Source organism: Oreochromis niloticus, linkage group LG15 (genome assembly GCF_001858045.2).
Source record: "Oreochromis niloticus isolate F11D_XX linkage group LG15, O_niloticus_UMD_NMBU, whole genome shotgun sequence".
NCBI classification, from domain to species: domain Eukaryota; kingdom Metazoa; phylum Chordata; class Actinopteri; order Cichliformes; family Cichlidae; genus Oreochromis; species Oreochromis niloticus.
The window spans coordinates 28,688,713-28,832,891 of NC_031980.2; the positions used below are offsets into that span (position 1 = coordinate 28,688,713).

Consider the following 144,179-nt stretch of genomic DNA (forward strand, 5'->3'; position numbering starts at 1 on the left):
ACACTACATCCCAGAAGCACACGTAAACTAACACTGTGTTGATGCATGCTCAATCATCCAAGTAAGAAAATCCCAAAAAAGTTGATTCTTTTCATTCTGGACGTAGCCTTTTAAGTGGGAGAAATGTGCAGCGTAAATTAATACTCCACATTCACTTTCATCAGCACATGTATGCTAAAACCAAAATGATTCAAAGAAAGAAAGATTGAGTTGGCGCAAATACCGCATGCATTAACTAATGGGTGCAGTGCATCAGCAGTAGATTATCTAGGACAGTGGCTAGGGCTTGCTGACAGGATGAAGACATGATTGAGAAAATGAGACCTCAAGGAAGGACCAAGTCATCAGCACCACCAACTCTTTTCTCAGAACACCTTCTTTCGATGTATTTATGTCTTATCATTTGCCCTGAAACCCACAGTAAACTCACCATGCGGGGTTTTCAGTTCTCTTTGGACTAATTCTCTTTGCTTTTTTCTTCATTTAATTAAATTACGCATGTCTTTGTATTTATGATAAACTGTTTAGGACAACCGTCTGGATTATTTAAAATAAGGCAGGTGCCATCATTCCACTGGTATGTGGTGGTGGATACAAGGTCCAGTTTTTTGACCATTTCATTCACTTTTTCACTTTTATGTGTACAGGTGCAAGCTAGGCTAATTTAAAGACAATGTCCAAACTACCGAGTGTGACTAATGGATGGATTCTCCTGCTCAGTACTCTGGCAAAGAGTTTCCCTTAAGTAGTGTGATCCATTGTAATTAGAGCACACTCTCTGGTCCCCTTTCTTAAAAATAGGAGCTACCATCCCAGCCTGAGACGCACCGCCCCAAATTTCCACCCAATGCTGAAGAGACATGTCAACCAAGACAGGCCAACACAATCGAGATGCTTAAAGTACTCAGGGCAAATCTCATTCATCCAAGGGGACCTGCTACTAAGGAGCTTTTAAACTGCCTAAGTGACCTCAGTCCTTGTGACGGTCAAGTTGTTCCCTTGTCCACAGACCTTGCTTCCTTAGTGTCATAGGTATTGAAGTATTCTTTTCACTGCATAACTATATCCTCAGTCAACGGCACCCCATCCTCGCTAGACATTTTGCTATTAGATCACTTATGGTTTGTCAGAATCGCTTCATGGTCAACTGAAAGGCTTAGTCCAAGGCTCCACTTGGCCTGCCCGTACCTATTTGTTGCACGGACAAGCTCAGGCTCCTTCTCCACGAGAAAGGTGACGTTCCATGTCCCAGAAGCTATTTTCAATGCTAGAAATGGAATTCTAGGGATTCTACATTTGGGTGCTGGCCACATTGCACCCGATCTCTATGACACCTTCTGCAGGTGATGAGCCCACAGGGTGGGCCAATGTTACATCTGGCTGCATCTGACTGGGCCCTTTGGCTCAGGCACAATCCCTCGAGCCCCCTCAACATGCCTGACTCCAGGAGGTTTCTATATTTTGATGATTTCTCAGAAATCCAGTATTTCAAATTATTAAAGTAATCCCTAAGATGACTCAAAAAATGATTTACAGTATTTACAGCACAGAAATGTCCAGCTTTTGAAAATTATGTTAATTTGTAAACCCAAAACTCAATAACTCTTTAATGTATAAAATATAGTGTGGTGTGGAGGCATCACATCATGGCATTGCTGAGGCAATACTGTAGCTCAGGTTACTTTGCTGACTTTTTGTGACTTAGTTGACTTGTGGAAGTAGACAATTGTCAGCAGCAGTCTTTCCATGATTCTGGTTGTGTGTATTGAAATAGACATGCTATTTATACTTTTTGAATAGTAATGTAACAAAACTTGAAATACTGTTAAGGAATTTTCAGCAGTAGGCCAAGATTATCAGAATGAAATTAGAAAAATCCTTAATGAAATGAAACATTGTAGCTTCCATGTACTAGAATATTGATTGATTTCTTTTTTTTTTAATTTCTGAAATAGCTGCTGGATGATGGACTGTTTTACAATATTCTGTTTGTTTGTTTTTTGCATGTGACTCAGTTGTGGGCAGTAAATAATTGTGGTATTTCAGTCAGAAAATATGTATTATGTCATGAATGACACCATTTCTTTTAAAAGGGAAATTAAAGGTAAAGAGTGTTTAGCAATCTCCTGCTGACAATATGTGCGCTCATGAACTTTCCCCGGAGTTACCGTTTGATGTTCTGCTCAGTCATTTGGTAGAGCACATTTTGAGTCCCTATATTTTTCTGAAACATGCACTGAAATGAACTTAACCTGTTTCAGTGATTTCTACCACTTGGTTTTGATCTGTTATTGTCAAACAATACACTGGATGTCAATCTGCCTTTAAGTGGTAGACCTCATCAATTAGCTTCCTTACAGGAAGTTGAGCAACAACAAAGGAACGCTCGAAGTGTGTGGACTCTGTTTGGTCTTGTTTTGTTTTTTAGAAAGAAATAAAAACTCTTCTGATCATTTATTGGTATTTATATTATACATTTATTTCTACTACATGAAATTAATACTAGAATGATTTCATAAGTATGCTTAAAAGCTTTATATTTTTGCCATCTAAAAAAAATGTTCAACCAAATAATTAAATTGTCATTTAGGTGCACAGGTTGCAATGCTGAGATGATCAACTTATAATGCTGATGAAATTTCTAAAATCTTATGAAAATTTACTGTTCATCACATTTAATCCTATATTTTTCCTACATTGAGGAAAAATATATGTTAAATGTCTAGAGGAATTACCCATTGTGGGTAATTCTAGTGCCTGGCATATATTAGTGCACTGACATGTTACAAATTTCTTAACACTACATGGCATATCATTTTTGGTTTTTATTTTATCTTAACGATAGGATAGGATAAGGCCATGCAGTCTGATGTCTGTGGGATCATGCCTCTTTTGACTGTTAAACTGTAGAGCAAAGAGAAAGATATCCATACTTTGCTGATGGCTCATTTGTGCCTAAAGTCGACATATAGCAGGTACTGATCTTTCTGACATGCCGATACACATGTACAAGACACCAGCAAGATCAAGATATATCTATACATCCTTCCACTTATCAATGTTTGGATACGTCTTTGACCTATGCATCAAATACAGCTAAGTTGTCTGTAAGGGAGACTATCTCCTATTGAGCAAGAAACCAATATCTCTTAAAAGGATTTAATTGCAGTCGCCCACAATTTGAAGCAGGTCAACATGACAGCATCTAGAGCTGACCAACCATCATCCTCCTCTAGACACATTGCCAGACCCTCACAACCACTATCAAATGTGTGTTAGCACAAGTGCAGACATCTGCCATGTCAATGTGACAAGCTGGAATGGTGCTAATTATGTCATAAGTGTTTGTAGAGGTGTTAATCCCAGAAATACAATATGTTTCTTGACTTGAATGTACACCAACAGTGCTTTGAGAAATACCTCCCACAAATATAAGGATTCTAAAGCCCCAACACTTAGTGTTTCAGGTGGTTCTCTTGAGCAAGGATTATAGCTTTTGCTGTGAAGTTTTAAGAGAGTCCAGGAATTTTATTTGATTTTCTCTTATTTGGTTATGTATTCGGAGTTTTAGCATTAACAGAATTTCACCAATTTAGTTGAGGCCTCTATTTTAAAATTGTAGGGTTGTTTAAATAAAAAATAAAATAAAGACTCTTGTTACTGTTGCCTCAACTGAGTAAGAAAAATACAAAGACATTTTTTTTCATTGTTTTGTTTCGCCCTGACAGCTGTTCTTGTAATTTGGCGCAATATAAATAAAATTGAATTTATTAGCCATTTTATAGAAATGAAAACATAATTGCGCTCAAAGCACCTAAAAGCCACATTTATATAGTGCTTCAATATGCACGGTAAGCAATTTATCTAACTCATAGCCACTGCGATTTCCGTAGGTTTGCCGTTATTTCAACCTATAATATTAAAGGTCTGTTCTTCGACGGCTTCTGCGCTTTGCTTTTATGAGGAAAAAGCAAAGCTCGTGCATCATGTGATACAGCTTTCTGCTCGAGCTCTGACCCATATTTCAAATAGATTTGCCTTCGTTTCCGACAGCCTTCAAAACGCATTAATGTTCAGCATAGTCGGTGGAGATGCACGAATTAGGGCCGTTACAACGGAGCTCCTCGGCCTGGAAACGAACACGCACAATCGCTTCCTGCGACATTCTTTAAACTTTTTTTCTTTCACTGTAGTCGGCTACAATTTGCCACTGTGAGGCCTTTAAATGTAGTTTTCCACCTTTCGTTTCTGGTAGTATTAAAATATTAACTAAACACGCGGAAAATAGACCGTGAAATACAATAAGATGATGAAATAAGCGATACGTGTCAATTGTTAAACAACAGTAAATACTAAAAATAAACCATTTTTCATTTTCTTGCTTTGGTGTTCTGTATATAAATGTGAACAGTGGAATATGATTAGATCGAAACAGAGGCCTGGCACTTCACATGTAACTCTGTTACCGGCGGGGCGACTGATAATTAAAGCCACAGTTAAAAGACAATATGTTTCCTTCTTTATTTGGTGGTTAGCATAGTCGCATCACGACAAGAAGGTCCTGGGTTTGAATCCAGTCTGCGGCCTTTCTGTGTGGGGTTTGTTGTCCCCGTTTTGCGTGGGTCTCTCCGGGTTCTCCCTCCCACGGTTCAAACACATGTATGGGGGTATTTTAAATTGAAATTGGCCGTAGGTCTTTTACTAGTGCTACAACAACAAATAGCTTATAATAATAATAATAATAATAATAATAATAATAGCGGCCTAATAATAATAATGGATCGATTGAATATTTTTCAGCATTTATTAAGCATTTATTAAGAGTTTGCTTCTCTTCAGTACAAAGCGCAGATAATCGGTGCAGGCTGCCAGTGATAAACGAGCTGTTCGCTGCATTAATGCATTTATTTATTATCCCATATGTGCTTAATTTAATGATGTTGTCCTGCTAATAATGAGTGTTATCACACACACACATACACCCAGAGCAGCAGCCACAGTAGTTACATTGAAGTGAAAGCTGGAGCTTCCGCCTTGTTTCAGATTTTCTTGAATTTTGCAGCCGCCCATCCATCATCTCTGCCGCCATCAATCGAATAATACGAGACAACTGCAATTTTGTCTCATATCGAACCACAGCTACGTGACCTGCTCCACCAACCGCTGCTGCGGCCTCAGCTGCTTTCTCCTTAGGCCCTCTGTTCAAGTAAAACACAAAGCTCTGCTCCGTGCTCGTTTTTGCTTTCCTCCGTAAAGTCTTTATTTTGTTTTAGTGCAGATTTGTTGTCCGTGATTTGGTGCTACAAAATGATTTTAAACATTGTCAGGAATTCAACTCACAACCATCAACTCATATTCCCTCATCCAGATCCTTCCATCCAGGAGTCTAAAAACTGTGAGATGTCAAACAGAAGAAAGAAATGCAGAAACAAACAATCACACAGTTTTCTTACAAAATCTTGCTTTTAGCTTGGCTACAAAACGTGTCAGTGAGAAGAGCTGCAGTCTAACATCTAACAGATCACAAGCGCGAATATGGACTGAAAGAGCCAAACAAAGAGCACAAATCTCTACAGCACAATCGAGTTCCCATCATTTTAGAAACATATGGGTTTTTTCTCATCAAGGTGTGTGTGTGTGTGTGTGTGTGTGTGTGTGTGTGTGTGTGTGTGTGTGTGTGTGTGTGTGTGTGTGTGTGGTTTTCGTTGTACAGTTTTTCTTTTTTTTGTTTTTTTTTTAAAGAGGTGGTCAAAAGGTAGGGGTGTGTGTGTTAGGGAGGGGAGGGTGGGCAGGAAAAACAAAGAGGTCTGTCTTTGTAGAAAAATAAATAAATAATTTAAAATGAAACTGAGGAGATGTTTGGTTCTTCCTCTCTATAGTCATTGCTCTTCTAATTTCCTGTGCAGACGCAAAGCTCCTCAGCTCACATCGAAAATCTGTGGGCTGAGTTGATGACACGTTTCCGTGGTGATCCTCCACAGGCGCACGCAGGACGTGGGAGTGGTACTGTCAGGTAGATGTACGGTCAGAAGTGTGACTTGTCGACTGATCTTTGCAGCCAGAAGGAGATCCCTGAGCCAACCATGAAGGCCTGGACACAAAGAAAGGAGATGAGTCCACAGCTGCTCTGACCCACTGACTCACAACATGTCCTGTCTCTGAAAAACCACTTTAATCTAGCTCTTGCCCTAAAATATGGCATAGAAACTGAACATTTAACAGCATTTCCTGAAAGCCCTCTCTTGTCTGATCATATCCTAATAACATTTACAATGATAGATTACACAGCAGTAGCGAGTAGACTTCATCACAGTAGATGTCTTCCTGAATGTGCTATAACTAAGTTTAAGGATATAATTCAATCTCTGTTATCAACTTCAATGCCCTGTACCAACACAGAGCAGAGCAGCTACCTGAACACTACTCCAAAAGAGGACGATTCTCTTGTTGATAATTTTACCTCATCACTACGTATGACTCTGGATACTGTAGCTTCTGTGAAACAGAGCCTCAAATCAAAAATTACTTCACTCCCTGGTATAATTTTCAAACACACATCATAAAGCAGATAACTCGTAAGCTCTAGAGGAAATGGCATATCACAAATTTAGAAGACCATCATTTAGCCTAGAGAAATAGTTTGTTGCTTTATAAGAAAGCCCTCTGTAAAGCTAGAACATCTTACTACTCATCACTGATTGAAGAAAATAAGAACAGCCCTAGGTTTCTCTTTGGCACTGTAGCCAGGCTGACAAAAAGTAAGAGCACTGTTGAGCCAACTATTCCTTTAACGTTAACTAGTAATGACTTCATGAACTTCTTCACAAATAAAATTTTAACCATTAGAGGAAAAGTTACTCATAATCATCTCACAGATGTAACATTGGTACTGAAAGTAGCTGTACATAATTAGAAATTAGAAATATCCTGTCTCAGAGTGACACTGAAAAACTAGTTCATGCATTTATTACTTCTAGGCTGGACTACTGTAATTCATTATTATCAGGATGTCCTAAAAACTCCCTGAAAAGCCTTCAGTTAATCCAAAATGCTGCAGCAAGAGTACTGACAGGGACTAGAAAGAGAGAGCATATTTCTCCAATATTGGCTTCCCTTCATTGGCTCCCTGTTAAATCCAGAATTGAATTCAAAATCCTGCTCCTCACATACAATAATCAGGTCCCATCTTATTCTATTGACGTTACTGTACCATATCACCCCATTAGAGCACTCCGACTGCAGGCTTATTTGTGATTCCTAGAGTATTTAAAAGTAGAATGGGAGGCAGAGCTTTCAGTTTTCAGGCCCCTCTTCTATAGAACCAGCTTCCAGTTTGGATTCTGGTTTTTGAATATTCTTGGATTTTGTGTTTTTCATGGTTTAGTCATTTGTATTTCTTTCTTCTTTAGTTATTCTCTTCTTATATTTTGTGGTTTCTAGGTCTTAGGTTTTGCTACTCCTCTGTGGTCCATGTATCATGTCAAGTTAATTATGTTCTCTTCCCCAGTTCCAGTGTTCCAGTTCCAGTGTCTCAGCATGTTTCCTGTTTATTATGATAGTCCCTCTTCTTGTGTTTAGCGTGTTCAGTTTTGCTTCCTCCCTGTCCCGTTGCTTCTGATAAGCCACAGCTGTGTTTCCCTCCTGTTTCCCATCCCCTCATTATCAGTGTGTATTTAGTCCTCTGTTCTCCCCTGTCTGTTGTTGGTCCATCTGCTTGTCCATCCTCATGTTTCCCTAAGACCCAGGTTTCATCTTTTAGGTTCTTGTATTGTTTTTCTATGCATCTCGTGCTTTTGTGTTTAGCTTCTCCCAGTTTAGGTTTTTGTCAGTTCTATCTCATTCTTCCATCACTTTTGTTTGTTTTCGTAGGCCTCAGCAGATGTGACACAGATACCACAACTTTTAAGATTAGGCTTAAAACACTCCTTTTTGCTAAAGAATATAGTTAGGGATGGATTAGGTGACCCTGAATCCTCCCTTAGTTATGCTACAATTCACTGCTAGGCCCACATCCTCATTTTTGACAGCGTGTTTTTTTAGTAGATAAAGGTCGATGGCTTAAACATGAATTGAGCTGCCGTTTGGGGAAGGCCTTGGAGGGGACTGGTGGTGGCTCCTGGACCTGGCAAATCCCCAATGAAGGCATCTTGTAGAAGCAGTAATAACTGTGCATTATGAAGGTCAAAGACCTTTGCAGTAACATCACTGGTAGGCATAGCACAGATAAGCAGCCCATGGCCTCAATAAGGTTGTTGAGGATTCCATAGAGTGGAGCGGATGAGCTCAAAAAATCTGGAAGGAATGGCGGGAGAAGAGATCAAAGCAAATTTCGGACAACAAAAGACCTTGATAGATGAATGAGGGGAACTCTCGATCGGGTAGCGTTGTGGCTAGACTCTGTACTGAAGCTCTGACAGTGACGCAGGCCGGGATTTTGAGACTTGTGGTAATGGCTTGACGGCTCGTGAGCTTGTCTTAGAGTAGAAGATGGAGAGGGGATGCCTGGTTGGTTAATATAATTTGGATAAGGTAGCAATAACTACTGTGCCAATTTCTGAAACAAAGGTGACAGTAAGCAGTTTTGGAAGGGTTTGTTGAATTGAAAGACTGAGAAAGAACTAGTCTGAATCCTTAAAGGAAGGATATTCGGGAGACCTTACAGAAGCGTGGGAACGGCATGGCTTCTAGGTCCGGTGCTGGCGTCTGTTGGCTTTTCGGCTAACTCACCACTTGCTGGTGGGTGACCTTGCTGAATTTCACGGAGGTGGCGAGCGGCCGCAGTTACTTCATAACTGGATCTAGTGGAGAGAAAATGACTGGATGGATCGACGTAGCAGACCGGATTGTTGGCTGGCAAGAAAACTGCTATAAAGTTTCCTGGGACGGCGGGTGTCAGCGGCTTTCAGTTACTCTGAAGCACCGCCATGACGTTCAGAGTGTTTTGGGTTTCTTGGACTGCCTGGAGGGAAACCGATGAAGCAGAGCTGTGTAGTTCTTCATCTGATGTGGTGACGGACAAGAGGGCGATTGTAAGCAAATGGAAGGGTGAGTAAAATTATGTTACTCTTGTGAGATAAGCTGTGTTAAAGACCTTCTCGAAAGACCGAGAACAAACCGTGTTCTTACGAAAAGGGGAACAGCTTGTAGAACTTGTGGGTCATATATAAGATAAGAACTGGAAGGGCCGGGTTTGGAGGCGTGGTCCCGCTCCGGAAATTCAGATCATTTTTCTCCAATAGCTGTAGGCTGCAGGTGGATTTCCATGATGCATTGAGTATTTCCTCTTCAGTCACATTTCTCACTCAGAGAGGTGCATAAACACATACTGTCTTGAATCATTACTTATTTCTGGCTCTCTTCCACAGCGTGCCTTTTGTTCGGTCCTGTCTTTTAGCATTCAAGAGAATTTTATTTTGAAAGGCCAAACCACTGATAGGCATCCTATTCACACAGTAGTAGTCACAATAGTAGTAGTGAGCCACACGATAGATAGATATATAAATAATATTCCCTATCTAGCTATCTATCTCAAAGAAAACTGTCATATTTTACAAGTGCCAGAAAAAAAAAAAAAAAAAAAAAAAAAAAAAAACACAACAACAACAACAACAACAACAACTGCTACTGATGCTTTTCAGCTTTTATTATGAAAGTGATTTACAGCCTCTGTGCGGTCGAAGGGTTTGGTGGTAAAGGCAGTGCCTTATGTTTTCTGGCGCGTGCTTTGTAACACAGCAGCTTCCATTTCCACAACACTTAATGACCTGACAAACTTAGTTTATCTTGCTCTCAATTGTCCTGAGGGATAGTGGCTACTTTTCTTTTCCAAGTCTTGTCAGGTTTTACAAGTCTACTTGTGTTTTGTTTTAGTTTTTTGCTTTTTAGTAAGATTGAAGTAAGGCCTTCAATTGAGGATGGGCTTTGTCAGCTAGAGGAGTGAATTCATAAAATAAAGTAATGTGAAAAAAATGTTGTTCTTTTGCATATTTGTCATACATGTTTCAGATCATCAAACAAAGTTTAATGTTACACATAGATACTCAAGTAAATGAAAAATACAGTTTTAAGGAATTATTTCATTTATTAATGAAATAATTGTCACAAAGATTAACCAGCAATTTCTGGAAAGCTGAAGTTTCACTAGCTGCACCAGGGTTGAGTACTGACAGACCTGCTGGATCAATAAATCATTTAAATAGAACCTGTCTGACAAAGTGAAGCAGGCTAGAAGATCTGACACTGACATCTATCAGTCTAAAAAGAGTTACAAAACAATTTCTACAGCTCTGGGACTCTAGCAAACCATGGTGAGAGCTATTATCCATAAATAGAAAATCTTGGAACAGTGGTGAACCTTTCCAGGGGTGGTCAGCTTACCAAAATTACTCCAAGATGGACTGACAAGTCTCGAAGAACTCACAAAAGCACCTATAACAACATCCAAAGACCTGTAGGCCCCACTTTCCTCAGTTAAGGTCAGAGTTCATGATTGAACAATAAGAAAGTGACTGGGCTAAAATGGCATCTGTTGGGAGAGTTCCAAGGTAAAAACCACTGTTGGCCAAACAAAAGACAAAGGCTTGTCTCACATTTTCCAAAAGACATTTTAACGATCCCCCAAACTTTTGGGACAATATTCAGTGACGTTATGAGACAAAAGCTGAACTTTTTGGAAGATTTGCATCCGATTACATCTGACATAAAACTAGCATACACCTCTCATTAAAAGAACATAATAGCAACAGTCAAATATGGTAGTGTAATGGTCTGGGATTAGTTTGCTGCTTCAGGACTTGATTGACTTGACCAATGATTTTCTGGTAGAGAGCAGAATTCATCAAAGATCAGTTTGTGCCCTGAAGCTCAAGCACACTTGGGTTATGCAACAGAACAATGATCTGAAACATTCAGGTGCGGCTACTATGCAAAAAAATTAAAAATCTGGAAGAAATCAAATTGTGTTTCACAGACATACAAGACAAAATATGAACTATATAGGTCCTAGAAGACCCAGAGGAAATACTGTGAGAAAGAAGGCCCACCTGTCTTTGGTATTTTTCTCTCAGACAAGATGATAATCTAAGGTACGGAAGAGGACTAGGGCCACTGGGAGAGAGGAAAAAAAAAAAAAAAAAAAAAAGTGGGCACGTCTTTTTTTTTTTTTTTTCCCCTCTCTCTTCTTCTTTTCCAGAATTCTGAGAAAAAAAATCAGAATTCCGACTTTAATCTCAGAATTCTGACTTTTTTCTTTTTTTCTTCTTCTTCTTTTCCAGAATTCTGAGAAAAAAAAAAAAAATCAGAATTCCGACTTTAATCTCAGAATTCTGACTTTTTTCTCAGAATTCTGGAAAAGAAGAAAAAAAAAAAAAAAAGGATGTGCCCACTTTTTTTTCTTCCAGTGGCCCTAATCCTCTTTCGTACTAAGGAGTAAATGTGCAGGGAAATGTCACACGTTACTGCGGACTAATGTGTTTCATGTAACACTGTTGAACTGCTAACTGTGAGAATGAATCCATATTTCTAAAGGAACTCTATTTTGTTGTTGTCGTTTGAATTCAAAATGATTTCAATCTGAATATATGCACTGCTTGGATTCCCCTGGTGGCTATGATGAAGTTTGTGATTAAATGGACTTGGATAGCACTCTACACAACTGACTAGACATGCAGCCGAACACTTTATCGAGCATTTGTTTCAGCTCTGCTGTTACAAGCACAAATCATCGTCACCACTTCATAAACAGCTGTGGCTCAGGAGGTTGAGGGGAACATGTGGAACAGCAATCCACATGTCAAAGTGTCATTTAGCAAGATACTGAAGTTATACCTGATACAGTCATGAGAATGTGTGCGCGCGTGTTTGTTGGTACAGTTGGAGTCTATCCCATTTAAGCCTACCACAATACTTGTGTTTATTTTTGATTATATTTTGTAATATAATTATTTAGCTGATTGAATTCTTGCATTATTTCACTTTGTTGCCTCACGGTCCTTGAGGCAACTGTTGTCGTGATTTGCGCTATATACATAAAACTGAATTGATTTTTTTCTATTTTCTACTATAATTAGCCCCTTATTTTTTCATTTTTGCATTGTTGAGCTGTTTTGCTTAATATTTTAATAAACTGAAGCTATTTTGTTTTGGGTTTTAATATTTTGTCTGCTGTGAGACAATACATCTAAATGACTAAACTGTTACCTGAGTAGCAAACTCTCACTTTAAAGTAAACAGATTCTGTAAATTCAAATATTACCTCAAAGAATGTTTCTGTTTTAATCCAACCAAAAATTGCTATTAGTTTAAAACTGACATGTGCAGTACATAACATAGCATATGGCGGACCAATCAAAAAAGAGTGCACAACAGAGGAGTATAAAATTGTGTAGATTCAGTCATCTGTTCTGTAATGGCTAAATGTTATGGTTCAGGCTTTATTGTGCGTGGAAAAACCCTCATATTACTCCAAACATAGCTCTCTTTCTTGATGCAGTCTGGAAGAGATTTACTGCCACTATCAGCATATGCACTCACCAGAGATCAGGGTAAGCTAGGCAGTCAGTGATCATTCACGGAGAAATAGTTAAATTAAATATCTTACAGAAATATACAGATAGCACTGATTCAGAGCGCTCAATGTTTCTATGTAGATGTATGTTTTAAAAGAAGCCTTGTGAACTTCATTAACAGAGCCCTGGAATTATCAGACAGGGAAGAGGGCTGCACTGGCAAAAAATCACCCTGCTAAAAAAAAAATGAGCAAATGCAGCTCCTATTTACATATAAAAAGCTCTATTAATCAAGGTAAGTGTCATTACAGCATGGCTCATTGAGCAGAGGAGAGTGGGTGTTAAATAAAATTCTCTGTGGTTGGGTGCCTCCGGCAGGCGATATGTCTTGATTTGAGAACTGTCAGCAGAGGTGAGAAGCTGATAGAGGGTGGAGGGGGAGACAGAGGGGGGAGCATTTCCCGATTCTTAATCAGATTGCAGCGGGAGAAGAGAATGAGGACAAAACTGGTGGGTTGGGGGTGGAGAGGGAAAGAGAAAGTGGTTGAAGTTAGATTTAAAATGGAGTGAATTTGTTTCCCCCACAATGACTGTTTACTGAGAAAAAAAAAAAAAAACTGTTCTTATTCTGAAAGATGGTCTGACTGACCCCATGAATGTTTTAAATCTGGACTGAAATAATCTACAAATATAGTTTATATCTAAATAATAGTTTTAATAAAAGAAAGGAGTCTGACACGGCACCAATCCTAAAGCCTCGTGCAATGCATGAACTTGACCCAAAAGGATGTCATTTGTGAAACTATCAAGAAGATACTGACATTTTTTCTTATTTCAATTTCATATCTATTTGTAAAAGGATAACTGAAAATCCCTAATTCCATAATTTCATGCTGACATATCTACCTCTGGCAATACCATGACAATTAAAAGACCTTCCTGTGTCTATGTTAGACTGTAAACAAATTGAAAGAGCAGAGTGGAAGACCAAGTAATAAGAGATAAGGAGAAGTGAGTTCAAGAGTTCAAAATTGCTTTTCTGGGATGAAATAAAATGAAAAGTGACAAAGACTTTACTTCTTACTTCACCCTGTTGTTCAGGCTTGCCTCAGTGGAGTGAATTTACATGTAGTGCCACTGCCCATCCATCCCCATATTCATACCCATGCTACCCATCGGTCCTGCAAGTAAAGCAAATACACTGTTACAAACCACCAACACAAGACAGAACAGTCCTGCACAGTATCACAGAAACCAATTGAATTTTTCAAAATATTCATAAAGGACTTTTAGGTCATTCCAAGTTCAGCATCAACCTTTCTTGAGTAAAAATATACAACATAATTACTTTTATATTTACTTGTTTAATGGTAGGTTTCACTCATAAAGTGGGGTACTCTGTATCAAATGTTGCATTTATTGAATATGCCTCTTTTTTGACTTTTGGTTCTTTTTTGCATTTTCAATGAAGACTATAGACATAGATAATATAGACATGTTCCTCTATGTTCGTTGCCACTTACTAACATAAAACCTGGTTTGTGTAACTTTATATCTTTATCCTGTCTTCCTTTTTGTATTACGTTCAGTATTACTTATATGTCTCTCTGGAAATGTATAAAAATACACTTGACCCACATACTCTTATTTTCTGTCCACTGGCGCTGCATTTAGCCATTTTAATCATGCCCTCATTTTCATTAAGGTAAGGACAAATAACAAGGTTTACTTTACTTGACCATAGAAACTCACAAGGACAAGATGAAACCTGTTATGCTGATTTTGTCCGTCATGATTTTTTTTTTTTTAAATAAATGTTTGAGCGATTACTCACCACCAGGTCGAAGATTCATGTGCTGCTGCCCATCAAGAACAAAGCCTCCCATTGGCTGGCCATCTGGACTGTAAGCTGTACCCTGACTTACTGTGAGAGAAGATGAGAAATAAGACTATTGGTTAACTTGAGGTTAAATTTCGACCCCAATACATACTGAAGGGAGGGAACTGTTAGCAGTATAGTGAACACTGAATTTCTTCACCTGCTCTGTTTGACTGGTCAATCATAGGCTGGACTATTCTCCTCCTTGCATTGATAAACCTGGAAAACAAAGATCAGTAACTATGAAAATGCTTAAATATTTTTGTTAAGTTCAATATTCTTGAGCCTAGAAAACAGATACGTGATCCAAAAAAAGAAAAAGAAAAAGAAAACCCTGAAGTGAAAGAGTACTTCTTTCTACTTTATTTTAGAATATAAATTACCGTTAGTTTTTTTTCCCTAGTGGTTTTAGTACACAAAGATTTCTGATAACTTTACTCAGAAATTAAGTGCATTCTCTGTAAAAAACACAAAATGCCATCCCTCTTGTAATTATCAAAAATGAAGAAGAAGTGTTTTGTCACCTAAAGTAGTCAGTATTTATGAACACTTTCATTGTAATTTGGAACCTTTCCGTGTATCCCCAGGGACCTGATTAATACTGTTTTTTCCTTATTAAAATAATTTGGGTCACTGTGAGAAAGTAACGCAGCCTAAACATGTATTGATTTGGGTTCAGACCTGTAGCATGACAGCGCTAACCACTGCACCATCCCGTGTCACCCTTTCATTCAGTAATGATAATACTTATTTTAAGTATTAAAATGACCTGTATTTAACTCATAAGCATTACTTGTGTGTTAAATATAGGTAAGCTGGGCATTTTCAGGAGCAAAAGTCAGGTGTTATGTATATCCTGCACTGCATAAAGCAAAGACTAATCAAGTCACTAGATATGTAAATCAAATGTCAATCAAATGAAGATGCTTACTTATCTGGTTTTACACCGACTTACCAGTTGTTCACTTGAAGAATGGTGAGACCTGTGTCCTGTGCTAGCTGCTTTTTCTGTTCCTCTGATGGGTATGGGTGCTATTAGCAAAAAGGAAGATAGACTAATAGATAAGTGACGCACAAATCAACTCTGCAAACACACAACCTGGACCTGTTTTAGCACCCCAAACATTTTACACTAAAGCATGTGGCTTTGTGCCACAGTATTTAGCATTAACCGGGTGGTATATAAAATTATTGGATGGTATACAATGGTAGCCATCCAATGGGACCCAATGGGACCCAGTAAGGCTAGGCCACTCCCCAACCCTCCCTGCCTTGATTCAACCTCTTTTCCTCTGGCCCCAGTCCCTTTGCAGACTGTGTTTGAATGTGTGTGAGACTCTGGGAGAAGGGTGGCAGATGGCAGCCCACGACCCTGCCTCCATTCTGCTGTTGTCAGGCCATCTCCCACAGTCATCATTGAAGGATGAGCTTTAAATTACTTTTCAGGGAAAGTCAGTGCAAACACACACACACACATGCTGATTTCCTATTTTTTGTTTGTACGTTTGTCACACTTAAATACTTTTAGGTCATCAAACACAAACATACACAAAATATTAACAGGAAATCATGAAACATGAAATTTCCCCTTGTGGGATTAATAAAGGTATATCTATCAAATCAGAAAGGGGGCAAACACTTTTTCACACCACTGTATATTATTACATTTACATTCTCAGACGTACACAAAGACACACTCATATACTTACAAGCTTAAACACAACCATATACATACAAATACACACATGCAAGCATTTGTACAGTAGGCCTCCAAATATCACGAGAGATGCACAGAGAGGAAGAAAGACACCAATTTAAATAACCAGAGGGGAAAATGCAGTAAGCTTTGTGAAATCAAGTGTGTGATGGTGGATAGTCACACACTTGTAATAAAACACACACACAGTCTATGTACTGAGGATGCTTTTTGCCCCCTCCTAGCTCTCAGCTGACAGAAGAGTAGCATTTAAAATACTCTGAAAGAAGTAACATAATGTACTTTAGATAATATTGTTTTGGATTCATTGTTAGATAACTTAACTCATTTTCTCAGCTTTTTTTCAGTACAAATGGCCACACTGCCAGTGACGTTTGTCTTTGAAGTTCACTCCAAGAAAGATGCTGTAAATGATTAGTAAACAGTAAACAGAATGTTTTTTTTATACAGCACCTTTCTACTCAGTACTGAAAGTCATTCACACATTTACACTCTGATGGAGCAACTTGGGTTTAGAAACTTTGGCATGCAAACTGGAGCAGACGGGGATCGAACCACCAGCCTTCCTGCTCTACCTCCATGTAACCCCATTAATGGGTGTTACATGCAAACAAGTGCTTAAATGCAAGGTGAGAGAACAACTGATTTCAGCTGACACTTATGAACACTTATGAAAGTTTGCTCTTCAAACTCTGACACCAATCTTTGAATGTAGAGAGATAAAGGTTTGCATGGAAACCAATAGATATCGTTCTGCTAATAAGCAGGTAACGGATAATCTAATGAATTAAATCCTTGCACTGCTGCTTTTTATACAGCACTCTCACAAAACCTTTAAGAGCTTTAAGAAGAGATGACAAAAGCAGGAGGGGACAGCTACTGATGGATAGAAACATCCCCACTGCCCCCACAGACATCTAACCACAGGCCTCACACGGTAATGTCTGACAAAACATAATCCCGCTCCTTTCACACCCTCAACAACTGATGAATGCTTGAGCAGTTGGGTGTTGCAAAAGGCCTTTGAGGGGCCAAAGTCCCCTTGCACACTTTTCATAGACACATCCTGCCATGGCAAATACTTGTGCTTAACAAATTAGGCCTGAAAGGAGATGGGAACACAGAGGGGATAATTCAACTATCCTTCTTTTTATCTACAGAATCTAAAGGTGGGCTTTGCAAAGGAAGGGATTACTCCAAGTCCAGGACCTGTGTGGGCCTTTTACAAACTAAACAAGTGAGGGGTTACAGCACATCTAAGAGTATAAGAGGTAGAAAAGGTGAGGAGGCTGTGATCATTGGATAAAAGGTGATGCTGTCCTTGTTGGATGTGCTCAACATCTCTACAGAGCTCAGCTTCTTTTGAGTGGAAGGCTTCTGATGTTGATTTCTGAAGAAAATGCCTGGACTGCTATTTCAAAAAAGGGACCTTTAGTCACAAGTTCCTCTTTGCTCCGTTCTCTTGCAATGGAACAAAGATGAACATGGTTTCAAGATGCATTTGGAAAACACAGAAAAACAGAGAGGACTCATTTCAAACAACTTTTGCCTGATGATGCGGCCTTAGCTGGACGACATTACATTCTGTCCTCGTGCACATTGTAGGGTTTCTATTACAGAGAAGATGAGAAAATGTTGCAGTTGTATAAAAGCCACAGCTAGACATGGATTGTCTGAATGAGGCTCTGTTCCCTTACTGTAAGGTGCTGGAATAGCCACGCTCTCATTATGTTTGTCGCCACTTTGGGGAAGATGCCTCGTTTCTTCTGTCTCTTCTTGTCTTGGTCATCCTCATCTCCTGTGCCTGGTGATGCCAAGCTGTTGTCAAGGCCGTCACCTGCAATCAGAAACAAAAGGAGTCATATTATAAGGAAGCTTTAACGTGACCCGATCTCTCTATACAGCCACGTTCTCCTTTATGGCACGGCAGTACAAATTTCTTTGTCTCACCTCTGCTTTACTTCCCGGCCACTGGATAATGAAGAGGAGTTTGTAGCGTAGGAGCTTAGTAAAACCAAGAGTTATTAATTCAATGTGAGCCACGGCTTTGACATGAGGTAATGACTGCAGGAGCTGTGCGGCTGACATGAGATAATGAATGTTCAAAATGCAGTCAGACTGTGTTCTACATACTCTTATGTGTATGTGACCTCTGAAGCAGGACTGAAGTAAAAGTGGGGACAAACAAAAACAGAAAGCCTAGTTTGTAAATGAAGTATGAACCCATGTTTAAAGTCACAGCGATGTGTCCATATGGGCGACTAAGGCAGAACGAGGGGGTGTGGGTGGATGGGTTGTTAGAGCGTGAATCTTTCACCTTGCATTTCAGTATGACCATCCAACACACACCCTCCCCCACCCTCTTCCTTCAGCAACAATACAAGTGTCAGGCTGTCTGCATCACAGCATCATCCCTGCTCTGGATCCTGCTATTAGCAGCACCTCTGTTTGATTTCAGCAGGAAGCTGGCGCGGGTCAAAGCAGGAGGCTTCCTTTAAGCTGAGATTTCCGCTCCCACAAGCTAACTCACTCCAACTTGCAACACAAGGGGCACTCTGGTCTCTCTCCTTCTCTGACATTAATTGTGCATCATGCGAGATGATTTACTTTTAACAGTGGTGGTTATTTTTCTTGCCCTCGGGGCAGAGAAGCCTTGAAAGCCTGCCTGGAGGGTATGTGAATAATGCATCTGAGAGACTCCTCCCCTGAGGCGAGACAGGAACCCTACTTTTCTTAAGAAATGCCCTAGTATGTCTTTTTGTTTTTAGAGATGCATCAATCAAATGTACCTATATGAGCCATATTCATGCATAAATATTTCAGCTAATGAATATTGACACTAAAAAGCCCTGTTCCAGGGTCAGGCTCCAGGGGCTGTGGGAGTTTTACGGATGGTGTCCACCAGCTGTAAGTCACAGACTGGATAGCGTTCCTGCTGCTTCCATCCCCTGCTGCTGTCTTCCTGTTTGTTTGTCCAGCTGCTGTCACTGCTAACTTCAACATGACGACAATTAACCAGCATAAAATTGTATTCTTACTTCAACTTTTGAAGAATGTAACACGAACACATTAGATTCAGACTGACCTAATCATTCTAATTACGTACATACACACCTACACTGGCATATAGTGGCTGGAGAAACTGAACCCAAAGAATATTCAAATCTCCACTAAAATAATAGCTGTGTACGAAAGACAGAAAGAAAAGGTCTTGCTCAGCTTAATTGTATCAAAGGGAAGCACACTGTTCCCTCTCCACCCCTCATCCTCATCACTGGTCTGGTCCTCTCCTCTCCTCTCCTTTCTTCTGCTCCAGAGAGGGAAAAGCCGCAGGGCATATCCTCTGCTACACTAATCGCTTCTGACTGTTCTCCGGCAACTCAGCCAATCTAACCAGTGTGTGACAGTGCAGTCTCAAAGTCATATGCCCGTGCAAGTCTCCCATGCCCCTCTGCTCCCACCCTTTTTCATCTCTACTCCCCCTCCCTAGTTAAGTCTGCCTTCCAGTGTCTGCACGCGTGACACACGAGGGGGTACAAGGAGGGGGGAAGATGGCAATACCGCAGGGATGACTGGAGTATTGCCCCAGGGTGAAGAAAAACACACACAAAAATAGCATCCTGAGATATCAACACAAGTCTTCCTTTTTTTTTTTTTTTTCTACCCCCTCAGCTTACTCGATGGATAGATCTGGTTCTACTGACGACTCTGAAAACCAAACAGTCAGTCAGCCTTTTGGCTGCTCATCTGGTCTGGTACATAAATGGCGTGACCCACAGTAAATGTGATATCTATTATATGTTTAAAGGAAAATAATAATTAAAAAAAAAAAGCAGTGAAATGTTTTTAGAAAAAAACCAAACCAAAAAATAAAATCTAGATATTTAAATGGTTTTATATTAATCTCCCTGCTGGACATGTTGGTAAGTGAGAAACAGCTAGCAGAACTGATTGTCGCACCCCCCAGCAGCATCACTGATGCAAAGCCAGCATGGGCTACCTAATGAGCTCAGCAGGGCCCTGATTCATCATTACTGACACCCCAAGACTCCTCCCATTATTACACATGAGACAGAGCATAGAATAGAGCAGCCGGGAAGACTTCCAACATAAAAAGTGAACACATGATAGTTAGAAACTCTAGTAGGGAGGAGCATCTGTTTGACGGCAGCTTTCATGGTAGCAGCACCATGTGGCAGTGAGAGCTATTTATTCTTTCTTTCCATATCTATATATCTATCGAGAGAGAGAGAGAGAGAGAGAGAGAGAGAGAGAGAGAGAGAGAGAGAGAGAGAGAGAGAGAGAGAGAGAGAGAGAGAGAGAGAGAGAGAGAGAGAGAGAGAGAGAGAGATCTCTCTCTATATCTATCTCTGTATCTATATATATGAATCCACTTTTCGAGTGATTCATGATATCATAGGTGAAAAATCATGTTTTCATGATTGAGGTACAGAGACGCTTTAAGATAAGCAGGATTTACAGAGGATGAGTGTGTTTGCAGTAACTATAGTATAACTATAAATTCTGCTCTCATCATCCGCTGTTTTGTTTTAACGGGTTAGCAAAAATAAAAATCGCTTCTCCACAGGATTGAAAACTGCAAAATCCAGTGACAGACATACACTTTATTTCAGCCATTATAGTCTCAAAATCCGTTTTGCAAAAATGCACACACTGTTTGTGTCTATGTGAACATGTGGCTCCTGACCAGTTAGAGCATAATTTCACATGTGACCACAAGCTAATTACAACAAAAATTTTGAATAACATTTTTGTAAGTGGTCTGTGCAAACTGAAGTAAAACATGCACACTTACAGACAATAAAATACAAAAATGTGATCTTTTTGAAAAGAAATAACTTCTAGGAAAGACAGATGCTGAAGGGAGGTGTCACTAACATATCAGCACCTCAAAAAGTACAACACATCCTGTTCCTCACATTCCACTTCTCAGCAAGAGTGAGGAGATTTTCTAGCTTCTCCTACTGCCTTTTGTTTTATTTGAATGGACACCTTCTCCCCCTCCACACTCCTAGGAGAGCACAGTCCTTTTAGCTGTGGTCAACCCAAGCGGTTGAGCTATCAAACACAGCCTTCTCTCCATATCACACAGCTTACAAGGCAATGACCACAGAGTGGGAGGTTACAGAGGAGCAGGCAGTCATGTGCGAGGCTACCAGTACCACCAAACCACGTCAGTATTCCCCAGTCACAGTGGATTTCTTTTTTCTGTGGGTTTCATCAGACCACAGAAGCTTGGCTAATGATGACGCTACCATAATCACTTCCTGTTAGGAATGTTTTTAAATAATTTTTAGAGTCTCTTTCACCATGTGTGCTTCTGAACAAATGTCACTGTTGTTGAAACTATGTTTGATCTCATTTCTTCTGTAGTCAAACTCTGACTGATTTATATACTGATGTATATATGAACCAATAATCAATAATGAACAGCGGTGACCGATTGATTGACATCTTGGACAAAAATGTCAGCAAAGCCATCGTTAAAAACTCCTGTGCAGAACAAGCTTATGATGACATAATATGAAATTTGCTGTCTAACAACATTCAGAAACTGTTACAGAAAATTAAATTATATATAAATTTTGATCATGACATTTCTCCCCCGTGCTCGTTTACAGAAAAATTATGTAAATAGTGGCAGCATGGCAGCATTCTCAAAAGTTACAAAAATGAATAAATAAGATTAAGTGGTGCTGATATTTCCCCAGTTGCTTCTTTCCACACTGTTCTGTATGTTTACTTTGCTTCAAAGCCCTTGATGAAGCATGTGGAATACCTGTGATCTTAGTTAAATGCTAAGAAATATCGATCCATCCATTCACACTCTCCTTTTTCCCCTCTACTACAGCTACAACTTCTGCACTGATGCCAAGTGCTGCTACTGAGCTTAAATAGTGCATCTGGTGATTTGGTTAGGATCACCGACTTGCAAAAAGAAAACAGAACCACTAATTTTCGATGTATATTACAAACCACACCCTTCTGCGTTTCAAATGTAAAACTACTGCAAAGAAAAAGTTAACAATGAGGAGATTTGGAGGTGATATAGGCAAAGACAGAAACCGGGGGATTAAAAGTATACGCAACACTAAGTTCTACAGTGAGAAAATAGAAGCTCTTGCAAGGTTTGTGTTGCCAAACACCAAATACTCAATTCACAACATTAATCATTCTTTACTGGACTGGACTGATTCCCATATAACCACAATATTATAACTCAATGAAGATCATCCGCCTGCTCTGAGTGAGTTTAGTATGATTTTGTTCCATCCTTTAAGCAGGATCTTTTCTTTTCTTCCTTATACAGAAAACAGTCTGTCCTTTCATCTCTATGAAGGGGCATTCTGCACCCCCATCCACTATCCATTCTCTACCAGGTCAAAGGGCGTGGACCTTGGGTTTCCCCTGCTGTTGTTTAAACAACAGCCAAAAGGAAAGAAACTATTCATAAGGCTATTTAGACTATGGCCTTCCTCAGCTCACCTCCGCACCCAATGTCTGGATCATTAAAGTGTCAATTAAGATTTACCAAAACATACATGCCGTTCTCTTACTGCATCTAAGTTGAATTGTAGAAGTGTAGATCATAAACTGCTGTGTGTATAATCAAAGCAAGAGTCCTCTTCACTTTCCAATGTTCTTATAATCAAATCTAAGTTTCCCAAGTCATAAATCAGTTACAGCCTCCAAACAGAAACCACAGGCAGGACACAGAGTGACACAAGATAGAGCGGGGCTGGACACAAGCACGGGGAGACAGAAGCAGACAATAATAGCAGTGAACTCAGGTTTCTTAATCAACTGCAACTGACGCAAGTGACAACCAGCATATCATAATGAAAAATAATGAAAAAGTGTAACAGAATACAGAGGTATCGATGTGCAAACAAGCAATATTATTTCTTGAAAATGTATCCTTTAAAAAGTGTAAAGGACGCATAAAATATATTCTGTGTATGTTTGTTAAACAGAGAAAGCAGACCAAACCAGAACAAAACCATTATTGCCATTCTCACAAATGCTTAATAGTTATATTCTAAACAGGAACAATTTATGGGTCTAAATAATGTTTGAAAACTTACTGTGACAGAAACCAGTTCTGGAAGAATTATCAAGTCATCATTTTGTTGATATAAACATGGTCAGACTTTGATTTCTTGATTAAACTGGACATTAAAAAGACCCACAAATTGCTAAGTGATATGCCCGCATACCTAAATATTGGTACCCATAAGGTCCACAGCCAGAGCATGTGAGGATGCTTGTGGCCGTGTGACTTTTACTCAAATCCTTAACAGTTATATCCTTTTATATAGAATATGACTCCCGGTTTTCTGTGTTTCTTTCTTGAAATGCTCCCCCTAATTCACCAATCAGCTGGGCCCATGGATAAGAGTGAGGTCACAACAAAGTCAAACCTTTGATATGAAGGCCTGAAGGCGCTCTTACCAAGTTCGCTGGTGTTGTCTCCACTCTGGGAAACGTGTCCCCCACTGGATGGTCCTGGAGTACCCACTGAAGGAGTGGAATGAGAATCATCCATGTCTCTCCAGGACGCTGGGTTCTGAGAGGTCATGGAGAGGTACAAGGAAATGAAGCAGGGAAGAAAGAGGAGGGTAAAGAGAAAAGCAATTAAGGTCCAGTATGAGTTCCATTATGCAGTTAAGCAAAGGCACAAAGACAAGCAATGTGACAATACCAGTTTGTCCATGAGGAAGGTTTGACTATATGAGCAGAAAGAACAACAGCAACAGTTTAGTAACCCTGCAGCATGTGGATCCTGCCGTGTCCCGACTGTTTCTGTGACCAGAGTTGGAGAGAAACCTGCATTTATTGGGCTCACTGGCCTGCCACTCACACTTTAGCCTAAACCCTCTTCACTCTCTGCGTCAGCTGTTTGGCAAATGGTGATCAGATGAAGAGCTCAGCAGATGACAAGAAGAAGCACTGGGATAATAGCACAGTGTGAATAAGGCTCTCAATGCTGGAGCCTCTTTTCATACCCAGCCATCCAATAATTACAACTCCTTGGTACACACAGCTACTCAAAAGAGGTGACATGTGTTTTCATGTTCATCAAGCTAATGAAGAACATCTGGTAGCAGGAACGGAGCCTAGTATATAGTGTTGTGTTCATTCACACAGGAAAAAACAGTCTTGTACAGTCTCTCTGTGTCTCACACTGTCCTGTCCTGCTACATCCATCATTTATACTACTGACCAACTGCAGAGCACATGAGGCACTTATGAAAAAGTATACAGGCTTTGTCTTCTCCAACCCAGCACGCGCTGTAAATAAGTATTGGGATATTACAACACCATATTCACTTGTCAGTTGTGCAGTGGCAGCTAATAAACACATGTCCTTCAGGTTCTTGGAACATAAAACTGAGTTGAGGTCCATATATCGTTCGGTAAAAACAAAATGCTTCCTCACACTTGAATATTGGAAACGGTTGCATTAAATATAAGACGGTGCATTTTAGAGACGCAACTTTTGGACTGGGGTTCATTTTAGGATGACACAGCTGCATGCATTCATGTGCAAACTACTGAATGAGTAGAAATTTCCTGTTTTCATTCAGATCATCTCATTTCATTTCATTTGACTCTAAATGTTCAGTTTAGCAGCGTCGTTGCTCATGCTGAAGGTTTGACATCACTGAAGCAGCGTCAACAGAACCATACACGACAACAAATATCTATTTCCCGGATGTCCTAATGCAATTATTTTATGAACAAATAAATCATTTACCAAACAATAACTAAATAGACAAAATAATGCATATAGCATATAGACTGCTGACAAATGAGAGTCCACATCAGTTTCAGTGCTCCTCTGCACTGATTCTCACTCAGAACTCTGGAGAGTGTGTCTCTTCCCTCACTCAGTGCTTAAATATGAGCACAGTTTAACAGTTTTCCTTAAAAATCTTGAACATTTGAAAAGGTTAAGATTGAATTAAATTAGAATGAGATTCTGACACAAATGTAGCCAGTAAAGCCAAAGAGAAAAGACACACTAAAGCTGATGTTGGACGACATGCTGTACCACAATTTAACCATTATCCTCCTTGACTGTGATGAGCGTCATTTCTCAAGAGCATCTGTATATTTACTGAAATTATTCATTTGAAAGATTTATACTTTTATTTATCTATTTAAATAAATATTCATCAATTTCAGATTTATTTTTTTATCTGATCTGCAGCAACTATGAACGCCACAATGGAACATTAGTAAACCCAGGAATTCTACATTCTAATTCTACACTGTACCAGTGCAATTGCTTTGTGTCAAAACTTCAATCATCATCATTTTAAGATCCTCGTGCTATATGTAACTCTACATTAGTTCAAAAATTTCTCAGTGAATGAACAAAAATAGTAAGTCCTGTGTGAGGCACACAGCAGGGCTGCAGCCTGACACAGGCCCTGCGCTCTAACGTTTCTGTTCAAAGCCGCCTGCAGCCTAGCACCGTCACTGATCTGCAGCCTCTCCTCCTTTCTTTCAAGCATTTCCATAGAACCGCAATGTGTCAGGCTGCCTTAACAGCACCTGTTACAGGCTTCGTTTATTTCCAGTTTTTCATAATTTTTATGATCTATATATGTATTTAAAGAGATCATAACAATAACGAACAATGAAAATATATATATATACATATATATCTATCTATAACAAAATATAGAATAATTAAATAACGACCAAAAAAAGGTTTCCACACAGTGACTCACATGATCTGCGAGATTAGTGGAGGATCCTGAAAGGTCGTCAAAGTCCGACTTGCAGACGTCTCTCTCCTCGATGACCAGATCGATGGGCATCTTTCCTTTCAGGCAGCTGATGTAGCGGTGGCAGAAGTTATCACAGAGCTCATGGACCTGCCGAGGCCAAGCTCTCATTTAGCGAACACCACGAGACTGAAATACTGGATTAAAAACCTGTTTTCACTGAGCCACGTGAGAATGAATCTTTACCTTTTCTAATTCCAGCAGATGAAACCGGAGGACTTGAATGGCTTGAATCATCTAAAAATCACAAACAGTTTTTTTGTTGATGCTGTCGTTGTGGTTGTTTTTTATAACCTCAAAATATTAGCACCCACCCAATAATAATAACAATAATAATAATAATAATAATAATAATAATAATAATAATAATAATTCATAACGTGATAGCCGACCATCAGCTATGACGCGGGCGGACACGTCTGTAACGCCCTACTGCGCGTGGACAGCAGAGAATGAAAGGTGAGCTCACCAGGTTATCCAGCTCTGGGTTAGACGAGAACAAAGGTTTCTCTGCGCGGATCTGCAGAGCAAAAGGAAACCGAGTGCGTGAGTAAATGCTGTGGACCTGATTCCATTTCCACTTTTCAGGAGTTCCCTCCATCACGGTGACATGCAGAGTGCTGTGTGCTGAGCGCCGTGGTGACACTTGGTTTCTCGCTTGTGTGTTCTACCTGCTTTGCGAACACGGCGATGTCTTCGTTGAAGGAATCTGAGGAGCAGACGTCTCCTCCCGCCACACCGGGCTCTCGGGGCGTGCAGGTCGCCAGCTCGCACTTTTCGAACACCAGAGCCAGCAGAGGGAATAAAGGGTGGCTGCAACACACAGGAGCACAGGCCGCAGAGGCCTACACATGAAGCATCAAACCAGCGCTCGGCCCTGCCACGCATAGGCTATTTATGTCTCCCTCCTTAATGCCACTGAAATATCAAATATATTAATACACAGAGAGGATTTCATCCGTCCGCCGCCAACTACCTGTTAACAAGTCGTAGATACCCAAAAACGAGCTCAACACGAGCTGCAACACGTACATTGACTGAATATATTTAATTTCCGAAATTTAGATGAAACTGTTCAGAGGCTGATCGCACACAAACAATAATAACTTCCACTTATTTCTATAACATAAATCTGCACATTAATAAAACGTAATAATAATAATAATACTAATAAGCGGAAGACAGTGGATGGATTGATAATAATAATAATAATAATAATAATAATAATAATAATAATAATAATAATGATGATGATGTTTGTCGCTGTGTCCGCACCCGTAGATTTGGTCCTTGTCTCTCTTGAGTGCGTCGCTGACGGAGCTGCCCATGATGTTGTGCGGAGCGTGGGCTCCGTAGTGCTGCGTCGGGTGTGGGGGAGCCCCGTGACTCAGATGGTGGAGCTGCGGTAGGGGCCGGGGTGCGTGCGGGTCTCCGTACATGGAGCTGGGGACTCCGTCCATCGCGCCTCCGTAATGAGTCAGCTCATCATACTGGAGTGAAAGTTAGAGTTCGTCAGAGCACGAACATGAGAGGAAAATTTCAAAGTCGACATTGATGATTTCATGATGAAAAAGCCATGTTTGATATTTTTTGATAAGTATAGCAACTTCATCACGTTTTACAAAGGTTCCTCAGGTTTCTTTCAAGGATGTAATGTGATTAGTGATTAAGTGGACTGTCATTGTGCAAACAATTGAAATAATGGTCGTTAGACGTACCCTTTGCGCCATGTCCGTGCGCAGTCACCACGCGTGTACACAGGAGCCTGGAGCGGATAACTAGTTAAGTTGTAAACTTTTGAATCCACCAGGGAACTGCAACCGTGTCCTTTTTTGTAGCATGGAGTCCGAAGTTAATGAGAGTAAGACGGCACACGTCCTCGCGCGCACTGACACGTTCCCGTGGTGCCGCTTTGTCAGATCTGCGACTGTGATGCTGTGCCCAGCTTTGCTGTGCCTGTCGCGGGAATGCGCCGATCTCTGGTCTCACTGCGTCCCTGTGCCCACGCCTCTGCGCGCCAACACGCTCACTGTCCGCAGGTTCACTCCGCTTTAGAACACGGCGCTGACGGACCCGCCCCCAGCCTTCTGCCAAATCTGCGAGGTTTTAAACGTTTTTATAGGGTCACTGATTTCGAAATAAAACGCCACGAAATACATTCATACATTCATTCATTCATCGCCTTAGGAGCGGGAGAAAGGACTCTGGACAAAACTGCTCAACTCTAAGAGAGATCATCTTATTCTTCTTATTCATCTTCTACATCAGTTAAGTCTTCAAATTAAACAAGAAATGAAAAGAATATTACTTACTGCCACTGGACAGTATTTCATACCCCAAACCTCCAGCTACTGCATTTTTAACAATATCCCTAAGATGGAACTTCCTTTTACACGGAACTGTATTTTCTTTTTGGTTTTTTTTGTTTTTGTTTTTGTTTTTGTTTTTTATTACAAGTGTCAGAGTCAAATAAATTCAGTGCTGCTCACGATTTCAAACAAGGAAAGTACTTCTAAGTGTATAGCTGATTCTAAGTAAACTACGACGGTTCTATGGGAAATAATTTGAGGGCCACACACATGGACCGCACTGGTTAATTTTCAGTTTCGAAATCAGTTGCAGCATATATCGCCACAAAGTTTAGTCTCCATGCTTTTATTTTGAAGACCAAGCACCTAAACCGTTAAACGAGAGGAAGCTGAGCCGGTGACACGCCACCAGCTTCAAGGTTTTTTTTGCATCGGATGAAACGATCAGTGACGCAGAAGAGCCGTCAAAATAGAAGAGAGAGATGAGAGAGAGATAGTCCCAGAGATGGGAAATTCACATCGTTGTAGCAGCAAAGTAGACAAGGCAGAATTAAATAAATAAATAAATATATTCAGTATACTTAAGAACCATACTATGCAAAGATAGATACACTATACAAGGTAGAAGAAATATAATTTTGAGTATATTTACATATATATATATATATATGTAAGTTTCAATACTACAGTCTATTTGTAGCATCAGAACAGAAGTTGGAATAAATAATCCCAAAAACAGATCAGTGTGCAGGTCAGAAGTCAAAGGTCAATCTGTTGAGTTGGCAGAATAAGTGTCTTACTGAACAACACTGCAACAGTTGCCCACTGGAAAGAAGTTCAAGTGCTGAATACATTACTGCCTTGCGTTAAAATATTATTTGCCTTTATTATATTAGTGATTTTACTATACAAGCAACTTTCCAGAGATTAGTCCACATTGGTTTCCCATCACATTTCTTTATACCACATAGTCCCTTAAACTGGCAGTTGCCTACAGACATCTGTGTAAGACCAAATATGTTTGAAGGTTGCCTGTGTGGTACCTGCGCAAGACAGTAAATACACTGTTTCTTTTATAGTCTGACCACTCAAAGCACTTTATATAACATGCCTTATTCACACAACCACTTTTTAGCTAATGCATAAGTATTTTCTATCTAACTTTCACACTCTGATTGATGCATCAGAGGTGTTTTCACGTTTTAGTATAGTTGGGGTTAACATCTTTCTAGCTATATTTGGCATGCAGACTAGAGCAGACAGGGATCAAACCATCAACCTTCTTAATAGTAGATGACATGCTTTACCTGCACCCTTAAGTGATGCTGTTAGATGCTTTGACGGAGTTCTGAAATGTTCCTCGGTCAGACAGAGAAATGTTCGAAATGATAGAGCCAGCAGACACAGTAAGGCACAAATAAAAAGCAGAATAAAGAACAGGTTGTTGCTGTGCTGAGTGTTGTCTTTCAGGATCAATGGACCTCTGTGCAGACACTTCACCATAAGTGATACGTGCCATTGCCACTGTCAACAGACATGGTTTCCTTCCTTTACATGGAACTACTGTCTGTATGCTCCATTCTAAAACCTCCCAAAAGTTCAGTTCAGTGCTAACTCTTTCTGTCACCAGTACTGTGATCAGAAATCAAGCACGAGCTTACAGCCTTGACATCATATATTCACCTTGTAGAAAAGTGCTATATAAGAACCAGTCCATTTGCCTGGAAAGAACCCCCAAAATGAGTCCACACTTTATTAAAATGATGCCAGATTTGATTCAGGATCCTCGCTGTGCCCCTACCAACTTTAAAGTGGATTGAAAGGATGGTTGTTGATTGTAGAGAAAGAGCACACAAGCAAACAGAGATAAGATATACATTTGCTCTCACATTTGATAAAATGTATAGAAATATGTATAATAAACTCAAAATCAGTCAAATTAAATCTAAATATTAAGCCATGAAACATATCCACATTTTTCAGTTAGCAATCACCTTTAATCACATTCATTAAGCGTTTACTTAAGAAGTGAAATATTTCCAGCACATTGCTCAGAAATATCTCACACATTTTCTTTTGATATGTCCTGTCTGTAAATTATTAAAGGCATATATTTGAATTATAAATACACTAACTATAAGAAAACAGGCAAAACATGCACCATGCCTGAGGCTACATCTCTTCATTGCATATAATTTCCATGTAGTCACTCTCTGTTTTCTCCGCTCCGTGCTTTCTCCTCCTTTGTGTTTACCTCCCCCTTCCTCCCTTCAGCTGCACACACCCTCCCACCACCCTGGCCAGCCAATATGGTCTGAATAGAGGCTGATTCAGGGTGTCAGGCACTGTCTTAAATGTAATAAATTAGCACTGAGCTGGGGAAAGGTGCATCCTTCCCAACACATCACCAGAGAAGGAGCCTGTGCACCACCATCCTTGACCTCGTCTTCTAACCCCCACTTTTTATACACACACACCCACGGACACATACACACACACACACACACTACAACCTCCAATTCCCCCTCCATCATCAGCTAGTCCTGGTCTGGTTGGCTCTGTCAGCCATCATCCAGTGCTCCAGTGAGAATCATTAGCATTGTCATAACTGGCTGGGAAAGGAGGCCAGCAGAGACCTGGTTGAAGGGGTAGTGGGGGATATCTGTGTTTGTGAGAGTGAGAGAATGGGTGGTAGTATGCAAGTATTCATAGCTATGTGTTTGCATACAGATACTGTAGCTTTATGAACAAATGTTCATCTTTTTCGTATGTGGGTATTTCATGAGTGTGAATGTCTGTGAGGGCTGGTGCGTCTGTTTGCCTGTTCGTGTGTGTGTGTGTGTGTGTGAGAGAGAGAGAGAGAGAGAGAGAGAGAGAGAGAGAAAGAACTGGTAATGCATGCAGACATAGAGTGGTAATAAATAGAATGTATGTGGCAGCTCCAGCATTTGAGCAAAGTGGATACATGACTTAACATGAGGTGTCCTGATGAAATGTGCAAAAACGGTTAATGAGTAAAATCAATTCAATTCAGTTTTATTTATACAGCACCAAGTCACAACAACAGTTGCCTCAAGGTGCTTTATATTGTAAGGTAGAGCCTACAATAATACATATAGAGAAAAACCCAACAATCATATGACCCCCTATAAGCAAGCACTTGGTGACAGTGGGAAGGAAAAACTCCCTTTTAACAGGAAGAAACCTCCAGCAGAACCAGGCTCAGGGAGGGGCGGCCATCTGTTGCAACCGGTTGGGGTGAGAGAAGGAAAACAGGATGAAAGACATGCTGTGGAAGAGAGCCAGAGATTAATAACAAGTATGATTCAATGCAGAGACGTCAATTAACACATAGTGAGTGAAGAAGAAATACTCAGTGCATCATGGGAATCCCCCAGCAGCCTGCACCTATTGCACCATAACTAAGGGAGGATTCAGGGTCACCTGATCCAGTCCCAATTATATGCTTTAGCAAAAAGGAAAGTTTGAAGCCTAATCTTAAAAGTAGAGATAGTGTCTGTCTCCTGAATCCAAACTGGAAGCTGGTTCCATAGAAGAGGGGCACGAAAACTGAAGGCTCTCCCTCCCATTCTACTTTTAAATACTCTAGGAACAACAAGTAAGCCTGCAGTGGGAGAGCGAAGTGCTCTAATAGGGTGATATGGTACTATAAGGTCATTAAGATAAGATGGGGCCTGATTATTCAAGACCTTGTATGTGAGGATTTTGAATTCAATTCTGGATTTAACAGGGAGCCAATGAAGGTGCTGAAAGTAGCTGTAGATAATGTGAGATGATTATGATTAATTTTTTCTCTAATAGTTAAAATTTTATTTGTGAAGAAGTTCATGAAGTCAATAGCGCTTTGCTAATTATTTGAGCTGTATAATGTAAACAGAATTGATCCAAACACTGAACCCTGTGGAACTCCGTAATTAACCTTAGTGTGTGAAGAGGACTCTCCATTTACATTAACAAACTGGAGTCTATTAGATAGATATGATACAACCCACAGCAGTGCAGTACCTGTAATACCTACAGCATGCTGTAATCGCTCTAATAGGATATTATGGTCGACAGAATCAAACGCTGCACTGAGGTCTAGCAGGACAAGCACAGAGATGAGTCCACTGTCAGAGGCCATAAGAAGATCATTTGTAACCTTCACTAAAGCTGTTTCTGTGCTGTGATGGGCTCTGAAACCTGACTGAAACTCTTCAAATAATCCATTCCTCTGCAGATGATCAGCTAGCTGTTTGACAACTACTTTTTCAAGAATTTTTGATATGAGAGGAAGGTTAGAGATTGGCCTATAATTAGCTAAGACTGCTGGGTCAAGAGATGGCTTTTTAAGTAACGGTTTAACTACTGCCAGCTTGAAGGCCTGTGGTACATAGCCGATAAATAGAGAGATGCTGATCATATTTTAGATTAAAACATTATTATTAATGTAATAAATGTAAATATTAATCAGTTACACCTGATATGTGTAATGTACATTCCAAGCCCATGTAAAAGCCCAATTTTATTTGTTGTTATTTATTTATTCTTTCATGGTTGCAGCCAATAGTTTTTATATTTCTTCAGCAACGTGTACTGTCACCATTAAGTGAAAAATAAAATAAATGAAACGTTTACATTTTCAAATAAGGCTCTTTTTTAAATATCCACACATTTATATAAATATCCAATAGACAAAAAAACCCTCCATGTGCATGGAGTATTTACAAGAAGACATGTTCAGCAAACAGAATAACCTAAAAAATTCACAATTGAAGAATGTTTAAAAAAGGGTTTTGCCCTGTTTTAACCTACAAAGGTCTCACGTGTCCCTGAGAGTTCTCAATGGTCCATCTGCGCACTCTGTCCTGCTGACACAGTTTGATAACCACTGGTTAAATGTACCATCACCTGCAGTACATGTGTATTTCTCTCACACAGTCACAGGCAGTGATCACTGATTCGTTGATACCTTTGAAGAAAGGTAGTCCTCGTCATTTCCATAAACCATAAATCAAAGTGTACTTCTTATAAATCTGTCACTGCAGCCTAGGTATGCCATTAATCTTTCTGATAATCAATCCTCTGCATGCTATTAGTTATTAGACTATATTCTGTCCATGAGTTAGAAAAAAAACCTGAATAACATATATGAATAGTTAGCATGTCTTTTTCTCCTTTGTTTTTTTAAGTGATTAGTAATTTGATATTAGTACAGGTTGCACAGCCATTTTCTCTGCACTTTTGTATTTAGCCAGTAAAAAGACAAATCATATTTCTATTAATATAGTTCAATAAAATATATGCTCTAAGCGTGGGTTTCAACCCTAAATGAGCTGTGGGTGTGCTGGCACTTTCATCTCATTGGAGGGCCACTTTGGTTTTCAAATAGTACAAAACAAACAAACAAGAAAACACCCATAAATATTTCCTAAAATGTGGTAAATGTAGTGTTTGGGTTTTTTTTTTGTTTAATTTCAAATATTCTATAACAAAACAAAACTGCAAATGTAAACTCAAATTCTTTTTTTCTCCCTCGTAACTAACTGAAGCCTTTCATTGAAATAATAAATAAACACATTGGTCCTCTCTTTCTGGCCAGACACGTGGCAGCACTTCTGCTATGATTTTGTTTGTATTTAACAGAATCAAAATGCAGACATAAGTGTACACATTAGTTTTTGACTCTCTCACTGAACTAATACAGCCAATCCCTCAGGATGTTTGTACTCTCTGCTCATATTGCCTTCATATTAAATCAGTTTGGGCTTTTTAAAGAATTTATTTAAACACTGCACTCGACAACAAACAGATCCTCCCTAACAAAAAAAGGAACATCAAGGGCCAAATTGCATTAGATTTCTTTCTGTAGGGGTGACGTGGGCTGGAAGTGGCCCCAGGGCCGTGAGTTTGAGACCCCTGCTCTAAGCATTGTAGGTTATATTGATTACGTTTTTGTATTCACTATCATTTTAGAATTTACATGACCTTACAGTTTGTCTCATTCAGTTTAATTCACTGCCAGTGGTTGGGGTAAGAAGAATGCAAAAGGAGAAAATAAAAGCATTAAGAGACATTAACAATAACAACAAGCAAATAAGTAGATACTATTTTATTTTTAGTGTTGAACGCAATTAAAAATAAAAATTTTAATAACTTTGTTATCTCTTTAAGGTTTTGTTATAACTGTGTGATTGTGTTCCATAAGTGAAGCATGTATGTCACTTAACTAACATTTGTGTGTGTGTGTATATACATACATATACATGATACACACACACACATATGTGTATATATATAAATATATGTATATATATAGATATATTCATAGACATGGCGAGGTAGAGTGAGTATTTCTGTGAACCAACTGAGAAGACAAGAGAACAAGGTAATATACAAGCACTATGATGAACACAGGATACGAGAAGCCACGAACTAACATAGGATTAGTTGTGAGCGCTGATCTTAAGTACTGCCGGTCTAATCAGCTCCAGGTGGGAGCCCTGGGAGGAGTGATTATGACTCCACCCAGAGGAGGAGCACCAGGCACTATGGAAAAACACTGACTCACCCAGACCATGACAATCTGTCTCTATCAATGTGGTATGTGTGTGTGGCGAGTGTAGGGTGAGAAGGAAGATGTCATAGAAGAGGGATAGTAGTCTAGCAAAGACAGTATGTTAACAATACAAATAAAGCATGCAAGAAAATAAATCAAGCCAATTTTACCACAGTTCAATCACTTCAGAGTGTTTGTAGTCATTTTTAAATAATTCCATATGATTTTATTTTGTCAAATGACACCTGAAATATGAGTGACTGGCTTGCTTGGCAGCTCCAGTGTGGAGTGACTGACATACTGTTTAGTTGAGACAGATTGTGAGGGTCATTCCCCATTGAACACAGGTGCTCCAGGCACTACATTCACACCACAGAGCTTTGTTGTTTCTTTGTTTAACTATATTTCTAGAATCTAAATGAATTCTGATATCCAATTTTATTTTTGTGTGCATCAAGTTTTGAATGCACAATATTAATGCCTTAGTTCCACATTGAGCATCCAAACTGTATGTTTTATTTTGAATATTTATTGGCTCTTTACTAGCCTAGATTATGAGCACTAATTCCCTCAGTCGAATTTTTGATAAAGCCTGTTAAGGAAGTTAAACAACATGCTGAGGTTATTATTGAGAGCTCCAGTCAGAGCCTGTGATTAGACCCACAACAAACCTGCATCTGTGTTCTCCAATAATTGCTGGCCTGTCATTGTTGAGTGGTACACCAAGGTCGCAGACCAGACCAGAGCCCCGTCCTTTTTCTGTGCATTTCTATACGTGCATGCATTCATCCATGTGTGTGGCAGCATGAGAATAAGATAGCTAGACTGGTGTGCATGTATGTGTACTCTACCCCAGTATAGGCGGCAGTATTAATGAGCCCAGATTTCATTTCCGATGAGCGATTATTTGACTGTTCATTTGGCTAAGATTTATGATGAGGCCCTATATCTGTAGCCTGCAGCACTGCACAAGTCTTTAATAATGGGGAATGAACACATTAATCACCCTGTAGCAGTCAGCTACAGAAAGCAAGGGAGCACCATCCAATCTGCATCACTGGATGAGACAGACTATCACCTCATATTCATTTAAAAACCTTATCTAGTACATGGAGGTAAGGAAAAATGACCTGTCTAACTGAATATGATTTAACATCATAAAACTGAGACTCATACACACACTATTTATCCTGTTGTGATGAAAGACACAGGCCAACATTGGGCTGTCTGCCCAATGTTGAGGAGGCACAAACAGAATCACCATAACAAACCCACAGGGTTTATCCAGGGTGGAGTATTACTGCTCATCGCAAAACCTCATGAGTCTCAGGGCTACCTAAAGCTACCTGAAGCAGAAGCTGGATAAACGCTAAAAGCCAGTACTTCCTATATAGACTGTACATATATATATTTGTGCTTTAGCGTTAATCTTGTTAAAATGACGTTAATGGCATAACAGCATTAAGGTGACAAATCTCCATTAGCGACTTTGCGCGGATCGCCCCGTGCGTGCGGCTAGACAGCGCTAACGCGTTAACAAGCAAACCACGCCAATGCGTTGACGCCGTGCAGCCCCACTGCCTTCACCCATTGGTGGTTCTCGGTGCTTGGGTGTGTACTGGCTCACTCCCGGCGGTTGCTTGGTAAATGGACTGATTCTTGTATAGCGCTTTTCTACTCTCCCGGAGTACTCAAAGCGCTGTATACAACATGCCACATTCACCCAATCACACCCATTCTCTCAAGCTCTGACTCTAAACCAAGTGCTTTTTCTGACAACATTCACACTCATTCACACTCCGATGGATGCATCGGAGAGCAACTTGGGGTTACGATACTTGGCATGCAGACTGGAGGAGCCAGGGATCGAACCACCAACCTTCCGATCAGTAGGTGACCTGCTCTACCTGAGCTACAGCCACCCTGTGTCCTGGTGCCCTTCTGTAGGGTAGGGGGCCCTTCTGTAGGGTAGGGGGCTCTATCCAGCTTTTGCCCTTGCACCTCACGCCTCAGTCCGCCCTGGCTTAGCCAGCTGCCGGCAGAACTTGCGGGCACATCATCACAGCCCCCTGTGGCTTCTGCACTGTGGTTGCTGGGTGATACCCCCCCGTCAAGGGCTCTCCTCAGGTCTCCTCTAGGAGGGTGCCGCGGTTGCCTCTCCGGTGGTCCTCTGCCTGGATCTTCTCCATGCCTGCTTCATGTCCTGTCCTCCCCTCACCTACTATCAGATAGTTACTTATGCTTATCTAGGTTATTGCTGTGGTTTCCCTACTGTGTTGTTCTCTTTTTGCTTGTTTTCTTTTTTTTCAGCAGGTGAGCTTGCGGATTTTTTGTCTTTTCTTACCGTCCCTCTTCCCCTCTTTTTCAAGGAGACGAAGCCTTTGAAGACATTTTTTGTTTTTGAAGCCTTTCAGTCTCAGATGTTGTCTGATGGTTATGTGGCTGCAGTTGGTACCAGTAACGGCGTTAATTTGGGTTGAGGATCGCCCAGTGTCATGACAGACAGCCAATTGGATCCTCCGGCTCAGTGATGGTAAAAAACAAATTTCCGTCTTCCACTTGACTTTTTTGTTCCATATCCCTCAGGATCATTTAAGAAATTCCAAATGACCGTCTTACTATCAAGTGAAGGCTGTGTACAGTTAGGAATGGTGGACTGAAAGTGCAGACTTCAGTAGGCAAAGAAGCACTCAAAAAACAGCTTTATTGTTGGACATGAAAAATAACTAAAGTGAAATGACAAAATAAACTAAACAGGCTTGGCAGACAGAACACAACATACAGAATGAGGGAAATCGCAACACAGACCAAGCAACACACAGGGCTTAAATACACAGAGGGAGCAATCAGGGAATGGAAGACAGGAGGGAAACACAGCTGGGAGAAATCAGACTTAACGAGATAAGGAAAGCAAAACTAGAAACACTGATATGAGACGCGGCCTTTCAAAGTAAAACAGGAAACATAACACAGAGACGCAGACTTAAGAAGGGGATACAGCTGATAGGGAGACAGAGCAACCAGGGAACACAGAGGCAGAAACCAGAAGACTGAGAACTCAAACATAGAAACCAAAAGACTAGAGATGACAAATAATGACAAAATCAAAGTTAAATAATAAGGCAAAACTCAAAACACTGGGTCAAGGACCCAGGTACCCTAACACTGACCGCATCCCACCTCAGCAGCGATGGCGCGCTGAGAGAGACCCTGTTTGTGAAGTTCAACAACCCGACCACGTTCAAAAAGGGAACAGTTTTTTTTGCTTTTGCCATCAGAACGTCATGTCAGTGTGACTACCTGACAGAAAATGACACGAGAAGCTGGAGAAATACCAAGGGCTCAGAGAAGAGCTCGAGAGGATGTGGAGGGTGAAGGTAACGGTGGTCCCCGTGGTAATCGGAGCACTAGGTGCGGTGACTCCCAAGCTAGGCGAGTGGCTCCAGCAGATCCCGGGAACAACATCGGAGATCTCTGTCCAGAAGAGCGCAGTCTTGGGAACAGCTAAGATACTGCGCAGGACCCTCAAGCTCCCAGGCCTCTGGTAGAGGACCCGAGCTTGAAGGATAAACCGCCCGCAGGGGCGTGCTGGGTGTTTTTGTTTTTTTTTTATGCATGGTGCAGTGCGGTGTGCTGAATGGATAATTGGAGGGTGAGTTTCCCTACCTCCAGGACATCTACAGCGGTGCCTGAAGAAAGTGGAGAGGATCATCAAAGACTCTAGTCACCCTAGCCATAAACTGTTAAGACTACTTCCATCAGCAGAAGGTACTGCAGTATCCGGTCCCGAACCAGCAGACTGAGATACATCTTTTTCCATCAGGCCATCAGACTGCTGAACACTTCATAGACACCTCACCGTCACTTACCGGAACTTCAATGTTATGCACTCCATACTGTACATAAATGCCACTTGTTTTGCACAATATCCAACTGCTGACCTCTGTATATTTTATTTTTAATTAATTTTATATATATGTATACACACACACACGTATATATACATATTTAGTATACATATTTAGTAATGCACATACACTCTTATATTTGTACATATATTTATTCTTATAATTCTCAGATTTACCCATTCTTATATTTGCTTGTTCTTATGTTATTGTATTTTGCACACCTCTGTTGCTTGTGAAGCTTGCACACAAGAATTTCACTCCCATGTGCTGTACCAGTGTACCTGCACATGTGATGTGACAATAAAAGTGATTTGATTATATATATATACATATATATGTGTGTGTGTGTGTGTGTGTGCGTGCGTGCGTGCGTGCGTGCGTGCGTGCGTGCGTGCGTGCGTGCGTGTGTGTGTGTGTGTGTGTGTGTGTATAAAATCAACTTTCGGTAGACACTTTTGTCATTTGCTTCCAGTGATGTGCAGTCAGGATTTTAGAGAACTGCACAGGAGCGCATCTGGGGTGGGTGCTTCCCTCGTCTGATTGGAAACGTATATACAAAGTGACAAATTTACATTTTTCATTTTACCATAAATCCCACTTTAAACTGAACAACAATAAAACTGAACTCTTGGTTGTGGCTCCGAAGTCATTGCTGTGAAAAGTGACTGCTCTGCAACTTAACATGTATGGATACTCTATCTCACCATCTCCAGAGGTCCACAGTCAGTATGTTGCAGACAACAGGACTCCACCCTCTCATTCTCATCTCATATTAAATTAGTCTCTAAAATTTCCTTCTGTCACCTAAAGGACATCTTCAGACTCAAGCCAATGCTCCCAAACACGTCTTGGACATTTTGCAGTATGCAGAACTCAGCTGCTAGAATTCTTACCTACACTAAGTCCTGGTAAGTCACCTACTCCCTTATGCACTTCCAGTGATTCCTAATCAATTCCCAGATATCCTGTAAAATCTGTCTCTTCGCTTACAAATCCCTAGATGTTCTTACTCCCCAGTATTTATCTGATCTTCTCCTACACCCTCCCAGATTCTGCCTTTCACAGATAAAGGCTTAGTCTCCATTTCTCACACCAGGCTGTGGTCTTACAAAGACAGAGCCTTCAGTGGTGCTGCGCCTACTCTTTGGAATCAGCTCCACTATGGGAATTGCAGTGACTGGTCTCTGAACATTTTCACCTATTCACTGAGGCCCATTTATTTGACTTTTGTGTGTAAAACAACTGTGAGTTTCTTGAAAGACCTTATATAAATGAAAAAATATATAGTAGTAGAGTTTAAAAAAAAAATACTGTTTTTAAAAAGAAAACACAAAAACCAAAGACTCAAAACCAAATTTAAGGAGCGTAAATATAAATTGAATGTTATGGTGATATGATGTAGTAATGATTTTTTGTCTAAATGTTTAAAAGTAACAAAGCAAAATCACAATCAGAATACTTTATTAATCCCAGAGGAGATTATGTGGTTAAAGTTTCCCCAAGACAGTAAGAACAGAATAACTCTAATAGATAAAAATAGCAATAAAATGTTTAAACAATTTTAAAATATGTGGATGTTTCGAGTGTCCTAAGCAAAAGGAAATTTGATAGAAAAATATATATTTTGACTGGTCAGTCATACAAAAACAAGGGCAATAAATCTCACTGTTTCAAAGAAACATACTTCAAAACTCATAATTGTTCTTTAGCCTTTGAAACAGAGCTGAGCATAAATTCAGAGCTGTCACATCTTGAAATCTGCCTTAGATTTAGATGCAAATTTAGATAAAATCTGTATCTAAATTGATGTACTATCTGAAGCTACCACATTCATAGAATACACCCCCTCGTGGCTCAGCGTGTAATTAACATTTCAGTTCACATAGAGCAATATCCCCATCTACTGGATGTATGGCAATAACACTACTACACTACTAAGAAACAAATGTGTGACCAGGACTGACTATGCTGGTCACATAGATCTCCACTGCTTGGTTTTATGATGCAGAGATGGATCAAGTGACAATGAAAAATTAAAAGTTCTTATTATTATTCATAACAATTTGAAAATGAATCACAACACAGCCTTAGCTTCATTCATCTGACATTTCTGCACAAGTCTGCAGACATTAAAAGCATACTGTTTAAAGTAAACATTGTGGCCAAAACCCTTTTACATGCAAAACCCATTTTTACAGCAAATTAATAAAGTGACGGAAAGTTTCTGAGATGCCCTTGGCCATAAATTAAGTCAATTTCTCCCCCATCATTGGCTTGACACTGTTGTTGCTATTGCTACTAATTCAACACAGAATTTGGGTTGAATTCACAGTAACTTACAAACTCATGAATTCAAAAAGTTCATAATGGTGCCAACGGTCTTGTAGTTTCTGTTTGTCTAAAAATAAATCTGCAGTGGCAGCGAGGAAGGAAAAAAACAGCAAATAACTCTTTGCACCAATTATTATCTGAGGACAAACAGAACTACTTATATTCGGTTGTGTAAGAATTTTCATTTTGCAGAACTTTAAATTTGGAAACAAAATTATCAGAAAATGGCAGCTCTATAATTAAGTTCAAATCTTCAAACTGCAGCAATAGCTGAAAAAGTGTAACATGACTTTGACTAACTAACGAAATGGAAAGTCTTGAGACAACCATCTACAGACAGTATAGAACAGACCTAGGGATTGTATGGCTCTAAGGCTACATTTGGTCCTTTGGTTATCCCTGAACACTCACATGAGGTCAATATGAAATTTGGATTCAAACATATAGAAGAATACAAGCATACATCAAGCGATCTGTCATATTTAAGCCATTAGACACTGTTTCATAAACTCCACATCAGATAACAGCTCACTAGTTTTGTCATTTGTTTTAATATTTATAGACATATTTACGTGTCCTAGCAAATGTAGCTTTACTGCAAATCCATTGAAACCTGAGTTTTCTCCCTAAGTTTGTTTTTTAGTTCCCTTGATCGTATACTCATAGGGGTCTTCTGAATCGGTCCTTGTCTGGTCTCTCAATTTGCCATGGGAGACCCTATCAGGGGGCAAAAATCCCCGGACAACAGAGCCTCTGGGATCCCTGGGACACGCAAACCCCTCCACCAGGATAAGGCAGCGATTTGTGGAGAGGCTTTTTATTCTATTTATTTCTATTTCTATTTCAACACAGAAAACCCTCATTTTCTCCTCAGTGGCTTAGTCTATGCAGGCCCTATATTAGCCCTGGAGAACCCATGGGGTCGGATCTGACCCCATGGGTTCTCCAGGGTTAGCTTTACACCAAGGGGCCCATGTCATGGTTTTCTGTTGGCAACACACAGTTGACTTGTCCATAGAACACCCATATATGGACCCAAAAAAAATCCTGTTGGCTTGTGTTGGCAAATCCATTTGGGGTCCACGTGGGATAAATGTAAGATTACCCTCCCCACAGCCCCAAAATTCACCCACATCACCTAGTGTTCTCCTGCACTGACAAACTGGCTGGCCAGTTATTTATAATGAGAAAACACCAGAGAGGGAAATGTGACTTTACTGGAGAAGATTTAACCACATCAAATAGAACAATATTTCACTGTCAAAACCTTTGTAAAACTGAAGATGGAACTGAATCTTATTGGAATTCTACAAAAGCAAGAAGTGAAGAAGTAAGAGCAACTACCTTGTTTGAGAAATTTAATTTTGTTTTGTTTTGTTTTTTCGAGAGACAAGGCTTAGTGTTCTTTTTCATTTGCAGTTGTTTAAACCTTGGAACTCTCCCATGAATGCAATTTTTTGCCCAGTCTCTTTCTTATTGTTGAATCATGAACTTTTGTGATTTCTTGGATGAGTTGTCAATGTGCTCTTGAAGTACTTTTGGTGAGCCGGCCACTCCTGGGAAGGAAAGGTTCACCACTGTTCCGAGTTTTAATCCATGTGTGGATAACAGCTCTTTCTACGTCCCAAAGCCTTAGAAATGGCTTTGTAATGCTTTCCGGACTGACAGATGTCAGTGACTTTATTTCTCATCTATTTCATGTGGAATGATGTCACATTTGTAATCGTTTAGCCTGATTCACTTTGTCAGATTCTATTTAAGTGATTTCGTGATTTAACAAGTCTGACAGTAATCAGGCCTAGGTGCAGCTAATGAAACTGAATTCAGCTTTCTTTTCAAAGAGGGTCTGCACAGTGTACCTACACAGGCCCAAAGAGTACATGTTTTCTGAGATTTCTCATGTATGTGAAATGCGCATGCATGTATGTGCATTCTCATGTCCCAGAACAAGTGACATTGCTCATTCATGTTGCTTGCCCCTGTCATGAACCCAGAGGGTTCATACGAGAGGCGGACCCAAAAGCAGACTCAAGAGCTGATTCACTTCTTGACCAGACTTTATTTACACACCAACTGACTAAAATGGCAGAAAAATGCTTTATATGTGAGTGTGGGCTGAGGAATGTTTGCTTACTTGCAGGCTACGGCTGAGACACTTTGAGGAGGGTAACTGAGGGAGTGTCTGGGCTGTGAGCAAGCACTGGAGAAGGTGGGGGATCTCTTTCTGGGTTCTGGAGGAGTTCTGGTGGTGAACAGTGGGCAGGAGGGCAGGCAGGTAGGTGAGGTGAGTAACTGATCCTTTGCAAGAGTATGCATCAGAGAGCAACTTGGCTCAAGGATATTTGGCATGCAGACTGGGGGAGCCAGGGATTGAACCACCAACCGGTAGTAGATGACCTGCTCTACTACACTACAACCACTGCAGGAAAGTGGGATGGATGCACCAGGATCATGGAACCTTTAGTCTAACTGCAGACAGACTGATGATGGTCTCGATCTTGTATAGTCCTATGAAAAGGGGAGCAAAGTTTGCGAGAGAGGGTCCTCAGAGGAATCTGTCTACCAAACAGCCATGCCATACCCGTTGGCGTTCAATGGACTGGAGGAGGGCCTCCTGAACCTGGGTCCAGACACGTTGACATCGCCACGTGGTGTTGAACTGAAGGAACCGCCAGCTCCATTTCGACTTCAGGGAAAAGAGGAGGCTGGTAACCAAGGGAGACCTTGAAAGGAGAAAGACCGGTAGCAGAGGAGGTGAGTGAGTTATGAGCATATTCTATCCAAGAGAGCTGAGATGACCAGGTGGAAGCATTGTAGGAAGTTATACAGTGGAAAGCAGACTCCAACTCCTGATTTAGTCTCTCTGTCTGGCCTTTAGACTGTAGGAGGAACCCAGAGCTGAGGTTTACTTTTGCCCCTCATTGATATGAGACACTGCCTTTCAAATGACAGTTCTTCATGCTTGGTGAACTGGGAACCACAGCCCAGAACAATTTTGATGGGTATAACATGGAGCCTGAAAATATGTTCAGTGACAATCGGAGCTGTTTCAGTGGCGGTGGGTAATTTTTCTTGGTCAATAAAATTGGCTGACTTAGAGAACCTTTCAATTACAGTGAGGATCACTGTCTTCCCATGAATAGACTGGGAGACAGGTAATGAAATCTAATGCTATGTGAGACCAAGGCTGGTGTGGAATTGATAGTGGGTGGAGCAAACCAGAGGGGTGTTGGGAGGAAGCCTTACCACGTGCACAGGTTGGGCAGGTGGCTATATGAATCTTTATAGCGTCAGTCATCCATCTGCCTCCATAGCCCAGGAACACAACAGACAAGGAGTGGAACTCGCATTTCTCTGTTTTTACATACAGGAGGCATTGTAGGACATTTTTGACATGCACATGGTGTTCCTCTAGAGACTTAGGAAAAAATCTAAATATCATCCAAGCACACAAATAAAAGATGGTCAAATACTCCCTGAGCACATCATTCACTAACGCTTGGAACACTGCAGGGTCGCCGGTCAAAAGGGCATCACTAGGTACTCAAAATGCTCTAGAGGGGTGTTGCTTTGCCGCTGTTCCTGGTGGCTCAGCACAGAGTGGAGGGCTATGGCAATGGCATCTTCTGTGGATCTGTACGCACGATATGCAAGCTGGTAGGGGTTGAGGTCTGGGAGGAGCTAGTCCTTGATGTGCTGAAGGTCTAGTCTCTCGAAGCATTTCGTGATTACCGGCTTGAGGGCCACAGAGCGGTAATCGTTCAGGCTAGTGTTGGAAGACTTATTTGGCACTGGGATGATTGTGGCTGATAGTAGACAGGGTGGGATGGCTGCCTGTTTCTACTGAGAGGCTGAAGATTCTGGTGAAGATGAGGGTGAGCTAGTAGGCACACACTCTTAGCACCTTGCCAGGTACTCTGTCTGGACTGGCAGCCTTCCTGGGGTTCATTGCTAGGAACATGCATCTGACATTGTGCTCCGTTACAGTGAGTGGAGCGGTATATAGGAACCAGGTGTGAATGAAGATGGGAACAAGGCTGGAGCAGATGAGTGCTACTGTTGTGGTGTTTCAAAGCGGGCAAAGAAGCAATTTATTTCTTCTGCCAGCTGCACACTCAGGTTTTCTTTTTTTACAGCGCAGCCTCTGTGGTTTATGATGTCTTGTATGCCCTGCCACACCTCCCGTGTGTTGTTGCTGAACAGGTCGGACTCTATGCTTCTTTTATGGTCTGTCTTGGCTTTTTTGATTCCCCTTTTCAGATCAGCTCAAGCAGCCCTGTACAGAGCTCTGTCATCTGACCTGAAGGCTGCGTTGCGTGCTTTGAGGAGTGAGCAGACCCGGCTGGTCATCCAGGATTTTTTGGTTTGGGAAAACGCAAATGTTTTTGTCCACAGTCACATTTCCAATACAGAACTTGTCCTGGTGGGTGTAGCGAATATTGAAAGCAGAATCAAAAGTGCACAAAGAAACAAGAAAGACGTACAAACGAAACAAACTAACAAAAAGAAAGGGGTGCTGAGATGGAGAGCCGTAGGCCACTGCAACAGTGTGCACCACCAAGCAGTATGAACTTCTTCGAGTGTTAGAGTCTCCCCCAGCTGACTGGAAAATCCTCAGAAACTCTCGGGAGACCACTGCAGAAGTCATTAAACGTCTCTTCATCCTCCAAATACTCAGAGCTGTAAAGAACTGAGTAAAAATCTGCTGCATTCCGCCTAATGTCCACTCCCAAAAGATCCCCAAGGGATGATTTCAAACCATGTATGAACTTGGCTCTGCTCTTGGCTTAGCTCTGTCCTTTCTTTTTTTCCAGCGAAAAGAAGGCCCTGCCATCTCCTCCTCCCCAGAGTCAGCATTGGACAACCTTGCGTCACCGCTTAGCGCAGCACAGACACTACAAACCGCTTAAGTTTGAACGTATCCGAACACACTGATCCAACAGGTTATTAAATCCCGGCCAATTCGTTTACAGAATTAAGGGATGGGTCTGGCATGGGCAAACCACCGCCTTTACTCTATGCGTTTTGCCCTTTTATTTAATTTGCATGGGCACTATGAGATATTTGTGAATGTCCCCATGCACACGCCTAACCTCCACCCACTCTGCCTCCAACAATGCCGCAGGTCAAACCAGGGTTTGGTGAACCAGGATCTGCATACAGCCCATATCCACTTAGACCTTGCTTATATACCCCCTTACGTCCCTCTCGGCCGGAGGGCGGGGATTGGAGGGTAGGTGACACAGAACACCTGTCCCACCTCCATCTGCGGTCACTCCCCGGTGGATATTTCCCGCGCTTGTTCAGCTCCTGGTGAGTGAGGTGTGGTGTTTGCAGCTGCTGGGACCTGTGGCGAGAGAGTAGAGGGAATTAAGTCAATGTCTGCTCACAGCTGCTGCTCCGTGGCAGTGAGCGGCGGTGTTGAAGTGCCTGAGAACCTCCCACTAGGAGCTGGAACGAGCCAGCTCCCGGGAACGATCCATGGCTGCCCTGCCGCCTACCTCGGCCACGCAGAGAGGAATTCCTCAGCCAGGGTCACAGCAGCATCCAAGCCAGCTGGGCGGTAGCAGCAGATCCACCCTGCGGTCTCTGCTGAAAGGCCTGCAATGAATTGTTCAACCACAATGCAGGCCTCCCCTTCAGCGGCCCTGGGTTTCATCCACCATGCCACCGCCTCACTGAGCCGCCCAGCATAGGCAAAAGGCCGGTCCTCCAGCCCCATCTGCCCCTAACAGAAGCACTGACGATAGCCCTCTGCACGAGATCTAAATCATCCAGGATCGCTTGCGGACATCAGCAAAGCTGCCCCTTGCTGCCAGGGGCAGGCTGAGAGCTGCTGCCTGGACTCCACCAGACAGCAGTGGAAGCAGCCTCAGCACTCTTCCTCTGGCCAACGGCATGCCTCCAGCATGGCCCGGAAGACCTCCAGAATGGCATGGGGGGTTTTTCCCTCCCCTTTGCGGTAGAGGGACACCGTTGGGAGCAGAGATGGTGTTGGCAGGGAGCAAGCCTGAGCAACCAGGATTTCTAACAACTGTGTTCGGCGCTCAGACTGGTCCCAAAGCTGTTCCAGCTGGCGGTGAAACACCGCTGCCTGCTCCCTCTGCATGGACGGTTGTGGTTCCAACATGCTACGGCTAGGGTCTCAGCACTACTATGACAATTGGGACCCACACACGGCTTACAGGTTGATATTGTTTTATTCCATATATGTTAGCACACTTTCCGTATGGGCAGCTTTTCAGCTGATCCAACCATGCAAAATATGAGTTTTTTGCCATTTTTCAAGTGGTCTTAAACTTTTGATTTACTTTCTTTCTTTTGTTTGAAAACTAATCTGTGTGCAAACTTCTGAATAAACAGGAAGTATACACAGATTTTTTTCAATAAATAAAGAGCACATCAAATATGGCATTTGGGCATAATAGTCCCATAAATAAAAACAACCCATAATGGTGTTTGAGGATAGCGGTGTAAATGTATGTATTTGTTTGTCATTGTTTTAGTCTATGTTGTGTAGTTGTTTTCTTTATTAGGTGTAAAACCGGAATTAATGGAGCACTGAAGAGAAAGTAGTAGGCACTAGTCTATTCATTAGAGTGCGATATTGTGTGTCCAAAGAGGCTATTAGAGCTAAAAATAAAAAATTAAAAAAGTGGTTGGACTGAGTTTAAGTGCTATCTGGCTCCATCCGGTGGAAGGACGGTGGTACTGCAGGTAACTCCCCAGGCCCTGGTAGACATAGCTGGAACTGATAATAGTTAATAAAAGGAATAAATAAACTAAAACAACAATAATAAATAAATTCACTAAATAAAATTTTAAGAATATATTTTGAGGATAGCATTAAAAAGTTTTAATTGATTGATTAACAAAGACCAGAAGAATGACAAAGCATAAACAAAGACTGACAATTAAAAAAAATAAGTAATGAAAGAAAGAAATTGAAAATAATAATAATAAGAATAAAATAACAAATGAAGGTGAAATAAGTAATAACAAATTAAAAGCAGGAAATGAACAGACCAGCAACAAAATAAATAAGATTTAAATAAGATTTTTTATTTATATAGGAAGAACATAACATCAAGACAAAATGAATTAGAGAATTTGAACCACAAGAAACATAAAAGAGAAATTACAATGGCAACTAGCATCCCTGCAACATTCAAAGAAGAAGAACCAGCACCACCCAGCAATATGAGACAGCTCAAAGACTTTCTAAAGAACCAAATGCTGGAAGGGGAACTCAAGAAGAAGAAAATGGGCAAAATTTGAAAAGAATACCTCTATGAAATATGGACAATGTGGGAAAAAGGAGGATTTTTTGTGTGCAACAAACTGAACATAAATAGTTTGTGTGTTTGAGCTGATAGAAACACTGTACTTTAAATTACCTTTGCACAACATGTTATTTCTTTATGTTCGCTCTTCTACTGTAGGGCTAGCTAGATGTTGAAGTACCGCAACTGTTACTTATGGTCACCTGCGGTCATTCCCGTACTGTGCAAAAAAAAAAAACACACACACACAAAAAAAAGACCCACATTAACCCCTGACTACGGCACATATCATTTCTTTTTATGCAACATGATTAATACATATGGACAGTCTTTCATGCTTTACTGTTTAGGCTCATAATTGGTTTGATGTTTGAAGGCTCGCAGTGATGTGAAATAATAACTCCCCTCAAATCCATTAAACCAAAAGTAACAAGCCCATTTTGAAAATGTAAGGAGTAGAAAGTAGAGATATTTGTTTAAAAGTGTAGGGAGTAAAAGTAAAACACTGTGAAAAAAAAACTAGTAAAATACTGAAAATTCTACTTAAGTACACTAATAAAGTATTTTTACTTCATTACTTCCCACCTCTGCCTACAGTCAGCTAAGAGATCAAAGGCTCGTCAAGCCAGGTGGGCTCTTTTCTTTACTTGCTTCAACTTTCCCATCTCTTACAGACCCAGACTGCATAATATAAATATAAATATAAATATAAATATAAATATAAATATAAATATAAATATAAATATAAATATAAATATAAATCTTGCCTTGTCCAAACTGCTCTCATCCTCAGACTGCCCTCCCAAGGAAGAAACTACCTTGCCTACATCATGCGTAATTGGTTTGTTAACCTGGGAAATAGATTCCTTGGTTCGAAACGCCCAAAGAAAAGAGTAGAACCCAGGTAACACACCTCAACTCCTCATGCCTGTAAAGTCCGGTCAAAACTAACCTAGTGGACACATGTATGTGTCATCCTGGTATCAACCACACAATATACTTCCTGGATCTGTTATGGTGGCCATCTTTTGTAAAAGACTGGAGGTCAACTTGAACTGCACTCCTGAGAATGAAAGAACAAAACAAATGTCTGGCTGATCAGTACCAGATCCCTGCACCTTCTTATCAATCAGGTCAGAAAGTTAGGTTATCTGAAAAAAATATCCCTCTTCAAATGAAACCTAAGAAATTCACAACCAAATACACTGGACCATTTGAAATTGATGCAGTGATTAATCCTCTCTGTCTCCCCATTTGAAGTTGCTCGATTATGGACACCAGATGTCGTGGAAGGGGTTTCCAGTACCTGGTTGATTGTGAGGGATATGGCCCAGAGGAATGATCCTAGGTCGTGCATCCCGCCATCCAAGACAAGAAGATAGTCAGAGAATTCCACCTCAGACTCCGTTTATGGGGTGGGGGAAGGTACTGTCATGGTCCATCTGTCCTCTCCGGTCATCTTGCCTCTTTCTATTCTATTGACATTGTCTTTTTAATGCAACACATCTAGCTCAGTCACATCCAGTCATTCAGTTTAGTGCAACCTTTCATGTTGTGTTCATTTTGTCTTTATAATAAACACCGTCCACATCCTCATTCAGCCTGCGAGTCCTGCATTTGGGTCCTCTCTGACCTCTCTCCACACACCGACATGACACTTACCTGTCTTTCCTTGTTTTCAGGTCTACCTGGAGAGACCTGTGATAGAGTGGTGAGGTGTCTTTGCAGAGAGGGAGTCTGGGAAATGGTTTGGAAACTTTGGAAAGCATCAGAGGAGTTTGGGATTGTCACTATTGACTATCCATATTCACTGTAAATAATGGTAAATAATTGACTTATAATTATAACTTGTATATTTATATTTTTCATACTTACTTATAATTACTTATAATTATAAATAACTGACTAAGGACTCCTGCCAGAGTCTAGATCATGACAATTTCTTACTGTTAAAAGGGAATTTTTTCTTTCCACTTTTACCAAGTACTTTCTCATAGTAAGTGATCTGATTGTTGAGGTTTTGTATTGTTGAAGAATCTTTACCTTACAACATAAAGCAACTTTAAGCAACATGTGATTTGGGGCTGTATACACAAAACTAAATGAAACTGAATTGCATCAGACTAAACAAAAGTATCTAAAAGGTTGAGGTAAAAACCAGGTGTTTGTTGTGGCTGCTGTGAGGACCAGATATTTCTAAAATGAACAGCTGTTAACTCAGAAACATCTTGATTTTAAACGTATATTAAATATTGTTATAAAAATTAAAAAGCACAGGTACATGCACTGTGACATGGTTAACTGACAATCTAAAGAGAGATAAATCATACATGAGAAATGAAGGCGTTGTATGAACTCTGATTTCTCTTAACTCTGCTATCCCACCTGTTTACTTGCTAATTCTACCTCGGTTACTGTACAGTGTGTAAATTGTGACTGATCAGGGCTGTGGAAGCATAGCCAGTGGCAGCTTGTCTAGCATACTGGTCTCCCATTAGTTTCTCGTTAAAGACCACAGATTTATCCACAATGTGAATGCCCAAACAATCAAAGAAACTGCTGACCTCTCAGCTTGACAAGCTCCGCCTTCGTTAACAGGACATGGACAGGCTCTTAAGAAAGAAACAGCAACAAATTTGGCTATGAAATTGTAGTCAAGCAGAATCAAGCCTGCTTCCAGAGGCAATAGCTAACTGCGTCAGAAGATGGCAGTAATCTTGTGCCATCAAATAGGCCAGAGGCTTTATGACTGAATGCTGCTGGAGATGAAATGAGGGGGTTAGAGTTTCAACACCCCGACAATCCTAACCCTAATTCGTGTAACAATGGAGGGAACATATTTTAACTTAGAACAGACTTCTTATGTAATGCTTATATTTTCTCAACAGCTACCAGGTGTTAGTGTTAAATAAACACTGAAGCGCGTCTTGCTGTGGTTCAGCATCTCTCCTCTCTTTGCTTGCTCCTCTCATTTGGACAAACGTTATCTAGTGGTACAGACACGACGCTGCGCTACGGTGTGGAGATTAAGCCAAACTGCACCAGCAGCAGCATCTGGGAGTGGTGGGGCTTGACAACTAGCAGCGCAGAGCTGTTCAGATGCACCGTGATGTAAATGTATAACAGAAATCCGTCGCAATGTGATGGTTAGATTCTTCAGTGGAGCATCGCTTCTCGTTACCCGCGCCCATGGTGTTTACTGCTACACAATGCAGACGGTGATGCGGCGAGCGGTGGGTGTGCGCTTCTGAAGACCGCCACCGTTGGTGAGAAGAGAAGCTTCATACAAGCAGCAAGTCTCTCAGCCACTGAAGCGGAACCACGCGCTGCGGATAATGTCTTTTTACTCCCTGCCATTCTCCATCCTTTCCCGGTTAAAAGCGACGGAATCAACAGAAAGACCGTGAAAGTTGGATATATATTTCCTCTAATAGTGGCAGTGCCTGAAGAGCCAAGATGAAATTTCCCACTGAGAATCCAAGAAAACCGGGGAACATGAACCCTCCACCAGGTTAGCCCGTCAGTCAGTATGCTGTTATTTTTTGTGAAGGTGTTTTATTCATGCTGCACTTTCGCGGTAGATGTCGTTCTGGATTCGGTGAAAGTTGGCGTTCAAATCCTCCCATTACTGCATGTTTTGAAATGATTTGCTGAAGTCAAACTGCTCTTTGTAACCTTTATTTGCTCTGTAAATACTAATTGGTTCGTCCACTATCTCCCACTGGCTTGGCCACTTAACATGCTGACCAGACATTGAATTTCCACAGGAAGCTGCATGCTGAAGTTTACTGTGGGCAAACATTGCAGCCGCATCCACCCCGCGGCGTCTTCAGTACTCTGTGGTGTTTATACCTGAGAAATTATTTAATGGCAGAAAGAGTAATTATGCCCACAGCGGGGCAACGCAGGGACATCTACCATGAGGCTGTTAGTCAACAAATGCTCCAGTGTGATGCAGCGGGGAGGTCTGTCGTAACATTACCTCATCCACCCCCGTAGAAATAGCCCCCCAAATCCCGCATGACCGTCACGTTCTCCCACACCGTAAACATGCGCATGTTTATCGAGTCTTTGCAAGCTCTTGATGAGGTCAATATCCTTTATATGGCACCCCTTTATTATTTTCAAGTGCTGCTGGCACATCATTAATTGTGGGATTTCTGAAGTGTGCACCTGCATGTAAGCTTAACTATACACACTGCAGCTGACTGATTACATAAATCAAAGCAGTCGTCTCTGCTGGTTTCTACAAGTGTGCTAATGTCAGTGAAATGTGTTGCAGCTGTCATGATTCCCTGTGCTGCTTTTACATAACACTGTGTAGTGAATAGAAGAAATGCAAAATCCACCTGTTTGGCTTTGCTGGGCTGTTACTCTGGGAGCTCATCACGATCTGTTTTTGTCAATAGCGGCACCAAAGAAGAAGGTGTGACACTCACTAATATGTTGTTGTTTTTTTACAGTAACACTTTCAGTGTCATAGCAAATAATAATCAGCAGTTACCTATATTTAGAGAATGCTTGCTTAAATTAGATTTCAATAGAATTTACTCTAAACACTATCGACCAAATCAGAAACCCTCTAGATGTGAGATGCTGTTGAACAACTGTCAAAACTTGAATTATGATTTTCTGTCCAAGGTCAAGAAGGAACATTCTAGTGCTGCACCCTTTTTTTGCTGTGGTTTAATAGCTGTCATCCTCTAAATAATTATTTAGTTTGTTCATTCAAAACCTGTAGAGTTCATTGTTGCTTCAAGTTCTGTGACTTTGAATAGGCATGAGTTGAATCTACTTATTCACTTGTCCATTAATCCACTCAGTGTTTTGTTTCTATAACCGAGACAGTGGTGAGAAATTTTATTACTGTCAGTCAAAAGTCAAAGTAACCTGAGCACCTTAGTGCTTGTTTTATTTAGTCTTCCAAACATCATTTTGCTCCCACAGTCCAAAAACATGCAGTTAGTGGGGTTACCTGGTAATTCTAAATTACCCATCGATGTGAATGCGAACAGACTGGTGACCTGTCCCGGGTATACCCTGCCGCTCACCCTATGGTAGCTGGGATAGGCTCCAGCCCACCAAGACACTGACAAAGATACGCAGAAGAGAATGGATGAATGAAATTCATGATGATCAAATATTTTTTTCTTTGGTGTCAAGTAACCTATAAAAAAGTATTTTTATAAGCACTTCATAAGCACATAGACTAACAAATTGTACTTCAATGAATTACCATTGCATCACTGTTAACTACCACCACTGAGTACCCTGAGGACTTTCTTTGGTCTTTCTGCAAAATTAGTAGCATATTTTTTTAAATTAAAACAAACAAACTGTCCTTTCTTCTGCTTATTCCTGCTGATCACCTGTTTTCTATCAGAGCACTTGTCAGTAGAAAACATCACTTCAATCATGCAAATATCACATCATCCTATTTTTCATTTCCCCTTTGTTTCAGTGGCAGTCCAGACCAACCTGGTTCCACCAAAGAAGGTGCAGCCAGGCATGCTTCAGTGCAGCCTAGTACATGCCAGTGTGGCCACTATGCAGAACCCAATGGGCTGCGTTCTGCCAAGGCTCTCTGTCTCCTCCCGCCCCCCGAGCATGGTGGCCAGCATGGAGGCGGTGGCCGATGGCTCAGCTCCCTTCACCATGATGAAGCTGAAAACTGTGCTAGCTGTGTTTGTAGTGGTGGTGACCTACCTGGTGGCAGGGGGTTTGGTGTTCCAAGCGCTTGAACAACCCTTTGAAAATAACCAGAAGATCACCATCACAGCAGAGAAGGCAGCTTTCCTGCTAAAACACCCCTGTGTGTCCTCGGAAGACTTGGAGGCTATCATCAAGGTAAGAGCAGCTGCTCATTGATAGATTTGCCTTTCCTCAGTCTTTGACAGGGTTTCCCAGTGGGGACTCAGGTCAACTGAAACCTAAGCGTCACATTGATCTGACGCCATTCGAGCACATACTCTGTCAGGCACCCTGGAGTGGATACAGACCACACTGAATAGTCTGGTACAAATGCGGAGATTGCTCAATGCTTCCAGATATCCATGAAGAATTTCCTTAACGATGTACTTTATTGAAAGAATATGACTGGGCATGTATGTGTTTGGAAGGAAAGCCTGCTGACTATAGTTAATTCAATAAATTTGTTGAAATTTGAGTGTGCTGGCTTTTGGTTGTTATTCAGAAAAGAATGGCAAATAATAGTACATAAGATCATTACAAAAAAATTAAAAAGTGGTAAAGTTGCAGTATTTCTTAGTAAATCTGAAAAACATAGACCTCTGTTTATATGTTACCAACTAGTCATCTTTGTGTAAAGCATAATCTTTTAAGTTTAATATCATATTTGGGAGTGGTTATAAAATGATAAAAATAATCACTGCAAAAAAAAATTTTCTCAGTAGAAATATGCGAGAGGTCAATGCAAAATTGATAAGCTCATTTCATCCATGTTTTGACTGACAACATGAAAGGCCATTAACAAAAGTAAAAGCAACAAAGTAGTAAGGCTGGAAAAGCAATGAAAGAAAGGCTTTTTTATTGCTCTAAGGTACGGTCATTCATGACTCAGTAGCAGCTTTTCCTTCTTTTTTTCTTCGTTTTTTTTAAAATTTAATAACACCGCACATTCATGGATAGATCCTTGTCAGGAGTCTGCCCTTGGTTTATTTAACCAGTCACAAATACATAACAGTGGTTTTGTAGATTACAGGTTTTACAGTTTTACTAGTGTTTACATGCGCTGCTGCAAAATCTGTGTTGGAAGTCAGACTGTTCGGGCACTCGAATTGAAATTTCTAGCTGGGAACTTCTGACGCGCAACTTCAAATGAAATGCACCAAGACCAAGTCAGGTTAGGCTGACACCATACATACCAGTAGGTTGTGAGTTGGGAGCAAGATGAAAGACAAAATGACAACAGAAAATGGTAACAAAAACTCAAGCAACAGCATTGTCAAATATAACAGAGTGGTTCTTATATAGCATCTTTCTACCGAGCACTGAAAATGCTTTCTTATTCATTCTTTTACACGCAAATTTAGACAAGTGCTTTTTTCTATGCCTAAGCACTTGCAACCTAACATTCACACATTCGCACAAATTCATGGATGCCTCGAGGGCAACTCAGGGTTCAATATCTTGGCCAAGGATAGTTGAACAATTAGTAAAATGATCCCTCCCACCTCCTGAGCCACAGCTGCATTTAAACACCCCACCCCATGATAGTCCGAGGCTCAAAAGTGTGGCTAAAGCCTTAGCTCTGGGACTAAGAGCCTCTCAGTCTGCTAATGCGTTGCAATTTTCAGTCTCTGGCTTCCCAAATTATAAGACATAACATTAAGCATCCCATTCACACCAAGACAAACAGTAAGAGCAGTGGTGTGGAAACAGTGAGACAGGAGAAACTCAGTTTGTGTGTTGTCTTCCTGTTTGCGGGTTACAGCTGCCTTCACCCTGTGCAAGTATGGCAGCTCGAATGTGTCAAAAAAGTGTGGGATGCGACATCTCTATGCCTCTGGAAGATGATGAAAAGCAGGTGGTCGCCAAAGGCAGGTCCTTGGCCTCTTTCTGGGTACTGCAGTGCCATCTTTGGTTATATCAGTCCCAGCTGGTGAGGCTGATGAGGCTGCCTGTCGACCCACAGTCATGTTCGGCCCAGGCGCACCCCAATTTTTGCAGCATGCTCGAAACAGCCGCCGTGTTCCTCAGGAAATGTCAAGGGCCTCATGCCTTTCGCAGACATATGCCCACATGCAGGGAAGACGGAAAGAATGTGCAGCCAAGGCTCTACATGTTGATCCTGACCTTCACCTCAGTGAGCGACCCCGAGCAGGAAAGGTGTGATATGGGAGGTAGATGCAGGGGACCACCAAGCTGGGTTCTTCTGCTATTTCTTGGTTCCCAAGCGGGCCGGGGGAACTGTCCGATTTTGGATCTCAGGGGCTAAAGACAGAGGTTGTGAACCCTGAGATCCAAGATGCAAAATTCTGACGGTCCCCGGGGTGAGGCAGGCCATCAATGCCAGCGAGTGGTTTGCCACCATTGACCTGAAGGATGCCTACTTCCAGATTCCTATCTGGCAGGGCCAGTGGCAGTTCCTGAGGTTTGGGTTTGAGGGGACAGGTGGGTGATCAGAGCAGGTGTGCTCATTCCAAGACGGGGACCCTTGTGGAGTCCTGCCCATGAACACAGACACAAATAAATTGACACAGAGAGATAAGAGCGATGGGAGAGATTCTCAATCACCCTAGGGTCCAATTCCATTTGACCTCGGGACTTCCAGGCAATACTCAGCACAGATGTTACTGTATACTATGATGTTTCTGTTTACTTACCCCCTTTCCACTATTTAGTAATTATTAGTCTGCACTTTGTCTTCCTGTTTATGCCCTGTCCATTAGAAATTACCATTAAATTACATGTCACATGTATTTTTTTTAAAAATATATATATACATGTATAACCCCAGTAACACGTCAAAAGAGATACAATTTACAGACATATATACTTATATAAACATACTTGTGCACCCACACACACGTATACACGACACTGTTGTGAAAATAGTGGTTGAGAACCCCCCCCCCTTTAGAGCCCCACCTCCTCCCTGTACTTTGCAAAAACCATATTTTTGAACCGCTTTTAAACTGAGTCATGCTGCGACGTTGCTTCCTTTCTTCACTTAGTCTGTTCCACAGCTTCACTCCACACACAGAGATGAAAAAACATTTTAGTGTTTTAGCGAACATACAGGGCTGTTTTAAATTTAATTCCCCCTTCTAATTGTATTCCCGTTCCCGTTTAGAAAACAATTTTAGAATATTGTCAGGAAGTAGGTTGTTTTATTGCTTTATACATAATTTGTGCATTGAGGAAATGAACCAGATCTGGGAATTTTAGTGTTTTTGATTTAAAGAATATTGGATTTGTATGATCTCTGTAACCAGTTTTATGGATTATCCTCAAATCTCTGCATAGTAATGCAAATACGGTGAAATCAGTGAACAGTAGAGAATGTGGAGTGATCTGTGGTCCAGAATGAGTTTTACTTTACTCAAAAATGCAATATCTTTTGAAACTTTATGCATATGATTTATATGAGACTTCCATCTTATTTTATCATCTATTATCACACCAAGAAACTTGTGTTCAAGAACTCTTTCAATTTCCACACCATCTATATGAATCTGCACTTTTCTTTGGGAATTCCCAAATAAGACAATTTTAGTTTTACTTAGATTTAGTGATAGTTTGTTGTTGTACCCAACAGTTCCTTTAGAACAAAAAATATTTGCGTCTGCAAATAACACCTTTTTTAATATATCAGATACCTTAAAAATATCATTTATATAAATAATAAATAATTTTGGACCTAGTACAGTCCAGGCATGATGTGGAATATTCTTCACAAATTGTTTCCTGTCACTTTAATAATTTTTCACCCAGTGCAGTATAACCCCCCTGATCCCATACTTTTTCAGTTTATTAATTAATAGTAATGATTGATTTTATCAAATGCTTTCTTGAGATTGAGAAATAATCCGGCTGCATACTGTTTCTGATCAACAGCATTTGTAACCTCCTTGATTGACTGAATTAATGCCGGTGATGTTGATCCTTTTGATCGGAATCCATATTGACTGTCAGACAGTAATTTATATTTATCTAAGAATTTGTCTAATTGTTTATTAAACAGGTTTTCTAGGATTTTGGAGAGTTAAGTAAAGAAAAAAGCCTGCTGGGCTTCCGAGCCCTTTTTTTCTATTTTTCTTCTTTTTTGGTATTTTAGGTGAGAAACTTTTACAATCCACAGTTCAAAATGCAAAGATGATCTCCCTGAAACTCATGTAGGGCAGACCTTGACAGATAATTTAAGGGAACGTGAAACAAGGCTTGAAAGCCAGATCTCATGAGCAGATCTTAATTTGAGTTGTGACCCAACACTTTCAACTTTGCTAACACCAGGGCTTTTCACAGCCAAAAGCTCACAGCTAATAAAGCATTATAGTAACAGCCAGTTGTTGGGTCTGGACACTTATTGACCTCAGCAAAAGTGAAACCCTGTATGATAATGGACAGGATATTGCAGAGCACAGCTGCTGCAGCTAAATCTGGAAAGCTGTTGTGGATTGTTGCCAGCTTGGTTTCACAGCCTAACACATTCGCACACAAGGGAAACACAAAACTAAAGCTGCATAGTAAAACCACCACTCCTTGAGAAAAAAAAACTGTGATTGGATAAAAGTAAAACCTAAAGTGGTTATTTATGTTGTTAAGGGAAAGTAAGAGGTAGGCAAAAAGATCAGATCTCGTCACTTTGTAGAAGAGAATTCCTTCCTTCTTATCTCATACATAAAAAGTACACTTTTAGATGGCTTGGGCCTGGTCACACCACAACTTCAAAATGGAGACTTTAGGAGCCGGGGATTCAACCACTGACCTTCCTGTGGTTGGAAGACAACTCTCTGACAACTCTAACTCTAACTTCAGAGGTGTTGTTTTTTTTTTGTTTTTTTTTGTTAAGCCACTTATAACTGACCGATTCAAGCAGAAAAACAACTTTTACCTCCTGATCCAGGCTTAATGGGGAATTGTGTCTCTAGCTGGGATTGAAGCAGTGACATTAAGATAATGTGTTATCCACTAAACCATTGGAGGCGTCCCAACAGATCTTATGGCATAATGAATCTATGAACTTTTTTTTAATCAAATATTTGTCAGTATGTACTGAGGAGGTCAGTCAGTATCTACAGCCATCTGTAAAACATGGTTTAGGCTCTAAATTGAACAGTGAACCTAGAAAAGAAGATTTTTGTTATCTGGTAAACATATTCCTCATTAAGAAGCAGTGGTTGACCAAAGAAGTCAAAGCTTAACATTTTTTAAAAAGGCATCAGCACAGCAAAGCCTAACCATAAACTCAGAATTAAAGATAGAAAGATTGGCTGTTCAGTAAAAATAATCCCCTCTGTATGTGGAAAAATATATAAACTATCACTGACTATTAAAGGATAGCCAATGACCCTGTAAACTGTATTCCCTCCACAGCAAGTACCATCCCTGCCTGGATCCATATTAGAGCAAACAGATTTACAGAGAATTAAATTAACAGGTGCCACTCCTCCTGCTCCAGCTTGTGTCTGCACCGTCCTCTGAATGTTGTTTTTATTCTGAAAAGATAGGAGACTGCACGTTGGCATCGGGGGGATGTAGCTAGGCAGCATTAGATAGTAGTCTGTTGGATGTGAGTGAGTGAAGACAGAGGCGTGGATTAAGTGGAGGAAGTTAAAGAAGAAACAGTGTTGCTTAGATTTCAGGGGGGAGTTAAGACAGACTCTAGGTGTTAAGGAAAGTACATCTGAAGTGCTGAGGAAACTAGAGTTTGGTGTATCCTTTGGACAGGAAAAACGACAAAGAGACTTGGAGGTGCTACGAGGAATTACTGGAAAGTATTCAAAGGAAGAGGTTAGCAAAATAAAGTGAGAGAGGTGGCAGAAAGAAAAAGAAGGAAAAAAATAATCAATTACCAAAGACCTTTTATAGAAAATCATTTGTTTGCTGATACTTGTTTTTTTAGATAGTCTAGGACTTCTAAAAGAGGTTTTTAATTTTCCTGGTTACATGGTTACTTAAAAAAACTGAGCCTCATTTGTGTTTCTTAGTGAGGCCTACAAATGTTTCACAGAAAAATCCATGATTTATCAATATTGTGAAAAAAATATAGCCTGGCTGCCTTATAGGCTGCTGCCAGGTGACTGCATAACAGAGAAGCCAAGGCCTCCCTCTCCCCAGCCACCTCTTCCAGGTTAGGAGCACTAAACATTTCACTTTTACATTCAGCTTTCTCTTCACTATAATGGACCAGTACCGATCATGGTCTTCACCTCAATTCGTCTGTTGAAAAATATTTCATTATCCATTGTCTCATCTTATGTATGTTCTTATCTTTCATTAAAACTTATGTCTGTCATAGATATTATCACCTATACTTTAATTTCTTGGCACTATCCTATGAATTCAGGAGAATCTGGATTTTGTTTGTCTTTTCTTTTTTACCCCCTCAGCCATAAAATACTGATAGGGTATTGCTGTCACTCCACCGGGTGTCTCTGTTGCCTGTATTTTTTTTTGTTGCAGTGAGTTTTTTCATGTGGTGGTGACAGATTAGGCTTGGTCCTTGTCCTCCAGATGTATTCTTTTTATACATATATATATATATTTTTTTTTGTTGTTGTTGTTGTTTAAAATCCCCTCTTGCCCCTGCAGGCCGTCCATCCTTCAAGCTCAGGTCCTGTGCGTAGCTTGAGGGTCCTACACAGTAGTAGCTGTTCCTACGACTGCTCTCTTCTACTGCTCTCTTCTGGACAGAGATCGCAGATGTGAGCCACTCGCCTAACTTTTGGAGTCACTGTACATTACCACTGGGACCACTGTTACCTTCACCCTCCACTTCTTCTCCAGTTCTTCTCTGAGCCTTTGGTACTTCTCCGGCTTCTCGCGTTCCTTCTTCCTGATGTTGCTGTCGTTCGGTATCACTACGTCTACGGCCGTCTTCCTCTCCTTGTCCACCATTACTATGTCCAGTTAGTTAGCCATCACCAGTTTGTCCGGCTGTGATGGGAAGCCCCACATGATCTTAGCTCGGTCATTCTCCACCACCCTAGAGGGCGTCTCCCATTTTGACCTCGGGACTTCTGGGCCATACTCAGCACAGATGTTTCTGTATACTATGCCGGCCAATTGGTTATGGCGTTCCATGTATGCCCTGCCTGCTAGCATCTTGCACCCTGCTGTTATGTGCTGGATTGTCTCCGGGGCATCTTTACACAGCCTGCACCTGGGGTCTTGCATGGTGTGATGGACCCCAGCCTCTATGGATCTTGTGTTTAGAGCTTGTTCCAGTGCTGCCATGATTCGTGCTTCTGTGCTGTCTTTCAGTTCAGCTTTGTCCAGCCATTGGTAGGATTTCTGGATGTCAGCCACTTCCTCTGTCTGCCGGTGGTACATACCATGCAGGGGCCTGTCCTTCCATGATGGTTCCTCCATTTGCTCCTCTTTGTTGGGTTTCTGCTGACTGAAGTATTCAGTGAGCACATGGTCAGTTGAGGCTATCTTCCTGAAATGTGTTTCAATTCTGGCCCCCAGAACAATATTTAGCAGCCCCCTACCTGAAATCAAAGTTTGATATTAGTGTGGCCCACATGGGGGGGTTTCTCACAGGCACCTGCATGAGTCGTTGCACTGGGTGTTTTATATTTTTTAACACTTGTGTGCTACCGTAGGTCAGGCTCATGACAACAACACAAATGAGCAATGTTGGTCACTTGTAATGTGTTTGAGGACTGTCACCGAGTAGAGAGAAAATATATCCTGTCACACAGTGCAAGTACATTTTTTTGTCACCCAGCCACAGTCATGTCTTTTTCAAACCCTGCCGTGAAGTGAAAGGTTGGTGATGAGTACAGACAATTATAGGAGAAGGAGGAGGAGGATGTGGAAGAAGCCATTGCTCTGCACTGCATTATCCATCAGCAGGCCTTTTGCAGCAAGTTTGACAGTGTGATGTCTGATGTGGTGAAATGCATCAACCATATCAGATCTAGGGGCTTAAAGCACCGGTAGTTTCGTGCCTTTTTGGAGGAATTAGAGTCAGCATATGGGGATGTGCTCTACTTCACCAAGGTACGTTGGCTTAGCAGCAGGAAGGTCTTAAAGAGGTTTTTTGAGTTGAGAGCAGAAGTGAAAGCCTTTATGGAGAAGAATGGGATGGCTATTCCTGTACTAAGTGATCCCGAATGGCTAATGGACGTAGCTTTTCTTGTTGACATCACACGGACAATCTTGGACAATTTGAGAGAAATGCCCCCCACCTTTCCTGAGCTTAAAGCCATACTAAGCATCTCAGTTGCTTCGTCCCTCAAGCCAAATGTGGCTCAGCTCTGTAAGAGGAAGCGCTGCCAAGTCCAAAAACCACAATCTGCAGCAGTTTGATGTAGCCAACTACCAGAAGAGAGATCCTCATAACTTAGTGGTACACATATTTATAAAAGAGAATTTGCGTCTATCAGATTCGTGAAAAACCATTGAGAAGGAGACGTGGGGTAGACTTTAGCCCCCCTTATTGGCGAACAGGTTGCACTCTTCTCCTCCCTCAGTTGCAGCTTCATCTAGGGATGAACACACACACACTTTTTCCTGACCTGTTACCCAGTTTCTTGCACCTAAAGTAGCATCTGTCTGTGAAAGCCGTATTTATTGTCTCCCGACCTCGCTCTGGTTACTCCCACAGTCCTTTCACTAAGTCTACACAAACAATTCTCAGTCATGGGAATCTGTAGCTTTTCTACTTATTTTATTCTGAGTGTTCAGTAATGCAATGAACTATTATAGTAATCTGAAATTAATTACAGTCCCTATACCATTTGCCAGCACAGGTTTTGTAAACCAAACTTTTCTAGTCCTGACAGTAAGAATTTCAGTGTGTCCTTGTGTATTTGCCCTTCAGCCAGCCAAACAGCTATCTGTCACACCCTGAGTGTGACTCATTACACTGAGACTCCATCTGCCAGGACAGACACTTGCAGGGTAGAGCAGCGCTGACTGTGACGCTTGACATGAGCTCCCTTTCCTTGTTCTCTCCCAGCACCTCTGCAAACAAACTTGGAGATGCACACAGAGAGAAGAAAGTACAGTGTTATGTAAGAGAAAAAACAGGGCAATTGATTCTTTTTTCAGTTTCCTAAAAGGCGTTGCTTTACCCCAGCTAAAGAGACTGTACTGATCTAGTCATGTACTGAATGTAGCATTTAATTTGAAACACACAAATGTGTTTGCTTGGGTTTCTTTGAAGTACAGTGGTCCCTCGTTTATCGCGGGAGTTACGTTCTAAAAATAACCTGTGATAGGTGAAATCCATCCAGTCATGGACTTTTTCACACTTTTCTCTTTTGTTTAAACACTCTCAAAGTTTAAACCTTCGTAGTAAAATAAGTCCAGTATTATAGAATGAAACCAAAGATCAAACCCTGTTTTCAGGCCCAGAACATGGGAATAGAGCAGCTGCAAGAGAATTCAACATTAATGAATCAATGGTACGGAAGTAGAGGAAGCAAGACGAATGAGTTGAGTAAAGTTTGACTTATCAGACTGTTTTGTTTCGCTTAATGCGCCTTATAATCCGAAAAATACGGTAACTTCTACCTTCCTTTAGCATGTCCAGAAGTCCAACTTTTTGTACCTTTTGTGCCTGGTCTGCCTTTTGTGTGCTACCGCAGATGCCTTTGACGGTGCAAAACGTTTCATCAACGTTGTGTTTGTTGGGGAGAAAACTTACAAACATACAGTACAGCACTTCAGAGTCACACTGCTAGCGATTGAAGATTTAAGTTAATTTGACAAGCTGAATGCATTCTGTACTGGACAGCCAATCAGGACGCAGAACACAATGTGCTGTTTTAAAAAAAAAAAAAAAAGCAAAATTGCACAAAAAAAATCTGCGAAACAGCGAGGCCACGAAAGGTGAACCACGTTATAGCGAGGGACCACTGTAACAGTGTGGTAGAACAAAACAGTGTAAATATGACTGAAATCCAGTCCAAAATTGTTTCAAGCATCATTGGAGAGAAGTCCAACACTGGAACATTGTATCAGTTGCGCTGATCATATAAATGCATACCTTCACATAAATCTTACTAGGCACACTGATGACTCCTTTCCCAAAAAGTTGATTCTGTACATCTGGATGTCGCGTTTTCATGGGAGAAACATTTCGTCCAGATCCAAGTAATTTCTTCAGTCTCAGCTGACTGTAGGTTTCCCTAACCTTCTAAACAGTTAATTTGCATAATGACTGACACCCGCACCACTGACTAACTATGGGCCATGAGGCCAGTTTCATGGTCATATATGTTACTTGCATCTCCCCTTTGTTTACTATTAGTGGAACTGTTGCAAAGACATAGTTTACACCTCAAAATGACTTGCTAAGTCGTGTGCTGTTTCATGCCAAGTTTCTGAAATATTCAACTTTTTCTGTTGATAGAGTGACATTGAATGGAGTGCCAGTACTCTCTCTCACCTCTGCTTCAGTGGTGTAGTTGTAAAGTTACTGCTCATTTCAACTGAAGGTTGTGAGTTCAAGTAGAGCATGGGACACTTTTTGTGATCAAGCAGCATAGAGATATATCAATCAATCAATCAATCTTTATTTATAAAGCACTTTTCATACAAACTGTAGCACAAAGTGCTTTACATGGTTAAAAGCAGCCCCCCCCCCCCCAACACACACACACACACACATACACACACACACACACCTAAAGAGTAAAATTGGGCTGGGTACGTATTAGCCAAGTGAGGATGAAAGGACACCGTCACACTTTGTTAGGTACACTTTCTTTAACTCTGCAGCAGCAAGGTACTTTATACTATATGGTGCTGTGCTTCTTTCACAGACATGACAGAGAGAAAAGGGGCTCTTTTTTCATGTCATGCCTCCCTCATTTGAATATCATTTGAGGATTGATTTGGCTTTTGGCCTCTGGTGCACACATACCACTGGCTTATGTGGGACATGAGCCAGTGGCTGAAGGTTGTCAGTTCAACTACAGCTTTGCACAGTTATTTTCAGTCTTGTGGGCTCACACACCTAACCCGTCCTCGCTATGGCCTCCCCAGCCCAGCTAGTTGACAGTTCTCTGGCCATCGTGAGCAATCCGGTCTGTTCCCGTGGTCTTGCAAGTTCACACACTCTGCACCTACTCCTATCTCGCTATTTCAGGGTGTGTTCTCTCTGGCGTATTGCCAGTGGTTTCGCCGGTTTACTTAGCCATAGCCGGGTCCTGTTGGCCAAGGCATTAGCTCAGCAAGCAAGAGCTTCTCTGGCCTGCTAAGGGAGCCCAACTTGTTCTCGCTTCGCGAATTTCAGTCTTTGACTTTACAGTTTGTAACTCCTATTCACACCAAGAAGAACAATAAGAGCAGTGGTGTGGAAATGCTAGGTGGCTTACCTTTTGAGACTGGGGACCACCAAGCTGGGTTCTTCTCTCGCCATTTGTTGATTCCCAAGCGAGACGGGGAACTCTGTCTGATTTTGGATCTCAGGGGCCTCAACCTCTCTCTTCACCCCCTCCAAGATGCGATGGGACTTGGAACAGATACCACTGTTTTCCATTATTATTGTTATGTACATATCTATAGCTACATGATTGTAGGGAAATTGTTAAAATTCTACCTATTTCTTTTTCAGACAAAACATTTGTTTATACCTTCTTGAGCTTGTATGTACTTGATATATTTTGTTTTGTGTTGTATTTATTTGATCTATCTATCAATCTATCATTCACAAGGAGAACATGAAGCTGTAGGAAGAAGTTTACATACAGTCATCCTGGGCACGAATGTGCCAAAGAAGGTGTCACGAGCTGTCCTTGTGCGTTCAAACAGAGCCACAAAATTTGGTAAGCTATGGCAAACAGCTGTAAAAAGCCAAGAATGGAGGTCAAATCGGAGAAGGACTATGTGAATGTTACTTAAGTAAATGAACTGCTGCAAAAGCAAAAAGAAATGTTTTTCAAAACTTCCTGAACCACAAGAAGCACTCAAAACTCTAGAATTGAGGTGTGAGACATTAAAACAAACCCCTAGTTCACACAAAAGGACGTCCATAAAAGTTGAAATGGCTAAACACACTGAACGCAACAACTCATTACAAACAATTTAAAAGCATGTGACATTCTGCTGGGTGCACTGACAAAACTGAATATTTGGAAGGACAATCTAGACTTAACAACCTGGTATTTGAGGGAGAGACCTGGGCGGAAACAGAAGAAAGTGATGAAAATCCTCTTGAAAAAGGTATATAACTTCAGCGGGAGATCAAGATGGAAGAACTGTGGTACAATAACAGAACGGCCATTCTCCAATTGGCAAAGTTTCTCAAAGGATCTAAAATATTCATAAATGAAGCTTTTATGGATGTACTTAGGAAAAAAAGGAAGGAGTATATGGTAGACCTGAAAGCAGCTAGCGTGAGTATGATCATATGAGCGGTATGACAAATTGATTATTCATCCCCGCCATCCCTACAGTAGTACGTCTAAATGAACACAGGAACTTATAATCATCAAGCATGTTTGACAACTTCTTTGTGGCAACTGACACATCTGACACACATCTGACTCTTCATAATGTTCTTCAAAGGCAAGATGATCTGGAATTGTTTACTTTTCCATACACTGAACAACATCAGCAGGAAAAACAAAATGACATGGACTCTGATAACAACATTTTCTTCAGCAGTAGCTGCTATTATATGGATGACCAGTTGATAAGTACCGTTAGGACAGAAGATACATTTTCAATAATTCACTTTAACAGCAGAAGCTTGTATACCAACTTTCACAAGATCAAACATTGCCTCAGTCAGGTCTTACACCCTTTCAATAAAGCAAAGTGAGACAGGTATGGACTTGGGTTAGCAACTTATGAAATTATTTCCAAGAGCAGAGAAAACACAACTGAATGTGATGTTGCTGTCTTTATTAATAGTAATTTTATTTATAAGGTGGTGGAAGAAATGTAAGTAGTGGTGTATAAAAAAACCCTAAAAATAATGTTTATCTGTGGTGATTATCTGTAGTGTGAGAGAGGAGGACAAAAATGCAGAACACAAGAGAAGACTGAACTAAATTTAAACAAAAAGCGAGCCATTTATTTGGACTGAAAACATGAATATAAAAAAGGAAAATGAACAATGACGAAAACTAAAACCGGGAAAAACTAGACTGTGACGACTGCGAAAAAGAACATTTGACATGACATCAAGGGAGGTAGACAAACAACCTGGCAAAGACTGAATGAAAACACACAGACTAAATACACACAGGAGGTGATCAGGGGAAGTGGAAACACATGGAGAAACAGCTGACACAAATGAAGGAACAGAGGAAGCATAAAACTAAACACACCGAACAAAGAAACACAAAACTTTCAAAATAAAACAGGAAACATGGAGTGACGTAGAGATGATGACACAGGCTTGACAACATGAAACACACACAAGAAATACATCGCAACTAACACAGAAGGCCTGGGTGAAACATAACCTAGACTAAAACTTGAGGCAAACTAATAATAATCCTAGATCTTATCATCTTCAAAATACCACAAAATAGATCAAAACAAACTGAAAACGCTGGGTCACAGACCCAGCCCCTGACTTGAAATAAGCACAAACTGAAAGGTGAATTAATCAACACCACATACAGCCTCAGTATATATCCCAAAATCATCAAACCCAGTTATTATACTTCTCATTACTCAACACTGATTGATTATATATTTACCAGTAATCAAGAGAACATCACTGACCACCTTCCAGTATTTATAGTTTATTATGGGAGTTATGGCAAAGACAGATTTTCAACATAAGGGTCAAACTTGTAAATGGGTTAGAACTGAACAGGTAATGGAATGAAATACATTTTTTAAAAGTATTTAAATTATTGCATGATTAGAAATTGCCCAATAAAATAATTTAGTAGAAATCACAAATATCACATAATAATCTCATGGATTATATAGAGAATTTATAAATTGCTGAACAAAAGAACTTGAAAATATAAGTTAACTAATATATGGAGACCCTGTAAAAAGCAGTATTACAGTGAATTATTAGAAGATTGTGATGATAATATTAAAGGTAGATATGCTGTATACCTCCTCCAAACCATCAACATGTCTTTTAGAAGAACTACCATTAATTAATGCTTCAATCTTAAATATGATCAACCTATCTCTATTTATCGGCTATGTACCACAGGCCTTCAAGGTGGTAGAAAAAGTACATTTCAATTCAATTCACAACAACAGTTGCCTCAAGACCCTACAATAATACAAATACTGATCATTAAAAAGCCATCACTGCACCCAGCTGTCTTAGCTAATTGTTGGCCAATCTCCAACCTTCCTTTCATCTCAAAAATTCTTGAAAGAGTAGTTGCAAAACAGCTAACAGATCATCTGCAGAGGAATGGGTTATTTGAAGAGTTACAGTCAGGTTTCAGAGCCCATCACAGCACAGAAACAGCTTTAGTGAAGGTTACAAATGAGGAATATATTAAAGACATAAAGACCTGGATTACCTCTAGATTTCTCCTTTTAAACTCAGCTAAAACTGAGGTTATTGGGTTGGCTACCATTGGGGTGACTGTAGCTCAGGAGACAGAGCAGGTCATCTGCTGATCGGAAAGTTGGTGGTTTGATCCATGGCTCCCCCAGTGTGCATGCCAAATATCCTTGGGCAAGATACTAACCCCAAATTGCTCTCTGATACATCCATCGGGATATGAATGTGTGTGAATGTTAGGTAGAAATCACTTACAAAGCATAGAAGAAAGTACTTGTGTGAATGGGTGAATGTGGCATGTAGTGCTTTGAGCGCTCCAGGAGAGTAGAAAAGTGCTATAAAAGAATCAGTCCATTTAACCAGATTCTTACTCTGGATGGCATTACCTTAACCGCCAGTAACATTGTGAGGAATATTGGAGTTGTTTTTGACCAGGATATGTCCTTCAGTGCACATATTAAACAAATATGTAGGACTGCTTTCTTCCATTTGCACAGTATCTCTAAAATTAGAAATATCCTGTCTCCGAATGACGCTGAAAAAGGACTAGAAAGAGAGAGCATATTTCTCCTATCCTGGCTTCTCTTCCTTTGATCCCTGTTAAATCCACAATCTAATTTAAAATCCTTCACATCACATACAAGGATTTGAATAATCAGGTCCATATTAACTTAAAGACCTCATACTACTGTATCACCCCGTTAGAGCACGTCCCTTTAAGACTACAGGGTTACTTGTGGTTTCTAGGGTATTTAAAAGTAGTATGGGAGGCACTGTCTTTAGTTTCAAGGCCCCTCTTCTATGGAACCAGTTCCCCCTTTGGAATTCAGGAGATAGACAGCCTCTCTACTTTTAAGAATAGCCTTGAAACTTTCCTTTTTCACAAAGCAGTTTGGGCTGGATCAGGTAACCCTGAATCCTCCCTTACTTACACTGCAATAGGTCTTGGCTGCTGGGGGATTCCCATGATGTACAGACTGTTTCTTCGTCACTCACCTTTTTTTTTTTCACTCACATACATCACTCTACATTTAAACAGGTATAATTAATCTCTGGTTCTCTTCCTCAGCATGTCTATGTCCTGTCTTCCTCCCTTTACCCCCAAATGGTTGCAGCAGATGGCTGCCACTCCCTGAGCCTGGCTCTGCTGGAGGTTATTTTCTGTTAAAAAGCAGTTTTTTTCCTTCCCACTGTGGCCAAAGTGCTTGCTCATAAGGGGTAATCTGATTATTGGGATTTTCTCTGTTTTCTATTATTGCGTTGTATTGTATACTATTGTAGTAGCCTTACTTACAGTCCCTTGAGGCAACTGTTTAGATTTAGTGCTATATAAATAGAAATGAATTGAATTGAATTGAATTGGGGGTACAACAGGGGTGCAAGGCTGCAGGTAGCACTTTGACTCCCTAACCTTAGGCCTGTTGGTGTAGGCTTGGGGTGACATTCAACACTCACTCCAAACGCAACATCACTTTGATGTTTCGTCCCAAGGGTGAGTGACTGGTGAAGTGCCACAATCTACAAAACCATTCCCTTTTTAGGTCTTGCCCTGTCGTTCTTGTTGTCACTTGTGTGTAACCTGTCTCCTCAAAGTCAACTAAAATATGAAGACTTAGCTGAAACAACACCACAGCACAGTCAGCATTTTTCATGATCCTCTCTCTCTCCTTATCTTATCTTCTCAGCACTCTGTGGAGGCTGTGAATGCTGGAGTGAATCCTGTTGGTGATACCTCCTACAACTCAAGCCACTGGGATCTGGGTAGTGCCTTCTTTTTTGCTGGAACTGTCATCACCACTATAGGTACTAAGAATATGGAAAGACTTAATGTCTCATACTGAACATTTTAATATGGTCCAATGTAGGGAATGCATAGTGCATTGTATTACCTTTAACCTCTGAATATATACCAGAGTTTATCCTTCAATAGATTCTTCAGTACTGTGCCTGTATAACTGCATGTAAGCATATGGAAGCCATGGGCAATATAGAGGTTTTTGGCTGTTTACATAAAAAAGTTAACAGAAATAACTCTCCACTTAAGGAAGTTGGATGCAGTGTGGGTGTAACCCACCACATATCAGGATAAATTCCATACAAAATCAGCATTTTCATTCCTGGATACAAATGCCAGTCAGTCAATAAAGGCATGAAAACTATGAATGAACACATATGGAATTATGTAGTAAACAAAATAGTGTGAAATAACTCAAAACATGTTTTATATTTTAGATTCTTCAAAATAGCCACCCTTTGATTACTGCTTTGCACACTCTTGGCATTGTCTCGATGAGCTTCATGAGGTTGTCACCTGAAATGGTTGTCCAACAGTCTTGAAGGAGTTCCCAGAGATGCTGAGCACATGTTGGTCCTTTTGCCTTCACTCTGCAGTACATCTCATCCCAAACCATTTCGATGAGTTTAGGTCAGGTGACTGTAGAGGCCAGGCCATCTGGTGCATTTATCATTTTTTTCTTTGCTACATAATTCCATATATCTTGCTATATATGTTTGATGTCTTCAGTATCTACAATGTAGAAAGTAGTAAAAAAAAAAAGAAGAAAAAAAAAGAAAACCATTAAATGAGAAAGTGTGTCCAAACTTTTGAGTGGTAGTGTATATTCACTATCCCTGCCCTCACACGTCCAAACCATCTCAGGCTTCCTTTCTAACATTATCTCCCAAACACTCATCCTGAGCTGTCCCTCTGATGTACTCATTTCTAATCTTCTTCGTCCATTCTGGTGACTCCCGATGAAAACCTCACCATCTTCAGCTCCATTTCCTGCTTGGTCTCCTGTCTTTTTGTCAGTGCTACAGTCTCCAAACCGCACCATAGCAGGTCTCACTACCATCTTGTTCACCTTTTCACCAGTTTCCCTCTCATTCACACATCTATTCTGTCTTGCTTCTACTAAATTTCATTCCCCTTCTGTCCAGAGAATACCTCCATCTATTCATGCTCTCTTCCACCTGCTCCCTACTCTCATTAGAGATCACAATGCTATCTGTAAACAATATAGTCCATCAAGACTGCTGCCTGACCTTATCTGTCAGTCTGTTAGTCACTAATGCAAACAAGAAAAAACCCAGAGCTGATCTCTGATGTAATCTCACTCCCACCTTGACCCTATCTGTAGTAAACAACTCACCACTGTCTCTCTGTCCTCATACATGTCTTGCACCATTCTCAAATACTTCTTTACCACTCCTGACTTCCTAATGCAGTTTCTCTCTTGGCAACCTATCATATGCTTTCTTTAGATCCACAAATACACAGTTAGGCTCCTTCTGACCTTCTCTATACTTCTTCATCAACAATCTCAACGCAAACATCGCATATTTAGTTGTTATGGTCCTTTGTCTTCCTCACAGCGCTTTGAGTTTATTCTTGACTTTTGATTCACTTCTTTGAATTTAAGTTCAATCTTTGTATTAGTAGGTCTTGAGTTTATTATTTCTAGTTCCTGGCTCTTGTTTTATTACAGCTCACTTTCGTATCCAGTCAGTCAGAGTCAGAGAGACTTATTTATGTCCAAGGGGCAATTAAGTCTGTTTCTATCCTCCTCTCTGTGTCTTTTCATGTTGTAGTCTGTCTAGTCTCTGTGTTTTGTCTCTCCAGTCAGTCATATTTGCATGTTTGTTTTTCTCCAGTATCTGTGTCAAGTTCACATGTTTCAGTCTTGGACTCAGTGTGTGGGTGTCTGTTCCTTCCTCTTTTATTTTGATAGTATCCTGTCTCATTTGTGTCAATTTTGCTTACCCTGTCTTGTTAGTCGGATACCATTCAGCTATATTTCCTGGTGTTTCCAATCACCCTAATTACCTGGTGTGTATGGTGTCTGAATCTCCCTTTGTTGCCCTGTGGAGTTGAAGGTTGGATTTCCTTGTTTTGTACTTTGTTTTAGTTTAATAAAACCACCTGTTGTTTAACCCTGGTGTTTTCAAGTCCTGTATTTGGGTCCTACTCTTGCCTGCTACACAGCCTCCTTGGTAGTAGTGCTCTTTCTCAGCATGAAGTCATACTACTGCTCACTGATCGTCACCTGTCTTCTTAACCTAGCTCCAGCTCTTTCTCATATCACCTTAATATGACTGACCAACTTTCTCTCTGTAGTTACTACAGCTCTGACATCACCCTTGTTCTTGACAGTCGATACAATCACATGCTGCTCCATTCCTCAGGTATCCTCTCAGTCTGTCATCTGGTCGAACTCACTCTTCATTCTCTTCATAGGTGCCCTCAAAGTTAACTCCATACCAAACTTACCCCTTCACTTTCTGATTCAATAACTTTCCTCCGTTTGTCTTCTGTGCTCTCATTTTTTTTCATTCATCAGTTCTTCAAAGTAGTCCTTCACACTTAGTGTCCACCTTAACATACAGCTCACTATAATGCATTTCCTTTGCCACTGCCACCTCTTTTCCTGTACACCTTGCCTCCCAGTGCTTTTGTGTACTTCATCTGACTGTCTCACATTTTCTTTGAATACATTCCTGAACTTCTTCATTGCACTACCAGGTCTCCTTGTCCACGTTCCTCTGTCCAGTGGATACATCAAACACCATCCTAGTAGTTTCCTTAAGCCCTACAGCTGTACTTTCCCAGTCTTCTGGCAACTCTTCCCTGACACCACGTTGCAGTCTCTTATCACTTCCAGATTGCACCTTCTGCATTAGATGTAGTCTGCGTGTTTACAGCTACCTCCATCTTGTATGTCACTGCTTGTCCCTCCCTCTTTTTAAAGTATGTGTTGACCACAGTCATTTCCATCATTTTCACAAAATCCGCTGCCATCTGCATTTCTCTCCTTAACACCATATCTACACAACACTTTCTCATCACCTCTGTTCCCTTCATCTACATGTCCTTTGTCATCTGCTCTAATCACTACTCTCTCCCCCGGGAAGACTCTCCCACTTCATCCAACTTACCGAGTGTTACACTATAAGCTGGATTCATCTATTCACACATACAGTAGACTGGAAGATCTAGGGATTTAAACAGTCTTTAGTAAGCCACCCCAATACGTGCTATGAACACTACATACAAAGTAGAATGTCTCACTAATTGCTTTTCTAACTGCTTAACTGCTTTTTTCCTGCATATTGTAGTCCTATATAGCCAACTATATCTCCATTTTTCCCTCTAGGATATGGTAACATTGCTCCAAGCACAGAGGGAGGGAAGATTTTCTGCATTCTGTATGCAATATTTGGGATCCCGCTGTTTGGATTCCTCCTGGCAGGTGTTGGGGACCAGCTAGGTACCATATTTGTCAAAAGCATTGCCAAAGTGGAGAAAATGTTTCGGGTGAGTCACAGTGGTCCTGTTGTGTTATGTACAATATTGCCTTTTAAAATTAAATGGCCGTCAGTAAGATATTTTTCATGTGGGGGGCCTTGGTTTAACATAAAAGAAAATGAAATATATATATGAAAATGAAACACACTGGGTAGAATTTGTTCAGATGTATAAATGCTAAATATTTGTGTTCGGTTTAAATACACAGCGGCTGTGTATTTTTATTTAAGGGCTGTAATTCTACAGAGATGCACGTACCCAAAAGCAGACGTGTGGAGTAAGTCACAGGTGAACTTAAAGAGAGTCGTTTATTAACAGATTAGTAGTTGAATCCAAAAAGGTAAACTTAAGTCAAACACTGAAAACCAAGAACTAATAATAATCTACACTGGAGAATACAGGTTAAGAAGGGATGAGAACAGGTACAAAGCCGGGAGCAGGAACACAGTGAAAATAAGGATAAACAACAGCTGATCAGACAAAGATAAAAGGGAAGACTGCAACTATAAGGTTGGTTAAGGCAGAGTGGTGACACCTGGGAAGACAGCTTAAACTCCTGAGGGGAAAACAATACTAGTGAAATTAAAACTGAACACAAAACACATGGAACAAGGATTACCAAAATAAAACAGGAAATAACCAAACAACGGGAACATCATGATGGAGACTTGACATAAAAGGGCGGAACACTAAGAGAAAATATAATATACAAAACTAGGGAACAAGAACAGAACTGATACAGTAAGAGAAAAAGATACATTGATATAATCCAAAGAAAACCAAGAATCGCAGGTTTATTTAAAGAAAACTAGACCAGAAAGCCCAAAAAACTCAATTAAAATAACTGGGTAACAGACCAAGACCCTAACATATAAATTGTCTAAACTAAAAAAGTTGAAACCTTGTTGTTTTATGCAATAATGTGTTGGTTTGGCGGTTTACAAAATCATTCCAACTTATTGTTATTAAGATAGTTTAATTTATTCCATGTAGAAGAAAAAAACGGGCAGACTCAAATGCAGGATGCATCTGTCCATAAAACAATTTAAAGGTTTTTGACAAAGTTCAAAGATGGACAGAAAAATGTTGAGAGGTAAGCTAGGAAGTTTCCTGAGACGCAATCATTGGAGGACTTGAATGGGAGATGGCTGGCTGGCAGAAGTGAAGAATATAAGCCACACAAATGCACCAAGACTATGCATGGGAAACCAAAAGGAGAACGAGGAATCTCGATGAGCAGGGGTGATGCTACCTTTGTGGTAGCATCACCCCTGCTCATCGAGATTGCCTTTTCCCATGCTAAGGTGATCGTCCGAGAAGCATCTTACATCTTAGTAGCATCCTAGTGAAGACGTCTGTCAGATCACAATCACACTTAGAGCCCTGCTGAAAATGAGACTGGTTTAAAAACTTATACTCCTGATAGAATGTGTATGTCTCTCTTTCTCCCTCTCCTCTCCTGCTTTTACCTCTCAGAATAAACAAAACCAAATCAGTCAGACTAAAATCCGTGTGGCATCCACGCTGCTCTTTATCCTGGCTGGCTGCATCTTGTTTGTCACCATCCCAGCTGTGATCTTCAAGCACATTGAGGGCTGGACAGCTCTGGAGTCAACCTATTTTGTTGTCATTACTCTGACAACAGTTGGAATAGGTGACTATGTGGCAGGTAAGTCCTTGTCATTCACACTCTGTTATTCACACAGAACATCACACCCAACAATTAGGTTGTTTTGGATAAATCTAAAGCAGTTAATCCACTAGCACTATCCCATAATCAAGCACAGACAAGAGCTTACAACTTGTGAATGAGAAACAAGATTTGTTTCTATATGAAAATCCAATTTTCATCTTTAATTTTCTTATAGGGTGTTCCTCGTGGATTTTAAAAGTGAGTCTATCATCCAACAAGGGTCATGAGAATTTTTAACACTCATCAGTTTAACATAAGTTTATCTGTCATCAGAGAATTTGGAAATATTTCAAAAGCACTCTAGGCCAGATCAACTTTAGAACCAGTGGAATAAAAAAAGAATAAACAGATATATAGTGTCATCTGCAAATGTACATTGTGGTTTTGGGTAGCATAGTATTTTTTATATGCAGAGTATAAAAATGCACTTGAGCTGAAACCTGAACCCAAATGGAGGAAACGATAACATTTAAAACAGCAATTCTATTAGTGCTTCTTACACATGACTGATGTAAGAGACAAAGATGATAGAAGCAAAAAACATTAGATAATTGATTGCACTGTGCTCAGGGGTTAAAGTGCACTGGATCGATCTGGAGCAGCGTGGTGATGTTCACAGTGATGCACTATTTTAACTGGTGCAGAGTGGCTGTAGTGTTCATTGTGTAACAGGGTAGTTGCCATCAAATGAAATTTAAATTGATCATGTTGCTTAGATATACTCACTGAATTCCGCCTTTATAACTCAGGTAACATCGGCTTATATCATGTTGAATTCAGCTGGTTTTATCCACAAAGAGCAACGGCACAGCTCAGTTGAATCAGTGCTTCAGCTTTGACCAAAGTATTTTTAACACAACTATATCTGCACTTCTACAAGCCCAATTCCAAAAAAGTGGTAACACTATGTTAAATATAAATAAAAACAGGATGTTTTGAGTTGAGTTATTTGTATACCTAAATTCTACGCACAATAGAACAGAAAAAATTTCAAATTCTTAAAGAAGGCATTTTACTAGTTCATTAAAAATCCTGCAACATTTTTGAATTAAATGGCAGTAACATATCTCCAAAAAGTTGGGGCAGAGGCAACAAAAGGCTGGAAAAGTAAGGATAATTCAGTTTTTCACACTATTTTCCATTCTGTGACCTGTCAGGCATAAGATCCCAAACATATTTTTGGATTATACCTTCATGCAGCTGTGTTTCTTAGATTTATAGTGCACATATTATTTATCAGTTCAATTTGCACTTTTCTCTCTAACACAATGTCTTATTTTTACTATTTTTAACTTTAGAGAAGTGCTCGTTGTATCATAGGAATCATAGGAAGTCTTCTAGCAGCCTGAGCCTTTAGGATCATCTGATCCAGCCCTAACCATAAGCTTTATCAAAAAGAAATAAAGGAAAGGGATTAAAAGAGCCTATTCTTAAAAGCAGAAGGTGTCCGTCTCCTGAAATCCAAATTGGAAGAGTTCCTCAGGAAGATGACCTTGAAGGTGATAATTTGATTCAGATCAAGTGTTTGATTTTTTTTTTATAAAGCTTTTTGCTCACACGCTTTTCAAAAACATTCCAGAATATTTACTCAGAACAGATATATGATATGATAGCTGCACCCCCATGGTTATTAGTTTTTTTTTTTTTCCTAAGGTGGGGGTTCATTTGATTTTTGAGGTTTTTGTTTGAATGATAAGGTCTATACCTTGTATACCCGTGCTTCTCTGATGCCGGGTTGCAGGGGCAGCAGCCTAAGCAGAGGAGCCTAGATCTCTGCCCTCTCCAACCACCTACTTCAGCTTATCACAATAAGGTATTCCCAGAACAGCTGAGAGATGTAATCTCTCTAACGTTTCCTTGGTCATCCCCATTTTGTTTTCCTCTCGAATCAGAACTGTACATACCATTTTAAAATGTCAGTCAAAATTCACCAATAATGGGAATCTATAGATAGATAGATAACTAGCAGAATTATTAGTGAGGCAATCTTGAAACAAAAGTCCAGTCACACAGAAACATTTCAGTGGATCAAGCCATTCATCCATTTTCTACCACTTACCTGGGGCCAGATCACAGGGGCCACAGGCCTAAGCTCTCCTTCAGCCATCTCTTTCAATTCATCCAGGGGAAACACTATTCCTGTGCCAGCTGAGAGACTTAATCTCTTGAGGTATGCCCTGGGGTTACCTCAGGGACTCCAATCGTTAGGAACATCTCACCTGGCTCCTTTCACTGTTAAAGAGTAGCTCTACTCTGAGTACCTACTGAATGGCTGAACTTCTGACAATATCTTTAAGGCTGAGCCCAGCCACACTTAGGCTACGTCCACACTAATGTGTTTTCGTTTGAAAACGCATCGTTTTCTCTCCATTTTGGCCTCCCATCCAAACTGAGACGGCATTTTCGCTCATGGAAAACGCAGCGTTTTGAAAACGCTCTCGAAGACGCATACATTTGGAAACGGTACTTTCGCGTCACAGTGTGGACAGCAAAAACGCAGAGTTTCTAAAACGATGACGCATGTTAGTCATCTGATGCAGTCATGTGTCCAATTAAACTAAGATAGCGGAGGGCATTATACAGCAGTTGCTTTGTTTGCTCTGAATTTTGACAGCCCTATTAAAGATTAATATCAGTCTGTTTCTTCAAATTCTTTAATTCTCACTCGCTTTTGCAACTTTGTACTTTTGTGTTACTCGCAGCAACAACTCCACCTCATTGTTAGTCCATTTAAAAAACTCGGTGCTTTTCCTCAACATTCTGCCACGACGTTTCAAAGAGCCGGAAAGTAAATAAGCGGCACACAGAAATGAGGCAGCTTGAATCTTCTTGCGTTTCACCCATGCGCAGTACTGGAATGTAAGCGTTTTCGGCCGTTTCAATGTGGACGCACAACTCTGTGAAAACGACTGAAATCGCTAGTGTGGACACAGAGCGTTTTCAGACGAAAACGCCATTTTCAAATCTATCCGGGCTAGTGTGGACGTAGCCTTAGCCACAGATCGACACCCCTCCCCCACCTAGGACAATCTGACCACCTCTCTCTACTCCTCATCCTGAGGGGTGCCTTCACTCAGTTTGTCCTTTTCTACATTAAGTACTGTGTACAGAATGTGACAAGAATCAAAACCATCTGGGTTTTTCCTAACTGAAAACCCAGGCTCTGATCAGAACTCGTAACTCAGCCTTCAGGCTGAGGGACAGTTCTCTGTATAGCACTGCCAGAGCCAACCTGATGTGGGGCATCAAATGGCCAAAGAGGCCTAAAAGAAGAGGATAGAGGGCTTCCTTACTTATCCCAATGGAGAGATATGGAGAAGCATCCGAGCCGCAACAACTACAGAGGCCAGAGCCCCCCAACCCCCAACAGCATCCTCAAACTCGCAGAGGAGCTCAAAACCTTTGCTCGGTTTGAGACAACACCTCCCCTCCACATCTTGACCCTCACCTCCCACTCACCCATGATCCTCTCCCTCCAAGAACATGAGGTCAGGAGGAGACTGAAAGCGGTGAACCCCAGGAGAGCTGCCGACCCCTGTGGCATCCCAGGGGCTATGGGTAAAGTCTGCACAGACCAACTGGTGGGGATCCTCACCAGGCTCTTCAACCTCTCTCTGACTCATGCTACTCTTCTTACCTTTCTGAAGGCCTTCACTATCATTCCCATCCCCAAAAAGACTGGTATAGACAGCCTCAAGGACTACAGACCTATAGCCCACACGTCTGTAGTCATGAAGTGTTTAGAGTGGATAGTATGTCAGCACATCAGAGACTATCTACCCCCTTCCCTTGACCCCCCACCAATTTGATTAAAGAGTAAATCGGTCCATGGAGAATGGTATCACCCTCACCCATTCAGGACTCACGGTTTAGCTTGACAGCTTCCTTCAACTCCACTGTCCACCATCTGGTTCCTCCCTCCAGGAATGCTGTTGAAGCACTCCTGGAGACTGGAATCGAAGATCTCATGGACCAAAGCCTCTGCCAGATACTCTCAGTACACCTTCACTTGGTGTACTTAGTGGTGATCAAGCGATAGCTCAGCTCCTCTCTTCACCTAGTTTTCCAAATACTTTGGGAAGCCTGAAGTACTGTAATGAGTAACTGAGTCACTGCTTTGGTGTTTTTATATGTAGATTGCTTTATAACCACAATTTTTAGTAACAGTATGTAAATTGTCTTCTGCACACTGGTAATTCAACATATTTTATGTTATAGCTATCAGATAGCATTGTCTTTATTTTGTGCAAAGATTAAAATCAGCCCTGGACTGAAATCTCAATCTCCATTAAGGACAGGTTTACCTGTAATGGATGAAGGCCTCGGCCCTGTTGTGACATTTCCTAATAAAGAAAAAAACAGTACCTGCTCCTATAACAAATACTTATACCAATTATGTTTTTGTCTGTGCTTATGTTGGTTGTGTTCACCATTAAAAATTGTTGATGTAATTTGTGACTACAGAACAAAACAGATAAAACAAAATACATGAATTCCCCCCTCCCTGTCTGTGCCTCAATCCCTGAAGGGTTCGGGAGAGGACACCTGCAGGCAGTTACAAAGTCGAGGTTTTTTTTTTTTTCTGATCAGGTGGAGACCGGAGAATTGAGTACCGGGAGTGGTACAGACCGCTAGTGTGGTTCTGGATCTTGGGTGGCCTGGCTTATTTTGCTGCAGTGTTGAACATGATCAGTGACTGGCTGAGGGTGCTGTCCAAAAAGACAAAAGAAGAGGTACGTTTTCACATCAAACCTCTAATCTGAGTACCACCAAGTTGCCATAATTTTACTATACGGCTGTTTATTCTGTTATATAAATGAATTTGTATTTAGTCAAATTTTGCCTGCCAAAGTTATTCATCCTTACAGTTCAACCTATTTCTGACTGGTGACATATTCTAGTGAGAATACCCTCTGTTTTGAATTAACATCTAATCTAATTTGTCTCATGTTCCAAATACTCAGAGAAGTATGTTTCTGATTACCATGTGATAAGAAAACAGACATTCTGTTTTCAGGAGCTGTGCAGGTGGGGTACACACAATAAGGTGAAGGCAACCTAGTGCAGTATATTTACTAAACCTTATATCTGACAATATTCTTTTCCTGAGGTTGGAGAAATCAAAGCTCATGCAGCTGAGTGGAAAGCAAATGTTCGAGCAGAGTTCAGAGAGACACGTCGGCGTATGAGCATAGAAGTCCACGACAAGTTACAGCGAGCTGCAACCATCCGAAGCATGGAGAGACGGCAGCTAGGCCTGGACCAGCGTGCTGTGTCCCTGGACATGCTTTCCCCAGAACGGCGTGCCATCTTCAACAGTCTGGATGCCAACAACTATAAGACTTCTTCCCAGGAAAGTATCGACACCAAGCTAAACAACCTTCGACTGCGAGGGGCCGAGCAATGTGACCGACGCTCCAGCTCCCAAACCATGTCTGAGGACAACATTTTTAATCGCCTTGGCTCCGTCACCAAGCTAGCCAAGCGTAACAGGAATAGAGACTTAAAGAAAAACATCCCAGATGAAACTCGCCGGCCTCATAGTGAAGCGTACGGTTACAGCACACCTGCTTTTGACTGCAGCATACCTACGACAGATGAAGGAAAAAGAAAAGACGAAGGAGAGGATGAAAACGAAGATAAGGAATGCAACACCAGTTTGTCGGATTTTCCACTGTTTGTGGAAGCTTGCAAGCCGCAAAATGGGCTTATACTGGAGCACACCAAAGAGAACGAGGATGACAAAACCCATGATACAGATCTCCATATTAAGATAGACTCTGCATGATCCTACAGATGGGTTTTTAATTACCACCATTAGTGCCTCTCCCTTATTCCTGTGTGTGCTTGAGCAAGGACAGAACCTTTCCTTTTTGATATTCAATGGGCTCTATGGATCTGAGGCATAGACGTTACTTTCTATAAATCAAGACCTGGAAGGGTTTCTGTCATTGTTCTTTGACAAATGATTGTTAAGTTATAGTAAAAGTTGTCAGCTATGTCCATTGTTTTTCTCAATTGTACTGTACTCAGCTATAATCTATAAAGATACACACATATCCCGTGGAGAGATTTCAATTGTCCAAGTGGGAAGGGGAGTGTTCACTAAGTATTTTCTGTTTTGTCTTAGTATACAATACATGTCATATACAACTACAAGTTGTTGGTCAGCACTGTTTCTTCTGTACACTGCACTTTCACTTGAATTTGAAATGAAATATAAACGAACATATAAAGTTTTGCCATGGGCGGAGCTACAAGAAACTTCTGACCATCTACATGGGGCCCAGCTTTTAGAAATAATCCACAAACATTTAGACATGGCAGCAATTACCAACGTGTCCAACCATGCAGATGATGTGATTTGTAAAGAACCAGCAAAATTGTAAAAAATAAGCTGATGCAGATCACTCTCCAGATTCAAAAGTGTTAGCATTAAAAAATTAGACTTAAAAACAGAACTGGCACTGTTAGATGTGTGATAAAAGTATCAGGTTTAATGGATGTCAGTGACAGAATTGGAGGAGTCTTAAATGAGGTCTTATGTGTACACACAGACATACAACTTGGTGCTGTGACGTCATCTGTGTCTCAAGCATAATAAATATGAAAACGGAAAAAAAAAATGCTGTGTGGAACATTAAAACATAAAGGCCTGACTTTCTTATGATGTGTTGTTAGTTGTCATGTTGCCTACTAAAAATTGATTCTTAAAATGTGCATTTAAATGTGACTATAACATGCCACATGTTGTCTGTGCATGCTCCCCAACCTTAGCCATTGTCTCTGTACAATGTCTGACCTCTTTTAACACTATCTCAGGGCCTGATATTGTTTCCTAAGTATTGAATGAGGGGTCAGTAACTATACCTGTTCTCAATGAAAGATGATGAAAATAGAATGGAAGTAGAGCCATAATGAAAGAGGAATGTCTATTGCATATTCTCCATGAAACATGGTTTGAGACGATGGGTTTGAGAGTATAAAAGGGACTGCTGTTACTGTCAGTGTGCACTGTGCCCTTGTTATTGTACCTTAAACGAACATATTTAGGAGGCGTAGATTGTCTGTGGCAGTGATATTATAGATCTTGATTTGACTGGGGTCAAATCAAATCATTTCCAGATCGCCTGCGATCTGGAAAATTCAAATGGATGGACGTCAGTGGAACACGGAACCACCAAGACTGACACACCTGATAGGCTGTGACACCTGTCACCAACATGGTCCAAAACATACAATTCTAGCCTTAATACCTCTTTGATGGATTTTAACAGGAGGAAGGATTTTAGCTCTGGAGAATCAATCTTGATGTGAAAAACATGGGATTGGACAGTTTGGGACATTATCAATGAAATTCTATGCAGTTGGAGATTTTTGTGCAGCCAGCATCTGATGGCCATTGCCAGTATTCCATCTTAATGAACTTGTGCATCGGCTGCAGCTTCAGCCATAGTATTGGCTGTTTGAGCAGATAATATTCCCCCAAAATAAAATAGTCTCGTACTCACTGTGTACCTTTTAAGGGGAAAGAGAAAACGTGCTTAAAACATACTGTGATATTATGATGCTCATACTGTTTTAAACACCGCTCCTAGCCTCATGTTAATGTAGTCACTATCTGTGTATGCACTCTGTCTTATCTTACTGTTCACATTATTAAGTGAAGCTCTAGGCTAGTGTCAATGCAAGAAGAACATATGTTTTAAAATGCTTCCAAGTGATACAAAAATGCAAAGCTTACAAAGAAAACTAAGACATGGAACAAGAAGGCATGCTGTATTACAAATTATTATAATGTATATGATGTTGACTGTATACGACCACTTGCTTCAAAGGATGGCGTCTTTAACTGCCTGTGTTAATAAGATGCACAAGCAGCACAAGCTATGTACTTAGACATTGCTCACAGTATCTCCCGTGCAACCATTACATTAAAGGTAGTGATTGCCTTTTGGAATTAAAGATCACTAAATGAGTGCTATTTATGAGCTTGCAAATGTCAAGATTCAATTTGTCCTGGTTTTAATTATTCTTTCCTGTGTCTGATTCTGAAAAAATCCACCACAGACCTGCATCACTTTCAGATACACTTCCTGACTCTTTGGTTAAAAAGGGTAGCTACTTGCATTCAGAGAAATTGAAGCATGTTGGATCAGTTTCTGCTGTTCTTAACAAAGATATAATGTATGTTTAAGAGGACATGCAATATACCAGGTGGATCAAAAAAGTCAGCTGTGACCAGAGCGTAAACCTGAAACTAATCACACAGACTTTATTAATAAATTTATTGCTGTGTGTGTGTGTGTGTGTGTGTGTGTGTGTGTGTGAGTTGTTACAAAATACTGCCAAAAGTATTCACTCACCGATCCAAATCATTGAATTCAGGTCTTCCAACGGCTACTTTCATGGCCACAGGTGTATAAAATCAAGTACCTAGGCTTGTTAGGCATGTAAAACCACAGAGCGGGATTAGTGGATGCTGAGCTGCATAGTGCACAGAATCAGACCTTCAAACTAGAGCTAGGCATCTAGTCTAGTACGGTGGCCCTGAGAGGTCAAACGGACTGCAACTTAAGAAAACACCAGCAATAAGAAAAACGCTTCAAAAGCACACAAAACACAACAGAAATAGGAAAAAAGAAAACAGAAATGGGAAAAACAAAAACAGAAATAGGAAAAAACACAAGGGAAGTGTTTCTGGGGAGACAATAGCCTGACGGACCAGTTTCAGGAACTGCTAGGCGTGTTTTCTCACGATTCATATAATACTGATGGATTTTTAGGCTTATAGTTAGGCTAACACACATACCTCTCATCTTTCTTTCCTCACAAAACCGATAGATCCTCCAGTTCTTTTAAGTGTCTCCCAGCGCAATTCTTAACATATTTTGGTTCCTGCAACTGGTTTGTTGGGTTATTGTCTCCACAGAAACACTTCCCTTGTGCTTTTGGAAATCTGTTTTTTCCTATTTCTGTTTTCTTTTTTCCTATTTCCGTTGTCGTGTTTCCTATTTCCGTTGTGTTTTGAGTGCTTTTGCAGCGTTTTTCTTATTGCTAGTGTTATATTAAGTTGCAGTCCGTTTGGCCTCTCGGGGCCACCATAGTCAGGGGTGCACATAAGTGGTCCGCAGGTGCGCATTCGCTGTCAAAATAAAAGATGCGCACCAGATAAGAAGTTGCAACGCGCGTTTGCGTACATAAGATTTTCTGGAGGAGGACATACATTTGTTTAGAACTCTTAAAGATGTTGAAGAAGCAAGCTCCTTTAAGCAATTACTTTGGTGTTCCTCCACCTCCAAAGAAATGTCAGAAGGAGTCCGAACCGCAAAAGAAGCGCGTATTCTCGGAAAAGTGGTTGCAGGAGGTGAGCTGGCTTCAAGCAAATGATTAACGCACAGAGATGTGATGCAGAATATGCCGTGAATATCCCACTCTAGCAGACAAAAACAGTGCCTTTTATATGTATGCAAACGCGCGTTGCAACTTCTTATCTGGTGCGCATCTTTTATTTTGACAGCGCATGCGCACCTGCGGACCGCTTATGTGCACTCCTGACCATAGTCTAGTCTAGTCTAGTCCAGGAATCATGTTTCAGGGTTCAAAATTTTGGGGTCAAGTGCTGTAAACAATAGCTCTACATGTGGTAGAGCCGCTCCCAGCTCCTTACCTCGCCGGACGCTGCCTGACGGTCAGCCAACACATCCAAACATCCACCCTCCTTGGACTAGCTTCAGCAAACAACAGCAAACAACAGACGGTATAGGCTACATAAAAGAAAAAGGATGAAAACAAAGATTCTTACATCAACTTTTATTTTGTTAACTATTTCTCTTTAATCATCCACAGATCTGGTCAGGTTTGCTTTGACAACATGTGCACCCCTTTGTCCTCTCAGACCTGCTACAAAGGTTTGAGGTTTAGGCACTTGGCTTGCACCATCTCTCTTGCTTTGACAGGCAGCATTCTTAGGAAGCCAGGTCTGAGTGACATTTTCCCGCCTCATGTGACTCAGGTCAGTCTGTACTGAAACGGTAACTCTGGTCTGAAGATTGGCCTAGGGATATGAAGCATGGAAACGAAAGGTCAGTAAATAAAGTCTTGCACTGAGACAAACAAAACAAAACCCAACTCTTGAAACCACTGTAATACAGTACGGTTCAGTTAACTTTATTAGTTATATCTTGCTAGTACCAGGTTAGAGTTTGTCTTTCGTAACTCCTTCAGTCCTTGTAGCATATACTCAACAAGGTGATGGAAACAATCCTTTCAGGATTTGGGCCCAATAGCATCACATAGCTGCTGCACATTCATTGGCTTCCACATGCATGATGAAAATCCCGTTCGAAATCCTGTTCTTAAAAGTACTCTGTTGGACTGCGATGGTGACTGTGAAGCCCATTTCAGTACTAAAATGACAACTCATTGTCATGTTCATAAAATCATTTATGAACATGACTTAATATCATGATTTAAGCTTTGTAACACGATGTGTTAAGCCATCTGAAGGTGGGTACACTGTGGCTATAAAGGGATGGGAAAGGTCAACAATAATACCCAGGCGTTTAAAAAATGCTACTAAGGGACTTCAAAATATGCATAGATAATATCCCTTATGGCATTATACCACTACCACGAGCAACCTTGGCCGCTGATCCAAGATGGGTTTCCAGAACCAGAACCAGAATCTTTACTGTCATTGTGCTTTCGAACAACAAAAATTGTATGCAAACCTGTTCAGTACAAGTGGAAAAAAAGGGGCACTTTTAGGAGAAAGAAGCATATGTGTACAATAAATTTTAAACAAAGAAAAAAAATAGTATGTACAAGACTGTATATCAGAATGAACAAGTGAGAATACGGTTGCCGCACAGTGATTCAGTCCTTAGAATATTGCACAGTTCCTTGGAAATATTGCACAGTTAAGAAGAAAAAATAAAAGAAAATATTGCACCGTTGAAGGTTGTGTTTTTGCAGTGATTTATCTCCCGAGTGTATTTATTAATGCAACAGCCCTGGCGTATGTGCTGTTTCTCAGTCTGTTTGTTATGGCCTTAATTGTCCTGTACTTTAATTGTCCTGTTCATGATGTTTAGGCACAGTAATCACTGCAGGAATTAACATATTCATATTCATTCTTAATAAAAGTAGCAAAGTTACACATCGACACACAAACATACATACAAAGACTTTAAACACTTAAAATACTTACTATAAACTTACTAGAATCAATACCTTTTGAGTAGTTACTGCAAAGACATGATGGAAGCAATCAATGGGCAAATGTAATATCTGCTAAAACCTAATTTTCATGCTGTTGGGGTGCTATGAAGTCTATGAAGTTCTATCATAAAAGTACACAAGAAAATTATATAAGAAAAAAACAATTCACACTATAGCACATAATTGAAAAACTAATCCAAGTACAATAAAAAAAAAAATACGCTTATGAAAGAAAATGTAACTTCTGAGAAAACCAAATGAAATTGTAAAACTGTAAAACATGGAGACAGAAAGAGAGAGCATCAGGACACATCAAACAAAAAGCTATAACTGTGAGCGTCAGATGGCCACCCTGCATATGTGTGTTGGTTTTCGTTCATGATTCTTACCTCCATGCCCTGCTTAGAGCTGTCCAGTTGAATTGCACAGATTTGCCACTTCCAGAAAGGTTCAGCCCATTTACTCCCTTTTTATGGGCCAGAAAGAAGGTAGTCAGAATTGACCATGACTGACAGAGAATTTCAGGCTGTTGGCGACGAAAGAGACTCTCTAGTGTGCCAAGATCCAAGCCTCCTGAGGGTCTTCGTCACCATTGGGTGGGCTCCTGATGGTCTCCATCTCCATTGTCTGCCTCCAATGCCTTTCACAAACGTGAGACTAATCTAACCTCTGGACTCACTGAGTGGGATAAATAATGCCGAGTTTAGGCCGTGATCCGCTGCTTTCTTTATGGCTTTTTCCACCCTGAGTTGTGGCTTTCTTATGGAAAGTGAGTAAACGGGCTGAACCTGTCTGGAAGTGACAAATCTGTGCAATCCACTGGACAGCTCCAGGCAGGGCTGCCTCTCAACTGTTCCAATACTACTATTGGAAACAGTGCTCATATGTTCTGTGCCTTTTGATACTCTGCTACTGCTGACAAGTCTTTTCACATTCATGAATCATTAAAAAACAGTTTACATTGTACATTTTAAATGAATGACAAACATGTCTCTCTGAAAAAGGTTACAAGCAACCCAAGTTTAATATATTACCTAACGCTGTTTGTAGAAAATGTCATACTTTTAAGTAATAATACTGTTAAGTATGACTACAGGTTTCAACACTTAGCATACATCAGACTACAAAGTGAGAAAAATAAATGAACGTGGCTCACCAATTTGAGAGCTTTTCGTCTAAGCTCCCACTCATTCCACTCATATGACTTGACAATGTTTTTCTCCACAGGGTGAATTTCAGTCTGAGTGCCACACTCACATTTTATATCTGGCTTCACCAGTAAACCCTTTCTTGGCTGGATCTGCCAAACCAAAAGTCAAAATCAGTTACTACCAACAGATTGTCCAAACATAAGAAAGTTTTAAAAGCTCCTGTGAATTTCATTAAATGTTTTTGAAGTGTGTGTTGTGGCTATTAGAAAGTTACCCATGAGAGTCTGCTCACCTCAGAGTATGGACTAATACAGGAAAACTGTTGGTGGAGTTTGAGGAGCTGAATGAGTTCAGGGGAGTATTTGGCTTTTTCTGCAACCTCTGCAACAAAGCTGTCTGGACTAAGGGCAAACTTCATGGCAGCTTCTTTGGAGGTAAAAACATAGAGCTTCTCCTTGTGTTTCAGGACTCCGATGTATGGATTACCTGCAAGAGATAAATATTAATTTAATGTTGGTCTACAGACTCACTTTGATCTACTCTATGTTCATTTAATTTGAAGTTAATGACACAAACTTGCCCCTGATGCACCCATCAGAGAAGGAGAGTGAATCTTAGACAAGGTGCTTAGGTATAGAAAAAAGTGCTTGTATGAAGTCTTATGTGATGAAGTGCTTTGAGTGCCCAGTTAACTAACCAATCAATGTGTCTAATTACATAGGTGAGAAGTTTCACTAAGATAAACACTCATATTAGCCTTATCATCAAAGTCTTGTATTGGCTAATAGTCCTAATACTTGGATCAAGGTGGAGCCACGCTCCTTCAACATAAGAGGGAATGATGCTGCATCAAAATAAGCGAATTCAGGTTTTCCAATCACTTTCATGGCAACATGTGCATAAAATCAAGTACCTAAGCATGTAGACTACTTCTACAAACATTGAAAGAATGGGTTGCTCTCAGGAGCTCAGTGAAATCAAGTGATAGGTAGTACTGTGATAGAATAAAACATTTGGGGTTAATAATAAGGTCAGTGAAATAGTTCTGTAGGAGAGACCTGAAGCTTTGGCACTGTACTTAAAACTATTGGTAATCCCCACCATTTATGCTTTCCAATATTGGCATATTGGCAACAATCACAGCCATGCCTGCTTACGTGATGGACAGCTTTACTCAAGTGTCTGCTGCTAATCTTAGTATATCATCTTTATGATTCATTTTAATACTCTGGTTCAAATAATTCAGGGCTGTGAAAGGGACAGTCCAACTGCAAAACAGGTACATGTCCTGTAAATCAATGTCAACCTAATACTGCAGTATTTATTTAGTTAGTTAGTAATAGGTGCAAAAACTTGATGTGCTGACAGGTAGGAGAGCATAAACATGTCGTTAGCATTCAGCCTGGTCTTAATGAGCAACCATGCAAACAGCGCTCCCACAGACTACTAAGAATTATCAACAACTGATATCATGTGTATACTGTTTCTGTGCAATCAAAGCAGTATCATCATATGACCCCTCAACCGAAATGTAGGGAATAAATCACGCAAAATTTATGGGAAACTGCAGGAACTGATGAATAAATAAATAAATACTTGAATAACACGATCTGTAAAATATATTATGTAGATTGTAGGGATTGCATTCTTTTAAAATACAGCAAATTCAAAAAATCTGTTGAAAATAGCTGCAGTACATTTAAGGCCTGTCTGCAAGTTTTACAGACAGGTAAGAGAGTCCAGACTTTCATTAGTATCACACACGTTAGGTGACCATGCAAACAGCTCTCCAACCACCCACAGAAGGCCAATGACTACATTTTAGTGCTTCTTTTTCAGCTGCCACTCATCATTTGCATTACAATAAAACTATCGTCACCTCTTAATAATGAAATAAGAAATCTTGTAGCCTATTTTGACAGGCTTGTGACATATGGTTGGTAGAAACTGGCCAATATGAAGATGCACCTGTTAATTATTTTTGATGTGTGAGTTGCTTTGACAGCTCAAACTGACCAAAGTTGTAGAAGCAACTGCTCTTAAAGTCATAAAATTGTCAAGTAGGATTAATTGTTTCTTACAGTAAGGCTGGCATAACAGCCATTTTTCCTGATCCTAGAAGCTCACCTCGGCCATTAACCTGTCAAAATGAGCTATAAAGATGATGGACGGTAAGGTCTGGGAAAAATGGCCCTTGGATATGCATAGTTCTCAGTAGGTGAATGTTGCTCCATATAATTAGTTTGCAAGTGAATGAATATATGTGTGTCATGAAACGGTGCACGAGACAGGCAGAGTATGATATGTGGCTCCATCCATCCATCTCTAACTGCATGTCTGTGGACTGTTGGAGGAAGCTGGAGTTCCCAGAGAGAACCTATGCAAACACAGGCAGAACATGTCTTGATGCATGCGCAATCATATAGGTAAGGAAATCCCAAAAAGTTGATTCTGTTCATCCGGATGTAGCGTTTTCAGTGGGAGAAATGTTTCGTCACTCATCCAAGTGACTTCTTGGAAACTTGGATACTTCTTGGATTCTTTCCCATATTAACATAATCCTGACTTCACAATCAACAATAAAGTGTTATACTTCATGTCTTGGAAAATGACATGAAGTATCCATGGATGGATGGATGGATTAATGGATTAATGGATGGATGGATTAATGGATGGATGGATGGATGGATGGATGGATGGATGGATGGGATCAGGAAGACAGTATAATTATAGCTATGAAGAGGCTTTGGTCACCACCTTTGTGGCCATTCAGAGAACAACTTCATAATTCCCTGCAACTTCATGTTTTTTTTTAAAGACGCCTTTACCCACACACCTAAATTTGTTGTACCTAAGCTAAAAACCATAACACTGAAATTATACCTGGAAGTAGAAGGCCATCTCTGTTTACAAGTGTGTAGCCACAGAATCCATTATACTGTAGGGGCATTTCCTCAAAATTGACTGTTGTTTCAGGAAAAAGCCATTCCTGTGTCTTCAGGGGAGCTGGATCAATGCAGTTATCTGGAAGACAAAATAAACCACACCCACATTTAAGACTGGCAAAAGCATGGATCTTCATTTCTCTTTTTTGTAACGCTTGTGGAAAATGCAGTTTTGTTTCTGTGGGTAACCAAAGCCATACCTGAAGACTCAAGCATTCTCTGTTCGTCTGTCTTCACCTCTGAGTCCTCCAACAGACTTTCTAGATAAGCTTCAGAGAAAATCTTGGTCTGGGAGGCAGAGAAGGGCTGGAGTCTGAGCATGATTTTATTGAGCATGTTCAGGAACTCACCCTCATCCCGAAGTTCAAACCATAACTTTGACAGCATCTTGAATAATGGCTGAAAAAGAATGAGGAATGACAAAATAAAGGTTCTAGGTACAGACAAATATAAGAATGAAGGAGAAAAAAATCTTTGTACACACTTCCATCTATTCCCTCAGATGAAATATAACAAGACATTAACTGTAACAACTTAAGAACACTTCAAAACAGTCAAAGCAACTTACAAAAACTGTTGCAGCTGGTACTGCTGTTTTTGACTGCACAGTTTCTTTTAGCAGCTTCATCTGTGATGAGACGTCACTCAGCAGGATTTCAACATGCTTAGTACATGAATTTGCATCAGCCTGGAGGTACAGGAAAATATTTCACTAAATGTTTTAATAGAAAAATAAAATTCACCTTAAATAAGATGAAAATAGCCTAAAATACCCAGTGGATGTCTGTGGTCCAGCTTTGAAGTGGTTTTCCTTTTGTCTTTCAGGCTTTCAGGTTTTATAAGTGTACTTAAAATGTACAGGCTTCTTTTTCTATTATGCAGGCATCTTGCTTTAATCGATACACACTTCACATTAGTGCGTGTGTCATCAATGATAGTGGAAAAATTTATTTACACTCTTAAATGCTGCTGACTGCAAGCATAGTGAACAATGTTGCAAATATTGTTATCTTATATGTCTTATATGACAGACTCTTCAAGCTGTACTCCCCACCCCTACTGTACTGTACAATTTTGTATTGCAAGTTGTTGATCATAGATGTTTTTCTAATATTTTGACGTGCTGAATTTCTGATATTCATGGGCAACAGTACTCTGCAAAAGTCTTGTGTAACTCCTTATTTGTTTCAATGTTGCTTCCAGGCAGGCAGTCTTTCTTCGAACTTTTAAAGTCATATTGAGTAATAGTCCTCCAGGCTTTCTGAAAGTCAAAGTTTTTCTTTGGATATTGGCTGCTTTTGCACTCTCTTGTCTAGTTCTTGTACCTGCCCGTTTTCAGACTAATGTTTTAATTGTTTGTTAAGCTACTTAACAATGACCTACAAATCATTAAAGCATGAAAAAGGGTATTTTGGAACGTTCACCGTGTCCTGAAGAAAATTAAGAAAAACGGCAAGTGGAGGACAGACTAGGTAGTGGCAGGCCAGTCTACAGAAAATAAACATGATCTAAATGTTAGGTCCTTAAGAAATCAAGGGAAAAAATTCCAGTAAAAACACTGACACAAGCTCTTCATTTGATTGATCTACTGTTCACTATCAGAAATGCTAGCTGTAAAAAAGCTAATTTTAAGGAAGGGAAACAGGGAGAAAAGGCTGAGGTGTGCCAAATTACACAAGAACTGAGCTGAAAATCAGTGGCCACAAGTCTTATGGAGTGATGAATCTGAATTTTAACTTTTTGGTTTAAGTCATTGTCTATTTATATGGAGAGAGAGGTACAACAGTGAGTGTCTACAGCCACTTGTAAAACACATTGAGACTGTGTCATGGTTTGGGGCTGCATTTCAGCCAGCGGTGTTGAACAGCTTGCCAAAAGTGATGGACTGTATGCAGGAACATGCCATCAAAATTTGATCTACCACAAAAGTACCTAATATGCTGAAGAAAGCTGTTGCCAATGCAGTGAGAGCATAACTGAATAGAAAAATGCACAATGGGACATGATCAATCTGGCAGTTTGGATCACTTTTGAAGCCATTTGTGATCATTGTGACAAAGAAAAGAACAAGGCAGTCAACATTCAAAAAAGATTTTTTGACTGTCCTTCGAGAAGCCCGGAGAAATATCCCCGAAGACTAAAGAAATTACAAGACAGCTTGTCTGACAGAGTTTCAGCTGTGTTGAAGAACAAAGATGGCCATGCCAAATAATAACTTTAAATTTGGAACGTACGCACTGGATGCTTTTTGTAGCGATTTCACTATGAGAGATCATACGAATGACATTCGGTGACTTCAAGCGACTATGGGTGAACCTCTGCAGTCTCAATTTTCAGGCTAGTCACCCAGTGGTCAGCTTCATGATGATCATGTGGTGAGCAAATAGCTTTCAGTATGTACACAGCTTAATACACTGTCTTAATATACTGTAGTACACATGTTTCAGTCAATTACTGCAACCATTTCTTTTTCCTAGCTCAAGACTTTTGCAAAGCACTAAAAGTTGGTACTACTGTTATTATTAAATGACTGATATCACTGTTATAACAGGTGTAGTCTCCATGAAAATACCGCATTTTTACCAATTTTTTTTTTAAAGTTACAAAATTACTGCCACCTTACCAGTAACAGTTTTAGGAAAACTTCATGCTGTCTGCCATTATACAAAGCCTGTTTGAGGAGAATAATGGGAACATCAGAATGTCCCAACTGAACATCAGAGCTTGTTAGCTTCTCCAGCACAGCAGTGTACTTGAACACCAAAGTCTGTGTCACACACAGCTCATTTGCTATGCTTTTACTGGTGACTGGAAGAGCCTCTTGAAGAACTGCAGGCACTGCAGAGAGAACACAAAATGTATAAATATCACTGTTATATGCTGAATTTATCACAAGACAGAATTTTGTCACAAGGCAGTGGTTTAGTGTGATTTGCAGACTTTCTGTTATGTGTTAAATATTTTTGTGAAATTTGTGTTTTATTTAATTTTTGTTTAATTTTTTGTGATTTAGATCTGTGTGTTTTGTTAATCTATATACATTCTGCTGGACTTTATCATGCCCCGAATTAAGATCGAGTAGCACCCCTTTTCAAAAGAGTGTTGTGTAGACACAGTTTCAGGTCATCTCCAGAGTCGGCATATCGAAAGAGATACTGACTGACCAGGGCACTTCATTCATGTCTCGGACACTTAAGTTACCAACCTGATTAAAGAAAACTGCAAGAAAGATCCAAGCCCAACCAAGAAAAAAAAAGCGTACGTTCTAAACCTCAGGGTAAAGCTACACTCACTGGGGAGATTGTCACAGGTTTAGAGAGTGGATGTTGCTGCGTTTTGCAGATGTGTTCTCCCCTCTGCCCAGTCATACAACACTCACAGACCACCATTATGGAGCAAGATCTATAGTGTTACGGGCTTGAAATGAAAACAGCTGGACTTTTTGGTTCATGAAGACATTTCATTTTTGGTGAAATGTCGGCCAATTTTGTTGGTCAGCCAACAAAATTTTTTAAAAGTATTTTAACTGCATGCAACTGCTTATAATTTCAAATACCAAAGAGACAGTCACTGAGCTAAATCTATAGTAGAGGTCTTCTAACAATCAATCTCGAGCTGGCAAAGTAAAAAATAAGCATAAAAACTGTACTTAGTTCATGAATGTCAACCTCCTCTTCACCCCTCTTGTTGGCTTTGTTGAAGAGTCGGATCCCAGTAACAATCATGGTGAGTTCATTGAGCTGCTGCTCCTGGTCTCTCTTTAAGGCCACTCGAAAGTTTCCCAGTTCAGCCTGAGGGAAGACGCTCTGCAGGACAGCTATGGCAAGGGCAGAAGAGAAGTCAAACGTTAGACATACTGCATGTATAATCATTATTACCACCACCAGCATCATTCACTGCATGGCTAATTGTTACACTATATTATGTAAAATTGTTCATTCATTTTGTGAATAGAAGAGATTCCACTCAGAAAACTGCTGACAATTTGCTCCCTTTCAGAACCTGATCTTTCTAACTGGAAGTCTGATGTTACATAATATGAACCGACTTGTGGTTCATCAGAAATGTTTTGAATTTCATAGTCAGCTCACAAGACATATGTTGGAGAATCACTGAGAATAGTAGAAAATTGCTGTCTGGATGATGTGGGGTTAGAATTAGTAGTGCAGCCTTTGGTGTAACGTGGCATTACATTTTCAATATGCAGACATGACATCATGACATTAGTTGGAACAATGAAAAGTAGTATGAGACCTGTAGCCTCTTCCATAGTGTTGGTATCTGTAGGCGAACCCATAGCAGAGCGCAGCAGGATATAAGTGGTGATTTTATGGTAAAGGCCATCTAATTCCTCCCTTGATTTCACCCTGCTGTCAGTGATCTCTCTGCACAGTGGACTCAGCTTGGACTCTTCTGACTGGTGGATATCCTCAAGAAACTCACCTACACAGACACACAAGGTCATCACCAAAAGTCATTGTGGCAAGGTTTTGCAGTCTGAAGTCTGTATGTGACTCAAATAGAGCACTGCAATAGCACAAACATGACTAAATAAACCCACATCTGACAGCTTCAGATAGTCAGCTGACCAACACATGTTTTAACTAGTCTGGAAATTTATCATTTAAGATTGGGGTTTATGACCTCTAGTGCCTCTGTGAACAAGTTCAACATGGCTACGCTGAACTGCAGTTTAACATACCCAGGCTTTCTATGCATTAGACAGCTCATCTAAACATAAAACCCAAGTTGGAGATAATGAGAAATACAACAGTGGTTATCAATTTATTGGACTCGTTGGTTGACACAAAAATTAACCAACTTAGCATAGCCTACTTTAAACTGTAAAGAACAAAAAATATATAATGGCAAAAAGCAACATTTTTGCTACAAATAGGACAAGACTGCAACAATGCGATGATTTTATTGATTGTAGCACTAGGTATGCCATTTATCTGTTACAAAGCAGCTGCACATGAAGACATGGAAAGCATTACATCCTCCCCCTGCATACCTACTGAAAACCTACTGCTGAAAAAGGCATCGTTCTCTACCCTGAAAAATAGAGTTGAAAAGCAGATAAAAGTAGCCCCCAGATAAAAGGAGTGAAGGATCTCAGGGTGAGGGGGAAGTGGGAGATTGATAGATGGATTGGGGCTGCGGCTGCAGCAATGTGGATGCTTTATTGGTCTGTAAACGCAAAGCTGTTGATTTACCCGTCAATCTACATTCTCATCCTCAACTACAGTTACGAGCTCTGGGTAGGGACTAAAAGAATGAGATTGCAGATACAAGCGACAAGAATAAGCTTTCTTCAAAGGGTGGCTGGCCTCTCCCTTAGAAACAGGAGTTAAGTCATTTGAGAGGGCCTCAGAGTAGAGTTACTAATCCTCCACAACAAAACTAGCCAGCTGAGGTGGGTCAGGTATCTGGCTAGGATGCCTCCTCGGTGAGGTGTTCCAGGCATGTCCCACCAGGAGGAGACCATGGGTAGACCAATGATACGCTGAAAAGATTATGTCACCTGGATAAGCTTGAACAAGTAGCTGGTGAGAGTTAGGGCTGAGCTTCTCTGCTTAGACTGCTGCCTCTGCAAACCGAACTCAGATAAGATGAAACTAGATGGATGCTAATAATTGGTCATTGGCATTTGTAGATGTCACTCTAGAAACTAGACAGATGTTGTATAGCAAAATAAACCTAAAAAAAAATGAACAACCTCTAGCAAGCTTAACATGCATTACATACATGTATTGGTGCCACATAAAATCAGAATGAGCTTATACTTACATTTCGTGGTATAATTCATGTCAAAGTACACCTGCATTTTGATAGTGTCAAGGGATGGGCTGCACTTTTCTGTGAGTTTATCCAGACACAGCTGGAAGACATGTTGCAGAGGGAGACATTTTCACTGCTAAGCAGATGACACACAACTTTATCTATCCATGAAGCCAGATAACACACACCAATTAGTTAAACTGCAGGAATGTCTTAAAGACATAAAGACCCGGATGACCTCTAACTTTCTGCTTCTTAATTCAGATCAAATTGAGGTTATTGTACTCGGCACTGAAAATCTTAGAAATATGGTATCTAACCAGATTCTTACTCTGGATGGCATTACCTTGGCCTCCAGTAACACTGTGAGGAACCTTGGAGTCATTTTTGACCAGGATTTGTCCTTTAATGCACATATTAAACAAATATGTAGGACAGCTTTCTTCCATTTGCGCAATATCTCTAAAATTAGAAATATCCTGTCTCAGAGTGACGTTGAAAAACTAGTTGATGGATTTATTACTTCTAGGCTGGGCTACTGTAAGTCATTATTATCTAAAAACTTGCTGAAAAGCCTTCAGTTAATCCAAAATGCTGCAGCAAGAGTACTGACAGGGACTAGGAAGAGAGAGCATATTTATCCTATATTGGCTTCACTTCATTGGCTCCCTGTTAAATCCAAAATTGAATTCGAAATCCTGCTCCTCACATACAAGGTCATAAATAATTAGGCCCCATCTTATCTTAAGGACCTGATAGTACCATATCACCCCATTAGAGCACTTCGCTCTCACTGCAGGCTTACTTGTTGTTCCTAGAGTATTTAAAAGTAGAATGGGAGGGAGAGCCTTCAGTTTTCAAGGACCTCTTCTATGGAACCAGCTTCAAGTTTGGATACGGGAAGAATATAGTTAGGGCTGGATCAAGTGACCCTGAATCCTCCCTTAGTTATGCTGCAATAGGTGTAGGCTCGTGATGCATTGAGTATTTCTTCTTCAGTCACCTTTCTCACTCTCTATGTGTTAATAGACCTCTCTGCATTGAATCATACTTGTCTTAATCTCTAGCTCTCTTCCACAGCACGTCTTCAATCCTGTCTTCCTTCTCTCACCCCAACCGGTCACAACAGATGGCCGCCCCCTCCCTGAGCCTGGTTCTGCTGGAGGTTTCTTCCTGTTAAAGGGAATTTTTCCTTCCTGCTGTCGCCAAAGTGCTTGCTCATAGGGGGTCTTATGATTGTTGGGTTTTTTCTCTGTATGTGTTATTGTAGGGGCTACCTTACAATATAAAGCATCTTGAGGCGACTGTTGTTGTGATTTGGTGCAGTATGAATAAAAATAAATTGAACTGAATAGATTACCATCATTGCTTGTGTTAGTCTTACACCAAAAGCTTTCGAAGAAGGGGTGAAGTCAGATTCAGCAGTAACAAGTCTAATATATCTTAATAAAAATTTGCTTTACTGTCATTATTGAGTAAGAATAATAGTCATAAAGAGAAATCAAAAACAAGGAAAAAACAGAAACTACAGAAGTAAATGAAATAGCCACAAAAAAACAGGATCTAAAACATCAGGACTCAGAAGAGGAGAGCGCAGCTGCCACTCCCTGTTTGAAGTTGCCTCCTGTTAAAAGGAAACGTCTAACTCTTGGCCTTTCTCCCATAACCCTCACTAAATGGGGAAGAAATGCCTAATTTTGAAACAGAACAGAACTTCGACTCAAACATACACAATGATTTTCAGAACCACTAAAACCAATTAGAAAAAGAAATAAAGCAGCTCACCTCTTCGAGTTTTTGAACATCATCTTTAGTAAGGGTCCTGTCAACATTAAAGCCATTTCTTGGGTCCAGCACCACAGCAGTCACCTGTGGATGTTTGAAAACATCATGAACGTGTACAGCAGCAGCGTTAGCTCAACGACTAAGTGCTTACTTTGCTTTACCGACCATAAAAGCTGCCAGCGTGTCCGACACCGCGTCTCCCCTCAGCCTGCACTCGTGCACAATGTGCCCGATTACGGTTTTAAGCAGGCTTTCCGCACCAGCCTGAGCCATTTCTACCGGCGGACCTATGGCGGATTGTTGATAAGCAGTTGCCATAAGTAACGGTGCAAATTTGCTAAGATTCATTTCAGGTATCCACTAGAGTGCGCTACAGTTTGCTCTTCATCCTTTAAGTTCTGGGGGAAAAATACAAACAAAAAATTAAAAGCATACACACCAGAGCCAACAAGACTCGAATAACGGAATGAGCTTTTACCGTGACTCGTGTTTAGATGTTTTGGCGGCATTCAGGGTCTTTATCGCTTCAGGACACGTGGAGAGGGTGACACATGGGAGATGACCAATTAAGACTGCAGAGAAGCGGCATCGCAAGAGTCCATGCTGGTGGGCGGAGGGGGGGCCACATTTCTGTATCCATTCATATCTAATGGCATTAATGCTTCAAGATTACCAAATATATATATACAAAATTATATTTGAAGAGCCTTCCAAGTTTTTAAACATCTTTCCCATCTTTAAGGACATACCCTTAATACCCTCAATTGAAGAACAGACTTCAGTACATAGATGAAATCTCAAGTATCAGCGTTAACCTCCTAGGACCTGTCATCCACATATATGGACATCACATTTTGTGTTGTCTAGACCAAAATACTTTTAACTTTTAAAGTTATTAAGCCATAATCATCAAAATTGTAACAAAATAAGGCTTGAAATGTCTTGCTTTGGATGTGATGAGTCTATATCATATATTAGTTTCAACTTTTAAGCTGAGTTACTGAAATAAACTTTTGCACGATATTCAAATTTTCCAAGTTTCACCCGTAAGTCTTCATCCATCCTGATAGTTTTGACTGTGTACTTTAGTTGATTATTGTCATCATTAGGCCTGTCTTTACTGGATGCTGTGTATGTTTATAGGCACTGGTAATGCTACCATTAACAGATCAGTCTTGCTAGCTTGGAAGTTGTAGTGGGTTGAGCTAACACCCATTCCACCTGTTTATATTTGGTTTACTTGAAGGTCTTCTTTTACCTTTCATTATCAGACAACACAGGAACACACCGGTTTCATTTAGGCAAATATGAAAAAGCAGATCCATTTCCGTTTTAGCCTAAACATTCAGAGAAGTCTACAACTGAAACAAAGTCAGCACAGCAGGATGATGATTACAATATTTATTTATAAAAAATAAAAATAAAAAAAAATAAAATGACATGGTTCAGGAAAAACACTGCTGGACTCGGCCCAGCCTTTTAAGTACAATTAGGAGAAGAACCACACAATCCATTAGAGACTGTTCACTTCAAACTTGCCACAAACGGCAGCTCCTGCTGTCACAGTTCAGTAATTTCCACATAAGAGCAAAGCTCTAGGCCACATGACGAACCCTGTGCTTTTAGACAGTCACTTAAAAATACAAAACTCATGCAAAGTACACACACAAGTCCAAAACAACACACACACACATGGAATTCAAACTCATGCAACTGAATTTCATGCACAGAATAATAAATAATAAAAATCTTTAAGTGTTGACCAAGTCTAATAGCATGGGTTGCCACTGGGGTTTGTTTTTTTTTTGTTGTTGTTGTTGTTTTTGTTTGTTTTCAGAATTAATAGGAATTGAGCAGTTTGGCATCACTGGAACAGCGTCCACAAAAAGGATCAGTTGTGCAAGAATGCATGTAAAACACAGTGGTCCCCTACAAAACAAAACAAACAAAAAAAAACAAAAACAAAAAAAAAAAAAAAAAAAAACAACAAAAAAAAAAAAAAAAAAAAACAACAAAAAAAAAAACAACAACAACACAACCCTCACTGAAATGACACCACACTGAAAAAGATATAGAGTTCACAATGTACCAGAGCAACACGTGCAACGAGGTCTGAGAAGAACCAACAACGACCTCAGGAAAAACTCATGTACACTGCACCCATCTGATGAGTATTAGGAGCCACTCCATTCAAGGGATTCTGCACAGAAAAGAATTTTTTTTAAAAAACAAAACAAATATATTCTGTCATGTGTTATAATGACAATCTGAGTCATATTATAACGAGCCACTACAACGAAAATTTGGTATTACCTAAAGAAATCATTAAAAGTTGCATTGTGACAAATCCCTTATTGCAGAAGATTTAAGAATAAATTCTGCAGAGCTCTTAATACTCAACATTCAGTGCTCAAAGAATCACAGCAGGTTACAGCTGGACCACCATGTGTAAAACAAAGTATCATGATTCACATAAAAAGCAAAAAACCAATAAATAAGGTTTTTGACAATATCAGATTAATGGACAATTTAAAGCTGGCACATCAAAATTTCTTCATGTTTCTCAACTGCGTATTCTGGAAACAAAGACAGACATGAATTAAAGGGCAGCTTCAGTTCCAGCCCCTTAATCACAGAACATGAATATATTTAGGCTCAAGTTCTTGGGACACAGAAATTTAGAATTTAAGACACACTTAGAGGTTTTATAGTGATAGCAACAACAATAGTAAGGATGGGAACGTTTAGATCAACTTCCTTATTGCCGTGTTAGTGGGCTGTATAGGAAGTGCATAAGGTGTAAGCAGGAAACCTCCACTAAAGAACAGGGGAGAGAAAATTAAGAAAAACAAAACAAAAGATTCCACAGAGAGGGACAACGGAGGGACAACAGCTGAGTCCCGTTGGCTCAGCAGCCAGTGGCACTGTTGATGAAATGAGCCATCAACCTTTCAGTCGTTTCAGAAGCACTTCCTGAAGACTATCTGCGGTCCATACTCCTCGTATTCTTCCCGACCGATCCATGCAGAGGTAAAGGTGGGCATATTTGCCAACACTGCTCCTCCTCTCCACACTGAGGAGTCTCTATCTTTGGGGCTGGTTACACAAACACTGCCCCCCATGTCTGAGGGCAGCAGGCCTTTGATTTCATCCTGCAGTCGCTCAGGCAGGCCGGGCAGCAGAGTGTTCCCACCTTCAGGAAGAGAGGACAAAACAAATAGAAGCAGAATTTGGAAAACCATTGTACTTCAGATTGTAGTGCAACACCTTACCAAGAACCAAATGTTACCTGAAAGTACAATGTTTCCCAGGAAGCAGCGCCTCAGGTCAATGTCTGTGCTGAGGATTGACCTGTAGATGCTTTCGTGCATCCCATAATGGTCCCGTCCAATCAGCTCAGGTTTGAACAGAATCTCAGGTGCCCTAGATGAAAAGGGGGTACACTCTGCTAAAGAGTCTGTGCTATACAACAAGCAAGGTGACCGCAAGATCATTTCTAAGACTTAAGTGTTGGTAAACAGCAGGAAGCAGCCCCCCACCCCACCAGCATTACCTGAACCTCTCTGTGCCGAGGGTAATAATCTGCCCATCTGGCATGGTGTAATGCATCTCTCTGCAGGATGACTGCCCCCGACTTAGCTCATCTTCATAGTTGAGAGCGACACAGCAACACTTCTCCTTCATCTCCCTCACTATCTCCTCCTCTGCTGTGGTACGCATGCACACTCCTTGTTCCCGGAGAAGCTTAAAGCACAAGCACAGCAAGCTGGTTTTGCCTCATCTTTAAACTAAATTAGGAACCATCCAGGGATTATGCCTTCCAAGCAATCAATAACATAGCTCCTACACTGGGCATTAACAGAAGTGCTGAATACCTTTTTAAGATGCAGTGTAACATCTAATCCAGCCAGGGGAAAGCGTTGCACAGCATGAGGTAGACAGTATCCCTCAAACACAGGTACACTGTGGCTCACTCCATCCCCAGAGTCAAACACCACACCTATATCAAATACACACAAGTAGGATCATAGGATCAGATTTGAGTGGTTTAAATACACCAAGCTGAACAAAGTCTTCAGACAAGCCATCATCCGTGTGCATCAATCAGTGCGTGAAGACGAGCGACTACAGTACCAGTGGTTCTTCCTGCTGCGTAGAGCGCTAGCACTGCTTGCATGGCTACATAGGTGAAAGGCACGTTGAAACACTCAAACATGATCTCAACCGCGTGCTGCCGATTCTTCAGGGGGTTCATGGCTGCTTCAGTCAAAAGAACTGGGTGATCTTCTGGTTCCACGCGCAGCTGCTGGAACGTATGATGCCAGATCTAAGAGACAAAAAGTCAAGCACCAAGAGTAAATGAGCTTTTGAACAACCACCAATACTTTATTTCTCTTGAGGGAAGCATGTTAATGGGTGGGGAAGTTGCAAAGTGGGTGAGCTCTCAAAACACAGACATTCAAACTAGACTAATCCACAGGGACAAATAGGCCTGCAGCTGCCCTCTGAGCCTCAGGAACATATTCCTGCCTGTGAAGTGAGGCTTTTCACAGCATCAACGCATATACACTGTATGACCAATGATGGGATAAAACCAGGGTATTTGCTGAACGGATTTATTATATTTGAGACTTGAACATAAGAGAGAACCATTTGTGCCTTTCCAGTTTGCCGGAAAGTTTCAAGCAGCAGAGACTGTATGATAGATAAGCAAATGTACCTGTAACGATCAAGTATATAATAACCTATAATAAGGCTAAACTTTTGCAACCTTTAAGGCCGTACCGACTCTCCCACATGCCAATAGCAATTTTATTTATACAGCACATATTATTACGTGTAAACTCACTGCGTTTAAAACAGCAGATAAAAATACTGACGGCCACCATCGTTACCACTCAGCCTCCTACCAGTTACCTCATTCTCAAGTTACTGTGTTCACAAAGCTGGGTGTACACGCCACCCGCAGGCCTGACACGATGACAACAATACCCCTCTCAGCCTTTTACGGCTTAGGGGTAAAAATATTAAAACTAGTGCAGCAGCAAAACAAAGCAGCATATGAAGTGTAAAGTTTTCCTGTCCATTTATGGATATATGCACACCAGGACCACAATAACATGTTTTTAAACTGAATGTACCATTACACATTTTCCTCACATGTCAAGTACTACAAACAAAAAGGCTTTAGGCCGTGCCTCTTTCAAACTAAGCCTCATATTGCTTGAAAAGACATCCAACATCTTCAGCCAGCTGGGTCTGTGGAACAGCTGTAACCTGTAGACAGTAATCTATTTCCAGACGACACATCAATATACTTAACATTTAAGTACTAAAAGGGAATGATTCCGACATGCATGTTTCATTTTCCAGTTATTATGCAAACACGAGTCTCACCTTTTCCATTTCATCCCAGTTGTGAATGATTCCATTCTTTATGGGGTGCTTTAGAGTCAGAACCCCTCTCATGTGTTCTGCATCGTGACCAATGTAGGCCTCTCTTTCAAGGTTACCATTCAGTACTTCCTGCAAAGACAGGAGAAAAGAAACAAAATATAACCACACTTAAAATCCCCATAGTTTTCCTTATAGCTCAAAGTAGCTGTAGGCAGATGCCAACCAACTCTATAAAACACCCACCATGAGGCTGCTGTAATGAACAGACAAAGAATGCAAAGACCAAGGCAATTTCTAGAATACATTTACTGAAAATATTTTGAAAAGAAACACTCCACAAATATGTTCAAACATGTAGGGGCCAACCTGAGGGACATGAGTTAAAATCAAAGCATCTAACAACGAATGTACTTACCTCATACTTTGGCACCCCAATTATTGTGGGGAATATAATGCTTGGTAGGTCTTGATCTGCAAATCCTGCCTTTATCAAACCAGAGCCTGTATCCAGTACAATCGGACTCTTGAAATCTGCAATCTAGACACACACACACACACACACACACACACACACTTTTAAAATCAATTTCAAAGAGGTTCAAAAGCACTGAAATGATCTTTTAAGTTAATCTTGTGAATACAACTTTATTTGTTTTCAATTCTGGCCACTCAGCACTTTAGTTTATAAGCCACATTTTAGTCATACATTCAAAGTATATGTGCACTCAGTTACACATGGCACACAGCAATTTAAAAGCTTGGGGTTGGAAGAAAGCTTTCATAAGAACTAAAAACTAATGTTGACGTTAGGCTTTTAAATACGAGATGTACTTGATGTTCTTAATGAAGACAAAAAGGTGACAGCTGAAGCAGGATGTGCCCACGTACCTCTGTCATGGGGCTATAAAACTGGATCTGACTTTCAGGTGACCCAGAGATTCTCAGAGCCTCAGAGCTCTGAACGCCATCTGGTAGCTTTTCATTTGGTTCGTCTCTTCCACTTGGGTCAAACTCTAGAGGCTGATCAGCAGTCACTTGGGATACAGACTCTTCAAGTTGGTGGTCATCTGCAGGAGATGAAGTGTGGATTTCCTCCGCTGACTGCACATGTAGTTTGAGTAAAGATGTGGACATCTTTTCATTTTTAGTCATTATTTCAGACGAGCACTGTAATGATGCCCAACAGTTCTCTGGGGGTACATGGTTATCGTCTTCATGTTGTGTTACATTTGGACTGGAAACCAAGCTGTGGCTGGTGTCTGGAGGCACGTTCTCTGGCAGCTCTTCAAGTACTTTATCTTGTAGATGAAGCTGGCCTTCATCTACAAAATAATGACCTCGATCTAAGGACACCTCTGCGGAGTGAGGTGTTTCGAGTTCAGCATGGCCTTCATTCACAAGAAGCAAAGACTTTCTTGGCTTAGTTACAGGGGGAAGGAGTGATTTTCCACCTGGGTCAAAGGTGCCATCATCTACCCTCATTTCAGGGATTAAAGATGCTTCTGGACTGCATAAACTAGCAGATCTGGCCAATTCATTCCCATCGATGTATTGCGATTGGACACCTGCCTCTTCTGAGGGTTCCTGCAAATCAAAAACATTGTTCAAGGTAGTTTTGTAATATACTGACAGACCAATTGTACAACCACTAGCATCTTGACACTGGGAAAGTGGCAATTGAGCTACATCTTGTGGTGAAGCCCCTTTGGTTACCTTAAGGTCTGAAACATCTTGAATAATTTCAGTCACGCGTGTATTCTCAGACCCATCCGTGGCAAGGCTGGTGACTGATCTTCCAGAACCATTTGGAAAGAGATCGCAGAGCGCTCGATCATCATGTTCTTTTCTAGGCCTTTCAGTTATAGAACATTTTTTAAACTTTTCATCAATATCCTCATTCTGTTTCGCTTTAAACTCTTTTTCTATACTCCTCTCCAGCTCCTCTACCTCCCTCTTCTCCTTTTCCAGCTGCAAATGTGAAGCCTCCCTCTCATTGCGTGAAGTCAGTAACACATTTGTAGGTTTGCTCTCCAAGAGCTCAGTGTTGAGTTTCTCTTTACTGCATCGAAACTTGTTGATCTGCAAGTTCTCTTCCATGATTAACCCGTCCAGGATATGAACCTTTCTCAGTTCCAAAAGCAGGTCTGGCCTGCTGTCAGATACTTCAGATACCACTGGAGCTTCACTGTAGAGCCCATTCGCAGCAGCTTTAGTTTCACGTGCAGACCCAGCCGACACGAGGTCAATGAAACCGTCAGATTCTGCAGAATCAAGGCAGTCATCGAAACAAAGAACACCAGCTTCAGCCAGCTTGCAGGACGACATCTTAAAAGAATAAGAAGAAAAAAAAAAAAAATATAGTGAATACCAAGGGACCATAAAACAAGCTGACAAACCTACTGTGACATTACCCACTGGTTTCTAGGCTTCCCTTCAGGCAAACTGAGCTTTTCCATTCTGGCCATCACCTACCCATTTTTTGGAACCAGTGGCAAATTAAACATGGGTTAAAGGGTTGAACAGATAAGACTCAGATTGATATCAGGCTTTAACAGGGGCTGATATCTGCTCAATTTTGGAATTCTTTTCAGAACAACCATCAGCACAATAATTATAAAGAGTGAGTTAGATATTAACAAGCTAAAGATTTCTTATTAAATACAAATGTCAGTAAAGTTATTTGAATCAAAGTCTATTTGAGTCAGACATTTTATAAGACAAACCCCAGCATGTCTGGCAGAGCCACCTGTCAGCCTCTGATGATGAGGATTTAGCCATTTCAACATAGCACAGTACTTTGCAAATTACAGGGGAAAAATATTTTAGCCAAAACCAGAAACAAGCTTGTTTCACTACTTGAAACAAGCTCAATACAACCAGGCTACAAAGGAGATACTAGCAGCAAGAGTAAAGAAATTGCTCAATTGGACATGCAAGTTGAACTTGCTAGTCGCGCTCCATGGGACAGGGAGAGACAGGTAGTACAACAACAACAACAACAACAACCACCACGCCCCCCCCCAGCTCTGTGAAGAAAAAAAAAAAAAAAAAAAAAAAAAGTATTTGCCTCACTATACTTCCCACTGAAGTGGGAATCATGATGTTAAGCATTTTAACCTATATACTCCATTTGTGTTGACCCATCTACTTTTATATAACGTGTTATTCTTTTCTAATGTGCAGTTTTGGCAATTTTATGGTCATTTGAGGGGTCCACCTGGTGATTATTATGAATCATGGCTGAAGTTGGAGAAAACCAATAACTACTGAATTAATTTTTTTTATTTTGGGTTCATAAAAATATCAAGTAGATTAATTACTTCTTACATAAAAGGCTGGCATAACAGATCTGTCAAAAAGGAGAGTAATTAGGATGAATATAAATCTGAAAAGAATACCCTGAAAGCTGTGCAACTCATGGGTTGTACTTCATAGGAGTAGTCAGAGGCTCCTCAACCTAAAAAGGATCTAGGAGTTCTCTTACTTTAGTCTGTCACTTTTTTTTTTCCTGTCTCCTTTTCTCTAGCTTTCTGCTACGTGTGCATATGCTTAAGGCTCTAAACCCTGGGGTTGCTTTGCGTTGTGTTGTCTTGTTATTCTGTGTGTAGTGATGTGCTGCTTTGTTTTTGCATGACTGTTCAATAAACTCTGCTCTTTTTCAGAGGATCTTATTTAGTCCTTTGATATAAAAACATAAAAACAAACTGCAAGTGTTTTTTTGATCATCTGAACGTAGATGGTCTGTGGGAATGACAGAAGAGGAGACGCTGCAGAGAGGCGTGTAAGACTGCAACTTTGGTTCCCGTTTTGGATCGTTTACTAAATTTGGCCAGATTTCCCAGAAATGAGAGTTGCTCCCAAAGTGGGATAAATCCCATCTCTCCTAACATGACCAGGTTTCCCCAATTGTTTATGAACCACACATCATTTTCACATTTTGTCCATCTTCCTCTTACAGTCGAAAGGCATGCCTGGACCTGTGCCTTGTGTAACTTACCTCTTATTTCATGCCATAGAGGCATAGAGTAACTGAAACAAACTGATGTTAAAAAGTAAGATCGGAAATTAAAAGAATCTGTAACAAAGAACTGATCTGCTGGATGCTTTACCTACCATATCAAGCTGGTCCTCACCGTCACACAGTCGCCAGATACCCTGCCTGTCCTCTGTCCTCAGCAGTGCATCTAGCACAGCTTCCTGAGCCAGAACATTTTCCTCCTCCTGCAAAATAAAAACTTGTTCCATTCTGTCCAGAAGTCACAACAACCAGCACTGTCTTCATTTCTCAAATGATCCACCTCTCACCTCTAAGATTTCATCAGCCTTGTCCAAGATCTTCTCCACTTCCCTCAGACCTTCCTCTTCCTTCACATCCCAGTCCTTCATGGACAACGCACTGGAAAGTCGGGAGGGGAAATAAAATAAGGCATTAGGCAATTCTTCAATTTGCCTTTTCCCAGTTTACCATCCTTCCTTCAACTCTTTCATCTTACCCTCATCATTTGCTGCCATAAGGAATCAAAGTAGACAATACAGTGTCTGTATGTTATGATGAAACTTAACAGCAGGTGCCACTGTAGGGATTTTACTGGTTCAGAATGCAGTTTGGCAGGTGACCAGTCCTCATCATAAATTGCAATAAGTCAGAGTCCCCTTATGTGACAAATCTAATTATTTTGTCATTTGTGACCAACTATTAACAACAACAACAAAAAAAAATATATATATAATAATAATAATAATAATAATAATAATAATAATAATAATAATAATAATAATACTGTGTAACAACTGAAATTTCAATACCACTGCTGAAATTTCTTTGAGAATTGCCATAGTATAGGAAAAACCCCACAGGGCATCAATGACACACTGTAGGACAAGCAACATACTGATCGGCATTTTGACATTTGAAGCCAAACAAATTACCTATTATCGTCGTCATCATCTTGATTTTGGTCATGGAGGTCATAAGAATCCCAGAGCAGAGTAGGAACCCCCTCTATGGAACAGATGGACTGGTCTTTTCCTTCAATAACGGTGCTGGAGAGAACACTGCAAATGGGACTTAGTTCAGGATGTTCCACACAACTTTGTGGATGTAAAATCCAGTCCCTGCTCTGTGATCCTTTAGGTTCTGTGCTCCTTAAAACCTCCGGTGTAGGCTGAATTTGAGACCTGCTAGCCTGGGTGCCATTGAGATGCTCATCTGAAGAATTGTGAACAACTTTTTGAGGTGCTGGATTTTGTGTACTGCTGACAGTGTAAGAGTTTTCCAAATCCTCTACCGGCAAGCTAAGCCAGGGGTTACTGGACACGGCAGCTACGGGCTTTACTTTGATCTCAAATTCATTGAGCAAATCAGCTTTAGGAGAGTTTCCTATAGAGCCCAAGTCATGCTCCTCTCTGTGATCCCTACAATCTGAAACACTGGAAATAATGTCATGGATTTGAGGCGGGCTTGAGGCAGGTATCGCAAAGTCTCTGGTTGCAGCAAACGGGGAGGGCGGTTTGCCCGTAGCTGACACCAACCCTGAACCTCCGGTCAAGGGAGATGTTCCAAAGACATGGGCAGCGTCTTTACCACCTTTACATTTAGCGAGGTTTGACTCTGAAACATGGTGTGGCACAGGTTTTGACGTGGTAGAATCAGCAGATAAGAGATTCACATGGTTGCCCCTCAGTAACTCATACTGCCACTGTAGGGCCATCTGGAGTTGTTCGACAGCCACCGGTCCTGAAGAGCCTAGAAGTTTCCTCAGTGTCAAGCACCTGACGAATAAAAGAAATAAATAGAAAATGAAATAACGGCATCAGAATAAATAAATAAATAAATAAATAAAAATAAATAATGTGGCAAACTGGCGTGGCAGTGCTGCTCAGCCAAACTGTCAAGTGTCGTTGATATACTGACTATTTGGGTTGAATGGGTGATGGGGATCAAACTAATTGAGCAGCCATAGGCTACAAACGCTGATCAGCTGATTAAATCAATTTCAAGTATTACTCCATCTGCTAAAGGAGCAAAAAAGAAGAAAAAAAGAAAACAAGAAAACAACAAACACCACACCACACAAGGCTGGAATAAAACCAGTTAAATTGCCATCATCCACCAAACTTGCATTTGATTGCTGAATCAGTTGTTCAACTGAAGATAAAAATATAGATCACACAACAGACACATAACTTGGAGATGTGATATTTTACCCAGCAAAGGCTCATTTTGGCGATTCTGAGTCCAAGTGAAGCCTCTAAATTCTGGGACATTTCACCTTTCAAAAAGTCACTCAAGGGTCAACAAAAAATAAACTAAACAAATGAATGAATGTTTGTTCCTCGTAAATGAATTAAAAGGTTAAACTTTGATAGAAATTTATTTCATTTCAGTTACACAAGTCTCTTTATGATTTTCATGATTGTGGCTTGTAACTGGTGCAAATCACAAATTCAGCAGCTCAAATTAGAATACTTCATTCAAGTTTGAGTAAATTACTATTCAAAAAGAAAGTTGATTCATAGCATCATAGCAGGTCAAATTCTCCAAGTAAGGAGCTGCACTTGAGTGCTTCATTTTTTACCCTTCCTACAAGAGGACACATTGGATGAGCTTTTATGAAAGGACAACATACTTATACATATTCAGTTTTTACCAAGTCTGCTTTCTGGAAGAGGACCAAGCTTGCTGCTAACAGCCCATAAATGACTTTTGGCAACAGCAGTGGTTGACATGTCTGATGTCTCAGGAAGCTGTGTCTACTTTGCAACAAATTTGCTTTTGCACAAACTGCAAGAAAGTTGATCATTGATGGCCACACACAACACACACACACACACACACACACACACACACACACACACACCTTATTTGCTTGCACTCAAGGTATGACTTTGTACACAACAATCTGCACTTTCTGTAGAAATGGAAAAACCCGTTTAAAATAAATCAAGTCACCTTTGAGACATCCGTTTCCCCGTCTGCTGGATCTCATCATCCGGGATTGCACTAGCCAAATGAGACAGATGGAGCAGCTCCTCCATTTCTGGAGGGGGATTGTTCTTCAGAAAAGTGGACAGCCTCCATCTCCACCCAGGCATCATCCCCCAGTTCTTCTGCTGCAGATGGATGGAGGCAGCCTCTTCACGAACACCCGACAGGAGCTCCTGGAGGAAGTTCTGGCAAAGGACCTGACTGTACCAGCAGCTGGCCTAAACAGGTAAACAGCATAATTTTCTGCTATTCTTGGGGATGGGGCCAATTTATTTTAGACAGCAGTAACCAGGTATGGCAATAACAAAGTTAGACTCACAAATTTTTGATCAACATCATCTTTAAGTAGTTAAAAAGCATTTGCCCTTGAAATTAAAAATGCACACCGGCTGCCACTAGACAGCACAGGATGATAGAAAAATGTTAGTAAGTTGGATGATAGGTCAGTGTGATTTGAAAGAGGATGTCTGGCACACATGGTGTGAAAAATATAAAAATTACTGTCAGTGATTACAGTCAGTAAAGGTATTTTTGTTGTTTTGTTTTTTTAATGTAGCGAGCATTACCTAACAACAGTAAGACAAAAAGCTGTTGATGGTTAGCTTAGGTTCCAAAACAAAAGTTCTTCCAATGAATCACTTGGTATTACCGCATCTGTAAGTTTTCCACAACTTGCCTTGCTGTAGTAGCGATGGTAGCTGGAAACTGCTCTGAGGGTTTGGAGAATCACGTTCACGGCAGAGTCAAGTTTGTCCTTCAGCCTCTCCAGATCTGCAGCCCAGCTCCCCGTGGGCTGACTGTCCAAGGGCAGAATCTCTGCTGAAGTCTGGATTACGTCTTCAGCCCAGCGAACAAGTGCCTGGTAGGTGAGAGGTAACCTTTACTTCAAGCATTAGTTAACAGCATCCGTAACACAATTAGCAACACTAATGTTACAAACAACTAGGATTTAACTGAACCGTGGTGTAATCTAATCGAGGTCGATCTATGTTGCAAGGTAAGATTCATAACATGCAAGCTAAAGCCATACCATAGCAGGAGTGTGAATGGATGCTTCAAATTCAGACACCAGAATCACAGCTTTTGTAGGGTCCTTGGCAATCTCTACTTTGAAGGGCCGGATCTTCTCTCGAAGAAGAGTTTCAATCTTCTCAGAAACCTGTAAGCAAGCGACAAGAAAACCAACATCCAGCTGCCTTTAGCTGTGGATCGGTTGTTCTTCCCCATTTATTGGGAGAGCTGATAATTTTCTTCAACTGGTCACTCAAAGTAGTTTTCCATAAACACTGAGCCGTTTATACTAACGCGATTATCTGTACTTTTATCTAGTTCTGTACTTAGCTGCACGCCCAAGGCCATTTTTAAAACACGAGAACTGCACCCTTCGCAATTCACAATCAGAAAATGATTTAATAGTTCATATTTTAAGGTTATCCAAACGTACAAAGCCACATTTGTCCTGTGGATATTCAGTTTTGTGGTCAAACATTTCCCACTCTGCTCAAACCAAAACAGCCCGAGTAAAGTGACTCAGGTCATTTAGGTTTTGGTTTAGAGCAGTAGGTTTAAAACAATTTAAAGGAAACCTTTACATGTGGACTCTGTTAGACCCACCTGCAGCGCATTATCACGCAACTGGAACACACGTAGCCTTAAGTGAGCTTTAGAAAACAGCTGCTGCCACAGCAACTCCACTTTTTCCACAGCAGCAGTTATCCTGTAATTAAATGGCACAGTGAGCGACATCAACTCTTAAAAATGTCCAATACGGTTTCTTAGAGTAGCAAAAAACATTAATCTTGGATAACCCTTAGTCATACTGGCATTTTGCTTTAGCTGATGTGAAATGGGATCATTACAAAAGTGCTGTATGGACTTTTTGGTGGATTAAGATAAAGAACCCATTTTCATGACTTGACACTGAGATCTGGCTGCCTGCAGTACCTGCTGTGGTTCTGGAGCATATCGAAGGCCATCTGAGTGAAGAGGGCAGTTCCAGCCATGTCCTGGAAGCACGGCTCCCTGTCAGGCCAACGCAGCTTCCCCACCAAGCTCTCACAGTTCCTCAGTAGCTGATCCAGCCCCAACTCCCTGATCACATTATACATGTGGGACAGTAAGCTTTAATGTTCACCTGTGAAACGCCCCTGTTAGATTGGTCAGAAGCTGCCAACACCACCTCTTTCATCTGAACGTGCAGGGGTAACCCCGAGTTAACTTGATAACCAGCTTTCTGATACGGTTTATCCTGATCGACAGTGTTGGAGTAAGTCACTTCAGATAACAGAAAGATACCCACAGCACGTTGAATGAGTTTCCTAGTATAGGGCCCGAATTAGCAACTAGAGCACATTATTTACAAGAAATAACAAGTGTTACACCAAACAAGCATCTGCGCACATCCCCCTCTGCTGTCCTGCTGCTATAAGGTTTATATTTCAGTGAATATTTGATTGACAAAAATATTGCAGACAAGAAGGTGCCACACCCTTTTTTAGACTGCAGCTACTTGATAAGATCATAAACAAGAAGTGGCAAATCTGACCTCCTGAGCTGCTGAAACTTGGCTTCAGTGCTGAAGCAGAATTGCCGGAGCTCGCTGACGGTGGTGGGCAGTGAAAGCCTGGACAGAGCCTGCAGTGCAGAGATGCATGAAGGCAGCCGCTGGACTACAGACACAAACTCCTGGACAAACGCATCGATCTCCTGCAGGAAGCAGCATGAGTGAGAGTTACAAGATCATCAACATGCATCTCTGTGCACACAGGATTTCACAATATGGGACTTTACTACTGTTTATTTTAGACAGCTTTAAGGTAAGCATGGGTTTAAGTTAACCAAATCCCAATTCAGTCTATGGGGATTGTATCCCAAGTAGTATCCTAAATAGGTTTCCCCACAGGCAAAGAGGTGCCACAGTTAACAGTCATGGCCCAGCTGAATATGACTGAATGGATAATTAATGGAAAGAGGGCTCCTTTCAATGGCTAATAAGATCAGCTCATTATGCAAGGCATTTGCACAAGCTTCATGGAGGTGACCAATAAGAGGTGCTGGCTGCTTAAACAGATCTCTGCATCTATGCTCGCAATAAATATTCAATGGATTCTGACCTATTGTTAGTTATTAGTGGATTACCAGAGAGACCGTTTCTCACAATATAACAAATTAGTTAGAATGGTTGGCTCAAAGTTGGTTGGGGCAGACAATCAGCAACATAATCACTCATTAAAAAAGAAGAAAAAAAAAAAGAAAGTATCCTTAAACACTGACCCTTCAGCTGCTTTTCCAGCTTATTCCTATGACCAAAAGCTTTGGAAAGGAAACATGACTACATCTTCATATATCTAAATAACATGCAGGACAGACATTCATTTCTTTATCTTACTCCTACCTCTTTATAGACGCAGACATTACAAGTAGAAAAGCTCATGTTAAATTCCATATTTGTAGCTACCTTTGCTACAGTTGCCACATGACAAGTTGTTCCCCAGAGAAGCAGCAGCATTTTAATACGGGTTCTTCACCTGAGGTGTTTCTCTTCCTTCAGCTGCTCCCTTTTCGGCTCAGAATTGTCATCTGTATCAATTTTATTCTGTCACTAGTATTGTCTTCTGTCACCCCAACCCTCTCATTACATCCATGAATCTTCTGAGGTCTTCCTCTTTTCCTTCTGCTTGGCGGTTCGATCTTCATCATCCTCTGTATAATTTACCCACTATCCCTCCTCTGCACATGTCCAAACCATCTCAGCCGTCTCTCTGATGGACTCATTTCTAAGCATCTGATTTTCATTCCTCTTCTGACACTCCTAACTTCCTAATACAGTACCACATTTTGGCACCTTATCATATACTTTGTGTAGATCCACAATTACACAGTGAAGTGCCTTCAAAACCTCTCCATCAATAATCTCAAAGCAAATATCATCTGTAGTACCCTTTCTCAGCATGCTGCTGTTCACAGCAACTCCTTCATATTTTCATTGTATGGCTCATCAACTGCACATCACACTCCTCCATTCCTCTGGCACACTTACTCTTTGGGATTGTGTCCATCTGGTTAAAGTCCACTCCCTCTCTCCCATACATAACCACAGATATGTCATCAAGACCACAGGCCCTTACCCTCTGTATCCTCTTCACAGTGATTTTCCTACACTTTCTAAATGAAACTGGTCTCCCAGAAAGCAGTATCGCTACCTTAATGAAGGCAACCCAGCTCTGATGACGGTACATGAGGTATCCACCCAGTGACCATGGTAGCTGGCTTCGATCAATGTAGTTCTGGAGCTCTGGGATTTCTCTCAGAAGGACCCTCTACAAAATGTTTATAAAAGGAGATCAGAACTGCTCACTTAAGTTAAATCTAAACAAAGTCTGTGCATAACAGTTTGATATACTAACTTTGAAAGAAGCAGAATAATCCTTCGATGGAGCCAGCAGCTTCAGCATTAGCTTCTCAAGATCCTTTTTTTTGGGCTGAAGGATGTACACAGTGTGGACTGTGCGCTTCTGTAGCTTTAAAAAAAATAAATAAAAAAAATAATAGGAAAAGAAAAATTTGCACCAACAATTATTCTTTGTTTTCCTCAATGAAAACACATGGTTGCTCATACGGCACTCAATCACACGCCATCCACAGTTTTAAAAATGGCTTCATTGGTTAAGTAAACGCAAACATCTCTGAAACCCTTTGCCTCATCTTCAATTCTTCAGGCATTAGATTCATGCAACCTTTCCCCAATTTAACTCTTCAACAGCAACAACACATAAAATGTAAAAATGTATCGCTAAATGAAGACCTCCATTCTGGATTTCTACATTTTTGTCCTTCCACAGGTTAGACAGCTGACGTCTAGACAATATTTCATTATTATTTGGGAATCAAATTCTTCAGAGTACTTTGGGGTCTATACTTTGATCACAAAAAAGTAAATAATACAGTTCATATTCATCACAATTCAACAGCAGCCTGCTGGGTAATATGTGAATTTACATCAGTCCAGTTTTGTCATGTGGGACTTGAACCTTCATTGCACTGGTAGTGAGACCTGGGTGCAGCACGGCTATTCAGTCCTGCCACCATATGAGCTGCAAACACCAGCTGCCTAAAAGCATTTCAGCATAGAACTTCAGCCTAAAAAAAGTAAACCATCATCTTGAAAAGGTCTCACAATGTAGCCACACACTCCACTTCATCATAACAATACCTCAAGCAGCAGTAGAGACTCGACAATGAAACTGATGGTAGAGAGTGAGGCATCCCTCAGATCAGCCACGACCGACACCATGCTCTGCTTTTCCTGTTTCTTACTGTCAGAGAGAAAGAGTCCAAACATCAGTGTACACACAAACACAGTGCAAAAAAACGTGTTTGTTGAATTCCACCTACTTGTGCTGATACTGAAAGTAACTTATGAAGTCCACCACTTCAGCTTTGCTGAGGCCTGAGGAGAGTTTGTATTGCCCATCCACTGGGAACATAACCAGAGGGCAACCATGTTGATCAAAAGTACCTAAAAAGCCAGATAAACCCATTATGTGCACATTTTAGGGATCCAGAAGGGAAATAAAATGAAAGAGGCCTAGACATCCAGTCCGAGTTAAAGACATTTTCATGTGGCTGCCAGTTTTGCCAAAATAAATGAAACATTTAAAGAGAATTGTGAGCATCACCAGGAGTGGAGGAGTTCTAAAGCCTTCACGCAAGCTCTCTTACGTCTCACACTTTCAAACATTTATGAATACACCAGGCACATGATACACAAATGTGGGTTAATAGCTACCAGGGAATAACACCGCTCCGGAGCTGAGCACATGATCCGCAGGCAGGGTCGGGGAGGGAGCACTCTCCTGCAGCGGCTCCAGGACGTCTGAAAGGTTTGGGAAGAAATTATTTTTATTGGCTCACACGCGAAAACTCCAACAGTCCATGATATCTGGCAGCCGGAGGAACCGCTCCAGCAAATTCCTCAGCTCCACACAAAAAGTTGGCTAAAAAAAAAGTTCATCAGTGCTTCAGTCATGAACCCAGCGAGGTGTCTGTGTGCTGTGGCTCCATGGGAGCAGCACTGACCGACACTGGTCTCTTTCCTACCTTCTGCGCGTCTGCTTATCGGAGATTCTCCACTCGTGGCTCGTTTCCAGGACATATTTGCGCCTCAAGCGAATTCTTCTGTGTGTCTCCGAACCGGACTCGACACTGAGAAGTTCTACTGCGGTGCAGCAAAACAAAGACGGATTAACCCCGGCTGCTCCCTGCCTCTTTCCGCCATCTCACAGCCACTCCAATCCACCTGACTGAATCAGCTCCAATGACTGAGGGCTGCTCGCTTCTTTTATAAACCAGGAGGGCGGAGGAAACGCCGAGAAGGACGGCCAAAAAGTGAGGCCCACCAACCGACTCTGCTAAACACTCAAGTCATTATTATATACAGCACTAAGCCCCTGAGAAATATTTGTTTGAAGTTAACGTTTCTTGTTTCATAATGGCAAGAGACACAAAATAAACTGCAAACAGATCCGACAGAGACAGTCAGAGCTTACTCAGATACAATATAACTCCAAAAAAATGACCACAAAGAGACACTGTCAAAAAGACACACAATAAAGAGACACCAAAAGACCTCAAATAGACAAAAAAAAAAAAAAAAAAATCATTCAGAGACACAAAATAACAAAACTATTAACTTCAGAGCATCCAGTTCTAAATTTTTGTTGCACAACATTCCCATCCCTCTTCATATTCTGTACAAATACTAATGTGAAAGCTGGATCAGCAGATACAATATGTTTCATCAATTTGAGGCTTGAACTGAAACTATTTACCTCCATACAGCAGGCCACTAATGCCTCAAGTGTTTCCTTTTGTGTAAGAACAAGTTCCAGTGTTCCTCACTTGACTGGTCTGACTGCATGTCTCATGATAGGCAGTGTTTGTTTAGCTTCACGGTAAAGCTAAACAACAACATTCAACTATGCAGTTTCTGGAGACATTGCAGTGGGATTGGTGCTATGGCCAATCCCACTGCAATGTGTATGACCAAGTTTCTTGGTCATACACAGAAGTAAAGGTAAGTAGTATTGGTATTAGCAATGATAGGAGGACAGAAACTTCAGTCTTTCTGTACTTTCCTGAAGTGATATAGTTCACCTTGCTTTTGGTTAACTGCTGTTAGAGTTAAACTTGTAGCTCCAATCTGCAGTGCACTGGCATTACATGAATATGGGTCAGGGGTAATGTAGTGAATAATATATGTTATGGACCCATATGCTTTCTCTGTAGAATCTGAAAAGATATGAATGCTGTGTGTGGAGTCTGACAGGTCTGGGATGCACATAACATCTTCGAAGAGAGAGAGAGCATGGAGCAGTTTAAGTTCACTCTCCCAGGTGTGCAACAGCTGGAGCAAGTCGTGTGACAGGTTTGAGCCATTTTGCTCTTCTCTACCTCCAGAGATTCTTCACCAGTATTTTAACCAGAGCAGTGTGGGGAATAAGAATGCCAAAAAGATGGTATTGTCTGGGTAGGACCCAATAGGTGTTGTGCATAGTGAACTCAGAGTGCTCCGCATGACCTGATAGTTGATGATGACAGGCTTACAATGATACTGAAACCCTATAGTCCGTTTTGGTGTCTCTGCCCCATCAGGTGATAGCCAGAGCTTACTGTTCTCCAATATTTTCTGCACCAAAGAGTAAAACAGTGAAATCTGGATTATTAAACATTAGGTCTCTCTCTTCCAAGTCTCTGTTAGTACGTGACTTAATAATTGATCAACAAATCAATTTATTCTGCCTTACAGAAACCTGGTTAGAGCAGGATGATTATGTTAGTTTAAATGAATCAACACCCCCGAGTCATCCTAACTATCAGAAACCTCGAAGCACAGGCCGAGGGGGCAGTGTGGCAGCAATTTTCCACACCAGCCTGTAATCAACCAAAGCCCAAGACAGACTTTTAATTTGTTTGAAAGCCCGATGCTTAGCCTTGTCTACCCCAAAAGCCAGTCTTATTTGTTATCATCTATCGTCCACCTGGGCCTTACACAGAGTTTCTGTCTGATTTCCTATTGTGGGTGGCCCTGAAAATCTTAGAAATATGGTATCTAACCAGATTCTTAGTCTGGATGGCATTACTTTGGCCTCCAGTAACACTGTGAGGAACCTTGGAGTCATTTTTGACCAGGATATGTCCTTCAATGCACATATTAAACAAATATGTAGGACTGCTTTCTTCCATTTGCACAATATCTCTAAAATTAGAAATGTCCTGTCTCAGAGTGATGCTGAAAAACTAGTTCATGCATTTATTAATTCATGGCTGGACTAATGTAATTCAGGATGTTAATTATTAATGTTAATATGAATTTTCCTAATTGTAAATGTGTTGCTTTTTTGCTGTTATAGTTTTTCAGCTTAATTATGGCATCCTTCACTTGGATCAACTCTTTGGGCCTAAAGAGTTCATGTTAAAAACTATGAAATGCAAGATCAGCACTTGGAATCAACTCCAGATCTTTTATATGAATTCATCACCCAATAACAAGGGAACAGGCATCATCAGGCTAGCAAACTGCTTTTCATGCAGTCATTCCATTAATTTTGACCCTATCATAACTTTATCCTAAACTAGTCACACTTTTTGACACATCTTGCTTGTTTGATTTGAAATCATCCGTTGTGCTGTGTAGGGGAAAAAATACAAAACAAACAAAGAAAACTCTTATGTACCTGTGTTTGCTGTTTGGTCAAATGTGTCTGCCTAACCAGCCTGGATATTTATTACTCAATACTGAAACTGTGATGACTTAATGTTTGCCAGTGGAATGCCTTCAACAAGTGTCGTGTTTGCGTAGTAATTCCTTTTCTGAACTTCTTCATTCTTGCACCCAACAAATCTTGTGCAATTCAAGCTACAAAAACCATTCAGTTATCATCCCACCCAACAAAAGTTAATATAAAAAAAACTACTCAGCTAGTAAAGACTGAAAAGAAACATTTTCAAACAAAAAAAAAACAAACTGAAATGTATAGTCTATATACATTTTAATTTCAATTCAATTCAATTTTATTTATACAGCACCAAATCACAAAAGCAGACACCTCAAGATGCTTTATATTTGTAAGGTAGACTTTACAATAATACATACAGAGAAAAACCCAACAATCACATGACCCCCTATGAACAAGCACCTTGACAACCCTGGGAAGGAAAAACTCCCTTTTAACAGGAAGAAACTTTCAGCAGAACCAGGCTCAGGGAGGGGCGGCCATCTGGTGCAACCGGTTGTGGTGAGAGAAGGAAGACAGGATAAAAGACATGCTGTGGAAGAGAGCCAAAGATTAATAACAAGTATGATTCAGTGCAGAGTGGTTTATTAACACATAGCCCTACACATCTCAGTTTAGTTCAGTTATATAATTAGGATGTCAACATCATTTGAACTGGGGATCGAAGCCTGACCTTCATAACCATGTCGGGAACAGCTGTTGCTGGGAAGCCAATCTCTACTTTTGTGTCATTGATGTATTTTCATATTCAAATGCCTAAATGATCAACAATATTATGTGACTGTGCCGTTACAGAATTTAAGAGAGAATTTAGACACAATCATTCATACTCAGAGGTATTCTTGTAGGCCTCCATCTCAAACACACTTTATTTTGTAAGGTGTCACCGGAAGTTCTTTTCCTTTCCCCTGCTGTGGGCTCATAAGGCTGCTGTGTTTCAATAACGTCACAGCGGTGCAGGTTGACTGTGTGGTCCAGGTTGTAACGATAGAGCCTTGGGCACACACAGCTAAAGGTTTCCTTCCGAGGAAGGTGAAACTGCGCACGCTCAGTCGTGCGTGTGGAGTCTCAGATTCTGAAGCTGACTCCAAGGCGTCTACGTTGATGACGTAAGAGTGGTTATTTGTTCGGAACCAGCGTAGAAATGGGCATCGTGTAGAGTCATGAGCGTGCCGCTCGGGAGAAACGGGTTAGTCGGGCTGGCTGTCGGGGCCACGGCCGGTTTGGGCTTGATTGCCTTCTTAGTTTACAGGCAGATCAGCAGGAGGAGGTCCCAGAGCCTTGTGCTGGAGTCCCGGCCAGCGGCCCGGCTATTCGTCGGGGCGGATGGAGGAGCGCTGCTGGGGGACACGCTGGATGCCCAGGGTAGGCTGGCACTGACCTCAGCTGCCCAGGAGAGCCATGAGCTACATGGTTGCCATGGATTCAATTTAACATGGCAACGTCACTGAATGTTTAGTATCACGTCTTTCTTATCGCGGTGATGGCCAAGCTAGTGTTGTTCCAGAAAGGGACGTCTCCATTTTTCAGGATGCTCTATGTGTAGGACCTTTGCTTAGATTGTAAGGAGACTACAATCTAAGCATATGTAATCTTTTCCAAGTATCCATATTCTAATCAATGCAGTCCTTTTATTAAATGTCTTGATACTACTGTGATTCTGCTGCCCTCTTAACCAGATCTCTTTTTATGCGGATAAATAAAGGATATATAGTTGTGATAGGAATGTTCTTTCTGCCTCAGAATGGCCTGATATCATTCATGAGAGTGGATATGTTGATATGTTGGATAGATTGTAAAAACTCATTTACAATAGTTTTTGGGCAAACACCTTTAGATATACTGACCAGAGTCTGACTTGAGACTGGCTTTTATTTCCATTTATTCAAGTGTAAAACAAAGCATAACACGTTTCCTTTTCAGACTGGCATTTTAAAAATAAGATTTACATCATTGTTATAAACTGATTAATAGGTTAACTGTACCTGTATATTAAGTAGTAATGCCTTTTGTGCTGACTAAAATCTCCCAGTGGAGGTATTCCAGATAGACCAGGCCACAAGTATCATTGCCACTGCAACCTGGAGGCAGGTTGGAGATATGGGTACAGTACTTATTAAATTGAAATAAGTAACTCCTGTCTCCTCCTTCAGAGATGGAGGCCCAGCAGCAGGCTCTGGCAGCAGTGGAGGCTGTGGTTCAGGGACTTTCCCCAGAGCAGCAACTGGAGCTCAGAAACCAGCTTGACCAAGTGCTAAGCTGCGTGGCGTCTCTACGTTCAGAGGTAGCTGAGCTCAGGGGAGGTCTACAGGACATTGCCTGGCAGATCATTCAGGATGTCAAGTGAGTTGAACTATGGTGAGCTACATAGAATCTGTCCTGCAGTACTGTGCAGAGGTCTTATGTCACCCCTCAGTTCTTTACTGGGTCATAGTCAGTATTTGGTGTGAGCACCTTTATTCTTCAGCCGAGGCAGCTTTCTGTCATCTCTTTAAGTAGTCTTCAGGACCAGCTGTCCTAGCTTCTTGAAGGACAAAGCTCTTCTTCGTGTGGACGATCCCACACTGCTTCAATAATATTGAGGTAGGGCTCTGGGGAGGCCCGTCCATGACTGATAGTTCTCCACTGCATGTTTTTGTATCCAAGTATGCTTTTACTGCATTATCAGTGTGTTTCCAAGCAGACACTTTCAGATGACACTGGATCAAGAATCCAAATCCTCCATCTACTAATACTATTTATTGTCTGTCAAGCTGTGTTATCTTTGACATTTTTCATAGATTTGAGTAAAGTAATGGAACAAATAATGTGTTTTTGCTTTTTGCATCAAACTTGGTTTTTTGCTAAGTCATCTGTACGTGTGAGACAACACTGGTTCATCCCTCAAGTTAGGTTTCTTCTTATGCTTTAGTGATTCATATTTCAGAGTACAGAAGATTAACAAACAAATAAACAGGATCTGGAAAGCTGGAGAACAAGACCGCTTTAAAAAAGACAAAGTCTGGAAGTCAAATGTATTGAAATGAGGACCGGCTCAAAACCTTTGCACAGTAATGTATCAGTTTGGAATAAAAAATCCCCAAAACAAAGATTAATAATTGGGGATGTAGTTGAGATCATGTGGTAGTAAATGGACCCTGGAAATCTTCAGTCTTAGTAAACACTGTTCCAAAGTTTGTGTCTTGATGCATGCGCAATCATCCAGGTAAGTAAATCCCAAAAGGTGGATTCTGTTCAGCTGTGGGTCGCATTATCAGTGGGAGAAACGTTTCGTCACTCACTGTTTATAAGGTTGGAAACCTGCACTCAGCTGAGACTGGAAACGCCACGTGCAGGTGAACAGAATCAACCCAAAGTTTGCGTTTTGCTCGTTCCAGTTGGATTTCCCATCTGCACAAATACATATGTGGGTTTCAGTTTAAAAAAAGTAATTTAGGTGCATCACATTGTTAAGTGTGCATATCAGGGGGCTGAGTGCTTATATGAGAACTGTTTGGGCTGTTTGGGTAATGATCCTCCTCCCATTCAGAAAGGGAGTGGAGGACAGCCAGCGGGTACGGCGGCGGCGTCATGCGGTCCACAGAGAGCGCGCCGACTCGTCCAGCTCTACCTACTTCACTGCCAGCCAGGGCATGGCCAGCACCTGTGGAGAAACCAGTGAAGGGGGGTATGTCTTTGGCTCAGCACAGTATGCTCTACTCATTTTTGTTAAATTCTTATATTATGCGTCAGGTGTTTTGTACACAGACCTTCACTGGGAGCAGCAGGATAATTCCCGGAGGCCTGTGTGAACTTTGATTTTGATCAGCAAATAGTTTATGGGCATCGGGCATGACTGTTTCAACTACAGACACTATGTTCTCTTCCTGTCTCTGCACAGCACAGATCCATAGATGTGCTGTCTCTCTGCAAGGCAGGCAGTGTGAACTAGGTAATGTCAGTCACATGACAAGAAAACAGAAACCCTTCAGTCTGAAAACACTAAGAAGCTCACTGTGTTTCAGTCCCTGTTTGAAAAGGAAATGATATATGTTCTGCTTGTTTTCACTCTACTTGAACATTATTAAGGTAAAGACTCATTATTTTTATTTATGCGCGTGTTAATGGATTTTCACCAGGGAGCCACAGCCTGGTTACAGACACTCCTGTAGACCTTCAGATCCTTCTTACACCTGAAGGTCTGCCTACTGACGTGTGAGTCAGATTGAACAGGGAAAATTATGGTTAATGTTAATGTAGTTAGCAGCTTACCATGAAGACAGCCCTCAGCTTTACACCAGATTCTGTTCAGCTGTAGGCTGCAGTGAAAGGACTTGAAAGAGGATAGCTAAGTAAGATCTTCTGGACAAACCATGTGGTAAAATGTCTCTGAGGGGTACTATACAAACAAAGGTCAACATAGCCAGGCTTGCTTTGTGTTAGTTGGCTCAACAAAACCTAAAACCTCTGGTAAATATAGCAGGTGTCACAACAGTGGTGATAAGCTATCTCAGGGAAATCGAGCTTTCTGCTTCGGGCTCTGTGTGAGGCTCGTGTGACTCTTCTTCCACATTAAATGATCCCTCCGAGTGTCACCTACTCCAATCAGAGATGTTGCCTGGTGATGATGATGCGATAGTGATGAAAAATCTCTAAAGAAATGAAAAGGTGTTGTAAATCAGGCAAGAGATGAATGCTGTAGAAAATCATTAATCTGATTATTTCTGAGTCGTAAAATAAATATTTTAATTCCAGTTAACAGCAGCCTGTTAAAGAGACATGGAAATCACTGATGTTTGGCGTAGATCACAGTGAAATGAATGGGATTCATTGAACATGTGTTCTGTGTTGTTGCAGCTGCAGTTCCAGCAGAGTAAAAAAGGCTGATCAGCAGATTAGAGTCATATATCACAACAGGTTATTTAGAAAATGCATGAATAAGTAATACAGGAGGAGCTCCTGGAGCCACGAGGAGCTCCTGGCTCAATGCTAAGCTCCATTCAGCAGTTTTAGTCAGGTACGACTAAAACCTGCATAGACGCAGAGACTCTTTACTTAAAAGCACCGAAAACAGGCTGCAAGTTCAATCAGAATCAGTGAAAACATGGCGCTTCCAGACGATTTTAAATTCAAACTCTGAACAGAAACTTGCTCCTCGCCATGTTAGTGTTTAGCCAAAGTTACCATGGTGATTGAGCCAGGTAAAACAGCCACTTTCATGACACAGAAAACTTGACACAGCTCACTAAGCCAATAATCTGGCTTTGTAGTACGCTGCTTTAGTCAGGCAAGGATCCAAGTGTGTGGCTTTTTAAATAGGTTTGTTCGCAGGCGTCATAAGCTTATTGCTGTTAATTTGTAAGACAATTAGAGATGCTAACTCTCACTGGAGTCTCCAGCTCGTATCTTAAACAGTGTTGTGTTCCAGAATGGGCATAATTCATCCAACTATTGTTACTGTTCAGGTTTTTGATGCAGCGTTTGGTACATGCTAACAAGGCAGCGTGATCCCTTTTCTGTGTTTCCCTATGTGAAGACAGGCTCGCACGGTGCTGTTAAGGGGTTCTCAGGGTCTCTAAGCCAGCCAGCTGACAATGACAGGAAACAGCAAGTTCAGCAGCATTGACCTTTCAAAATAAAATATAGACTTTCAGTGTTTGGAATAACACATACCTAAACCTGATCACCTCTGATTGGAGCAGTGGAAGAAATGTCAGAAACTTATATTTCAGAACGTGCTGTGAAACAAAAACTATCTACAGAAATAGTGACTACATAAAACCTGGATGAAACCCTTGAGAACATATTTATAGCCAGCAAATAAATATGAGGTGGTCTTTGCTGTATCCCAGGTACTCCACGGCCTATGCTGAATCAGACTACACTGATCGTGACACGGACAGAGAGGAGGGTGAGCAGGAGCCTGAGCAAGAGTCTGAGGATGAGGACAGGAGCTGTGCCACAGTCCTTACCCTCCGCCAGGATGTCTCCCAAGAGGAAGAGCTTGAAGAGAGGGGGCTGGAGGATGAGGAGGAGGAGGAGCTAGTGAGCGAGGTTCCCAGTGGGGAGCTGGCTCTCCTCCTGGCTCAGAGTGACATCCTCCACACAGGAGATGCCAGTTTAAAAGCAGAAGGCTTTCGACTACTACTGGACAACAGAGCAGAAGTGAGTAACAGGATGCTTGTTGGTGGTCACATGACAAGAAGCTAATGATGCGTGTAATGACCATTAACGTTGATTTGATATGAATGTTGTTTGTGAAAATGGGTCATTGCAAAGAGCAGACATAGAAGAATAAATGTATGAAGTGAACCAATGAAAATTCAAATCAAATGATGGTCTCAATGGGAAAAGGCACTGCTCATATCTTAAATAAAATTAAAACAAAATATACATGTATGAAAACTATGGAACACTTTTTTAGCAATAAAATGTGTTCTGATCTTCGCCCGAGTCAGAACTACAGACAAGCACAGTCTGACTGAGCTTGTGCTCAAGTGCTTCAAAACAAAAAAAATCAGAGTATTAAAAAATAAAGAGTTAACTAAATGTATGAGTCAAAGGTGAGTTTTTAGTTATTTCTTAAAAGAGACCAGTCAGTCACTAGGTCTCAAGCTCAGAGGGAGAGAGCTCCAGTTTCTGGAACCAGCATGACAAAAAGCTCTGTCACGGTCACCTTTAATCCTCGTATGATGCACAACAAGTAGGCCCCACATTAGATGACCTCAGCGACCTGCTGGAAACGTGTGTCTGTAAAAGTTCACTGATGTAAGCTGGTGCTCGTCTATGAGGAGCTCTTTTTCCTTTTTTTCCCTCTTTTTGGGTCTGCAGTATGGAGACAGCAGGGAGTTTCTATGGCGACTGGCTCGAGCCTACAGGGATATGTATGACTCCACTGAAGACAAACAGGAGAAGAAGACCTATGCACAGCAGGGTAATGGACAAACACATACTGTTCATGTTTAGAGCACCTTACAAAAAGCTTCAAATACTATTAGTCAGGAGTCTCTGAAGTTTGGCTCTTTGTGCTAAATGTCCTTATTCTTAGATTCTGTCTAAGCCTCAACATGACAGTTGCCACAAAGCATTTGCTGAAATATTTCTAGTTATCAAATGAATACAAATAAAATACTGCCAACTGTCACTGGGTTATTTAATGAAAACCACAGGATTCTAAGGCAAGTTCTGAAGCCTCTGCACTGCTGTCCAGTTAATCTGTTGTACAGTATTACAGAGCCTCTATAATTTAAAAAATAAAGAACTCATAACGATATCACAGCATCATTTCCACCAAGTACCATTTGAATGTTGCACCAAAGATTGAGACCAGGGAATGTTTTTCCAATCTCCCATTTTCCAGGTTTGGGTTTTGACTCAGTTCCCTGTTCTTAGCTGACAGGAGAGGGGTCTGGTCTGGTCTTCTGCTGCCCTAACCTGTCTGGTTCAAGGTTCCACATGTTGTGTGTTCAGAGGTGTTTGGGTGTAGGAAACCTTTATATTAGTGTTTAAGTAATATACTTACTGTCTGGTGGATTGGATGAATCATTGCTAGGAGTTTACATGTGCTCCTTCAAACTGAAGGAGACTGTGCTGCCATATCAGACCACAACAAGTACTCTTCATGACATGCTTTCTTTGATTTTTCATAGACAGGCTGTTGTTAACCCGTGAGCTCATGTTGCAGGTCGAGATGAGGCAGAGCTGGCCCTGAAGAAGAATGGCCTGAATGCAGAGTGTCACAAATGGTAAAACCCCCATGAATACAGAGCTTCTAGCAAGCACTGGGTTTGAGCTCCCATCAGAGAGCATTTGCTTTTTCTGTTTGTGGCTCCAGGTTTGCCATGCTGGCTGGACTGACCTCACAACATGAGAGCATGCATAGCAAGCTGAAGAGTAGCTGCATATTGAAGGTAAGAAAGGCAGACCTACTGCACGGCAGCAGTGTAGGCGTAGAGCAGCTGGACTTATTGTGATCACTATTCCCCCGTCTAGGAGCATCTGGACCGAGCACTGGCCCTCAGAGATGATGACCCCATGTGTTTCTACCTGCTTGGCAGATGGTGTTATCAGGTGACTTTGGAGTTATTGCACACATCTGCTAACATCCTGATGTCAGAGATTTTCGCTCGCTTCATTGCTTTGTCTGTATGTCTGTAGGTAGCCACTCTGGACTGGTTGGAAAAGAAGGCAGCTGCTGCCCACTACCAGAGCACCCCCACCTCCACCCTGCATGACGCCCTTGAGAGCTTCCTCAAGGTATGAATCTCCTGACTTTTGATTTCAAATTGGTGGTAGACTGGTGAGCCAAAATACATTCTGCTCATGGCTTACATGGGTTGTGGCAATGATGTGCAGTATGTGCTGTATTAATAAGGACACACTCGCAGTGTGGAGGAGTAGGATGGAGGAGGGATCGGTGTAACAGACTGGGCATGTCTCACTTGCTTCAGTTCTTTAAGGATGAATGTGCAGCCTGGGAAATTAGAAAAGTGGATGTTGTTTGTGTCAAATCTTAGTTAGCCTCAATTTGTGTCCATTTCTGAACAGATGTGTGACTGCACACACACACGATGTTTGATGGATGAAATGCTTTTGTGTTAAACTTGCAGGCAGAGGAGCTCAGTCCAGGTATCTCCAAGACTGTGAGACTTTACATTGCCAAGGTAATATCAGATCAGCTGATCTCACACTGTACAGTTATGATTTATGGTTCACACACATTAAAGTGCTAAAGTCCAAGATCACACCCTACAGCAGACTCTTGTGATCATCTGTCAGTGACTTTTACATGTTTGCATTCATGTGACTCAACATGATGTCCTCATTATTTAGTGAAAAATGCAAGTTCACTTTGAATCTTTAAAGTTAGGTGAAGCTGGGACCAGAAGAGACTGAAATGTTTGTAATGCCTAAAAGAAGATGATGCGAGTTAATAGGTCCCATATCTACTGACACTGTTCATTTACATCCAAAAACACTTAACTGAAAATGGCAAAAGGCAGGGAATAATCACTGGACAGTTGTTGCCGTCAGGTCTTTTTCTTTGATGGTCATATCAGGAACTGTGAAACTAACTGTGGCTGGGTTTGTTTCACAGTGTCACAAAGAGCTGGGGAACATCTCCGAAGCCACAAACTGGGCTGAGCTGGCTCTGAAGATGCCTAGAAATACTGACAATGTAAGAGCACACATCCTGTCCACATTTGAATTCATAGCGGCAGCATTTTCACCATGATGCCTTTTCTATTCAAAGGATCAAGAAACATGTGAACTGGAGGCAGAGCTTCAGGTCTTAACTGCCAGGAACAGCTGAGCTGCAGAAAAACTTTCCTTCATTGATGGATGAGTGTGATTTTTGTCTTCTGTCATATTCTTTGCATCACCATGTATTCAATCTGCTATATTTAACATTCTTCAGCACTTCCCATCTGAATTCAACAGGCATGCCATGTTTGGTTTTAAAAACAAGTGACTCAAGCTTGATGACTGAAACTACTAATCCTGGGACACATGCAGAGCTTTAAGGGAAGGAGGAATCTCTGGAATAAGACCATTCCATTCAGTGGTTCTGTACCATTATGCTTGTTGTGTAAAGATCGGACCTTCGGGTGTGATCAGGTGAAGTGCATTGGCTTTTAAACCTTATGGACTCCCTGGTGTAACATGTAGTTTAAAATGGACCACTTGTTGTTTGAAGTCTATGTTGTAAGTGCACGGAGCCCTGTGTGCTCATCAGTGTGAAGTTGAATAATTTTGGACCGTTTATGTTATCACATGTTCATTTTGCAGTGTCTGCCGTGGAGTGAGACAAAAAGACTCAGTACTCAGAGACGTTAATATGCACTGTGTGAAATGCAGATACTGTTTAATAAAGTTCTTTTTTCCATTTATGGCAACACATTAGCTCAATCTGAAATGAAGAAAGAAAAATCTACTTGAAATACTTTACACGGAATGACTGCTGACCTCTCCTGCATCCAACTCTTTATTCATGACTTATCTTTAGTCAGCTTCATGTTGGTGCAGTTATACAATAAAAATGTCCCATCAGATGAGGAGCAGCCTACGTTTTATAGATATATATACAGTTATGCTTCTGTCGCCACAGACTGTCTAGAAATGTGACAGTGTGACGAGACAAACACACACAGATCCAACAGGTGCGTCTCACATCCTGCTGCTTCAGTCCTTGGCATCGCCCACTCCATCAGCATTGATGGCAAACATGGCTTCAGCCTCGGGCAAGCAGGGCGAGTCATAGATTTTACAGATCCTCGTTTCTCCTCTGCCCTTCCTCAAGTACAGGCTGTGAAGAAGAGAGCACTGTTAGAGTCATCTTCCTGTGGTGACATCATACTGCCATCGTGAATAAAAACACACCGTGTGGTGGAGGCGTGGGCCAGAATGTTGCCACCAATTGGTTTCTTAGGATCTGCAGAAAACATGGCTGCTCCATCCACTTGTGCTACCACTTGGTTGGTTATTACCACAGCAACGCCAAACTGTGGACAGGTCGGGCAAAAGTTATGTCTTAGATACATACATGAGTGAGGCAGCTTCAGATCATCCGTTGTAGATTTAAACACTTATCAACAGTCACACTTTATAAACTCTGTGTGTGTGTGTGTTCTTGTCTAGCTATCTTTGTGAGGACCGAAATCTGCATTCTACTATACTTGTGAGAACCAGCAGTCACTTGTGAGGACACACAACCCGGTCCTCACATTTTTGAAGGCATTTAAAGCCATTTTTGAGGCTCAAAACATGGTTTTCGTGTCAGGGTTACAATTAGGTTATGGTTAGGTTTAGGGTTAGGGTTAGGCATTCATTTTTAATGGTTAGGGTTAGGGTAAGGGGCTAGGGAAACCATTATGTCAATGAGGGTCCTCACTAAGATAGCTGAACGGGGTTTTGTGTGTGTGTGTGTGTGTGTGTGTGTGTGCGCGTGCGCAGTTTAAAGAGTCTGTCATATTAAATGTTTTACCCCCAGACCCAATTTCACTTTGAAGGTCAAGCATTATGCTGACAGATGCAATCTTATTTTAGTATACTGGTTCATCAATTCAAGCCAGAATGCAATATGTTTATCCAATTACTAGATTAATCGATGGACTAATCACTAAAATAATTGATAGATACACCCAAGTAATATGTTTAGCCAGCTGTTTTGCCAACACTCCACCTCCATTTTTCACTAATATTTTAATGTCCCCTGTAGATATAGACAGTTAACCATGTCACACATCGCTCAAGCCTTATACTTTATAATTTCTGTGACAAAAACTAAGAATAGTAAAATAGATTGATAACAGAGATTCAGAGATCCTCACAGGACAGCCGCTGCAAACGTGATTTATAGAGTGATTCTGTATATTTAACAGAATATAAAGTATTTAAAATGAGTTCAACCTTTTACATACATTTAACACTAATGGGAACATTTTTCCTCTAAATAATTTTTTACATTTATTTTCATATCATTTTCCAGTGACATCGATTTATTTTACTGAGCTGTTTTCTTGCTTTTTTTCCTAAAGAATGGTGTGAAAATCTCCACTTATCACTGTCCGCTAAAAGTAATCATTTTTGGTAATACAGTATATATTTAACTATAGAAGTAATAATGTTTTAAAATTTGTCAGCCATTCACAAGTGCAGAATGGTGAAGAGCTCCATGCAGAGTATAGACAAACGGTATGTTTTTATCTGATCCAATTAATCTCACTCAGAGATCATGCTGATTAGATTTACTCACTGAATTCCACCTTTATAACTCAGGGAATGTCTGCTTACATCATCTTAAATTCGGCTGATATAAATCCTAAATACTAAATCTATTCACAGTAGAAATTATTCCAAGTGATTTAATTCCCCACACTGCACCACTAAAACTGATCTTATGATTAAGGAAAATTAAGCTAATTTGTGTTTAGTCCTTCTTTGTAACAATTATTCTTGATGACAAATCTTATACCATTAGAAAGCCTGTTAGTTTCCTTTAAAAGGTGCCACATTAGTAACGAAAATGCATTTGTGGGTTGAGCAGGAGAGTTGAGGATATTGGATGCGCCCATGATACCCCAGGTGCTGATCGTCAGGCGCCTCATAAGCAGCATGTGTGAACAGAGACCGCGCTGCAGCGGATTTGGGATGTATAACATTAGATCTGAATCATATTACTGTAATAAAATAATATGATTTTATTATTATTATATTAGGGGTGGCTGTAGCTCAGGTGGTAGAGCAGGTCACCTACTAATTGAAAGGTTGGTAGTTCGATCCTCGTCTGCTCCAGACTGCATGCCAAATATTCTTGGGCAAGATGTGCCCCAAATACCTACTTTTTACTTTGAGTATAGAAGTTCAATTAGTACTTCAACTTTAACCACAATATAGTTAACACAAGTATCTGTACATTACTGGCACCTGAGGTGATCACTGATTCGTGGCGTGTACAATTCAAACCAAAGAATCTGTAAGGGTGTGAGAGCTGACCTCGTCCGCCAGCCTGAGCAGCATACGCAGGAAACGGCCCAGGTGTCCCTGCCTGGCTGACAGCTCTCCTCTGCCTGAGTAGTCAGTTCTGTACAGAGCTGTGGCACTGTCTACTATCAGCAGAGCATACCTGACAAACACAGGGACAAACAGTGTTATTTCGTGGTGTCGCAAAACACAGCGTTTACTGCAAGATGACAGTTTCCACCGTGGCACCATCAGCGAAAACAAATGGGGACAGTTACTAAACGGGGTTGTACCTGCGGCACGCCATAGAATTAAGACTCACAGAGAAAATGGCAGCCATTACAATTTTGTACATTAGTCGAAACACTCGACAAGTCGGGTTCCCTCGCTTGTATCACGAGTGTCGGTCCAACACTCACTGTGACAACAGATATCTAGACAAGCTGTACAACACATCCTTGTATGAGCTGAACTGTGCACTTCATCAGAGACTGCACACTGACGTTTGCACACAGGCTAGTTTTCTGACGACCGTACAGGAGCAGTGATGATAGGAGAGGTAGCCAGTGTGTATCACTAATGCCAATATTTATTTCATTTTTGATTATTTCAATTAAATGTAAAAAAGAAAAGACTGTATTATTGTTTATTTGTATAAAGAATGAACTGAATTTACAAAGAAAGGCACTATATGATGATACAGATCTTTATTATTGGGATAAGAAATTGCTTCATTACTTCTACAGTCATTGGAAAATAATAAAACCTGTCTGTGTGATGTTGTGATTCAAGCAAGACATTTTATAATCTGATTAAAATCAAACGTGAACTTTCTCAGCATTTTTCTCTCGTTTTTAATCTGACTAATGTTTAAGAAATGACTGAGAAGCGATTTCATTTCTCGAGTCAGTCCAAACGCACTATCACAGCTAGGGTTAACTAAATCTAAAAATTGAATTCAAAAATTCACTTGAGCTGATGGACAAACATGAAGATATTCCATGTTGACACCATTATACAATACAGGCTCTGTACGTCTTACATAAATCATGACATTTACATCCAGTTTTCAGTCCTACTGTGGAGCCAAGTTTCCACATGTCCTCTCACTGCACTTCCTAGTTTTTGTTTAAGTGAAATTAGGCTAAAAAAATAATAATAATGATAAAAATAACCATCCTTCAAAGATTCACCTGAACACTTCTACACAGTCCGTAGGTTTGTGACTAACCTGGACTCCGCCATCATTGCAGAAGCTTGATAGAGCAGCTGAGTCTGGTGGTCTGTGTTGAAGGCCCGGGCATAGGCCACGTTATCCAAAACGTCACTGCCTACTAGCCCATACCTGACGGCACAGAGAGACAACACATATGGCTCCAATAAGAGTAATAAAATCAACAACACTGAAATTAATGATGGGTTTATAGATTTTTATTCTGGGTCAGTTACTTCTTCTTTGAGCTCTGAACTGAATACTGAAAACAAAGGAGCACCGTCTCACCTCTCGGCAACAGCGAGCAGTCTCTCTGGTCTGAAGGTTCCTTCTGTGTCGATGTACATGGCTTTGCCTTCTCCGCCTCCCTGATCGATGGGTAGCTGTGGATGGTCACCATGGTTACATCTCTCTAGATCAACAACTGATTTGTAAAGCAATCCTAAAAGTTTCTGAGCGAGCTGCTTGTGATCCTCCATAACACACACACTGATGGATAGAAACTGGCTTTTTAACTTCTCCTGGCACCACTTAGGCTTGTTGAACACACTGTACCTGGCAGGTGACGGCGAGTGTGTGGCACAGCTGGGTTTTCCCCGTCCGAAACTCTCCAAACATCTCTGTGATGGAACCCGTTTCAATCCCACCTGTAGGAGAGCAAAAAGGTTTCAATTTGATGTGTGAGACTGGGCCTTCCTGCTGCTGCCCGACTTCAGATAAGTAGGAAAAAAAAACTGCGGCATGATTTGTTGTTTTTGTTTGCAACTTTTATTTAAATGGTGGTCACGAGGAACATCCCTAGTTTAAATCTACCGGTAATAAAACCAGCTTAGGGCACATAACCATCACTGGCATCATGTTTGCTGCATAACTATGAACTGCTAATCAGGGAGATCTCCTCAATGAAACATGAGCTACATTAAACTAACCCTGCAGGAGTTTGTCCAGCTCCTTGGAGCCTGTAGAGATCTGGATAATCTCGGCTCTCCTCTGATGGAACTCAGTAGCTGTGGTGAAGCCCATTGGCACCAGTTTGGCAGCTTCAGTCTGAGGGAAAAGGTAAATGAAAGCAATTCAGTTTTATTTATACAGGGCCTAATCAAAACAACACTGGCCTTGAGACACTTTATCTTGTAGAGTAAAGACCCCACAGCGTTCAGATGACCCTCTATGAGCAAGCAAAGTGTGATAGTGGGAAGGCAAAACACCCTTTTAACAGGAAAAGACTTCCAGCAGAAATACTCTTGGTGATGGGTGGCCATCTGCCGCGACTGATTGGGGTTGAAGGCAGGAAGACGGGACAAAGACCCCCCAGACCCCAACACACAAAAAACCACCTTGTTCACAGCAGTTTCATTTGTGAGATCTAGCCCTAGTTGTGGTTCAGTGACCCTCTTAATTGACCACGTTCACTTGGGCTGAGCACTGATTCGCAGGTGTAGACGCAGCTCTTTGAGGAAGCGTGTCTTTGGTTTTTCTGGCACTTTTGCCTGCAGCCTCCCACACAGCTGTGCGCGCTCTGGCTGAAGACCATGAAAAACTCAATTCCTATGATGTATTTCATATTAGAATTCCTTATTTCCCATTTTATAAAATCCATTAGGGTCGACATGGATATTACTACAGAGTGGAAACCATGTCTTCTTTAACAGCATGCACTGATGTTCAAACCAGCAGCACTTGGAGAAAGTACAGAAGCACACTAATGTGCCTCTACAATGTATCTGTTTTATCTGTAAATCAGATACAACCATATGCAGTCTCCTCCACACAATGCCAGCTTTCACATTCCTCTGAGATACCGAATCAAACGACTGTCGTTCCTTACCAGGATCTTGTCAGCCTTGGCCTCACTGATGCCCTTGATGTTGAGCAGCTCCTTCTTGGGAGCGTAGGCCACTGCTTCAATGGTGTGGAATCCTGCATCCTCCAGCTTTTTGATGTCACTGGCACTGATTCCACATTGCTGTGTGCAGAGGCATCAAAACAAAGAGCTAAAGCTAAATTCACAGAAAGAGTTTTTTAAGAAGCTGTAGGGTCTTGCACACTCCATGATTAAAAGCCAGTTTAATTTTTGATAGAGCACTTAAAAAACAAACAACATAGTTGACCAAAGTTCTTTTGAGGTAAAAGATAGCAAAAAAATACAAAACCACATATTAATTAAAAAATAAAACAACAACAACAGTGAAACAGTAAAATACTGTGAATTTGTTACTGGGGCTTTAACCCTGTTAAAGTTATTTATGCTGTAGACCTGCTCTGGACCACGCTGTGTCTGGAATGAACCCATCAAGTCCCAGGAAAAGAGTAGAGCCATTTATGAGATATCATGCAGAGTGGGCTTTTGGCTTTTAAAGGCCTCAGTAAGAAATGCAGAATTTTAGGAGCAAAGTCACTGACAGTTTCATTTAACACAATATATGATCCTGGTGAGGGACCAAGCAGCGAAGGCATAGAGAACAACAGGAGAAATGTCATTAAAAACGGGCCTTTTTAAAAACATTTTTACCTGCGTCATGGGGCGGTGCTTTTAAGAAGTCAATGAAATGACACAAACTGGATTTTTTTTAATGCCACCACTCAATTCTGTTCAGAGCCTGATTGATATAGGATTATTAAAACCAATACCAATATCTGGTGATTTAAAAATCTGATGCATCAGGATAATTTTTCTTCCTCACACACACACACACACACACAATTGTTACATGTGGTTATTTATGAATCCCTACAAACACAATAAGAACCAACTATTTAGAAATCAATGGGTTTCACTGTCACAAAAAGCTGTGGATTACTCACTTGTGCTCCTTCCATATCAGCAGTGTTGTGTTTGTGTTAAACAGTGCAGCTGCAGAGCACCCTCTAGTGGACAATCTATGCATTAACCATGACTCACTGAAGGGGTTTTCTACCTCCTCTTCTTTACTTTTTACATTTTTATTTATCAGTCGTTATAAATGCCAATACTGATTTTTCAGCAATTATCTAATGGTGTCTGACATATCAGCCCATTCTACATCCAAGCTTCAAATACATTTAATGTTTAAAGTACTTCTTCGGTCTTACTGACCACTTGCAGAGCTTACAGGGCACTATTAGCAACACTATAGGCATATAAAATGCAGTCAGATTTTTTTTAAAAAGGGCCAAGTTCAAAGACGGGTGGATCCTTCCATGAATCAATCAGTGGTTTCCACCTGGTGCTCCAAGAATCAGCTCATTGCTCATTGTAGAAGAAGAATCAGGTCATTTACAATTACTTCAGTATATGTAATGAAGCCACCTTCCTTTACACTTTGAACATTGTCAGAGCTTTGTCACATAATACTTTGAACATACCATACTCATATTTTTTTTTAATCCTTGCAGTCTGAGTGTGCAGGTGGATTTGAGATCCTCTGATCCACGCCATGATCGTTTTAGATAGCTCTGTACTTAAGGTCATACAAAAAATAAGGTGACCAAATTTCACCTCATACCTGAATGTCACAATAGAAAAGTATTAAATTGAGTTTAGACGGCAGACTAAGAGCAAGCACACTTGTCCATCTGCATTTAAGTTTAGTGAATGAAGTCATTTTTGATCACACACTAAATGAAGCTATACTGGTCACAAAAACGATTGCAAACAATGAGCACCATCGCACCCGCCGACCTGTGGATCAGTTTCATTGGCCTTTGCAGTGCGTGTATCCCATCTCTTGCCAGCTGAATGCAACAGCAGTTGGCAGTGATCTGACCAAGAGGAGCAGGATCAGCGAACCCACAGCTCCGAGCTTCTACAGCACACAAAATCAGGTGTTACAGAAACCACAGTGCACTAAGGACGGATACGTACCTCCAATCTGCATAGAGGCTGTGGCCCGTAGTTTTCCTCCTCCTCCACCTCCACTCTGGCCTCGCTCCTCATCGCCATGATCCAAGGAGACCCAGGTCGGCTCCGCTCGGCTCGCTGATTGTTTGACGGTTAATACTGAAAGCTAAGCCAGAGAGTTAGCATGCAAAAGCTGATTGATACAACGATGTTTTCATGATGATCGTCACACGGCAGGTTTTTTTGCTTTACCTTTTCATCTGCCTTAAAACCAAACTTAAGTCTATTTGTTTTCACATTTAAAACATCTAAGAGACTACTCCATCTACACTTACACACTGTTAATGCCCAGTAAAAATGTAACGTTTTTCTTCTAACACAGTAAATTCACGTTAACACACTTTAGCGACAAATTCGGCCATTATTTATGTGACCGGCAGCCCAGGCGCTGTCACCGTGGGGCTAGCATGAACTGCCCGAGCACTCTGCTGTCACCGTTGCTGTTAGTGTTAACAGTTACTGGGCTAAAAGTAGTAATTTCTACGCGACTTCGGTCCTTACCTTCTTGCAGCTTTCTTGTTTTCCTCAAACTCTTCGGTGTGAAGCTCCCGCGCGCAGATTCAGATTCAATGACGTTGTACGTAAACGGAGCCAATGGGCGCGTGAAAGAAGGTTCGTGAGAGACGGGAACCGGAAGTAGGTTATTACAATAGTATGGCAAACAATCTAGGCCAAAATTCGCAATTTTTTTTAACGCGTCTGGTTACGAAATTACGTAACCGTTTAATAAGCCAGAACTTGTCCCCGACTGAACGCAGTATTTTACTCCAAAGAGTAGCGCCTTGAACCCCTGGGAAAAATGCTGCTTTTTCCGCCATTCAGAAGGAGCGTTCAAGGCGCCACTCTATGGGGTAAAATACAGTGTTCTGCGGGGTCAACGCTGTTTTTTTACGGTCATAGGTGGCACAGATCATGTTCATGATTTGTTTTCATATTCATGACATGTTTTAATGTTAATAGCAGCCTGTTAACACCCAGCTGTACTCTGAGCCTCTAATTAAATTTGTTTCTAGTCAAGTTGTTGCCCTGCAGGAAGAGTGTTCCTTTCAGATAACTGTTTCTCTTTATTCTTTATCCTTTCTTTATTCTTGTTGCTTCCTCAGGTTTTGTGCTATTTTCACCGTTCAAATTTTACAGTATTCTGCTATTTCTGCTCTTTCCGGCTATATCTTTTGGTATTTATTACTGTTATACTTTTTAAAATATTAAGCTTTTTTCCTTTTTTTTGTCCCATTGAAATGAATGGGAAACTTCCACAATTCTGCTAAAACTTGCTTGTTTTTGAAACTTAACTACTTCCTCATACTTTCACGTAGAAACCCCATTCAAACTTTAAAATGTTCTGAAATTATTGGGTGTGTTACCATTTTAATTTACTGCCTCTTTAAGTTTTCAGTTGCAAAATTGTGATTTTTCAGAATACATGCGTTGTTATGGTTGCTATGCAATTAACTAAGAGTGGACACTGGTGTTCATCGTAGTATTTGAGCCAAATTATAGTATATAGGCTAAAACATAGTATTTCTGTCAATGGCAGAAATACTATGTTTTATCACAAATACTATGATTTAGCAGCAATGCTATGAGTTGGCACAAATACTATGACTTAGCAGACATACAGTTGACTGATCTAGAAACATACAAGCACACATTTCTGCTATCATAATGTTTGTGCTGAAACATAGTATTTCTGCCAAATTATATTATTTCTGCTAAATCATAGTATTTCCTCAATGCTGTAGTATTTTGGCTAAATCGCAGTATTTCTGCTATGTTATACTGTTTATGTTAAATTATAGTATTTGTGCCAAATCGTAGTATTTCTGCTAAATCATAGTATTTCAGCCAAATCATAGCATGTGTGCTAAATCATAGTATTTGTACTAATAGCATTTGTGACAAATCATAGTACTTCTGCTATGTTATCGTATTACTGCTAAATCATAGTATTTGAGCCAAATCTGAGTATCTGTCCTAAAGCATAGTATTTCTGCCAAATCATAGCATTTGTGCTAATAGTATTTCTGCCAATTCATAATATTTTAACAAAATTACATTATTTGTGCTAAAACATGGCATTTCTGCCAAATCATAGTATTTGAGCCAAATCATAGAATTTGTGCTCAAAGACAGTAATTCTGCCAAAGCATAGTATTTGTGCCAAATCGTAGTATTTTTGCTCAATAATAGTATTTGACCCAGAAGGTTAAGTGTCTTCACTTCTTTTCAGCACAAAGTTCTGCTTCTTCACCTGTTTCGAGCACAAACTTAAGGTTATTCACCTCATTTCTGCAGAAAGTTCAACTTTGTCAGCTCTTGTCAGCTAATTTTTCAGGTCCTTCAGTTGATGCCTGCTATATCTTTTGGTGCTAATAACTGCTATACTTTTTGAAATAGTAAGCTTTTTATGCCTTTTTTTTTTTTGCCCATTTTGATGACTGGGACCAAATTACTAGCGTCTTTTCTGATTTGGCTCTCTGAGCTGAGCTGTGTTTTAGCTCAGTGAGATGAGCAGCTGTTCTCAGAGCAGGAGACCCAGGTTCAAATCCCGCTTATGGCAACATTTTTTTTCAGTGAACACTTTAACTTTTTAAATTCCTTTCAACACAAATTTCAACTTCTTCACCTCTTCTCAGCAGAATTTTCATTTTTTCACCTCTTTTCAGCACAAATTCCAGATTCCTCAACTCTTTTCAGCACAAACTTCAGCTTCTTCAGCAGATTGTTCTCGTTCTTCAGCTGTTTTCCGATTCCACTACAAGGCATTCACACAGCATTTTCGCAGGAAATGCAAATTTTTCTAGTAATGCCTTTAACTTCAAATGCCCTTGCAGCAGCCTAGCACACACTAAAAGATTTCTTTCAGAACAGATAATCTTGTAATCTTGCTTCAGTAGGGTTTGGGTTCAGCAGCCAAACTACTTTGGTTCTTTGAAACCATGTCAGTAGTCGCATATCACATAATATGGTATGAAATGCAAATTATGCTTTCTGCATTAGCATTGACTGAAAGTTGCACTGAAACCAAACCAAAGCGTCTTTATCATCAGTAATACCATGAAACAAACCATGTTCAGTTACAACAGGGATTTAAATCAAATCCTTTAGATTTGAGCAGATATGTTGACCAGACACCGTTTCAGTCCCTGAACCACAGTTTTAGTGACAGTCCACCAAATCGTCAAGCACTTAGAGCAGCATACAGACAGGTGTATGGTGGGGCATCCTCCATACACCTGGACAAGAAGCAAACTGCTAAAAGAGCAGCTTTTTTATTAAAGTTTTTGAAATCAGACAAACACTCCCGTTATTGTGCAGACTCAGCACAGAGCATCATGTACCCTAATTCAAAGAGTTGATTTGTAGTGTGTCACATCAGTGTGGTGGCAGCTGTCCTGGCAGCCATTTTTGGAATTCCATAAAATACTATGATTCATATCAGTATGTCACCTGGAACTGTAGCTGTGCTGTAAACAAATAATGAAGCACAGTTTGACCAGAATAAGAACTAGAATCTTTAACACACTAAGATAATAAAGTACACAAGCTATTTGGCTGGTAACTGGCAATAAGCCAGAGGACTAATGGCTCAGAAGGCCCAAATGAAACTAGTAATGTCCAGACATCTAGCCTATATTACATAATATTCATTAACCTATTTAAAAAGCACTTTTGCTCTGTTTCAGGTAAAGTGTAAATCTGCACCTCTGATTTGTGTGATTAAATTTTCTCTTCGTCTTTTTCTGCTGCAGCAGCCAAAATCTGATTTATTAATGACAAACCAGTGGGAGAAGCATCATAACATGAAGAAAACTGGACAGTTAAAGGATTTTTCTTTTTACATAAAAAAAAAAAATAGTTGTTTGATGATCTGAGACGTTTAGGTGTGACAAACATACAAAAAAAAAAAAAAAAAAAAAAAAAAATAGGAAAACGCTTTTTTACACCATTGTCATATAAAAATGACTTACTTCCTTCATTCTGTTCATTGACCTCATTGTGGACCTCTAAAATGTTTAATAGTATGTAGTATATACCTTATTTACCTTATTTATTAATGTTTTGGGTTTGTTTCGTTTTTTGCACTACATTAGACAACATCAAAATCGCGTTGTCAAAAATTGACAATAGCATTGGCATTTTTGAGGCGCTGTGGACACCCAAGTTTGTGACACCCAAGTAGTGTAGAATTTTCAAATCAATACCATGGTTGCATCTACTGAAAGTCTCTGAAGCTTAAATCTCAGTGACCTTGACTTCAAGGTCAGAGGTCAACTATTCTGAAAATTAGGAGTTTCACATTTATAACACAGGTATGTCTACTAGGAGGCTGAAGGGTAGTACTATATATTTATAAACAACCAAAAACAGTTTTTTTTTCACTAAATATAGTATTTCCAACTTTCCAAATACTGACTTCAACTTCTTCAGCTATTTTCAGCTTTTTCAGCAGACAGCTTCAGCTTTACAGCATCCATACAGCATTTTTGCAGGAAATGCAAATTTTTCTAGTTATATTAATTGATCAAACTGTGTTTAAAGGCCCATTTCAGACATTAAGATGATTCATAAATACATGGATAAGGATCATGGAGGGAAAGCTTTGGCCAGAAATCGATCCCCAAGCAGGAGGAAAGCTCCATTTCCAGAAGTAATAGGATTATTTCATTTTATAGGCCACATGCTTCAAAATGACTGCCTGTGGAAGCAAAGCAGGATTTTTCTGCTTCTCCCCCCCTCCTCCTGAATTCTGGTTTTAATTTCAGAATTAAAACCGGGGGGGGGGGGGCTTTAGCCCTTCCCTGTTTGCTGAGAGCAATACTGAAAAGGGGACTCACTCACTGGAGTGCACAGGTTTCAGAGGGGTCTGTGGTCACAGCATACATTTCTACCAAGTAAGACATTAGAATGCTTTTGAATTTGAAAATGACTCTAGAAATAGAGTAAACTGTGTAATATGCCAACTTTAACAGTGACAGGCCATCAAAAGTGAAGTAAAAAAAAAAAAGAAGTTTGCTGTGCAAATCTGAAACCTTTGATACACAACTCTGCATTTAATAATTAGTTTTAATCATCTCTGGCTCTCCTCCTTCCCTCACCCCCCCACCAGCTGACGGAGATGGATGCCCCTCCCTAAGCAGTGGTTCTGCTCTTGGTTTCTTCCTGTTAAAAAGGGAGTTTTTGCGAGTGTTCAGGTTTTTTTGTTTAAAACCGCAGCACCTAAAGAAGCTGATAAATCTAAAGCATTACTAGAGCTAAGCTAAGATACATTGTTCACAGTGTAGACTTGTTGGAACAAGGTCAGTTGACTGAAATGTAACAGACACCATTTAAGCACCTTATTAACATATTTATTAAATTTCTTAGAACAGGATGAAAAGGGAAAAATGAAAGTGGGAAATAAAAGTACATAAACATTACAAACAAAAAGGTGAAAATACTGCTCTTTACAAAACACGTTATTGTGTTTTACACATTTCTTCCTGTTTTGGAGACTTTGGCCACCACTCGTTTTTGTCCGTGTCCACAGCAACATCTGTAAATACACAAGACGAAACCACCAAATGAAAAATAAAGGAAAACAAATACTGAAGCATTAATGGGAATTTTAGAAATATCTAAAGATTCCCTCCTGAATTTAATCTGTTTTTGTGCAGAGGCTAGTGACATCACACAGTCCTTCCCAGTGATGTCACACTCCTCCACTGATTTACAGGTAGCTGTAATGTACGGCAAGGTGTTAGTGAACAACAGCTAACTTGCTGCTCTTAAAAGACTTCAAACATGCGATTAGCAGGTGAAGATGCATGGTGCATCTCACTGTGTGGCTGACTTTTTAGCTTTGTTTGTCTGCAAGAAAACTGCAGACCAACCCTAAAACCTTTAAACCTTAAGAGACCATAATGTCAGAGTGTGATTTATTTATTGGATCATATTTTAGACAAATAATTTTTAATGGCTTATTTTTATTTACATATCTACACTGCTTTATGGCTACTCTAAAACGCTGTAATGTTGTTAATGATGGTTTTCAATCATTTTTTCCATGCAAAAAGGAGTATACCCGACTCATGTTCATAAATAAAGCACCTGCCTGAAGTCGAGGTTTTAAATTCTGTTAATCATTATGTATTGTTGCCTTCATTAACATAGTACTGCATGTAGCCATGTGACTGTGACATGGCAACACCATGGAGGAAAAGTCGAGCACCGAGCTGACAGCCCAACTCGAGCAGTTTGTTTGGACACGTTTCTGCCTTTAATAAAGACAACAGCAAACAAAAAAGAAGAGAACTAAAATATCATTTTGCCTTTTTTCTTGGGAAAAGTTGTAGAAGTAGTACACATAAATACGCAACTGGTGTTACACAAAGCCACTGAGTCACCACAAAACCCACTAAAGTGCATCTGTAAGAGTTACTATACTGGTCACAGGGAGCCGGGTCTCCTAATGCATGTGTCTTTAAGAAGGCAGATTTTTGCTTGTTACAAATGCAAAAACTGCATCTCTACTATGGAATACTTTAAAATAGAGAGTTCTATAAAGTTTTAAAACACTGCAATTTTTTTCCCGATGTTCTGCTGAAAATAATAATATTTTATCATCAGCTGTCCTTCCATCAAAATTTAGCTTATAATAACAAGCTTCAGATGCATCATCAGAGTCCAAGTCTCTTCTTGTCGTTGTGCTCAGTGAACGTGTTCACTTTGAGCACAAACATGTTCAGTGACATAGCCCACTGATAAGTACACCCAGGTCTTTCTTCAAATGACTGACTTAACATTAGCAACAGAAGATGGAGCTAAAAGTTAGTTTTAAAAACATGTTAAGCACAGACAGTGCTACAGCAGGGCTCATTAGCTTTTGTGTGTAGCATTTCATGCCCCCTTTAATATGGTGTCAGGAGAGTCAAGACAGCTGTCACAGTAAAATAACTTCTCACAGGAGTAACGTTATTCCCTCCTGCTATTATTTGGGATTTATTCTCAAATGAAAGGGACCAGACCCCCCCCTGAACAAGATGGCCATGGCAGAAGAACATGTTACTGTGATTGTGGTTCTGAGAAGACCGGTGAAGAGCCATTAACCCGTGCTTCTGTTAGTATACCCCAAGTGACTGAACCCTACATCCCC

The 144,179-nt window shown here is 40.7% G+C and overlaps 7 protein-coding genes across 21 annotated transcripts in view; 2 read left to right on the top strand and 5 right to left on the bottom strand.

Moving 5' to 3' along the window:
• Positions 1–4,790: 4,790 nt before the first annotated feature.
• Positions 4,791–27,999, bottom strand: meis2b (Meis homeobox 2b). Of its 3 annotated transcripts, none has more exons than XM_003456015.5 (13): positions 27,639–27,999; positions 27,196–27,410; positions 26,592–26,733; positions 26,390–26,440; positions 26,107–26,157; positions 25,864–26,010; positions 23,576–23,690; positions 17,800–17,939; positions 15,341–15,417; positions 14,546–14,604; positions 14,341–14,430; positions 13,591–13,687; positions 4,791–6,091 (listed from the first exon to the last, which is right to left on the bottom strand). In XM_003456015.5, the coding sequence occupies exons 1-12, from the start codon at positions 27,648–27,650 to the stop codon at positions 13,629–13,631; spliced, it is 1,158 nt and encodes a 385-aa protein (XP_003456063.1). In that variant the 5' UTR covers positions 27,651–27,999; the 3' UTR covers positions 4,791–6,091; positions 13,591–13,628. The 3 variants fall into 3 exon arrangements, with proteins under 3 accessions (XP_003456063.1, XP_013120038.1, XP_013120037.1); XM_013264584.3 differs by having other exon boundaries at positions 13,584–13,687; XM_013264583.3 differs by lacking the exon at positions 4,791–6,091 and adding an exon at positions 12,321–13,013.
• Positions 28,000–50,915: 22,916 nt separating this feature from the next.
• kcnk10a (potassium channel, subfamily K, member 10a) lies at positions 50,916–83,433 on the top strand. Its single transcript, XM_003456046.5, has 7 exons — positions 50,916–51,821; positions 53,772–54,157; positions 70,133–70,250; positions 73,601–73,761; positions 75,229–75,421; positions 80,036–80,178; positions 80,556–83,433. Exons 1-7 carry the CDS (start codon positions 51,767–51,769, stop codon positions 81,231–81,233), a joined length of 1,734 nt encoding a protein of 577 aa, XP_003456094.1. The 5' UTR covers positions 50,916–51,766; the 3' UTR covers positions 81,234–83,433.
• Positions 83,434–85,243: 1,810 nt separating this feature from the next.
• On the bottom strand, positions 85,244–98,966 carry cfap206 (cilia and flagella associated protein 206). 4 transcript variants are annotated; one of them, XM_019346346.2, is made up of 14 exons: positions 98,770–98,943; positions 98,496–98,617; positions 98,331–98,414; positions 96,555–96,645; positions 95,019–95,207; positions 94,414–94,581; positions 93,388–93,602; positions 91,333–91,452; positions 91,115–91,163; positions 90,965–91,033; positions 90,703–90,843; positions 88,112–88,305; positions 87,825–87,968; positions 85,244–85,502 (listed from the first exon to the last, which is right to left on the bottom strand). In XM_019346346.2, exons 1-14 carry the CDS (start codon positions 98,837–98,839, stop codon positions 85,281–85,283), a joined length of 1,878 nt encoding a protein of 625 aa, XP_019201891.1. In that variant the 5' UTR covers positions 98,840–98,943; the 3' UTR covers positions 85,244–85,280. The 4 variants fall into 4 exon arrangements, with proteins under 4 accessions (XP_019201891.1, XP_005475187.1, XP_003456093.2 ...); XM_005475130.4 differs by having other exon boundaries at positions 90,965–91,163; positions 98,496–98,728; positions 98,809–98,966; XM_003456045.5 differs by having other exon boundaries at positions 90,965–91,163; positions 98,809–98,942.
• A 1,395-nt stretch (positions 98,967–100,361) lies between these two features.
• LOC100698705 (uncharacterized) lies at positions 100,362–117,049 on the bottom strand. 2 transcript variants are annotated; one of them, XM_019346073.2, is made up of 24 exons: positions 116,815–117,049; positions 116,504–116,590; positions 116,110–116,233; positions 115,928–116,030; positions 115,122–115,229; positions 114,918–115,034; positions 113,261–113,421; positions 112,660–112,806; positions 112,330–112,432; positions 111,746–111,874; positions 111,392–111,574; positions 110,680–110,933; positions 108,657–109,499; positions 108,033–108,123; positions 107,841–107,948; positions 105,441–106,052; positions 104,616–105,311; positions 104,143–104,265; positions 103,728–103,856; positions 102,465–102,657; positions 102,206–102,330; positions 101,884–102,074; positions 101,620–101,753; positions 100,362–101,523 (listed from the first exon to the last, which is right to left on the bottom strand). In XM_019346073.2, the coding sequence occupies exons 1-24, from the start codon at positions 116,867–116,869 to the stop codon at positions 101,291–101,293; spliced, it is 5,049 nt and encodes a 1,682-aa protein (XP_019201618.1). In that variant the 5' UTR covers positions 116,870–117,049; the 3' UTR covers positions 100,362–101,290. The 2 variants fall into 2 exon arrangements, with proteins under 2 accessions (XP_019201618.1, XP_013120046.1); XM_013264592.3 differs by having other exon boundaries at positions 115,122–115,235.
• A 3,360-nt stretch (positions 117,050–120,409) lies between these two features.
• Positions 120,410–129,289, top strand: rmdn3 (regulator of microtubule dynamics 3). The gene is made up of 12 exons (XM_003456043.5): positions 120,410–120,875; positions 121,664–121,853; positions 123,040–123,177; positions 125,342–125,654; positions 126,321–126,423; positions 127,174–127,234; positions 127,324–127,399; positions 127,482–127,559; positions 127,647–127,745; positions 128,099–128,152; positions 128,587–128,667; positions 128,743–129,289. Exons 1-12 carry the CDS (start codon positions 120,674–120,676, stop codon positions 128,800–128,802), a joined length of 1,455 nt encoding a protein of 484 aa, XP_003456091.1. The 5' UTR covers positions 120,410–120,673; the 3' UTR covers positions 128,803–129,289.
• A 33-nt stretch (positions 129,290–129,322) lies between these two features.
• On the bottom strand, positions 129,323–137,663 carry rad51b (RAD51 paralog B). 2 transcript variants are annotated; one of them, NM_001279450.1, is given in 10 exon segments: positions 129,323–129,795; positions 129,870–129,991; positions 131,985–132,114; positions 133,183–133,296; positions 133,453–133,547; positions 133,720–133,811; positions 134,094–134,211; positions 134,993–135,130; positions 137,009–137,150; positions 137,546–137,663. In NM_001279450.1, coding segments are annotated over 9 exon segments (1,011 nt in total). In that variant the 5' UTR covers positions 137,087–137,150; positions 137,546–137,663; the 3' UTR covers positions 129,323–129,671.
• Positions 137,664–142,373: 4,710 nt separating this feature from the next.
• Positions 142,374–144,179, bottom strand: part of cenpe (centromere protein E) — a 27,828-nt gene continuing 26,022 nt past the window's right edge. For all 8 annotated transcript variants that reach the window (XM_019345774.2, XM_019345776.2, XM_019345773.2 and 5 more), the window contains one exon: positions 142,374–142,580. In XM_019345774.2, coding sequence (XP_019201319.1) covers positions 142,504–142,580 — 77 coding nt within the window. In that variant the 3' untranslated portion in view covers positions 142,374–142,503. The remainder of the gene's footprint in view (positions 142,581–144,179) is intronic.

Excerpts from the sequence above, each read along its gene's own strand:
- meis2b (XM_003456015.5), bottom strand. Across the intron at positions 26,441-26,591 it reads TCGCCGTGTTCGCAAAGCAG|ATCCGCGCAGAGAAACCTTT; the intron begins GTAGAACACACA and ends TTTGCTCTGCAG. Across the intron at positions 14,431-14,545 it reads TGACCAGTCAAACAGAGCAG|TAAGTCAGGGTACAGCTTAC; the intron begins GTGAAGAAATTC and ends CTTCTCTCACAG.
- kcnk10a (XM_003456046.5), top strand. The coding sequence starts at position 51,767 with ATGAAATTTCCCACTGAGAATCCAAGAAAACCGGGGAACATGAACCCT. Across the intron at positions 51,822-53,771 it reads GAACATGAACCCTCCACCAG|TGGCAGTCCAGACCAACCTG; the intron begins GTTAGCCCGTCA and ends CCTTTGTTTCAG. Across the intron at positions 54,158-70,132 it reads ACTTGGAGGCTATCATCAAG|CACTCTGTGGAGGCTGTGAA; the intron begins GTAAGAGCAGCT and ends TTATCTTCTCAG.
- cfap206 (XM_005475131.4), bottom strand. The coding sequence starts at position 98,839 with ATGCCGCCAAAACATCTAAACACGAGTCACGGTAAAAGCTCATTCCGT. Across the intron at positions 96,646-98,330 it reads ATGTTCAAAAACTCGAAGAG|CTGTGTCTGGATAAACTCAC; the intron begins GTGAGCTGCTTT and ends CATGTCTTCCAG. Across the intron at positions 87,969-88,111 it reads GTATTAGTCCATACTCTGAG|ATCCAGCCAAGAAAGGGTTT; the intron begins GTGAGCAGACTC and ends TTGGTTTGGCAG.
- LOC100698705 (XM_013264592.3), bottom strand. The coding sequence starts at position 116,869 with ATGTCCTGGAAACGAGCCACGAGTGGAGAATCTCCGATAAGCAGACGC. Across the intron at positions 103,857-104,142 it reads TTGGGGTGCCAAAGTATGAG|GAAGTACTGAATGGTAACCT; the intron begins GTAAGTACATTC and ends CTGTCTTTGCAG. Across the intron at positions 102,075-102,205 it reads TTACACTGCATCTTAAAAAG|CTTCTCCGGGAACAAGGAGT; the intron begins GTATTCAGCACT and ends TTGTGCTTTAAG.
- rmdn3 (XM_003456043.5), top strand. The coding sequence starts at position 120,674 with ATGAGCGTGCCGCTCGGGAGAAACGGGTTAGTCGGGCTGGCTGTCGGG. Across the intron at positions 120,876-121,663 it reads GGACACGCTGGATGCCCAGG|AGATGGAGGCCCAGCAGCAG; the intron begins GTAGGCTGGCAC and ends CTCCTCCTTCAG. Across the intron at positions 128,153-128,586 it reads TGAGACTTTACATTGCCAAG|TGTCACAAAGAGCTGGGGAA; the intron begins GTAATATCAGAT and ends TTTGTTTCACAG.
- rad51b (XM_005475104.4), bottom strand. The coding sequence starts at position 137,086 with ATGGCGATGAGGAGCGAGGCCAGAGTGGAGGTGGAGGAGGAGGAAAAC. Across the intron at positions 133,812-134,093 it reads GCTGGACAAACTCCTGCAGG|GTGGGATTGAAACGGGTTCC; the intron begins GTTAGTTTAATG and ends GCTCTCCTACAG. Across the intron at positions 129,796-129,869 it reads GCCCACGCCTCCACCACACG|CCTGTACTTGAGGAAGGGCA; the intron begins GTGTGTTTTTAT and ends TCTTCTTCACAG.